Raw genomic sequence first — 140,678 nt, 5'->3', positions numbered from 1 at the left:
TATATTTTGTGTCCTATGTATGTATGGTCAGGGCATAGATACATTTTTGAATTTAACTATTATGGCCTAATTTAAAATCACAGGCAATTTTTCAAATTATCAATCCAACTTTATAAACATCAGTATGAAGGAATGCCAGCTTAGGCTTCTCGTCCCATTCAACCACCCCAGCACAACTTCTGCTGCTCGTTTGAGACCAGACTCCTTGCTCAGTCCCTGTCCCAGTGTCCATACCTATCAACCTCTTTCTGAAACACCCTCCCCTTCCTTCTCTATTAGATCACTGATCCCTCCAGACCTCTGCCCAAAGCTCTCCTCTATCACAGCAGGCAGCCCAGCTGGGCAGCACACGCCTTTCTGATGCAGCTTCCTGAGGGTAGATCTTGCCGGGGGTCCTGCCATCCACCGAGTCTATTCGTGTCCTCTGGCAGCTCCAACAAACTATCACAGACTTGATGGCTTACAACAACAGAAGTTAAGCTCTCACAGTTCTGGAAGCCACCAGTCTGAAATCAAGGTGTCAGCCAGGCCACATTCTCTACAGAGGTTCCAGGGGAGAACCCGTCCTTGCCTCCTCTGGCTTCTGGAGGAGGCCAGTATTCCCTGGGCATCAGCCAGTCTCTGCCTCCATCTTCACATGGCCTTCTTCTCTGTGTCTCTTTGTCTCAAATCTGCCACTGGGTCACTTTTATAAGGACACTTGTTATTGTATTGGGTAACCCAAGGTCATCTCCTCTTCCAAGATCACCCACAAAGATATCCTTCCAAATAATGTAGCATTCACAGGTTCCAGGGATTCGGACGTGGACATATCTTCTCGGGGGCTACCATTCAACCCACTACAGTCTAGATTATGAGGCTATTCAGGGCCAGCCCTCAGGATCAGTGTGGAACAAAGTGGGGGCTCCCTAACTTAGCTGACCACCAAAATCACAAGTGGGACCTGGAAATGCCTCAGCTCAGGCTCTCATGGCAATTCAGATTCAGGAGGTCCAGGACAGTGCCTGGCCATCAGTCGGAATCAGACAGGTTCTGCTACAGTAACAAACAACCCCAACCAGTCACTGGCTTGACACAACAAAAGTTTCCTTCTTGCTCGCTTTTTCCAATGATCACTTGGGTTGGTTTGAGGCTCTCCCATGACTTGTCCTTGCCCCAGGCTGACTGAGTAGCCACTATCTGGAGTGTTGCTGGCCTCCGTGACAAAGCAGGGGGAAACTGTGGTGATTTATGAACTGGCTTAAGGCCAATTACACCCAGAAAGTGGCACTCATCACTTCCTTGGCCACGCACATACACTTCATACCTGGGAGAACTAGGGCCTGTTGTCTATAGAAAGCACCACAGGTTTGGGGGAGCCTGGCAGTGCCCTTTAGCAGAGTCGTCACATCTCTGACTAGGGTCTCCTCACTGACCAGGGAGGGCACCATGGAGAGCCAGGCAGTGAGTACCAGGGTAAGGCCTGCCGCCTGCAGGTCTTACCTGTGAGCGTTCCTCTGCAAACAGCAGAACTCACCCAGGTTAACTTAAGCTGAGAATGAGCTGCATGGTTTGCAGAATTGACTAGAAGCCTGGCAAACCAGGTTCAGGAAAACGGACTGGGCATACCCAAGGGTGGCCAGGCAGCTGAGACCCTAGTCACAGCCACTCAGTCTGGTTAGGACGCCAGCATAGATGCTGCTATTGGTGTCATGATGACTAGACCCTTGACCCCACTGCCACAGCTGTGTCATCTCTAACTGCCTGTTTCTCTCTTGAGAGACAAAGCCACAAGCATCCCCTGGGCTGAGCCTAGGTCACAGGTGGGCCTAGAGGACTGCCTCCCATCAGGACCACACATTGGTGGGCCACCTCCAACCAGGAAGGGGACTCAAATGTGGGCCAGCAAAAACCAACAGACATCCTCTACTGAGGTGAGCTGCTCCTTCTCCAGAGTGAGCTCCTTTTGGAAGGCATTCAGGAGTGCACTTGATTCTCTAATGAGCCCCTTCATTCTTTATTATTATTATTATTTTTTGGAGGGGAGGGTAAAGAGAGATGTGGCATTTGCTCCATCGTCTCTGCATTGGTCCCACGGAGGCCACCAGCATCACCCAGCAGAACCAAGATGACTGGTTTAGATGTGTTGTTCCTTGGCTCACCCCAGAAGGACAAGGTCGGGAAGCAAGAGGAGGAGGCAGGACAACCAGGCCGCACAGAACCGGGTGCAGTCTGTCAGGGAAGTGAAAACATAACAGGGAAGAAACCTGTTTGGCTTGAAATGGTTGTGCAAACTGGCATAGCTGTTTGTCCTAAATGTTGGCGGCCGATCAAGTTATTTTGACCCTTAAGAAATCTGATGCTTCAGGAAACTGAGTCCATTTTTAGCAGCAAACCTTTCCTCACATCTTGGGGCCCACATAGATACCTGGGATCCAGGCAGTGTGGCTGGGGAAGGAGGTGCTGGCCCTGCTCAGAAGGAGAGCAGCCCCAGAGACAGGGGAAGGGAGGCAGAATGGGAGAGTCATGACTTTCCTAAAACAGTGGTTCATACACGCGACTGCACAGCCTCAGGGCAAGTAAAATACAGAACTCCCAGTTAAATTCGAATGTCAGGCAAACAACATGCAATATGGGGATATACTTATATTTTTAAGATTGCTTTTCTGAAATTCAAATTTAATGAGATGTCATGTATTTTTACTTGCTAAACCTGGAATTATTACTTGTGTGCTGCTTTTCTTTTATTTATTTTGGGGCTTAGGTTAGATTTTCTTGGAATTAAGATTTTTCACTTCCAAAAGAATACAAGTTTTGAATGTCATAGCTAGTCCTTCATTTTTTTCCAAACTGAAAACTTGGCTGTAATGAATGTTTAATGCATTTTTTCACTCAGTACATATTTTATGGAGCCCTTTTGAAATCCCAGGCACTGGTGCAGACCACAGGGATAAAATTGATGCCAAAATTTCCAGTCAAGTTCCAGTTCATTGTCTCACAAAATCGAAGAATGAGTTCAAGGACAAAGATGGTAAGCGAAAGCAAAGTTTATTGAGAGATAGTCTGACTCCTTGCAGCAGGGAGCAGCAGGGAGGGGGCCTAAAGCAGGTTTCCAGTTAAGATTCTTTGTCTAGGGGTAGATATATGTTTTATTGGCTTCTGATTGGTTCTTTCAAAGAATTCTTACTTAGCAACATCCATACATTTTAAAGCTCAAGTTCCCACAGGTGAAAGAGACCTGATTAGAGTACTGCCACTTCAGGTCCAAGATGACATCATTGTCTCCACCCAGCTGAGTTGCCTTAGCAATTCCCACCTAGCTGGGTTCAACTCTAGGTTACTGTTTTTCTCTGCGGTTTTTTTTTTTTTTTCTTGGAATAGGACACAGTCAGCAAGCTGCATTCTGCCGGTGTCTGCAACGTTCCACTCTGCCTCCCTGCCCTGGCCCATCCATCCCTGACTGCCTAGCCCTCCTCTATCTCCTCAAATGAGGTGAATGAGGCAAAGCCATTGCCCTCCAAGAGCTCTCTCAAATTGTCAAGGCAGATGGTCAACCACAGATCACGTGTGGCTGAAAGAGCAACTTGGTACAGAGAGGGAGATGACACTATGTGGATCTTGACAGAGCAGAGAATAAGTGAAGCAGTAGGTGATGCTAAGCAGGCATTGCCACTGGCACACTGGTTTCCCAAAGTTTTGGTCAACATTGATGAGCACAGCATTTGGGAAGACACTGATCCTATTAACGTAGTAAAGCAATCACTTTCTGTTTGGTTGGCTTGAAAAATATGACACTGCAGGACATTTCCTTGGGGTTGACTTCAGTATCTAACACCAGGGATGTGATCTTGTGATTTATACTAACAAACATAAATCTTCGCAGGGTTCTGGCACAGAGCTCCTAAAACCCCTGGAATTCCCTAAGTGATGAGAGTGCTAAAGGTGTTATGTTAATGAGGTGACTTCTGGACCTGAACCTGATGGTGGGGATTGATTGCCAGGGAGCCAACCACATGATTAGAGGGTTGGAACTTTCAGGCCTCATTCCCCCCTCTCCCCGCCAGACACTTGGGAGGAGAGAGGGGCTGGAGGTGGAGTCAACTGCCAATGGCCAATGACTTAGTCAATCATGCCTGTGTAATAAAGCCTCCATGAAAACCCAAGGAGACTGGGCTTCTGGGTTCGTGAACACATGGAGGTTCGAGTGGCCCCCTCAGAGAGCATGGAAGGTCCATGCCCTTTCCCAGACCTTGCCTATGCATCTCCTCCATCCAGCCATTCCTGAGTTATGTTCACAGTAAATAAACCTGTGATTTTTTAAGTAAAATGTTTCTTTCAGTTCTGTGAGCTGCTCTACCAAATTAATAAAACCCGAGGCAAAGAGCATGGAACCTCTCATTTATAGGCAGCTGGTCAGAAGCACAGGAAACAACAACCTGGTCTGTGATTGGTATCTGAGGAGGGACGGGCAGTCCTGGAGGACTGAACCCTTAAACCCATGGAATCTGATGCTATCTCTGGGTAGATAAGTCAGAACTGAGTTGAATTCTTAGATACTCTGCTGGTGCCTAAGAATTGCTTTTTGGAGGTGAGGGACCAACACACATGTTGGAACTGGGTTGGGGAACCTAATTTAAGGGTCTGGTTTGGGCTGAGGGGAGGACACAGTCTAGGAGCCACGTTGAACCATGTCTGTGAGACTCTGTCCCAGCCCTTACCAGTGACAGGAATGTGACTGAAATGAAGATATTCTGGAAGAAGGTTCAAAGGGCAAAATGCTCTCCACCTTATTAACTCCCAAGTAAACACCTCAGTTCTAACAGATGAGTAAACACGAAGGAACTCAGTCTCATGAGTTGTTCTTTATTGCCTGAGGAAACAGCAAGGGCAAAGGAAAGTACTGTTACCCTGAACATTATTATCCTTTTAAAAAACTCATTACAGGTTATTATTTCCTTTCTGGAAGGACCTCTCTTCTGGGAACTGGGACTGGCTTTGGGAGGGCGCTGCCCTTCCACCCTGAGCTCTGGATTGGGTGTCTGACAGTGGTTGGCAGCCGGGCTCGTGGTGGCCGGTCTGAGGTTCAGGAGACTCAGCCCTGGAGCCGGGCCATACTCCCCTAGGAAGACGTGAGGTCTCCAGCATGTGACCAGGCCGTGATGGGCTCAGCCGCAGTGTGGGCCGTGGAAACGAGGCCGAGCTGGTTTTGTGAGAGTCCAGAACAAGTACACGTAGCCCGAGGATGTGTGAGCCAACCGCAAGCCTGTGGAAACCTAGGACGTTGTTGTCTCCTGCTCCCATCAGAGTCAGAAATAGAACTCTGCCCTTTGTCCTTGAGGAGCTGAGGCAACTGCTCGTGGGTGTCACCCACCACAGGTCCCTTTGTTCCTCTCTCCCGCCCACTCTCCCCCTCCTTCCCTCTTCCCCTGACCTCAGCCACAGCCTGTGGACACTGTGGGCTGTGCTCAGCCCGCTGTCTGGCATCTGGGCGAAGATGAACACTGCGCTCCCCCCCCCCCCCCCCCCCCCCCCCGCCTTCCCTGCACGAAGAGTGCCTCTGGAGAATGTGGCTGCTGCTGGAAGCTGCACAGCTGTTTCCTCGCCCACATTAGCTTCACACCCAAAACCCTCCTCAAGAGCTGACCCTGACCTGGGGCCATTCAGACACATTGGGCTTTTTGCTGCCAGTAATTCCAGTGCCAGACACATGTGTCTAGAGTTTTAAAACTTCATTAACTGAGGCCCACAGTAAGAAGTACTATGTATTTTCCATTGCATCCATGCATACCCTATTTACTGGATGTCTCCCACACATGCATCCCATCTGGCTCCCTGCCCTCAGGCTTCCCTGGGGTTCAGCTAGTGGGCAGCCCTGCAGGAGGTGGGAGAAAGGGAGAGGATGAGAGTAGGTACTTATTCCAACACACTCCCTCTACTGATGATCACAGCTCCTGTCTGAGCCTCTCCACATCATCTCTCTGTCCCCAAGTTCTGGAAATGCCAGATTCTATTCTACTTGTTAAGAACGCTATTCCCCCCACTAAACTGACTCCATGACCCCCTTGAAGGTCTCTCTACCCCAGTTTTAAAGCGTTGCTTAGAGCCAGCCCAATGGAGGCAGCTCTCAGCTAGCCTGGCTACAGCATCCAGCAGAGGTCAGCATGGAACATGCCTCAGGGGTTGTCAGATGACTGCAGAGTGGGTGTCTCATGGGGATGCCCTTGGGGAAGGCTGGGCTCCTCTCGGGGTTGGGGGGTACTTCCTGTCTGTGGTCATCACATTGCAGGGGATGGATGTCCACACCTGAGTTGGTTAGAAGCCTCAGAGGTAGCTGGGCTCTGGGGTGACTCACATCACAACAGGAATGTAAATACCATGGTGCTGATTCAGCCATTCATGGTGAGGATACTGCCATCAAGTGGGCCGGAGAGCCATGCCTGCCATCAGCACCCTCTCCAGTGGGGAATTCTATCTAGAATTCTTGGCTATCCCCGGGAGGCACTGGGCCAGCACAGCCTCAGAGCACGGGAGTCCTTAGAAGACTGGAGCCCACTGGGTGGCCTGGGCACCTTCTCTCTGGGGTTCTTGCCTCACTGCCTCTTGGTCCCTACATCCTTGCTGACCCATTCATTGACTATCTTGTTCTATTCCCTTCTCTGTCTGAGCAATTGAAGCTACTTATCTCAATTCTTGGTGATGGCAGATGGGGGTGGCTGTGTCCATCATGGCCACCCCCGACTGCCTGACAGATGGTCCAGAGATGTGTGACCAGTGTCTAGCCAATCTGTAATAACCGTAAGTACATATTTATTGAATGCTTCATAGAAAGCTCTGTACAGTGCCGAGGATCTTTTTGTCACAATCTCTTTCTCTCCCATAACAAGCTGATGAGATAGTAACAATCTCCCCATTTTGTACATACAGGGACTGAGGCTCAGAGAGGTCAGGTGACTTGGTCAGAGGCCATAGCATAAGTCAATAGCTAGGTGGCCCTAGAAACTGTGAATATACGTGTGTCCTCCGAAAGGACAGGGAATGTCATCCCTCCCCCTACAAGTTCTCACTCCCTGAAGACAGGACTGTGCCCCCTTCAGTAACCTGCCTTCCCACCCAGCTTGCCATCTGCAGTGCCCAGGGGTGCCCTGTTATCCACAGTTCCTGACAGACGCAGACTGGGGAACAGCCAAAAAGGGAAGGCCTATGGGAGCCTCAGACGACAGGGAAGTGACTGCATGGACACAAGAGACTGTGGTGGGTGACTCAGCTGTGCAGCTGATGGACATGGACAGACGTCAGTCCTCAAACCAAGGCCCTTCCTTTCTTCCCCTAGAACAATAACAAATCCTGGCTCTGTGCTTTGGTTGCCATAGGAACTAGAAAACATTGGGTAACATGGGATCTCAGGACAGGTAGGTCCAGGTAAAAACAACCCTTTCCTGACCCTGAACTCTGAATTCCAAGCACCTCACCTATCTGCAGATTAGGTAACTAGCCACGGGGGAGTTACACTACCACCTGGATTGAATGACCACGTCTGAACCAGGAAGTCTGGGGCATTCACAAGTCTGCATGACCATATTCTGGCCAATATTCCCGCTGGGAAGAAATGGATCTCGAATGCACTTTCTGCTTAGGAGACTGAAAATGATGTGATGTGCCCGCCCCCGATGTGGGCCCTGTGGGCAACATGAAGAGAGACATCGGTCCCCACGCTCAGAGAGCTCTGGGCACAGGACACACACCGGGACAGTACAGCCAGGTCCCAGCACAGTCAGGAATCACTGGGGAACAGTGAGGGAGGAGAGTGGGGAGGGGGTCTGGCAGAGGTGGAGTTTGATGGAGTAACCCAGAACTCTCCATTCCCAGCCAGTCCAGCTGAGGGTGGCCATGTTCACTCACTGGTGATGGGTCATGGGTGACAGCTGGGGCAGGGGCTAGGCTTTTCTTATAGGCTCAGTCATCTCTGCCTTCTCTAACTGCTGCTTCCTGTCCCCCCTCCGAGTCCCTTAATGCACACTGGGCGCTGCTGTGTAGGGTGCTCAGCTCAGATGTCCCGACAACAATGTCCCATCCTCCCTAAGATTAAACAGGTTCCCCTCCAGACTCATCCCTCCCTCCCCTCTCCCCAGATGTCTCCTCTTCCCTAAAGTGACAACATATTCCAGGATTAAAGCCATTCTCTATAGTCACACTGTTGCCAACATCCGATGATTGGGAGTCTCTCACATGGGACCCTCCCTGCATCCCCAGCAATTCAGACTCAAAACCTTGGAGACAGGACTCACATCCCGCTCCACAAGCCTATTACCTTCTTATCTCCTTTCTCTTGGTTCACTGCCCAATCCAGTCCCGTAACCAGGAAATCTTGTTGGCACCCATGATTCCTCTGGTCATCCCTCACACCCAATTGGTCAGCAAGGCCTGTTGACTATGGCCCCGGAATGGCTTCTGCTGGTGTCCCCACTGTGTCAACTGTCCTGGTGCTATCGTGGACAAGGGTGCCAACCTCCTTACTCATCCCTGCCTCTGTCTCTGCCTCTGCCTCCTCCATCCTGCATGTGGGGTCAGAATTCACTTTCTGACACAACTCTGGTCATGGTGCTCCTGCTCCGAAATCCTGCAACTCCTTCCTGCCTAAGAGCAACACCCAGGCTCCTTGGGAGGGCAGGAGGCCTCCCAGCGTGGCCCCAATCTTCCTTCCCAGCCTCACCTCCCAGGGCGCGCTCTCTCTCTCTCTCTCTCTCTCTCTCTCTCTCTCTCTCTCTCTCTCACACACACACACACACACACACACACACACACACACCATAGCCAGGGCTACACCACCCTGCTGTTCTCTGCCCCTTGCCCTTTTCTAGCATCACCTGCTTTGTCATGCTGACTCCCCTGCCTGAAACCCCAACTTCCCCTAACCTAGGGAACTCCTAACCCTCAAGGGCCCAAGAGCCTAGCTCAAGTGTCTCCCCGACCCCATCCCACCTCCAGGTTCAGGGCAGAGTTCCCCACACCTCCTCCGTGCTCCCACAGGAGTCAGGCATCTTCCACACTGAGCAGAAGTTCCTGTCCCAGCCTCCTCCACTAGCCTGCCACCTGCTAGCGCTGGTCCCATCCTGTTCCTCTGTGTGCCTGGCACCCAGCCCAAGCGAGGGCTTCTTCAATGCCACACAAGTCCCTGGGTCCAGCTCTCAGCACTCTTTCTCGGGATCTCTTGCTACTTGTCACTCAGTGTGGGCCTCAACCTCCAGGCCTCTGTCCTCCACCGCCCTCCCATGCCGGGACCAGCCCGGTGACCCTGTGCCCTTCTCAAAGGTCGCCTGGCATTTCTGTGGGGAGATCACATACTCCACAGCCCCTGTGCCAGAGCCCCTACTGTTCTCTCACCAGAATCTTCTCCCCTCTAGCCTACCCTCATTCCCTGAGGTAGTGCAACCCACCCTGCTCAGAGGTGCCTTCTCCAGTCCTCTCAGTCTGGATTTACTTCCCTACCCTTCCCCCGAAGCTTGTGAACCACACCTGGCCTTCCATCCGTGCCGTTAACCTGAGTTTTCTTCCTCTAGACCAGGGGTGGGGAATGTCCAGCCCGTGGGCCGAATAAGGCCTGAGAAATCATTTGGTCTGACCCTGCCAAGGCATTAGGGGTGAGTTAATTGTTTGACCGAATATAGCAGGCTAATTTTTAACTTGATAATTTTGTATGGTCCATGAATATTATAAATATTCAAATGGCCCTTGGCAGAAAAATGGTTCCCCACCCCTACCCCAGGGGCAGGAAGCCCGCCTCACTTATTTCCATTTCCCTATGGTACTTTGCCTAGGCACAGAGAACAGCTACCCGCAAATGCTTGTGGAGGTGCTGAAGTCTGCCATTGCCCTGGAGTGCCTCCCTGGAGCCTGTGACAGGTTGGCCACCTCGCTCAGATAGGGGAGCAGGTGTGCTGTTTCTAATCAGTGGGCTGATGGAGTCCTCGTTACCCCAAGGGGGTGCAGGACCAGAGGGAAGAGTGGCTCCCTCAGCTCTGAAGTCAGCCACCTCACAAGAACACTCAGGCCCCTTGGAGAATCTGAAGGCATTGTGACGGCCCGCCTTGCCCTGGGCACTTGGCCACTCCCTCTTCAGGGCCTTCAAGCAGGGCAGGCTTTGGAGAGGGGCATTAGCAAGCTGACTAAGGCAGGGGAAGCCCTGGAGAATATTTGACATAACCACCCGACAGCTTCCCTTAGGTCAGGCCACACGGGTCTTCCTTCAGGTTAGGCACAGGTGTCCACCCATCATGAGGCCCAGCCACTGGCAAGTTCATTAGCATCTGGGGCCCGGTGCCTCCTGGGAACATGCATGGCATGAGCTCAGGGCTGGAAGAGGGCTCCCCTCAGCCCTGTCCAATGCCCAGGGCTCATTTGCCTCTTTCTCCTCCTCATCCCTTCTTTAGCTTTTGCATTTTTATTCCCAGCCTCACATGACTTCCTTCTTGTCGACCTCACCATTCCTTCAACCTGTACCTTCTCCTCCATTAGCACTTCCTATCTAGCTGCCCGGGTGCATGCTCATCATACCTCTACCTGACCCATTGGGGTCTGCCTTCCCTTCTTCTTCTCCTTTTCCTCTCTCTGGAAAACTGGGTTTCCCAGAGGTCACCATGCACAATGGTGATGGTGGCTCCTAGAGTGATGTGTGGGGGTCCTCAGGAGCCCACTTTCCTCAGGCCACAAATTATTTAACCATTCACTGAGCACTTACAATGTGAGTCCTGGGGAAACAGAAGGGCTGACATCTGCTTGCCCTCAGGGGACTTGTGGTGCAGCAGAGGACCAAGGAGCCATTGGAAGGGCTGTGACAGTAGGGAGATGTGCAGGCTGAAGGCACAGGGAGGGGCAGCCAGGCCCCTGCTGGGGAAGTGACAGCCAAGGGAGGCCCCAAGAATAGTTGTTGGCTGGGGAAATTTTATTCTACGCAGAGAGAAGCCAGAAAGAACACGGGGTCTTGGGGGAACTGCCAGCAGGTCCATATGCCTCAGAGTCAAGTGAGAATGGGAAGGGGAGGGAGTAGAGGCTGGAGAGAGGCAAGGGGAGACTCACGCAGCACCTCCAGTGCATGAAAGGAGTTTGGATCCAATCCAAGAGCAACAAGGACTTGCCAAAGGGCCTTAAGCAGGGAATGATTATACTGAGTAGCTAATGTTGGAAAATTCATTTCTATCAGATAATGGGGAAAATTCCGGAGGAGGCTTGCTCTTGCCCAGGCTCACATTCATTGAATAAACTGAAGAAGAGGCCAGAGACCTGCCCAAGGCCCACAGCAAGCAGGGACCCCATGCCTATGCCAGGGCAGGTGGAGAAGTAGGGGTGTACAAAGAGGGTAGTAAGCACTGGGTAAGGTGGAACACTTAGGTGTCAGCTAATAGAAGTCAACTTGATCTGACTTAAGCCAAAAGGACATTGGTTGGAAAGCTGGAGGCCCAGGGCAGATGCAGGAGAACTCTCAGAGGAGCCCTGATTCAGAGACAGGGTGTCCTCAGCACCTCCTGCCCATGCTGCCCCTGCCCCCCTGCTCCACTCTTCTCGTTGAGCCCTTCCTCAGTCCCTCTGGCTGCTGGTAAGCCTGCTCCCCACTGACCTGGAGGTGGTGAGTGACCCAGGACAGAGACTCTGAGAACCCCAGCGCGCCCAGTGTAAGCTGCTGTGGTCAGGGGTGTCCAATGTACAAACACAGGGCTCCTGCTGGGCATTGGGGGTGGTCCCCAGAGAAGAACTGTGTACTTATCTTGTAGGAAGAAAATACATAAATCCCCACAACCCAAAGGATTTTCATGACTGACAATAGGTAATATTTTTGAGCACTTACTCCATGCTGGGTACTTTGCTAAGTGATTCAAATGTATTTTCCATTTAATTCTTGTAGCCCAGAGAGGTAGATGCTATTATTGTTTTCGATGTACAGACCAGGAAACAGAGGCACAGAAAATTCTGACTGAGCTTTCCTGTTCAGTTTTTTAAGGCACAACACCCAGTCCTAGAGCAACAAGGAAGAGAAAGGCCACCCTCTTACCCAGTGCTGTGCTGGTAAATGTTTAACAACCAGCTCTCTGAGGAGGAAACTCTGGCTTGTAGCATTTGCTGGTTTCTAAGTTGTAAATATTCCCATTATAGTTGATTTGAGGCTACCAACGTTCTGGAGCCAGTTGGAGCCAGTTCCGCACACTCTGCCTCTCACCCTCCGTGGGTGACCCCCAAAGCGGTGTCACGGGGCGCTGTGAGGGAGAGCAGTGGTTCTCAAAGTGTGGCTCCTGAACCAGCCACAGCAGCATCAGCCGAATACTTGTTAGAAACTCAAACTACCTGACCTGACTCCAGACCTACTGAATGGGAAACCCTGGGGGAAGAGGGGAGGACTAGCCCTCTGAGCTTTCCCAGCCCTCCAGGGGGTTCTGATGCAGGCTCAAGTGTGAGGTCCTCTGGAGCAATGGGGTAATGTGCCCTTTCGTAAACCAAGCTGGTCCTGGTCTTCATCCTGAAGTTGGGAGAATGGGGCTTATTTCCCACTCTTTGCAGATAGCCCAACTGAGGCCAGAGAGTCACCTGCCAGCTTTGGTCTCCCCTCCCATCAGGTAATCGGGTGGGGGATCTCTAGAGTCCCTCGGTCCTGGGCCTCCACAGGTCTGTGAAGTGATTTGCTCATGGACCCAAGGTGAGAGGGAGGGTGGGAAGGCTGAACTCCACTCAAAGCAAATGGCCAGAGCAGAGGGAAGGAAGGAATCCGCGGTCCTCCAGTGCTGGCTCCTCTGAAGAAGGGACTTGAGGAAACAGGTGCGTAAAAGCATAAGGCTCAGCGGTGCCTGGCCCAGGGCCTTGAGCTGCCCAGGGCCGTCAAGGCCAGTCCAAAGAGGTTCCAAATTGAGGAAAGTCCCAGGACTAGTGCAAAGGGGCTGGACAAGCGATCTCTCTGCCTCAGATCTGGGCTCAGAAAACCTGAGAAGGCTGCTGGGGCGGGGATGGGCTGGGAGTCCCGGGTCCAAGTCCCGCTAAGCTCTCTGTGGGATGTGTTTGCTGTCTGGTTGTCTCAACAACTTCCCTGGACCCCAATCCAGATTTACTGTTAACCAAAGACAAACAGATCAAGAGCCAAGTATCAGAAATGATGCAAATTCTAAGTCAGCTCTGAAAGGCTGTGAAATACCTGGGCAATCAGCGAGGGCATGATGTCACCCAAAGAAATGCTTGGCATGCAGGCAACGGTGGCCACGTGACACAGCCCATGTGCTCTGGTCACATGGGGAAGAGGGGGTTCCCCATTGAGCTCAGAGTTTCTGACAGAGAACCAAAACACAAACAGAAACAGTCCTGTCACAATGAACTCCGTAAGTCATGTGACGGCACCGTTTTCCCTCAATGGCTTAGTCACAGAGCAGAGACTCAGAGGGAGTTACTTAGAACCAGTCTGCTGGAATGCTGGTCTGCCTTTCGCTTTGGCTGGAAGTTGGGTCCACCGGAATTTCAGTGTCTCTCCCTTCAGGAAAGAAACTCTGTGTGAGTTTCCTCAGAGGCACCTGCTCTAGAATTTCTTTAGCAAAAATCCTGGACTCGGCACCAGACTTCCCCTCCTGTGCTGTTACGTGCCCGTGCCTGTGATGTCTTATCCACACTTGACCTCCAACTTGGCCCCCAGGGAGAGGTGGGATGCCTGAGCTGACCACTCCTTCCTCCCAACCCCGAGGGCTAATGGCAGGGTGCCTCAGCAGCCACTGGTCTAACCTAAGGGAAGGTTTGGACTTTCTGCAGACAAAGCATTCTGCTCCGCAAATGCTGAGCAAATACCGGTTGTAGGTTGAAGGTTTTAGGTAGCAGGGAGGTATGAGGTGATAGGGTTAAGGGCTCATTCTATCTTCTTGCCTCCATTCTTCTAGGTTCTCATTCTTTGCAAAGCAACTGTTGCCCACCCGGAATCCTGACACTGGGCAATGGTGTGGGCAATACATAAATGGGCAGCCAGGTCACAGCCCTCAAGGGGCTTACATTCTATTTGAAAAGATAAAACTATCACAGCCCAACGCAGTCACAAACAATAGGGAACAGTGTGCAAATTTACCACAAACCCAGAGTAGTGAGGCATAGGTAGTTCCTGTGCTAGACACACCGCATCTGAATTCTAGCCCTGCCACTCACCAGCGGCTGTGTGACCTTGGGCAAGTCGCTTAAACTCTCTGAGCCCCAGCCTACACTTCTATAATGGGGTGATAAAAATTCCTAACTCACAGGGCAGTTTGAAAAATGAAATAATGGTTGCAAAACAGCTGGTAAAATACCCATCACATAATAAGAACTCGATAAATTTGAATAGTCCCCTCAATTCCTCTATGGCTTAAGAGGGGCTATAAAACATGAATCATTTATGTCTGGTCTCTAAACTTAGAGCAGACTGGAAGCAATAAAGTGAAGGGAAGCTTTAAAAGAGCTGGGAAAATTAACGCAGGAAAGTCCGAAAGTGAGGAAATACCTAGAAAAAGTATAAAAGCAGATGTAAACACAAAGCAGCACCTGGGACTATGCATTGTGGAAGCAAACAGACACCTTCACCCCACAGCCTCCAGGGCCATCCTCACATCACAGGACAGCAGAGCAGGTGATGTTCACAATGAAACAGTGCTCACGGCCTCTAAGAAGCCAGGGATGAGCACAGTGCATTTTTAAAATATTTAAATCCAAAGTATTTAACATTTTTTAAAAAGTGCTTAAAGTGTGTGGGGTGGTAAAATTTTCAGACATCTAAAAAATTCAGCTGCCACAATTCCCCAATGGTTGGATTAGCTGGTTTTTACTCTACTTCTCGTATATCTGTCAGAGAACTTAGAATCATGCTGAGCACATCACGGGGTCCACACTTGGCCTCCATGTCGGCCCCAGGGAGAGGTGGGCTGCAGGAGACCCCTGTTACTTGAGGAACCCATTCAGTGTTGGAATATGGTTTGTTCTGTTTCCCACAGTCAACCATTCTATGCATTCACTGATTGAGGTCAGGGAATGGGCTCTATCTTCTCTTTGAAATGACAATACCCACTGTCACTCCACCAACCTGTCCCTCCTTCTGTATTCCAGAGTTTAGTTAATGGCACCATCACCTACCAGACAAGAGAACAACAGCAATAATAGCATGTTAATGAAATCAGCAGGTAACTGCAGCCCCAGGTCCTGCCTAGTGGGGGGCGGGAGGAGCGGGGGGGGGGGGGGGGGGGGGGCATTTGGCCAAGGCCACAACCTCCGTGCCTCTATAACCTCCAACTCCTGAGCTGCCAAATCTGGGGGGAAACCTGAGGCCCTAGGATTTCCCTGGTCTAGGGACACTCCAGGTGGGAGGAGGGGGGAGTGGAGTGCCCCTTGCACTTCTTGAGCCACACAGGGGAGGAATGTGGGCCCAGGCAGAGGGTACCCAGAGCTTCCCTGCTGGCACCCCACCCAAGGCAAGAATGTTCCCAGGACTCAGAGCAGCCCAGCCATGCTCCTCACAAGCCTGGCCTTCACCCAGCTGCTGACAGGTGGCAGATGGCTGGCTGCTGCCCGAGCAGGAGGGACCTGTTGTCTGCAGAGAGGCCCACCTGCTCCCCTGCCCAGCTCCTCCTCCCAGCCTGGCTTAGCCTCCCACCTTCTCCCTTGCCCTGTCTCCAGCAAAAGCTGCTCTTAACCTCAAACATGACTCTTCAGTTTTCTATTTGATTTTCAGCGTTTATTTCCTGCTAATGCTTAAAAAAAAAAAAAAAAAGTAAAACAGATTAAATTCTTCTGGGAAGTAGCCCATAAGTAAATACGATATCTCTATGTTCAAAAATTCCCACCCAGCGCAATCAGGAAATCTCTATTTCTTTTTCCTTCTGAGCTCTGTCAGGGTTCTGTTCTGGAAACACACCCATGGCTTCCCCATCTCTGAACCTTTCTTCTTTCTTCCCTCTCTACATACGCACACTGAGACTGGGAAGTAGGCCTGGCGGGGAGAAAGTGGCCTGGTGGATTCTGGAGTTTGAATCTGGGCTGCCCTCTACCAGCTGTGACCCTGAGTGAGTTACCGAACAGCTTTAGGTTTCGTTTCCCTTATCTCTAAACCGGGGAGCTGGAACTGCTCCCTCACACGTGAGCCTCCCTCCCCCATCTGTACTTTTGTGCCCAGCATGTGGCAAGCTCCTATCTGATCCTGCTGTGGCCCATTTCTTCCATGAATTCTTTCTTGATGCTCCCAACTTGTGGCAGAAACAGCTAACTCCTCACACCATCCCTACTCCCAGCTTTTTCTTTACTCACAGAATCCCAATTTTATTCTGGGGGCAGCAATGTGCCTGCTGAGAAACTGCATTTCCCAGGCCCAGCATGGCCAATGAGATGTAAATGGCAATCTCTGGGACTGGCTTCGGAGAAAGCACTTTTCTTTTTTGTTAATCCTCACCTGAGGCTGTTTTTCCATTGATTTTTAGAGAGTGGAGGGGTGGAAGAGAGACAAGAGAGAGAGAAACATCGATGTGAGAGACACATCAATGGTTGCCTCCCAAACAGCCCACCAGGGCCAGGGATTGAGCCTGCAGCACAGGTATGTGCCCTTGACCAGAATCGCACCTGGGACCCTTCCGTCCGCAGGTCGATGTTCTATCCACTGAGCCAAACTGGCTAGAGCATGAAAGCTCTTTTCCAAAAGCTGACTAAACTGTGCCCTTTTGTCCCTTACTCTCACTCCCCTTTTTCTTGTCTGGAATGTGAATGTGATGTTGAGTCACAGTGACCATGCCAAAACCACACGGCAACCTTGTAGATGGAAGTCACATCCTAAGTATGGCAGAGCCAATGAGCAGAAGGAGACTGGGACACTGAAGGCATGGTCCCCCAGACTTCAGGATTTATGTTACACAAGGGAAGAAAAGCCAGTTAAGATTTCTATTACATGTAGCCCAATGGAATCCCTATATCCAGATATGTGGGTTGATGCCTTGCCCTCTTCTCTGAGCTCTATCGAGTCACATATATGGTCACAAGTGTACCAGAGAGATTCTGGACATAAGCAAAGTAGCCTAACAATCCAGACTTTTCAGAATCCCAGGAGCAGAAAGTTCTGATTCACATAGAATGTCTGCACCCCAAAGCTAATGAAGTCTTGCATTCAAGTTACTTCTTTATCACTGATATTTATCATAGAGGAGGAATGAAAGGCAGATGAATGCTGATTGCACCATTTGCAGGACTTGTTAACCCAAGAGTGTGATGGGGCCAGCAGACCTCCAACCCACCTCTGGTTTGGGGAAGACTCAGTCCATACTGTTCATAAGTGTATTGGTTCTAGACCAAGTAATGAGTGAGTTCTACCTTGAGCAGCATAATCATTTCTTCACATGACCAAATTCTGCATCCCCAACAAGCTCAAGTTTGCAATTACATTTAAAGTTACTTACTGTGCACTTCCCACATGCACGTTTCTATGCCTAGTGCTGGTGGGAAAGTGGGGGGACTCAGGGATGAAGAAGACCCAGGCCTTGCCCTCAGGGAGTTGGCAAGCTAGTTGAGGAATGGCACAGACACATAATTCCCATAAAGTGTGGTTGGTTGCAGAAAGGCCATCAGAGAAGTAGAGAGGGATGGGAAATACAACAGAGGAGGTGACTGATGCTGCATCTGAACTGAGCTTTGGGATGAGTGGCATTTCAACTGGGGGCAGGGTGGGGAGGGCTTGCCTAGCCTGAAGGAGCAGCAGGAACATAACACAGCAGAGTCACCAGGCATGGAGTGATTCCAAACTGTCACAGTCTAGTAGCGCTACGGCGTTGGGAGCCTGAGGCAGTGAGACTCAGGTGCTGAGTGTGGGAGATAAAGCAATGACTGAATTAAACATAAAAATGATGGCCAGCATGCACTGAGTATGTAATATGTGCCAGCCACTGTTCTAAGTGCTTTCTGTGAATTAAGTCACAACAATCGTATAAAGTAAGGACTATTATTCTTCCCATTTTACAGGTCAGGAAACTAAGCTTTCACCAAGGAAAAGTCTGCCCAATGTCAAAACTCTGAGAAGAGCCAGGATGCAGTCCTGTCTGGCTCCAGGGTTTGCTCTCTTAATCACTAAGTAACGTATTTTTCCATGTACAAGACACTATTTTTTTCTAAAATCATTAGACTGAAGTCAGCTGAGTAGGGAGCCCCTGCTGGTGCTAGCTGCCCAGACCTTGTCAGACAGGCTTCCTCCAATCATGAGCCTTATTGTTACTGACATCAGCTGATGCCATAATTGGAGGTGCAGGTGGAGAGTGCACAGATGCAACAGGGACCAGAGCGTTCTGAGCCCATAAAGATGTCAAAAAATAAAACGATAAATACCGGTAAGCAATTGTCTTACTCAGCAAAATTCAAAACTGAATAAAATCAGCTGTGCAAAAGAGCATGGAAATAGAGCTGCAGAGAGACAATTTGGACCTCCTCCCACTGAGTGTATGATCAGACAGTGGAGAAAACAGGAAGAACAACTCTTTAAAAAAAGAAGAAGGCCTTAAGAGGAAAACCAGCAAAATGTCTAAAATATTGATTTCTTAATTTGGGGTTGGAAAGTGGGGGGTGTCTTATACATGGGGGCATCTTATACACAGAAAAATATGGTAGCAGTAGGGAGAGGTCAGACCTCGGTTGGGGGGCGGGGTTTCAACACCACTCTAAGGGTGTGGCTTCCTTGCACAGATCTGTGAAATGAGCAGGGGACCATCAGAGTGAAACTTTCGACTTTGCTGCTTCCCTCTGGGGGCTCCCTGAGGATGGGCTACAGTATTGAGAAAGTAAAGGCAGGGGACCCATTGGAAGGCGGAGTCCATGAGACACTTGAGGGCCTCACCTGGGGCAGGGCCAAGGGAACAGAGGGCTGGAACATCTCTGCAGAGACCCACCAGGGCTGGAGTGTGTGGAGCTCTCAGTGCACGTGGTGGTAACTGACTGCTACTGAGCAAGATGAAGACTTTCAAGAGATGAGAAAGGAGGTGGGGAACTAAGGCTGTTCAGATCGGATCAAACTCGTCCCCAAGTTTATCCTACAGATGCATCACCTGCAGGTGACCTGACGTATGGCAAGATTACTCACTGAGACATTACATGCGACAGGGAAAGACTGACACCAGGCTAAAAGTCCACCAATGGACACTTTAAATACATTTTGGTCTACTTGTATATCGAAATATGTTTTTGTACAGCCTGTGAGATAAACATGGCTTTCACATTTTTAAATATTTGGAAAAAATGAAGAGTAATATTTTGTGATATGTGAAAATTGCATGAACTTCAAATGTCAGTGTCTACAGATAAAACTTTATTGGAACACAGCCACAGTCATTCGTTTATATCATCTATGCCTGCGTTCCTGCTCCGATGGCAGAGTGGAGCCGTGTGAGAGAGGCCAAAAATATTTACTATCTGGCCCTTTTCAGAAAAAGTTTGCCGACCCAAGGTGGACTATCTCTGGAAAGCTGCACAAGACGTGAACCATGGCTGCTGCCTCTGGGGAAGGGATGCCCAAAGGGCAGAAGCAGAAGGGACATTTCTTACAGTGTAACATTTGTAATTTTTGAATTTTGAATCATGTGAATGTTTAACTTACCTATAAGCTTAATTTGAAATTTAAAAGAGAAAACGTGGGACCCATTTCCAATCGGAACTGAAGGAAGAGGAAGGAGAGAAGGAAGAAAGGGTGGCAGATTTGGCCCTGGGTCTGGGTGAGGTCATGGGCCTTTACCAGGAGAGGCTGCAAGGTGAGCCTGGACCTGACCTCAGCCTGACCCTTGCTAAGTGACCCAGGACAGCTTCCCTTCCTGTGGGTGAGGGTCAGTGCTGCTCAGACACTAGAGGTCCTGCCCCAGAAAGGGACCGAATATGGCCCCCATCTCTCTGCCTGCCCGGGAATGAGGAAAATGCACAAGCAAACCCAGACTATGGACTCATAAGTCGTTGATTAACAAGGAGCAGAGCGGATAGGAAATGTGGAATGGTGAGAGGACATGAGGATTCCGGACACTGGGTCCTAGTCCTGTCTAGCCACCGACTGTTCCTGTGATCTTAGATAAGTCATTTTCCCTTTGGGGCCCAGGCTCCATTCTTGTTAACAGGGGCCTGCACCAGATTGATGTCACCAGCTGCCACTCTCTTCACTAGCTCCCTGCTTTACCTCTTGGGCATCCATTCAAGAGTTCACAGAGTTCCTGGATTTAAAAACTGATAACAACCCAATGAAAAAGTAGCTAGTCTCACCTAGAAGGTCTCTAGGACATGTTGTTCTGTCACTCTGAGAGCCGCCCCACCTCTCCTGATGCAAACCCTTCAGTCAGGGAAGTCAACAGACCAAACTCCCATCACTGGCCACAGTGCTGGGTGCCGGTTGACCTGGTGGCAGGCAGGAAGTGGTCATGCTGTGGGGCCCTCCTGAGCAAATCCAGGCAGATGCATTAACAGTCCCAGTGCTGGAAATAGCTGTAGCAGCTACAGCCCCAGAGGAGTGGTCCCTGGGAAGTTCTGCTGGGGATCAGATACCTTCAGGGGAGGGCTCTCTGACTGAGCAAGGAGTGTGGCTGCATCTTCCTAGTCCTCATGCTCAGGAATAGCCGGACCAGAGGTCAGCCAGCATCCTCAGAGAGCGCTTGGGTGTACAGCCCATGGTCGCCCTCAGGACTCTCTCGGTCCTGGAAGCCTCTGCCTCATTTATGTCCCAGCTCAAAACTTTCCTCCCAAACACAGGAGCCAACTTAATGGGCTCCCTCTTAATGGCTGACCTGGTGGCCAAATTTGAGTAACAAAATAAGTAATGATTGCAATAGGTTATAACTTATAGTATAAGGATAAAATAAGAAATGAGTCTATACTGATATAGATAAATATTTTAATAAATAAATAAGGGAGAAGGCACAGCTCTTTCTAACAACAGAATTCCAATTAAGAAATGTTAGAAGGGTCGATGGACATAGAAAACCATCATTTGGCAAACACCCTCAGTAATAATTGTTTTAAGCAAGAATTATCCATGGAAATAAACATCTGTGGGTGAAAACATGATGAGAAGAAGGATGTCTATATAATCTCAAAGTATTTCCCTATGAGATGCTGATTAATTGCAAAGGAGGAAAATAGTAACTTTACAGTGGGAACACCTGGCAGACACTACCTTAGAACATACTGGCTCCGGGTACCGCCTGATATGATGTGTTGAGAAGAGCACAATATCACCTCTGTGGTGTTCTGGTCAAAATGCACAGTCTGAGAAAACACCAGCCAAACCCAAATTGAGGGACATTCTACAAAATACAAGCATGAAGGAGTAAGATTCAGGAATTATCCCAGACCAGGAGGAACTAAGAAAACATGACAACTAACTGCTACGTGTGGTCCTGGATTGGCTCCTGGCCCACATGAAGACATTAGTGGGGCAATTGATGAAATTTGAATGAGGTTTGCAGCTAATGTCAATTTCCGGTGTGGATGACTATACTGTAAATTTGTAGGATGTTAACATTTGGGGAAACTAGGTGAAGGGTATTCGGGAATTCTTTGTACTATTTTTGCAACACTTACGTAAGTCTGAAATTATTTTGAAAAACAGAACAAAAACCTTTCCTCTTTTGTCCAACTTCCCCAGTCACCCCTGTAGCTGTGCGTGGGCAACTACTTCACACATTGTACTGGTATTGTGAGTTTACGTCTCTCTCTCTCAGGCTCTGAGTTCTAGGATAAGGACTATGTCTCTTTAATCTTTGTTTTCACTTCATCCTATATATCTTATTTGGACAGAAGCTGGCTTCCTGTCTTCCTCTTTAAGAAACTCCCCACTCTACTCCCTTCATTCTCCCACCGTTGCTCAGACCAGAATCCTAGGGGTCATCTTTGATTTCTGCTCAGGCTCCCCCTTCAGAATTCCCATCTGCCCCCAAAGAGAGCAATCTGGCATTGGAGAGATGTTGCCCATAAAAGCCTTGGCCGGTTACTGGGCTGGGTGGGCCTTCCTTGGAGTTTCATGTGCTTCTGGCTGACTGAGGAGAAGAAAAAGGAGGATCTAACTCCTCAGACTCTCTGAACCGCCAATGTGAGGTGTGAGACTTCCAGATGACTCAGCAGGGCCAGTTTCCTTGGAAGGAGCCCTCTGGCTGGAAACTGTCCATGTTGCAACAGGCACACTCAGCCACCCCCAGAAAAGCTGGCCCACCACTCCACATGCTTCCTGATTTAATACCTATATATAGCCATACTTATAGACATTTCTATATATGTATGCACTTAGGAACCAATGAGGCTAAAAATACCCGCACCCCATACCTCATTTCTTTGGTTCCTTGCTCTAACTTAACAGCTCAGGAGACTGGAAATTGCTGTCAGAATGGAGTGAGCTCTGGCCGTGGGCGGCAGGGTGACCAGAGGACAGGCTCTGTCTGGGAAACGGGTAGGCCCAGCTCTAACATCAATGTGCTGAGATGTTCTGGGACATTCTCCTCCTTGCCAGGCCTCAGTGTCCTTCAACGGAAGGAGGAATTGAACTTGACAATCTAATGTACTTTCTTGCTCTCTATTCTTTGGCTAAGTACAATTGTTTTCATGGGAAAAGTTGATATGGGTACTCCTGTTCATTCATTCATTTAGCAAATATTTATTGAGTACTTACTATGTGTCTGATAAAAATCTTTATCCTTAGAGAAGTTACATTTTAGTCAGGGAAGACAAAAAAAAAAACAAACACACAAAAAACCCCCACTAAATAAATAAATATGTTTGATAAGCATCGAGGAGAAAAATAAAGGAAAAGGGGGAACAGAAAATGGAGAGGGGTGCAATTTTAATTAAGGAGGTTAGGGAAGACTTCCTGAAACAATGGTATTTGCATGAAGACATGGGATGAAGCTGTGCCCAGGAAGAGAGGGAATAAGCATGCAGATACTTGACCGGGGGAAATGGGGGGAGTGTTCTCAAGCAGAAGAGATACAAATGCCAAGGCCTCGAGGTGGGAGTGCATCTGGTGTGTTTGAGGCCACTGTGTTTGGCATGGAGTGAGCAGGGAGCCAGTGCTAGGAGTCAGAGGGAGAGGTAATGTGGGCCGCTGCTCCACACGGAATGGGCACCATTGGAGGGCTGAGGTGAGGAGGGACCTCTGCTGACTCTTCACAGATATGCTGGCTGCTGAGTTAGTTTACCGTATAATAGACTTCAGGGCACAAGGGTGGAAGCAGGGAAACCATTAAAGAGACTTGGCTTCTGCTTTGGCCAATGGAACATCAGTAAATGTGATGCAGGCAGAAGCTTGAAAAGCACCTGTGCTTTGGGGCTGCTCTCTCTTGCTGCTGCCCCCCCTTCTGCTATCAGGAAGTGGGTTAGCCTGGAATATGACACTGCAGGAGCAAAGACAAATCTTTATGCTGAGCTCCCCTGGGCCAGTGGTTCTCCATCAGAAGGCAATTGCGCCTCCCTGGGAATAGTTGCCCATGTTGAGATATTTTTGGTTGTCCTAACTTGGGGGAAGGGGTGCTACTGGAATTAAGTGGAAAGAAGCTAGAGATGCTGCTACACATCTTACAATGCACAAGACAAAGAATTTTCCCATCCCGAATATCAATGGTTCTGAGGTTGAGAAAGCGTACCCTCAACCAACCAGCCCCCAGGTGATCTCCTAGGAGTTACCCCAGGTGAGACCAACAGAAGAGGGGCCCAGGTGATCCCAGCCTAGACTGCTGACCCACAGGACTGTGAGCAGTAAGGAAGGGGGTGTTGAGCCATTAGATTTTGGGGTGGATTTTTATGTGGCAAAGGCTGATACAGGACACTTGGCTAATGGTGGTCCACTGCTGAGTGTACTTGCAAGTGTCCTCGCTCTCTGTAACAGGAAATGTGAGGTGGCTGGATCCTCACGCATGGACTCTCCATCTTGTGGATATTGCCCAGCCTGGAGCTGTTACAGTCCCTATTACAGGCCAGGTGCTGTTCTAAGTATTCTGTAAGTAATAATTCAGTTCAGCCTTACACCCCATAAGGTATTGCCTTCATTTTACAAAAGAGAAACTGAGGCTCAGACTAACTTGCAAAGGGTCACATGGTTATTAAGTAAGGCCAGGATTTGGACATCTGGCCCTGAGCCCCTGACCAACACTCCGCACCGTCTCCTGTCAGTGACTCTGCTTCTTGGCTTCACGTGTGCTCTGTCCTCTCATGGCCCAGCTTCCCCTTCCCTTGCCCGACTGCTGCCCTCTGGGATGGCTGCTCCCTGGTGGCCACGGGTGTATCTCTCTTGTGACATATTGGTCCTTGAAACAGGATTCCCCAGGAGGGCCAATGAGTCGCAGTTCCTGGATCAGAACCCAACCTCCAAGCCCAGTTCCAGTTCTTATTTGTTGTGGGATCTTGAGCACATTTCTTCACTTCTCTGAGCCTCAGTTTCTTACTGGAAAAGTGGGGCTAAATCGTCAGTGTACAGCAGTCAGCAAAGTGCAGGACACTGGCCTAAATACTAGTGATATGAGGCCCCCCTCCTAGAACTCACAGCGTGATGGGGAAAGGAAACACTGAACAAACAGTAAGAACGAGCTTCAACGTGACCTCACGGGGCACTTGTAAGGATTAAATGGATAGTGATATGAAAGCACTTAAGTGTCTGGTGGTGGATGCTCCATAGATAGTTGTGGAGCCTCGAATGCAGGCTGCAGTGGTTGATTTCTAGGTTCATGGCCATGACCTTGCTCTCTCACTGGGGGCTCAGGTGGTAGAGCAGGACGAGGGGACCCAGTAAGGTAACAGTGACTTTGAAGACCCCCAGGAAATAAAACGTTGCTTTTCTTCAGGAAAAGAGTGATACTTCCTGGAACTTGAGCATTTTTCTCACTCTCTCTGATTATACTCCTCCTGCCATTTTGTGTGCTGGTTCCCAGCCCAGACCCTGGAATTGGACGTGTGAGTTCAAGTTCCCTGGGCAAGTGCTTAACTCCTCTGGGTCCCAGTCTCCCATCTGACCCGACCTCATAAGGTTGCTGAGAGGATTAAATGAATTAAAGTACAGAAGTATGAATTAAATGCATACACTGCCATTGCCTGCTCCCCTCCCAAAGGGGGTTCTCTGGATTCTAGAAATTCTGGCTGGCAGACAATTGACATGTTCCCTGCTCAGGCTGAAGGTCATCTGTGCCTTTTAGGGGCCACGGAACTTTTCCTCCCGCCTTCCCCCTCCCCTTTCAGGGGAGTCATCCCCTTGTTCTTTAGTATTGTTCTTGTTAATTTAAAATACAAAGGGCAGAACAGAGAACCCAGAGATCGACCCAAGCCATTACACTCAATTAATCTTTGATAAAGGAGGCAAGAGCATACAATGGAGTAAAGACAGCCTCTTCGATAAATGGTGCTGGGATAATTGGACAGCTACATGTAAAAAAAAAAAATGAAACTAGGCCACCAATTTATACCAGACACAAGAATAAACTTAAAATTGATAAAACATTTAAATGTAAATAATAAAAATCATTGAAGAAAACATAGGTATTAGATATTAAAATATCAGATATCTCACGTAGCAAAATTTTCATTGCTACCATAGCTAGGGCAAGAGAAACAAAGGAAAAAATAAACAAATGAGACTACATCAAAATAAAAAGCTTCTGCACAGCAAAAGAAATCAGCATCAAAGTGAAAAGGGAACCTACTGTGTGGGAGAACATATTTGCCAATGATACATTTGAGAAGCGGTTAATACCCAAAATACATAAAGTACTCATACAACTCAGTATCAGGAAGATAAACAACCCAATCAAAAAATGGGCAGAAGATCTAAATAGACATTTCTCTAAAGAGGATATAGAAATGGTCAAGAGACATATGGAAAAATGCTCAATGCCACTGATCATCAGAGAGATGCAAATTAAAACAACAATGAGGTACCACTTCACACCTGCCATCAATAAATCAACAAACAATAAGTGAGGGAAGGATGTGGAGAAAAAGGGAACCCTAGTACACTGCTGGTGGGAATGCAAACTGATATAGCCACTATGGAAACAATGTGGAGTTTCCTCAAAAAATTAAAAATGGAACTGCCATTTAACCCACTGATCCCACTTCTAGGAATATATCCTAAGAAGCCTGAAACACCAATCATTCAGAAAGAATATATGCACCCCTATGTTCATAGCAGCATTATTTACAATAGTTAAGATATGGAAACAGCCCAACTGCTCATCGGTAGATGAATGGATAAAAAAACTGTGGTACATTTACACAATGGAATATTATGTAGCTGTAATAAAGAAGGATCTCTTATCCTTTGAGACAACATGGAGGGACCCGGAGAGGATTATACTAAGGGAAATAAGACAGTCAGAGAAAGACAAGTATCACATGATCTCACTTATATGTGGAATCTAAAGAACAAAATAAACTGACAACAAAAATAGATCCAGAGACATGGAAGCATGCAACAGAAAGGGGGTGGGGAGGGAAGAGATCAACTAAAGAACTTATATTAGTATGCACAACCCATGGACACAGACAATAGTGGGGTGAAGGTCTGGGGAGGGGATGGGAGTGGGGAGAAGTGGGGAGTAAATGAGAGAAAAAAAGGAGACATCTCTAATACTTTCAACAATAAAGATAAGATTTAAAAAATACAAAGGGAATGTATAATCACTATACAAAAATGGAAACATAGAGATAAGCATGAAGAAATTAAAATCACTTCAAATCCCACCATTCAGAGAGAACTATGGCTAACTATGGTGTTAGAGTATCTTCTCTCTCCAGAGTTTTCTGCATTCAATATGTTTGCTTAAATAAATGTGTGTATATACTTAGGCCCAGGGTCAGCGTGCTCAGTCTTGGGCCCTCCTCCTCCGAGGCCCCATTAGGTGGGTGGGGCACCAGAGCTCTGTTGGCACCTCTGAGCCCAGGACCCAGGCAGGTTGGGGCAGGACCTTTCTGCCTGGCACCACTGTGCTCCCCGCCTGCAGCTGGGCCTGAAGCGGCCTTCTCCCAGCTCGTCTCTGATGCCCCATCTGGAAGCTGCTTCTGATCCCTTCCATGGAGGCGACTTGCTGTGTGGGACGACTGTGTCAGAAGGAAAGCCCACAAGCAGGCCCCTGGGAATGAATTGGGCCTTTATACGAAAAGCCGCTCTGGGCCGCACCCCAGCTCCTCCTAACCCACTCTGAAAGCTGACCGTGACATCGCTAATGACCAAGAGAGAAGGGAAGGGGTGGGAGCGTAACAACAGCTGGAGCGCTTACTGGCAAACACGAAGGATGACATTTGCCCAGGCTTTCTCGACCCTCCAAAAACCCAGGGGCAGTGGAGTGTGCTTTCACTCACTACCACAGAGTTGCTCAGAAATCTTAAAAACCATAATAGCTATAATTTATTGAGCATATATTTTGTGCCAAGCCCTTTACAGAGATTATGCTTAATCCTCACCTGTTTTACAAGACAGACAAGGAAATCGAGGCCCCGGAAGGTAGCGGCTTGACCCAGGCCCTGCTATTGGTAAGAGAATAAAGAGAGATTTGAACACAGGTAATTGGACATTAGAGCCCATACTTTTTATTTTCGAATAAAAATTAGTGTTTATGTTATTAAAGTGACCTATGCCTATACTTAGAAATCAAATGGGGCTAAAAGACACAGCAAAAGCCAGCGGCCCACAGCCCAACCCTCTCTACTCCTCTGCTCCGCTCCCAGAAGCCACCGACTCAGCACCAGCTTTTTCTGTTCTTTACTCTAGATTTCGTTTCTTCTTCTAAAAAATTTTTTTTGATTGATTTTTTTTTAGAGAGGAAGGGAGGGATAGAAACATCAATGATGAGAGAGAACCATTGATCAGTTGCCTCCTGCAGGTCCCACACTGGAGATTGAGTCTGCAACCTGGGCATGTGCCCTGACCAGGAATCAAACCGTGACCTCCTGGTTCATAGGCTGACACTCAACCATTGAGCCACACCAGCTGGGCTAGATTTCATTTCTTACACATTTTCCCCCTGAAATAATAATTCCCCTTCCCTCCTTCCCATTTCTTAATTTCTTCTATTTACTGTATTTCCCCCATTTCCTTTCATGGATCTATCAAAGGCCCAGCAATACTTTCCCACAACTCACCAGGCCATAACATCTAGCCCCATCCCTGTGCTCCCCCACTGCTTCGGGTGGGGCTGGCTCCCTGCTCTGGGCCCCTGAGACGTCCCTCTGCCTCTCGCTTTGCTGGAGCCCTTGCTCCTAGATGCCATGGCTTCATCTTTCATGACAGGCACAGTTTTTGAGTCCTGCGTGTCTGAAAATGTTTTCACTTTTTCTTCACATTTGATGGATCATGTAGTGAGAATCCAATAAATGAAAACCTAGAAGAGTGCGGGGCATGCCACACATTGTAAGTAAGTGTTAGGTGGAGGCACCAAGCACAGCTGGCTCTGCCAGGGCCACTGTGATGACAACACTGCCGGTTAGGCACAGGGACACTTCCTCTATACAAGTCACAATGTCTGCTCTCCAGGGTTTGGGCGGTCAGCTCACAGGTGCGCCCATCTGCACAGCTGTGGTTCTTAACCTGGGCTCTCTGGGTGAGCCTCAGGGGGCTCAGGACTGCCCAAAATTGCTTGGAGCACATGGGTGAATATGCATTTTTCGGGGTCTACAGTTTACAGCTTTCATCAAATCCTCAGAGAGGTCACAAACGCTCCAAATATTGAACATCTCAGTGCTAGAGGCTCTCCCACCCTTCCAGCATGTGGGCTTCTAATGTGGTTTGGGTTGAGAAATATCATGTTTGAATTATGATTGAAGGAGGTCAACAGGACCTGCAAATGAGCTAGAAGGGCTGTCCTGTTGGGGAGAGGGGTGAGCTTCACCATGAATGACACCATGGATTCCCTTTGGGCTGCCCAGCGGCCTGCCTTTGCATCCTGGCTGGCCTTGCTGTTTGCAAAAGTGGGTGACTAGAGAATTGACCACCAGTGAAGTGAGCTGGTTTTCACTGTGTTCATGGAAGCCCACATGTCCTGAGCCCCATGTGTATGCTAACCTCTGGTTGGGGCATGTCAAAGAAATCCCTCATGCTGCACCCAGGACCAGATAGGCAAGGGTTGGCCTCATCTGGCAACTTGCAGTGGCACCTGTCTAAGGAAGTCACCTGCTCTTCCATGACAGGTATTTTCTCTCACTGGTTCTTCTGACAACAGTCACATTTATGACCCAAAGAGTCAGCTTTTAAGGCTGGAGCTTTTGTTCATGAACATGCTGTTGTATTATTTTTAAGGGGAAGAAACAAGCCCAGCAGAGCTGCAACACTGGATCTAAATCTCAGTTTAATTCTTTATCATCTTCCTCTTGTGACTCAAAGGCAGAGAGAAGAGGCTTCCCCCAAATTCTGTGAAGTATTTGTTGACTGACCCGTTCCTGAGGAGGGTCGCACAAAACTCTTGGAGAGGAGCCAAGGAGTGACCTGGAACCCAACTCAAAAGCATCCTGGGTAATTCTGTGGCAAGCAGAGAGAGAATTCTGGAGCATGTTGCACCCAGTGTGAGGACTATGCAACTCTATCATAGGGCACCATCTTTCCCCACCAGAAGGCTGTCTCCCTCCCCTTCCCCACCCTCATCCAACCTCATCACTGGTTAATGCTGACCCTAGGGTGGGAACCTGGGGAGGTATCCAGGTGTGGGACACCTGGGGGCAGGGTTCCCAAGTTAAGCCTGTCTCTGCAAAAGGCCCCTTCCCCCTGCCTCTCAGCACAGGGATTTGGTGACTCACTCTGAATAAGGCATCATAAATTTCCTCCTAATAACACACTTGTCACTGAAGCACTCTAGGAATTTGGCATTGCAAGAGATCAGGCTCCAGGCAGCAGGGCCAATAGGTAATCCTCTGTTTATAAACTGTTCCCACTTGGGCTGGAGAGGGCCGAGGACCACTAAGTCAATGTCACACATTCCTTGGGGAACTGGAAAGAGTATGCCCACTTTACAGATGACGGACGCAGTGGCTCAACTCCACAGGCCCAGCTGGGACATCCCCTGCCTCTCCACCCCCAGCAGGCTACACTTCAGAGGAGCCTTAGTGGCAGAGAGTGGGACATTGACTCCTGACTATGCTGCTTCCAAGCTGGGCCTCCTTAGGCAGGTTCCTTAATCCCTGTAGCCTCTCCTTTCACCACCTGTGAAATGGGGAGAACACTTAACTCTGTAGATCCCAGGAGGTGTGTTAAATGAAGAGCTTCCAGCACGGAGCCCAGGGAGCCAGCCCTCTAAGTGCAGCTGTTAGCATTGCTGCTCCTCAAGTGCCACAGGACTCCCTTCAGCTGTGACCCCTGACTTGGTTTCCTGTTGTCCTCTCCGTTGGCACTCTGTCCTGAGTGAATAAAGAAAGGTGACCTCTCCTACATGACATCACTTCCTCTCAACTAGCATTTCAGGGAGGGATTATTATCCTTAGTGGACAGGGGTGGAAACTGAGGCTGAGAGAGTTTGAGTGACTTCCCCAAGGCCACCACTGGGGGCGCGACAGGATCAGGATTTGAACCTGGGTCTAATTGAATTCATCCTCAGCTCCCAGGGGAAGCCAAGATCAAGGCCCAGCTGGCAGCAGGGAGGTTCTGGATGTGGCCAAGGAGCTCTGTCACTGCATCTTTCCCAGGCAGGTCACTCTCTGGACTTTGGACAGTCGCCAAGGAAGTGGGGACAAGAAGGCAGAAAAGGACTGACTTCCTGTGGAGGGTGCATTGAGGCGATTGAGCTGCCACTGACTGAGCCCTTGCTAGGTGCCCTCCATGCTAACATCGTGGTCTACTTTAACCCACACACACACTCCTGAGAACCAGGCCTAGGGCATCCCTGCTTCACAGAGGAAGCGAAGGCACAGAGAGGCTAGGTCACTTGCCCCAGCCTGTACCTGGGCGTCCACCTGTGTTCATCTCCCAACCACTTCTTCCCACCAATGTGGCATAAAGTGTGGCCAGTTTTGGAAACCACATCCAGGATAAATGACGGGCCCTATGTTCCTCCAGGAGCCTCCCAGGCCTTTTGCTGAGCATCTTAGAATCTGTGTGTGTATGGGGGCAAGGGGGGGGAGAAAGAGGTGGCAGAGGGGCAGAGGTGGCAGCAGCCTCCTCAGAATTGCCCACCTCAAAGCTACCTCTGTGTGTCTGCAATGGAGTTGGACGTCAGTGAAGAGCAAGGCAGGCCCTGGAGCCCCCTGGGTCCTCTGTGTCCCCTGAACTAAACTTGCCCCAGCCCACCTCGCCCCATGAGGATGGGGCAATCTGTCTGAGAGCAGGAGCTCCACCCCACCCCCCTTGGTATCGCCACCACCCAGAAAAGTTCCTGGCCCTCAACAGACATTTGACCACTGAGAGACTGACAGATGATGGAATGACTGATGAAAACCCGCCAGCCCAATGATAACCAGAAGCCAGTGTGACAGGAATTTGCTGGGCTGTTGAAGGGGGGTCCAGATGGCTCCCTCCCAGGTGGCTGCCATGTGGGAGGTGAGGTGGGGGTGGAGCAAGCAGGCTGGGCACAGGGAACCTGTAAGGACTCCAGAAAGCATAGGTTCAAGCCTGAACTAGAGAGACCAACAGGCTGGCCAGGGGTGCCACAGTTGGGCATTCCACTGTTGCCCAACCACATGCCAGGCCTGTGCCATACCATGTCAGGGCTGCCAAAGGGCTTCGGTCCCCACCACTGCCTCCTGGGCCGTCTCTGATATCATGAGACCTCCATGAGAAGGGGGTGTGGGGCAATGGAAATTGTCTGCACTGGGATTACAGACGTAGGCTGGAATGACCTTCTTTCTACTTGCTGTGTGTTCACTCCTTGGTTGACCTTGCACTGTCCTTCCACATAAGGGTTGTTTCCTCACAGCTTCACCATCTGTCCAAGAGGATGTCCCCTTCCCAGGACTGTGTAGATGCGAGAGCGGAGAACGTGCGTAGGCCCTGTACCCCAACCCCGCCCCAGCACAGCTGAAGGAGCTAACTCTGCCAGATGCCTCCTCTAGGGCAGACATTCCACACCCCAGCTCAGAGCACTGAGCCTCTCCAGGCCTGGACACCTGGGCTCCCCCCTCCAAATTCCACACTGCCTTCCTGCCCCCCTCCCAGCCCCAGAAGCCTGGCTTCCCTGTGGAGCAGTCCCTGACACAGAAAAGGAAATAATTAGCATAGTCACCAATTTAATTCTCTCCACTCACCTCTCTCTGAAAGTAATCTGCCAGCACCCAGCGCCCGGAGGCAGGGCTCCTCTACCAGCCAGGCCAGGGCTGGGGAGAGGCTCAGGGAACTATGGAATCTCAAGCTAATTAAATGGAAGATGCTCTGGGGACACAGGCTGCGTTCCTGTTGCTCTGAACACACCACAGTATGCAAAGACACTGCCTCTGGAAGATGTGGAGAAGGCATGGAGGAATGTGAATGGCAAAGATGATTAGAGGGCTGGAAAATGAGATGGACCTGAAAGTAAAGGTTAAGGCAATTGAAGTATTTAGCCTGCAGGAGAAAAAGGAATGAGGGGCTGGCAGCTTAATCATCCCTTCCTGTGTTATAAGAAGAATATTCCCTCTGGGTCTTTCCTCCTCTAAGCCTGAGTTCTCTTGTCCTCAACTCCCTTTCTCTCACCCACCTTTTTTGTTCTATTCACTTGTCAGTTCATTTTGACCTTTACTGAGTACCGACTCTGTGTCAGACACTCCGCCAGATTCTCCAGATGAAAAGACAAGAGTCTCTGCCTCATGAGTTAAGTGGAAGAAATGGGCCCATCACCCCAAACTCCCTGACTGCAGGCCTGGAGGCCTGGCGCTTCAGTTGCTGTGAGAGTTCAAAGTGAGCTGCTCAGCCCTGCCTGGGCTTCCTGTAGGAGATGGTACCCAAATGGAATCTTGAAGGATGAATCCCTGAGCCAGGTGAGGTCAGGTGGGAAGGGCATTCCAGGCAGTGGGAGCAGCCTGAGCAAAGGCCCAGGACATAAAATGTAGAGTGTATATAAGCAAATACAAACTTTGGGCTTTACTGGGGCAAAAAGTAGAGAGCTATGTGGTATGAGGTATGGCTAGAGGGCCAGGCAGGGCCCAGATCCCAAGGCCCTGGACTCTGCGGTAGGGAACATGGGCTTGATCCAGAAACAGTGCTTCCCAGAATGCTCAGAATAACAAAGGTTACGTGCAGTGTTAATAGATGCCCCCCCTCCCCCAAATAAAAGGTGTGTCTTGGTCAAGTTAGTTGAGTGACATTGAGGTAAACCAGTGTGATTCTCAATTGAAGAGCAATTTGCAAAAGGGGACATTGGCAATGTCTGGAGGTATTTTTGGTTGCCCTAATTTTGGGGTGAGGTGCCACTGGCATCTAGTGGGTCAAGGCCTGGGATGCTGCTCATTATCCCACAATGCACAGGACAGGCTCCTACAAAAACCTGCCCGCCCCCGCTCAATGCTCCCCATGCTCCCACAGTCCCTGCACAGGTCCTGCAGGTCATTCACCTCCCTTCTGTCATCATCTGTTTGCCAGTTGGTCTCCCCACTTGACTGTGCAGGTCTGAATGGCTGGGTTCAGGCTATCTTCCTTTATTGGGGGGAGGGAGGAAGAAACATTATGGGAGAGGAGGACTTTCGGTCAGGGTTGGAGAAGGGCGTGGCTTTGGGTGGAATCTGGCTCCTGGGGGATACCACTGCCATGAGGGTTGGTGGGTGACTCTGAGGGCTTTTTCCATCCTAGTGGCCCAAACCCACTGTGGCTGGGGGTTTGGGAGTCACACAGGATAGGTGTCCAGGGACCTATCCTGTGCTGGTCCAGAGTGGGCGCTTCTATGATCATCCCCTATGACCAGGTTCTTCCCTTTTTTATTTGTACCATAGCATCTTTTAACGTACTTGTTCTTAATTTTATTTAGTTTACCTGTCTCTTCTCCTCACTCCCCTTGCAGCTTAAAAAATGTCAGCCCTATAAGGCAGGCCTTTTCATCTGTACTGTTCACTGCTTTATTATTTTTTAAAAGATTTTTAAATTGATTTTGAGAGAACAAGGAAGGGAGAAAGAGGGAGAGGGAGGGAGGGTGGGAGGGAGGGAGAGAGAGAGAGAGAGAGATATTAACATCAATATGACAGTGAAACATGGAATGGCTGCCTCCTGCATGCCTCACATCAGGAATTGAGCCCACAACCTAGGAATGTGTCCTGACGGGAATCAAACCGGCAGCCTTTCAGTGCATGGGATGATGCCCAACCAATGGAGCCACACCAGCCAGGACTTGTTCACTGTTTCATTCCCAGGATCCAGAACAGTGCCTGGCACATAGTAAGTGCTCAGTCAAAATGTGTAGAAGCAATGGATGTCTGAACGCCACACCCCTTCCCACCACCCCTGCTATACAGCTCAGAGTGCCTGGACCAATATCTGCCACACATGGTCCCTTCTCTGCACCAGCAGGAACTGGGGAAGTCCAAGGAGCATCCCCCTCCCCCAAAACCAGCAGCAATTTCCATTGTCTACATGATAACCCCAAAGCTGCTTTAGGGGGAAGCTGCAGGAACTTCACACACACACACCCTGATATTCCCTGAAAAATCTGGTATGACGGACTAACCATTAGCTCCAGGAGGAGGAAGTGGGACAGGATTATGCAAAAGGCCAAGCAACCTGGCAGCCACACGAAACGAAACTGTAGCCAGTTGACAGGACAATGGCATGAACAAAGGCCGCTGCCTCCGGGAAAGGCTGCCAGGCAATGTGACACGCAGGAGAGTGCAACTGAGTGCATGAGCTGACAGGTCAGTGCACCGCCCAGGAGGCCCATTCATCACCGAGCGAGCGGGGCCAACAGACACTCCCCAACTACACACATGGGGGAAGACCAAAGCGGGGCGAGCAAGTGCCTACGGGTCCCCTTGGAAACAAATGCAAGAAAATAAAACCGGTGGGTAGAAGCAGGTGTCCAGGTCTAGGCAGAGTTGCCAGGAAATTTTGTTAATGGAGGGTCTGTTTACCCCCAAAGCTGTGGTTCAAGGGGTTTTGTTAAGCTGGGCTCATGGCCTGGGCTATGGGCAAGCAAGGCTGTTAGAAACCTGTGCTCAAGTCACAGCTGACCCTCCAAGCTGGGGGTTTCAGGCTGCAGAGGCCAAAGACCTGATGACACTATCCTACTTAGCTTTGTGGTCTCAGGCAAGTCATCCATTAAAAGAGTATGTGGGTGAAGAGAGGGTTTATCAGCTCTGCTAACCTAACAGGGTTATGGGGAGAATAAAAAAGATGGGGCACGCGTAAGAGCCTTGAGAGCCATAAATAAAGCGTGGAGTGCATGCAGGAAGGCATGAGGGGGTGCAGCTGTGTCCCCCCACCCCAGGGGGCCGTGCACAGGAAGCAACAGCAAACCACCTGGGGGTGGCCTTTAGTTACCTGTGGAAAGTGGCTTTCATGGCACACCCCTCTTCTGCAGGACCTTGGGTTCCTTCTGAGAATCCCATTTAAGGCCCCTTAATGAACAACCTTGTGGCCACCCAGAGACACACAGTTCGCTTGGGTTATCCTGAACGATTACTTTAGGCAGATGGATTTACAGTCAGTTCATAATTGCATGGCATCACCCATTGTGTAAAATTCATGCAAATTTAATCCTTAAATAACACCAAAAGATAGGCATTGACATACCCACTTACAGGCTCTGAGAGTTCCCAACATCACACAGCCAATTCAGAGACAGTCGTGGGGTCCAGGCCTCTGACTGCAGGTTAGATTGGTGCCTGCTATGTAGACACGACTCTCTCTCCTTCCAGGGTCCCCTCCTCCCCTTCTTTTTTAGGGCCTTTGGTTTGAGACTTACTTTTGCTATTTGCATTGCTCAACCACCTTCCCTGACAAATCTAAGCAGAACTCTCGTTCTAAAGAAGACAGCCTGGAACAGAGAATTCTCCCTGGAAAAGCTAATGTTCCCACAGCTGAGCCTGAGCAGCTCCTCAGCGGTGCTTTTCCACTGGGGCACTGAGCACAGCTCCTTACATGATGTGGCCCACTCATGTCCAGAGGACCCGCCATCCAGAGTAAGGCAGACATGACTATTCCAACATCTACAGCGACCCGAGAAGGTGGTTATGGTCCATCTCTTGGATATGAGATGTTGGACACTCTCTCTTTAAACCAAGTACAGTTCACTTACCTCCTTGTGGAGAGCTCGTGCCTGGATTTTGAATTCTAGAATAAAACAAAAAGAAAAGAACTTTATAATAAAGATTAAAGTGCTCTCTGATTTTTAAATGACACTTCACATATTACCAATCAAGTTCACATCCATTACCACATTTAATCCTTATAATATCTTACAACCCTGTGAGGTATTGTTATTTCCATTTTAAAGATGGGGAAAACTGAGGCTTACGAGTGCATAGATAACTTGTCCAAGGTCATAAGGCTAATACATGGTAGAGATGGAACAAAGGCTTGGTTCTTCTATCTACAAGTTTAAGACTTCACCTATGGCAACAATTTTTTTTAACCACTCATGAATAAAAGTTTAATTAATAGTAAATTAAAAGGTTGATTAGAGCTTCTAATGGGAACCCTTTAAATTTCTAGTAACATTATTACTTATCTCTCCTTCATCTAATCAACCCTCACCACAATCCTCTGACCCAATATGTAGCAGGCATTGTGTGAAGACGGAAGATAGGTATTGGGACTCATCAATCATTGCTTGAGGTTAGGAGCATGGCACTGCCTCAAGCTGTCCCATTTAGAGAGTCCTGGTCTGGCTAGCGTTGCGATGATGAGTATACAGAGTAGCGCTAATTGGAGCCCAGAGGAATTTAAGAATGAGTGTAAATCACAGTTCCCACTTTCATGGAATTTACAATTAGTAGGAAGAGAGATTTGCTATGAAATCTTTGAAGGGCAATGTACAAAACAGAATAGAATTTAGGGCCCACTATCCTTAACCTTTTGCACTCGGATGTCGAGTGTGACTCGACACGGTTAGCATTAGAATAAAGGAATCGAGAAAAAAGCAAGCGAGTGCAAAGGGTTAATACATAGTCCAAGAAGGCTTCATGAAGGAAGTAGGCTTTGAGTGGGCCTTAAGAATGGATAGAACTTGGAAGGGGAGGAAGGAGAAAGGGTTTCCATTCCGGTGGAGGATGAAGTGCCAGCAGCAGGCAGGGTGTGGGGTGCGTGGTTCCCAGCACCATTCCCACCCCAACTCCCAGCATTCTGGTGGTTCTGCACCCATTTCCTGGGTCCTAGTAAAGCCAGGTGTTAATGCACATCTAATGTAATAGCATCTTTGTACCTGCTATTTCCTCTTCTGGAAAGAATCTCCCTCCTTTGCTTCCTGGTCCCCTATCTCTCATGCCCCATCTACCTGTAAACACCTGTCAGTTCAATCACACTTCTGCCATGTAAAGGACCACTGCAGTACTTGTCTTCCTCATGATGATGTGTTCCTAAGCCTGCATCCTCCGCCACATCAGGACCCTGGTTAACTCTTGCATAGTTATTTGTTGAATAAACACAAATGAAAGATGGAAATGCAGATTAACTGAATTAACGAATCCACAAAAAGCGAGTCCTGCTATAAGACATATGGGCTGACACTTAGAACCAGTGATGCCCCGGTCCATTAGATGTATTCTGGCTAATAAATCTGAGCAGAAGTAATGATTCTTTAATGAATGAATGATTGATGGAGTGACTCAGTTTTCTATATAATGTGATGAAACCCATCATCACTCTTCAGCTAGCTTGATTTTTTGGATTAACCTTGTTTCCTTAAACTCCGTGAGGCTGAGACCTGAGGATCAGTAGGAGTTAACCCAGGGAAAGGTGCAAAGCACACACTGTACAGGACTCGGAGGCAAGAGAGGGTGAGGGTTTGGCAACAGCTACCAGGTGATGGGCAGAGTCTGGAATGATGAGAGGACACTGGAGAAATGAGCAGGAGACAGGCTATGAAGGGACTTAAGCGGTTCCCAGAGGACAGTGGGACACAATTAGACCTTTAAGTGAGGTGTGTTACATGTAGGACTATCATTATTTTTTGTTTAAAGAAAGAGGGCCCTGACTGGAATGTGGAGATGGAGCAAGGCAGAGCAAGACTCAGAAGCCAGCAGAGTTTTAAAGATGCTGCAGAAACTTGGGTATGAGATGGTGGGGGCTGAACTTGGGGCATGATCTATGGGATGGAGACACACAGAGAGATTTAAGAGTGCTGAGAGGGAGAATGGACAGGACTTAGTGATAGCCAGGATTGGCACGAGGCTGATGGTGCTGGTGATGGGACTAGAGGAGGAGTCAGGATGAGAATGTTAAGGCTTGGGAAACTGAGTGGGTCCCAACTGAGTTGAGGAAATTTGGGGAAGAAATGCAGTGGACGGAGAGAGGGGAAATAATGAGTTATTTCCAGAAATTTTACTATATATAAGCTTTGTTCTGAGAGTCTAAATTATATGATACGTATATATGTGTGTGTGTGTGTGTGTGTGTGTGTGTGTGTGTGTGTGTGTGTGTAGATGTAAGTATATATACATATAGGTATAGTATGTTTTTTCTTTTTTACAAAACTTAAATTCTTTATTGTTTAAATTATTACATATATCTCCTTTTTCCCCCATTGACCCCTCCCTGGCCGGTCCCCCCACCCCCCACCCCCCGCACATGCTTTCACCCCCCTACTGTCTGTGTCCTTTGGTTATGCTTATATGCATGCATACAAGTCCTTTGGTTGATCTCTTACCCCCATCCCCACCCTCCTCTGTCATTCCTCTGAGTTTTGAAGGTCTGTTCAATGCTTCTATGTCTCTGGATCTATTTTTGTTCATCAGTTTATTATGCTTTTTCAATTAATATAACAATATCTTCTCATGTTATTACAGACTCTTCATAAACACTATTTCTAAGGGACAAGCTGTCAAAAAATATGCAAACTGTTGGAAAACATGAGTCAGATAAGCTGTTTGAAGAGGATTTCCCATGCTACACACGTGCAAGGGCAGGTCAGCAGGGCCATGAACAGCACCTTCCTTGCAGAGGCCTGTTCTCGCATGTTGAGTGATACCGAGAACCCGTAAAGAGCCTACGTCTATACCCAGGAGGCCCCAGGAGACCAGCCAGGATGTGGCCTTGGTCACAGATACATCGCTTACAAAAGGTGCAAGGGACCCTGAGGGCAGTCTTGGCCTCAGGGGACATTGGTACGTGAGGAAGATCTGTGACTATGCAGGAGTCTGAAGAAAAGGTCCCCAACCAGCTGGTGTTAGAACTGTAGGGCAATACAATCCTTAATAGCCATTTGTAAGCTTCCCACTACAGGAGAACAAAAGACCAGGAAAAACTTGCTGGACACCAGGAGTCAGACCATACAAGGAACAGAAACTGTCCTGAAGGGATCCGATCGGCACACCTGCATTCCCTCTGCATTCCAAGCCCACTAGCTCAGCTCCCAAACCCACTGGCGACAACTGTCCCGCCAGTGACTGCATATAATAATGAAACTCCGGCTCCTAGGTACTGCCATCAACCCAATGTCCCCTTGGCTTGGGCTATCCGAAGGGAAGGGCTGCACAGCAACATCTCCCATCATCTTCCCTTAAATAAATTCAATTTCTTTATCTGCCATCTGAGATGGCTATTTAGCTTGCCCACACACCACCATGCTAACCTTCCATGTTCACCTTTCAGCTGGGAAGAGAAAATGAGACTGTGTCTTTGAAAGTATTTGTAATCATAAAAGATGAATACAAACTTAAGGGGCTATCATTATTATCCACGCTCAAAACCATCAATTTAAAACTAATGGAAGTTTTCCTAACATTCACCTGTAAAGCAACAGGGGTGGGAAGGAGGCTTTACTACATCTTCCTTTGTATCTTTTGAATCATTCAACAATAACTTAAAAATTATTTAAATCTAAAGCAAAGTCTCCCTTATTCATTAACAGTAGTGATGGAGAAAAATATCAGATCACCAGAATTTTTTCACTTGTCCAGAAAGAAATCATAAAGACAAAGGCAATGACTACATCTCACACAGGCTTTACTCATTTGAAAAGCATGACGCCCATTCCTGGACATTAAAGGATCACATACTGAGTCAAAAGAAAACGAGCCAGAGTGGCTTTTGGGGCAAAGTGCATGGCATAAATGTACAGGACTTACATTCATGTTGGGTTAAATTTCTTCAAGCCTGTTTTTTCCACCTGTAAAATAGACATAACAAAACCCACCACGAAAAATCATCATGAGACCTAAATGGGTAACTTCTGTGAAGGCAGCTAGCACCAAAGACCTGCAACTCTATACACGTCTATTTGCTGAATCTTACAGACACCTACTTTTCATGTGCATCCACAGGGACACTTTCAACCACAAATAACAGAAAAACCTGACTACAATGTCTAAGATAAATAGGGGCTTATTGTTCTCGCTATATAATAAGAAGTCTCTGGAAACAAGCAGTCCTGGCCAGGATAGGGTGACTAAATAGTATCTGGGTTCGCCCAGGATCATTCTTGTTTTAGCTTTAAAAGCCCTGCATTTCAGGAAACCCCCTCAGTCTCCTAGAAACCCCTCAGTCTCAAGTAAACCAAGAGGTTGGCCAGCCTAGAAATAACGGTCATCAGTGATACCATCAAGAACCAAGATACTTTCTTTTTTCACTTGGCCATTCTGTTTCTTGTTGCCTCATGGTTGCAAGATGGCTATCACATCCCCAGGCATCATGTCTGCATTCCAGGTAGGAAGTAAAGGGAAGGGCAAAAGGTTGAAGGCTTTCTCTTAAAGAGGTTTATCTTTTATTTTGAGGAAAAAAACTTTCCTTGAAGACTTGTACTTACATCGCATTGGCCAGAACTGTTTCACGAGGCGACCCCTAGCTATAAGAGCAGCTGGGGAAATGGAGTATTTGTTTCCACCTCCACAGTTGAAGAAGGCCAGAGGAGAAGGTGATGAAAGGCTTTTGGTTGGTCAATCCATAGTGTCTGGCACACCCCCTCCCTCGTGATTGCACCCAGCAGTGTTGAGCACCTGCCACGTGACAGGCACTGTGGTCAGATCTGCAAAGGACAGAACGAAGAAGACACGATCCCCATGCCAAGTAAGCTCATGGTCTAGTGCAGGCTGACACAGGACAGAGGTGACTATGTCAGAAGGCAGCCCTGAGAGAGTGGAGAGCGCTGTGCTGGCGAATCTTGCCCAAGATGCAGGTGGGAATGGCAGGGTTGATGGAATGAACATGATGCACCTTCCAAGTAAGGAGAAACTCAAGATGCAAGGATAGGGCTTGGCAACAGGAAAGCTCCAGAAAGAAGAGCCAGTGGGTGTGAGAAGGAATGTGTGTGTAGGGGTGAGTACCTCTCATCTCTGAAGATGACCTGGCTTTGGGGCCCTGGGTTGTTGCTATGGCATTAGGGAGCCATTTAGACCCTGGTGTGTGCACAGGAGGTCTGAGTGACCATGGACCACACCCAGCTAAGAGCTGTAGAATGCCTCATGGAGACGTGACCTCTACATGCGATTCCAAGCCGCCCTGGAGAAGAGAAGGCCACACTTACATGCTCTGTCTGAGGATCCTACTGGGAGCCCAAGCCTCACCTTACCCTGTTTCCTATCCTTTCGGCTTCTGAAGCAACCCCCTACCTCACCCCCCTTCACTTCCCAGCTTCCCAACTTCTCAGTTGCTGGATCTACCTCCAGGCCAGCCTGCCAGCCTCAGAGCCAGGCAGTGCATAGTCTGCGGCCTCCCTTGCCAATGAGGGCTGGTGCCTGATGCCAGCAACCTGCCCACTTCCTAGGCAAGCGGCCGCATGCTCTACCTCGCCCCACTGATACTGGCGCAGGGCACAGTGCAGCTCTTGCCTTAATCTGCAGTCAGGCTGCAGCTGGCCAAGGAGCAGATCTGTTACTGTCCTTCACATGCCTTAGCTTATCCCAGGGAAGCATCAGAAAACAAACCCACAAAGTGTGTGTGTGTAGATATTCCCAGGTAGTTGGGCAGGAAGTGAGCCGGGAGGTTAGGTAAACTGCCCGAATACCCAGCTGGGGTGTGGTAGAGGTGGGATTCAAACCTGGGTTGGATTCTAAAGCCCCTGCATTCCCCTTTGTTCCAAACCATTTCTCTATACACAGCTGAGCTCTCTCCCCCCAACCCCTTTGCCCTGCAAGCTTGTCTATGCCCAGACCCCTGGCTCTGATGGCATCCTCTGGTCTTGATTGCCAGAGATTATGATGAAGATTCATTTATTCCTTCACTCAACAAATATTTGAGTATCCCCTGTAGGCCAGGCACCAGAGCTTGCTCCGTCCTCAGGGCATATGGCGGAGCTCCCCAGGGCCAGCTCAGACCAGCCCGTGGCACAGCTGGACCCCTCCCCATCACCTCTGCGCATAAATGATCTGCTCTGGCCTCGCTTCTTGACCTTTCTTGCTGGACCTGTTTGCGGTCTGGGTCTGGCATGGTCACATTTGAGCCTTTTCCCGTTATGACATCTCAACTACTTACTGCTGTTGTCTAAGTGAGGTGGTCAGAGGACGAGGAAGAACTGAAACAGCCACCACACCCATTGGGAAACAATACGGTGAAAGTGGAGATTCAATGAGGACAGCCTTTTGGGTGGGGGAGGAGCTGTCAATAATCACACCTTCCCCACTGAGTGGGGGTGCCATGAAGGTACAAGAAACTGAGCCTTGGAGGGTAAAATGACCAACCCAAGTTTACTTTCTATTTGTGAAAGTATTACATAATACATGTTCATTGTGGAAAACTGGAAGTACAAACAATACAAAGAAAATCGGGAAATACCGCCGAAACCGGTTTGGCTCAGTGGATAGAGCGTCGGCCTGCGGACTGAAGGGTCCCAGGTTCGATTCCGGTCAAGGGCATGTACCTTGGTTGCGGGCACATCCCCAGTGGGGGGTGTGCAGGAGGCAGCTGGTCGATGTTTCTCTCTCATCGATGTTTCTAACTCTCTATCCCTCTCTCTTCCTCACTGTAATAAATCAACAAAATATATAAAAAAAATAAATAAATAAAAATTGGGAAATACCAAAGGCATAAAGAAAAAAAACACACTCTGTGATACCATTACCCAGAGATGATAAGCACTGTTAACACTGTATGTGTGTCTGCCTCTAGATCTTTCCTATGCACATATTTGGATTTATTCTGTACATTCTATGTTGTATCCATCTTTTATCAGTTAACAGTAACTGATACCATCCCCCCCTTGACATTAAGTGTTTTATGAAATGTTATTTTAAGAGGCTGCGTAGTATTCCATTGTGTGGGGTGCCATAATTACTTGACCTATACTGTTAGCTATTTGGGTTGTTCCCTACCCCCTCATTTTTGTCCTATTAAATAATACTGAGGTGAACATGTTTGTACATAAATATCTGTGCACATATCTGATTTTGGGGGGGCGCGCTGAATTCTGAGGGACACGGTGTGACAAACTACATTGGCATGGTCTGTCTCTGTGCCCAAAAAGGAGGATGGGGGGCACTTGTTACCAACAGGCCTCCAGGGCAGGAGCTTTGGGGGTATCCAAAGGAGAAGATGCTGAAGCAGGGGGCATGGGCGCCCCAAAGCTTCACTTCTCTCATGGTTTTTCTTTGACCTGCTTTATTACTCAGAACTCTTTACTTCAGAAATCTGCTGAAACCAGCTCAGACCCATGAAAGAAATGGAGATAAGAATGTCAAGCAGGAACCTAGCCAGTCCTCGGAGAGGGTCTAGGAGAGAGGAACACTACCCGCGCTTCCTCTTTTCTCCCTTCTCCTCCCCCATCAGCTCCTGTGGGGCAGTGGGCCTCAAACCTGAGAGCGCATCCTAATGAAATATCTACAGCGATCATTCAAACACCAGTTGTTGGGAAGCCGTCTTTACATTTCTGACTGAGCAGGTTAGAGGCAGAATGGACAATTTGCATTTCCTCTCTCTCTCTCTCTCTCTCTCTCTCTCTCTCTGTGAATCCTCCCGGATATTTTTTTCCCCATTGACTTTTATTTATTAATTATTATTATTATTTTAAATACATTTTTATTGATTTCAGAGAGAAAGGTAGAGGGAGAGAGAGATAGAAACATCAATGATGAGAGAATCATTGATCAGCTGCCTCCTGCATGCCCCACACTGAGGATCGAGCCCACAACCTGGGGCATGTACCCTTGACTGGAATTGAACCAAGGACCTTTCAGTCCGCAGGCTGATGCTCTATCCACTGAGCCAAACCAGCTAGGGCTCCTCACTGAATTTTAGAGAGAGCAAAAAGGAGAGAGAAACATTGATGTGTGTCCCCCCAATCAGGCTGAGATCAAACCTGCAACCCTGGACCCTTAACTGGAAATCGAACACGAGACACTTTGATGAGTGGGCCAACGCTCTAACCACTAAACAACACCGACCAGGGTGCATTTCTTTTTTTAAAATTTTTATTAAATATATTTGGGTGGCATCTATATATATAAAACCCTAATATGCAAATAGACCGAACAGCGGAACAACCGAACAACCGGTCACTATGACGTGTGCTGACCATGAGGGGGTGTGCATGGAACATGGCGGGCATTGGCAGCAGGCAGCAGAGCGTGGAACATAGCAGACATCGGCCGCAGCGGATGGTGGAGCAGGTGAGTGGGGGCACCAGACCAAGGTGGGGCACTGGTCGCTGTCATTGGGGTGAACATCTGGTGGTAACTGAAAATTCTTTGCTCCTGCATGCCGTGATTCCGCCAGGTGCTCACACCTGCTGCTAGCACCGGCCCCACTCGCACCCACTGTTGGCACCAGACCTGCCGCTCACACCCGCTGACGGTACCTGGCACCGGTCCTGATTGCTCGGCGCCAGCAGCAGGTATGAGCAGAGGCTGCCAGCCCCAATCGTCCCTGAGGGCTTCTCCACCTACCCCTGCTCCAGAGGGGAGATTGGGGCAGCAGCCACAGCTTGCATCCGCTGACAGTGCCGGCCCTGCTCACACCCACTGCTGGTGCCAGCCCCAATCACTCTGTGCCGGCAGCAGGTGCGAGCGGGGCTGGCGCCGGCAGTGCATGGGAGTGGCAGTGGCAGGAGCAGGGCTTCCAGCAGACAGGGAACTAGGGGCCACAGTGGGAGGGGCTGGGCGGGGGCGCGGAGGCTGGGCCGAGACCCGCCCCTGTGCCTACTGCAGCCTCATGGCCCACAGTTCCTTTCAAGGTGCATGAATTCATACACTGGGCCCTTAGTTGGTTAATAAAAGAATATAGGTTTCGAGTGTTTAATTCTATAATACATCATCTGTATATTGCATTATGTGTTCACTTCAAAGTCAAATCTCCTTCCCTCACCATATATTTGTCTCCTTTACCTTCTACTGTCTTCCCCCACCCCACTTTCCCTCTGGTAACCCACACTGTTGTCTATGTCTATGACTTTGCATGTCTAGTGCATTCCCAGATGATGCTGATGCTGATGCTGCTGGCCCAGGGACCACACTTTGAAAACCTCTACCTGAGGACAATGTGGTCACTGGGCAGACAGCCTCCAAGATTACCACCATACTCTGGTTTCTGGTGAACCCCACCCTCTCACTGTGATCCTGCCTGGTGGCACCAAAGCCCGATATGACCACCTCCTGTCAGAAAGAGACCTTCCCCAAGAGGATTAGGCCCAAGAAGGGGATGAGGGCTCGAGGCCTCTTCCCCCAGGTTCTCTCTCTCCTCGGCCTTTTTTGGAGAACCAGCTTAGTCAATTCTCAAGACAGTTCTCTCTCAGCCATACCTCCTTTCCTTGGGCTGAAAATGCTGGGCAGTGGTTAAGGGGTCTCTGCCTCTCAGGCCACTCACTCTGAAGCGCTCCTGCGTTCTCAGTCCCCGTCAAGCAGGAATTGCTGAGGAAGTGGGGTGGTCAGGGCGCTCCGCAGGATACATTTTTATTTGGAGGAGTTTGACACGTATGCTAAAGTGTTACAAAAATTTCTGGAGTTAATTAAAAGGAAATCACGTGGAATGGCCACCAAACAGTGAAACAAAAAAGTAGCTTTGATATAAAAACAAGTTCGTGGTGGGAATGCAGATGGGTGCAGCCACTGCGGAGAACAGTATGGAGTTTCCTCAAAAAATTAAAAATGGAACTTCCATTTGACCCAGTAATCCCACTTCTAGGAATATATCCCAAGAAACCAGAAACACCAGTCAGAAATGTTATATGCACCCCTATGTTCATAGCAGCACAGTTCACAATAGCTAAGATTTGGAATCAGCCTAAGTGCCCATCAGCAGATGAGTGGATTAAAAAACTGGTAATCTACACAGTGGATTAAAAAACTGTGGTACATCTACACAAGGGAATACTACGCTGCTATAAAAAAGAAGGAATTCTCACCATTTGCAACAGCATGGAATGAACTAGAGAACATTATGTTAAGCGAAATAAGCCAGTCGGAGAAAGATAAATATCACATGATCTCACTCATTTGTGGAATATAATGAACAAAAACTGATGAACAAAAATAGAACCAGAGACATAGAAGCATCGAACAGACGGTCCAACCTATGAGGGAAGGCGGGGGGTGAGGGAGTAAGAAATCAACCCAAGGACTTGTATGAATGTATTATCAGCATAACCAATGGACATAGACTCGGGGGAGAAGGGAAGAGGGCATGTGTTGGAGGGTGGGGGTGGCCGGGGAGAGGTCAATGGGGGGAAAAGGAGACTCATATAATTCTTTAAACAATAAAGAATTTAAATTTAAAAAAATTATATTATGTGGGGGAAAAAAAGAGTCCGTGGGTTGACTTAAAAAAGAATTCAAGCATTTCCCCACCCCCTATATTTGAAAAGTGCCTTTCCTGGTCCCCCCTGTATAATTTTCTAAAAGGCCTTTGTTTCCATTTTCAAAATAAGTTTTACATTTTTAAGGGCAACTCATACCAAGTAACCAGAAACTGGCCGTGGCTTGGAGAAGCTCCCAGTTCTCATAAACATGCAATCACTAGCTCCTTTCAGGATGATGAATGCTATTGATTGGCTCAGTTCAGCTTGTGACCTGGCAGTGGTATTAGACATTGGCTAGAAAGCATCTCCTTATGAATTTTTCATTGGCTTGTGTGTCTGCAGTGCTCACTCTCCCTCCTCCTTTCCGTGTCTCAGGACTGATGATGCCACTCTGCAGGGCCACGTTATTGGATCAGAGTGATTAGCTTTACGGCCCAATTCTCTGGGTCAAATCCAATTTCTCCCGGTACAGCAGGCTTACGAGTAGTCATGTGCTTTCTGTTTTGCGATGGCATCACAGGATTGCTAGCAGATGCAGTAAACTGAAGTCATTTCCCATTAACCGTATTCCTCATGACACTAAGACAACGTGCCACTCTGCACTTGCATTCCCAAGCATTTTGCAGAAAGAGTGCTTTCAGCAGCTCAAGTAAAAGCTGACTAAGAGGCAACTCTAGAGAAGCACTGAGTCAGCTTTAGCTCATGATTCTCATAACACCCCCGAGAGGAGCAACATTATTCCCCCTTCATAGGGTAAACACTGAGGATCTGAGAAATCTGGTGAACTCTGGGAATTCAGTATTGTGGATTTATCAAGCTCACACTGAAGTAGGGGGGAAGGTGAAACCCCTTGATCCAGACTTGATCCCAGTGGCCAGAGAAAACCTACAAGTCACCTTTCAGAGACCAGGGAAAGCTTTGCTAAGAGCAAACCTGCCCCGCCACACCTCCACTGGATCTTATATTCCAGGTCTGGACTATATGAGAAATGCAAGTTCGCCATCTAGAAATAGGGCTTTCCTCCCCATTAACATTTTTATCCAGGTGAAGTGGAGTTAAAGAAAACTTCAAGCACCAATTTGGGGAGAAAATAGATAACATAAGGCCGGCAGTAAAGGGGGTAGGGTGGAGGGTTGAAGAAATAGCTGCGTGTGAATATGAGCTTTCTCTCTCACGCATGACCCTCTGCCTGGTCCTGCTTCCTCTCTAAGACATGGAGACTCTGTAAGAAACTGTAACACTTGGTAAATGAGAGCTCTGAGTCGCTACACTATGGTTGACTACTGCCAAATATTTTGTTGTACACTTAAAAGTGGAAGAAAGAAAAAAAAATAAGGGAATCTAGATTCCACTTGGGAATGGTGGCCAATTTGACCAAAGTTTACAGCAGCCTCCCTACCTGAGTCATGAGCCTATAACTGCCAGAAGCAATGATGCCAAAAGATATCTTACTTTGTATTTATCTCCAGGGTGCTTATCAGCATAACACCTGCAATTTTTAACCTGTGTGCCGCAAGAATTTTTAAAACATGCAATACTTGACTATTTAGTCAGAGGCACTGACCTCTTTCCCCTTAGGTCATCAAATTAAAAAATGACAACAGCCAACACAACAATAGCCGCACAGTGTGAATGAATCAACATTATACCTATTTTTGGTCAGATCAGTAATATATTTACATATATCTGTGTGTGTGTGCTGCAAAATTTAGTAATTGGTTTATGTGTGTCATGAGATGAAAAAGGTTGAAGATTGCTGGCACAATACAATTGTGAGATTACTCTTGAGTCTTTGATATAAATTGGTAGGTAAGATTGAAGACCAGAGCAAACACATACCTAACTAGTCCCTTCTCCAGAGGCCAGTTAAGATGATTATGCTGAGATGCCTAAGAAGACTATATTGTTTTTGTTCCTGAATATTAGATCTTTTCCTATATCCACCCTTGATTTTAAAAGTCCCAAAAGATCCCAGAAAAATTCCAAAATTTCAAGCCAGATTGAACAGAGAAATCATGTTGTAGATTTATCATAACACATTAGCCTGGGATAGTCAATGATTTTCTCCAGACAACACTATGGTTGTCTGGAGAAACAGACCACAGCATGTTCATTTTGTGGATTTTAACAACTCATTGAACAACTAAATTCTTTGTCATTACCAATCTCACAAGCCCTCAGGGCTTTCCCCAAAATTTGTATTTATTGACAAATTTTCAAACAAAGATGTATAAAGTATTGCATTAAATTCAAGGATAGTCACTCTGGAATAGCAAAGGTAAAAGGAACTCCCATCTGTCCTCTAAATTCCTCCTAGACCTGTAGTCCTCAGCCTCTGGGGACACCTCTGCTCTCCACTGTTCAGCCTGAGGAAATAGCTCTTGGTGGAACATTAGGAAGTCACTTCCTTATAACCATGCTTTCCTGAAGCACTGGAAGCCTTGTTTCTCCTGTATCCTTAGACTTTCCTTAGAGGAATAAACAAGCCCATAGTGTCCCCTAAGAGAGCTCACTAGTCAAGCCCACAGCCTTTCATGTCTTTTAACTCAGAAGGGATCCTAGAGGTCACTCTGTTTAACCCCAATATTAAAAATGAAGCAGCTCTTAAGAAAAGGGTCTGATATCAGTGGTATGAAGAAGGATAAAGTTCAGCCAACTTCACTGAAACTATAACTGTGATGATGGGGGCGAAATGACAGAAGAGGAGCTTGGAGTTACTTGGGTCTTGGAGGGGCATGGTCCCTGGTCTCATGACGAAGATGACAGGGCATTTGGGGAGGCTGTTTGCATCCGCCCTGCAGTCTGTGGGTGAAAGAGTGGGTTGATTCTGATGACTGTTTCTTGAATTCTGTCCTCACTAATGATGACTATGGTGAGCTCTTCCTTCCCCCTATTCCAAAAAGACAAGTCACTCAGCATAGCCTGGTCTTGAGTTGGACCTTCACATGAATATCTAGCTTGTGAGTATTTATTTTGGTGGAAAAGGTTTTTCCTAACCAGTGGTGTGATTATGACACAGAAGCATATTTCTGCTTTCAGCTCAGAGAAATATTGGGGGAGAAACAAAAAACAAGCAGAATTTTTTTCTTCAGGCTTTAAGGAGGCCTCCATGTCAGTGAATAGCTTTCAGGATCACCTTTGTAATTTCATTTACCCCTAAGCTCTCCATGTCCATTGCGGTCAGGAGGGGATTTCACTTGCCACAGGAAGGCAGTCCTCACTTGTGTTGCCTTCAAGTGTGTCCTACAGGTTAAAGATTGCTTTCTCTTCCCCAACCTGACTCATTAAAACCAAACTCCAGATTCAGTTTAGGGATACCCCCCTCACCATTTCAGCTTAGAAGCCATCAATAGCTCATCCCACCATTAAGCCGAGAGCTTACTCACCCCCAGATTCATTTTCTAACCAGATCCCAGTGCCAGGCACAGGACAGGGGTCAGTGAACCAAGTCCATTACTTCTGGCTCTGCTCTTTGTGTGGTTCTTTGCTGCTTTGTATGGAGTTTCTCCCAACTGCCAACTGTTGCTTTCCCCTATATTATACTTCTGCACCTACTTCCACAGAATCCAGTCCATGCTGCTGCTTCAGGAGGATGTCAGCCATTGTCTATTGACTGACAACAGTTGTTTATATGAAAAATAATACAATAATTAATAAATAATAATATATGAATAAACTGTGTTTCATGTACTCACAACTGTAACTCTACTTTTGCCCCACCCTATATATCAAGGGATGCTATGTGACAGATAAACTGAACTGGTATGTAGTGCAAACTTTGGGAAAGCTATTCACTTAATGGTGGGGTATCTGCAGACAAAGTAGTCAAACAACTCTACTTTTCTCTCTCCTCCCTCCCTTTCTCAACAAATTTCTTGAGAGAGTAATCTGTATCTACCCCCTTCATCTCACACCTTGTCCATTTAAATCTAACTTAATATCCCACAATCCTTCCACTCATATACAAACTCTGAAATTCACCCTCTAACTGCCACATGTAAAATCTTTTCTTGAATTCTGTCCTCACTAACCTTCCTAAAGAATTTGATGCAGCTGTTAACTACCTTCTGGGAAATCTCCTTCCCTCACCTTTGGAGAGACTGGAATATAGTTTGCCTCCCAACTCTGACGGACTGATTTCTGTCTCTTCATTGGCTCCTCTCATGCCACAATGACAACACAGGTGTCCCAAGATCTGTCCTCAACTCAGTTTCTCTTCCTTTTCTACACCTCCTTTCTGGTGATCTCAAGTACTCCTGCTGTTTGAATTAGCACCTCTGTACAGATGCTTCCCAGTCTTCTCATTACAGATACTAAATATTTAGTATTTACTAAGTACATGTTACTAGAAACAATTTTCTAATAGTTTTATATATGTACATTTTTTCTTTCCAACATGATTACAAAGTCTTCAAGAGAGCAGGGACCATATTTTCTACAACTATAAATACAGAAGGAGCGTAAATGTTAGCAGAATAAATGAGACAAGTTATGCTTTTTCTTTTTAAATATATTTTATTGACTTTTTACAGAGAGGAAGGGAGAGGGATAGAGAGTCAGAAACATCGATGAGAGAGAAACATCGATCAGCTGCCTCCTGCACACCCCCTACTGGGGATGTGCCCGCAACCAAGGTACATGCCCTTGACCAGAATCGAACCTGGGACCCTTGAGTCCGCAGGCCGACGCTCTATCCACTGAGCCAAACCGGTTTCGGCAAGTTATGCTTTTTCATAGGAAACATAATATCACATTAGAATCCATAGTCATTTTTACAATCTAAGATTAATCCTATCTAACAGACAGAATATGCAAATTGATCATCACTCCATGACAAAGATAGCGACACCCACAGCCAATAAAGAGGGAATATGCAAATTGACGTGACAAAGATGGCGGTGGCCAGGCCAGTATGCTTGCGTTGTCGCCATGGCAACGATGCAGGCATTCTGCCCCGCCCTGGCCACTCAGGGCCTCTGGGCAGCATGTGCGCAGGCGTGGAGTGGCCGGGGTGGGGCGGATGCTTGCTATGAGGGGGTAGTCACCAATAGGGATAGGTTATTTCAGCCAAATAACCCAAATGGAGGGAGCTATAGGAGGGCGGCAGGGCCAGAGCAAAGGCAGAAGGCGGCTCCAGCCAGAGCGAAGACGGAAGGCGGCAGCCAGAGCGGAGGTCTGGGTCCCGGGTGCTAGAGGGAAGCCAGTGCCAGCAACCAGGGGAAGGAAGGCCTATTCTTGCACTAATCTTCGTGCATAGGGCCTATAATGTCATATTACATTAGGAAAAGGAAAAAAACTAGCAAGTTTATTAACAACCATAACATTCTTTAGCTATTTTTTCTTTACCTTTACTAAATAACTAATGCTGCTCTATAAGAAATCTATCACTTTTTATGTACTTATTTTGTAACTGACCTCATTGAAATCCATGATTAGTACTTTTAAAAAAATTATTCTGGTATATAATCATTATCTATAAAGATAATTGTCTCTAAAATAGTTATATCATATCTTTTTTTTTTCTTATCTTATTGCATTGGCTGCAACTTCCAGATCAATATTTTAAAAAATGAAAACAATGGGCCTCTTGTTTTCAATGTGTTTTTTTCTACAAATAATAATCAATTTTGCTGTTAATTTAAATTAGCTATTTTTATTTTCAGAAGTATTTGTCTACCCTAAATCACTGCATTTAACCTTTCCTTTTCATGTTAAATTTTTAAAATAATCCTCATCTTAGGATATGTTTTATTGAGTTTGAGAGAGAGAGAGAGAGAGAGAGAGAGAGAGAGAGAGAGAGAGAGAGAGAGAGAGAGACATTGATGGGAAAAAACACTGACTGGTTGTCTTCCATATGTGCCCTGACCAGGGATCAAACCCCACAACCTTTTTGGTGTATGGGATGACGCTCCAATCAACTGAACCCCCAGTCAAGGGCTATCTTAAAATTTTATTTGTGCCCTTATCTGATTGCTCTCTCAGACTGAGCTATATAACCTAAGTGGAGTGGAGATTTGGTAATTGTTCAGTGATATGATGGATTATAGACAGCCATACCAGATAATGTAAATCATGAGTCATTTGGCCTATCTTTATTGATAAAATTATCAAGAGAATTAATGACCATGTATTATTAGCCTTTTTACCATTTAGAAATAAACTTTCTGAAATAAAGGTGACAAAATATGAAAATGCTAGTGAATTCTTCTATTCTCATGGGGCTTTTATTCTAGAGAAGGTAAACAGTCCATTAACAAATAGGTGAGCAAAATATTTTCAGATATTCATAAGTGCTATGAAAATAATAAAATAAGATGATGTATTAAAGAGTCGCCAACAGGGATGGGTTATTTCAGCCAAGAAAGACAGATCTTTGAACAGAGATCTAAGTAACAATAAGGAACCAGCTATGCAAAATGACAGAGAACATTGCAAGCAGAAGAAATAGCAATTGCAAAGATCCTAAGGTGAGAATGATCTTGGTATTTTGCAAGAACTGAGAGAAGGCTGAAGAGTAGTGGATAGAAGGAGAACAATAGGATATGAGTTTGGAGTGATAGGAGGACCCGATGATGGTAGAGAATCTGGATTACATGTACTCTTTTGAAAAATATATATATTTTTATTGATTTCAGAGAGGGAGAGAGAGAAACATCAATGATGAGAGAGAATCATTGATTGGCAGCATCCTGCACAACTCCTACTAGGGATCAAGCCTGCAATCCAGGCATGTGCCCTTGACCCGAATTGAACACTGGACCCTTCAGTCAGCAGGATGACGCTCTATCCACTGAGTAAACCAGCTAGGGCTGGAATAACTCTTAAGGATGAGAAGAATAATACACTTGCCATGATAAAATATTTACACTTAGAAGACTTACAATCCTACCTAATAAAAGAGTAATATGCAAATTAACCATCGCTCCGCTACACCCACCAGCCACGCCCACCAGCCCATCAGAGTGAGTATGCAAATAAACCCAACCAAGATGGCTACAGCCACAGAGAGCAGGAGGGAGGCTTGGGTTTCCCAGGCAATGGAGGAAGCCAAGCTTTCCGCCTGCCCTTGCCGGCCTAAGCCTCCACTCAAGGCTACAAAGTTTCAATAATAGAAGGTAAACAAATCCAAACAGAAATGGCAGCAGCCACGGAGCTGGAAAGAGCGGGAGGCTAGGGTTGCCCCTGGCAATGGAGGAAGCAAAGCTTTCTGCACATCCTGGCCGGCCCAGGCCTCCACTCCAGGTTACAAAGTTTCAATTGTAGAAGGTAAATAAATTCCAGATACCAGGCCCTCCGCTTGGGTCACCAGGGGGCGTGGCTGGCCTGCAAACCACCACAGGCCCCTTGCTCAGGCCGCCCCACACCCCAAGGGAACCCCCACCCTGATCCGGGACACCCTTTAGGGCAAACCAGCTGGCCCCAACCCGTGCACCAGGCCTCTATCCTATCTAATAAAAGAGTAATATGCAGATTGACCATCACTCCAACACACAATATGGCTGCCCCCATGTGGTCAAAGATCCTGCCGCTATGTGGACACAATATGGCCACCACAGGATGGCCAGCAGGGGCGGGCAGGGGGGAGGCACCAGGCCTGCAAGGGAGGGCAGTTGAGAGGGACCAGGCCTGCAAGGGAGGGCAGTTGGAGGCGATCAACCCTGCAGGGGAGGGCAGTTAGGGGTGACCAGGCCGGCAGAGGAGGGAAGTTGGGGGCAAACAGGCTGGCAGGGGAGCAGTTAGACATCAATCAGGCTGGCATGGGAGTGGTTAGGGGGTGATCAGGCTGGCAGGCAGAAGCGGTTAGGGGCAATCTGGAAGGCAGGCAGGCAGTTGGGAGCCAGCAGTCCTGGATTGTGAGAGGGATGTCCGACTGCCCGTTTAGGCCCAATACCACCGGGATTGGGTCTAAATGGGCAGTTGGACATCCCTCGAGGGGTCCCAGATTGGAGAGGGTGCAGGCTGGGCTGAGGGACACCACCCCCCACCCTCGTGCACGAATTTCGTACAACAGGACTCTAGTGTAAATTATAAACACATAAACTTAGCTCAAATTTTAAGTAGGAAATAAGTCTAAATAAGGCAAACAAGCTCTCTGCATTCTATTCCCCATCAACATTCCCATTTACTTATTTTGTCACCCTGAAGAGCAATAAAGGTCTTGGAATGATAACACGAGTTCCTGGGAGGAAACTTCCTTATGTAACAGATTGAGAACTAAAATCGTTTTGGCAGTTTAGGCAGTTCAGAGAGACACATCATCCTAACTAATTAGCTATGGGCTTTCTGAAGCTGAGTAATCAATCACACCATCTGTACTAGTTGCAACATTAATGGAAAGTTAAACAAAACCACATGACTTAGTTCCTTTCTTTGTACTGTTATTTGGAGAGAAAAACAAGTAAATGAACCACTTTTAGTGCCCACTATAGTCATCCAAAAATAAAGTACGTAACAAATGGGTCTGGGTGAGTCAGGGTGGTCACTCTCCATGTGTCTTGATTTAGACTATGGGGCTATTTTTGGTTTGTCATGACTAGCTGGATTCTGTGGTCTCCGAACAGACCCAGTACACTGGTCAAAGCAGTGCTTTGTCACAGCACAGAAGCTTGCGGCAAAAAAACCTGGCAACTTTCTGCCCCTTTGTTGAAAGAAGAACACTGAATCCCAGTTGTGGCTAGATTCTGCTGCAATGGCCTCCAAAGGACTGCTCAAGCCTTTGTCATAGCAGAGTTTTAAATTTTCATATAGTCGTCGTCATGTTCTTAGAAAGAAGCAGGGACTCCTCAACTCAAACATCATCAGGTCATCACTCCCTATGCACACACTGCCTACGAGGGATCGAGCATGCACAGGACCTGGAATAGAGTAACTCCTCAATAAAAGTCACCTGGTTATTTGCGTTACATTATGAGCCCCCCTAGTGGGTTTCTTTGGAAGTCTTTGGATCAGTTCTCAAAGACCAGTCCATGGAACTAGGTTGTCCATTATTACTGGTCTCCAGAAAAGTGAGAAACAAGTTTAAAATTATTATTTATCACTTCTTGTTGATTGCCTTTACTCTGGTCTTTTTGTCTTTCCTACCAGGTTATTCTTAATATTTACATGGTCTTTCTTTTAGTAAAGAATGTTAGTAGTATATGGTAGTAGTTGTTACTTTAAATGTCCTGAATTGGCAAATTAAATGTTGTCATCTCAATGTCAATCCCATTAAAAAAATTTACTGAACCCTGAACACTAAATCTGGGAATCCCTAGTCTGGATGTTTATAGCCTCTAGTTGTCTGACCTTTTTGGTCCTTACTATAGTATTTGAGGTGGATAAATGTTTACTCTGTAACCTCTTCACCAATTTATATTCTTCTTCTATGTAATGTCTTATAACTGAAAGCTAGAAATGCAAGGGAGGGAGAGATGTGGTAAGGAAGCAGGAATAAATATTAGCTATTCATAGAAATATTATTAACATTTTATAATAGTACTAGAGGGCTGGTGCACAAAATTCGTGCACAGAGGGGGGTTGTCCCTCAGCCCAGCCTGTACCCTCTCCAATCTGGGACCCCTCAAGGGATGTCCGACTGCCCGTTAGGCCCGATCCCACGGGCAGTCAGAAATCCCTCTTACAATCCAGGACTGCTGGCTCCCAACTGCTTGCCTGCCTGCCTTCCTGATTGCCCCTAACCACTTCTGCCTGCCAGCCTGATCACCCCCTAACCACTCTGCTGCCAGCCTGTTTGCCCCCAACTTCCCTCCTCTGCCGGCCTGGTCATCCCTAACTGCCCTCTCCTGCAGGGTTGATCACCTCCAACTGCCCTCCCTTGCAGGCTTGGTCTCTCTCAACTGCCCTCCCTTGCAGGCCAGGTGCCTCCCAACTGCCCTCTCCTGCTGGCCATCTTGTGTCCACATGGGGGCAGGATCTTTGACCACATGGGGGCAGCTATATTGTGTGTTGCAGTGATGATCAATCTGCATAGTACTCTTTTATTAGATAGGATAGAGGCCTGGTACAGGGGTGGGGGCCAGCTGGTTTGCCCTGAAGGGTGTCCCTGATCAGGGTGGGGTACCCTTGGGGCGTGGGACGGCCTGAGCGAGGGGCCTGTGGTGGTTTGCAGGCGGGCCACGCCCCCTGGCAATGCAAGCGCAGGCCCTGGTATCTGGAATTTATTTTCCTTCTACAATTGAAACTTTGTAGCCTGGAGCAGAGCCAAGCCTGGGGCTCCCTCTGAGGCCCGCAGCCATTTGTGTTGGGGTTATAATTGAAACTTTGTTGCCTTAAGTGGGTGGGCCAGGCCAGGGTGTGTGGAAAGCTTTGCTTCCCCTGTTGCCGGTGGCAACCCTGGCCTGCTCTCTCAAGCTCCATTCTGCCGCCATTTGTTTGAATTTGTTTACCTTCTATAATTGAAACTTTGTAGCTTGAGTGGAGGCTTAGGCCTGAAACGGCTGGCAGAAAGCTTGGCTTCCTCTGTTACCTAGGAAACCTTGCTCTCTGTGGCTGTAGCCATCTTGGTTTGGGTTAATTTGCATACTCGCTCTGATTGGATGGTGGGCGTGGCTTGTGGGTGTGTCGGAGGTATGGTCAATTTGCATATTTGTCTATTATTAGATAGGATTACAGAAGGGCAGAAAATAAGGCCACATAAAACATACACATTTTTAGTGTTATAAGTATGAAAGATTAGGAGGTTTTTTCTAATAAGTGTATCAACTTGTGAATGATTTGTTTTCTAATAATATGAATATATTTTAAATATTAAATGCTTCTGTTCTTACAATGTTTGCTGTCTTTAGTTTGCAAATGTAAAAGGTGCTGTAGACAGTCCTTTTAAGAAATATTTAGAATGACAAAAGATCCCAAATAGCCAAAGAAATCCTGAGGAAAAAAGAAGAAAATTAGAGCTATCACAGTCCCTGACTTCAAGTTATACTACAAAGCTACAATAATCAAAACAGTATGGGTTGGCAGAAAAACAGACATACAAACCAATAGGACAGAATTGAGAGCCCAGAAATAAACCCACACACACATATGGACAACTAATTTTTGACAAAGTAGGCAAAAACAAACAATGGAAAAAGGAAAATGTCTTCAATAAATGGTGGTGGGAAAATTGGAAAGCCACATGCAAAAGAATGAAACTATATTGCTATCTGACATCATATACAAAAACTAACTCAAATGGATTAAAGACATGAATATAAAACATGAAGAAATAAAATACATAGAAGAAAACATAGACACTAAAGTTATGGACCTTAGTCTCAGAGAAGTTACTGTGAACTTGACCCCAAAGACAAGGGAAATAAAACAAAATATTAATGAATAGAACTACATCAAACTAAAAATAAAAGAAACCTTCAACAAAAGAAAAAGGCAACCAACCAAATGAGAGAAGATATTTGCAAATGTTACCTCTGTTAAAGAGCTAATATCCAAAATATAGAAAGAACTCAACTCAACAACAAAAGAACCCCAAACAATCCAATTAAAGATAGGTAGAGGACCTGAACAAATACTTTTCCCAAGAAGATATACCGATGGACAACAGATAAAAATAAAAAGATACTCAACTTCACTAGTTATAAGGGAAATACAAATCAAAACCACGTGGCTATTATCAATAAGATAAGAAATTATAAGTGTTAAACAGGATATGGAGAAAAGGGAACCCTTGTACACTGCCGGTGCAAATGTAAATTGATGCAGCCTCTATGGAAAGAATAGCACTACCATATGACTCAGCAATCCCTCTTCTGAGTACCTATTTTTTAAAAATTGAAAACACTTGTTTGTAAAGATATTTGTACCCCTATGGTCATTGCAGCATTATTCAAAATAGCCAAGACATGGAAGCAAACTAAGTGTCCTTTGACTGATGATTGGATAAAGATGTGGTACATATATGTCCATTGTAATTACAATACACACACACACACACACACACACACACACACACACACACACACCATGGACTACTACTCAGTCATAAAAAATGATGAAATATTTCCATTTGTGGCAATGTGGATGGATCTTGAAAGTATCATGCTAATAAGTCAAATGAAAATAAGTCAAATGAAAAAGGACAAGACCCCTATGATTTCACTCATACAGAAAGCAACAAATGAATAAAAAAAATTCATAGAAACAGACAACAGTATGGTGGATACCAGAGATGAAAGGGGTGACAGGAAAATTAAGAGGCTAAAGGGGGTCAAATATATGGTGACAGAAGGAAACTAGACTTTAGGTGGTAAGCACACAATGCAATATACAGATGACACATTATAAAATTGAAAACCTGAAACATATGTTATTAACCAATGTTACCTAAATAAATTTAAAAAAGAAAAAGGAATATTTAAAACAGAGCAAATATAGATTTTCTACAATTAAATCAGTCTAAATCATTGCTTAGATTATGCCTCAAGATATAGCTTATAAGTAAGAATGTAAGAAAATTGCTTAAGCTGCCTCTAGCTCTATTTTTATAAACTTGAGAGTAAAATTTGTCACTAAAAACAGATTACAAACAATGGCTTTTTCACCTGGGAGGGTAGTTGTTGGTGTATTTGAAAGTCATATAACTTCCATACTATATCTGTAATAAATAAAGCATAAGAATAAAAATTTGGATTAACGTTGTAATGCCATTAATAACAGCTACCATTTATCCAGCATTTATTAAACACCAGGCATTATTCGAAGTGCTTTATGAACAGTGTCTGTTTTAATCCTTTTAGGAAGCCACTATTATTGCCTTCAATTGAGAGTTCAGGGTATTGGGGCTTTGGGGAACAATTCCCCATGAGTTACAAATGTCAGGCAAGGAAGCCTCTTGGGAGACAGTGGGCCCACCTGTTCCCATGGAGCAGTGCTAACCCCCTTGGAATCTGTGTGTTAACCAGGCTAGTGAGGGAAGCTTTTCCCTCCCTCCAATACCTAATAAGGCAGTATTTTCCTTTTTATTCCTGTAGGTCCTTATATAAAGCATTCTCAATTTCCCTTTGTGCTTTTGTCATTTGACTTTCATTTCCTGTTTGGGGTTTTCTGCTCTTATCACTCTGAGCCTTCAGTAACTGCCCTGACTCGTTCCTCTTCTTGGTGGATTTGACCTATGTTCCAGTTTTGATGCCCTTTCCTTCATGTTTCAATTCCTTACACAGTCTGTGTTTTGCAAGTGAAGTTACTTTTTATGGTTTCTATCCCTTCTTTTCATTGAAGCTTTTCTAGTTTTTCTATATTCTTTTGCTATGTATATATAATTATCTTAAAGGAGTTTCCTTTGGAGGCCTCTAGGTTAGAAGTCAAAAAGAATTTTCTGATTTAAGTGCTGTAAAGTATTAGAGCATTTTATGGAGAAGGATTATAAATGTCTATAGGTTTTATTTTTATAAAAAAAAGAATAAACACTGACAGAAGAGGGATGTCGAGATTTGTCATCTTGCTGGGATGGAGAGAGAGAGAGAGAGAGAGAGAGAGAGAGAGAGAGAGAGAGAGAGAGAGAGAGAGAGAGGTTGATGGCTTCCACTCATGGCCTTGTAGTTGGAGAATTCTGGACTATTTGTGTGATTTCAGTATCTAGAATAATAAAGCTCAGAAATAGAAATTATCAGCACAACATTAGATATTGTTAGGTAAATTTTGTGTTTTTCTTTAGAAACATGGACATTATTCTACCCAGTGTGCTTTTGATCCTTATTATTGGGAGTCCAGGTTCCAAATGGTTTAATGAACTGGCCATGGCAGCGTAGTATATGGAAGCAAATACTGGACTGGGAGCAGGAGACCTAGGCCTAGTTTTGGTTTTGCTATTAACCAGCTGTGTAACCTCAGGCAAGTTGTCGGTCTTCTCCAAGTCTGTTTCCTTACTTGTGCAATGAGTTGAAAGGATTAGGGGACCTGCCACAAAAATCTTTTCGTACTTTACAGTTCTCAGTACAACACATTTTTCACCTTTTCTATTAAAACTTGGAAAATTCTAATTATGAAAAGAAAGTTCTCTGGGGTAAGGAAGACTATCAGTAACTCCAGCCTTTCCATAGTTAGATCTTGGTAAATAACACTTTCCAGTTCTCCATATATGTACCTATCAACTATTTTCTAAAGAACGGTAAAATTTGGTTGTAATGTACCCTCCTGACTGTGCTTTTACATGAATCAAATGCCTTAGAGGTTATCTGAACTACACTTACAGAAAGTGATGCATTTGGGTTTGTTTTATTGTTGTAATTCAGTAGTTTTAACCGTGTAACTTGAAATATTAGATTCCAAAAGTCTGTCTTTGAGAGCACATACAACTTGAAAACAGCTTTTGTGGCTGAAAATATAGAAAAGATAATATAGATTCCAATGTTCAGAAGAAACCAAGTGCCAGAGGGAAACTTCTCTGACCCCAGCATTTAGAAAGCTACAGTTGTTTTCTAAATTATATAACTAAGGGGGAAGACCTAAGAGCCCTTATTTCCAGATAACTAAGTTGTTGCAGGATTTTCAAGTTGGGAGGGGTCTTGATCATTTAGTTTAAACTTCTCTTCAGCACAGGCAATTCCTCCCAACCTTCCTGCCAACTTGTCATCCATTCTCTGCTTTCACAGGTCCTGTGACAGGGAGCTTACTATCTCATAATATGTCATTCCATTGAAAGTCAGCTTTATTCATTAACAAATTCTTCTGTTAATCCACCTTTGGCTAGATTTGAATAGAAGTTGCTCTTTAATCACAAGTTATAGGATATACTTTTTTATTGTTGTGATGTCCCAGACAAGAGTATAAATGGAGGACCCCATGCTATATGTCTACTAGTAAATATGTAAAAGTTATAAATCCAGCTAACAAAGTGTAAAATAAAGCATGTTCTATATCCCTACCTTGACAAATACCATAACATCTGTATGGTCTGAATTGTGCTCCCCCAAATCCTATGTTGAAGCCCTGACCTCCAATATGTGACTGTAGCTGGAGATAAGGCCTTGAAAGAGGCAATTAAAGTTAAATAAGGTAAAAAGGGTAGAGCTCTTATCTGATAGAACTGGTGTCCTAATAAGAGGAAGAGTCACCAGTTCTATCTCCATGTCACAGAGGAAATGCCATGTGAGGACAGTGAGAACGTGACTGTATCCAGGTCAGGAAAAGAGGCCTCACCACAAACCAACCCTGTGGCACCATAATCTTGGACTTCCAGCCTCCAGAACTGTGAGAAAAATAAATGCCTGTTGTTGAAGCCATCCAGTCTGGTATCTTGTTACGCAGCCCAAGCTGACTAATAAAACACACAAGTTGAAAAATAGGTGAGGCCCTGGCCAGGTAGCTCAGTTGGCTGGAGCATAGTCCTAATATGCCAAAGTTTCAGGTTCAATCCTGGGTCAGGGCACATACAAGAAGCAACCAATACTAGTAATGCATAAATAAGCAGAACAACAAATTAACCTCTCTCTCAAATCAATAAATAAAAAATAATAAAAATAGGTGAAAGCTGTGGTTTTTATATGAGCAAAATATGAAAGACAATAGAATTTCCTTATTATTGGATATGTCTGGGTAATCTGTTAATGAGCTGATCATGCTGGATGAGTAATAAAGACTCATAATTCATAAATACTATGTGATTGCTTTAATTTCAGTGAAATCTCTAGGTGTGTTGTTATAATCACTATTTGCACATAATTTATGTTCTATTGGCAGTAATTATATTAAGGATTAAAATGGAATGTAATTATATTAAATGAGTACATATTTTCATCAAAAAGTTATTTTTTCCTAATACAAAAAAAAACACACCATTTAAGTGAAAAAATGTAATGTAAATTACAATTGATACCACTTTTAAAACAAGTTATTTAAATTTGAGTTTTGCTTTTCCTTAAAAATTTAAATATTGGTTTAATAAAAATAAAACTATTCACCATCTATCATTCAATGTCCATCTTGTTGCCAAAGTAAAGAGTTACCATCATTCCTAATGAACGTCATGTCTCAGTCTGTCTATATACAAATGAAAGAGCAAAATGAATTATTTAATATTGTAGCATGTTCCTCAGCTGCTATGTGCAACTGCTCAGAATACCATGATAATTCATGAATGCCTCTGTAACCATGCATTGGAGCACAAGATATTCATTCTTAACAATACTAGGAAAGGATACTTTTTTAATGCAAGAATCGATTGCATTCATGGTAGCCAAGAAGGGTTTGACAAGTGAATTTGACAAGTCTTTTCTTTTACCTAGGTGCTTCTTCCACTCAAATCCCCCCTGTACCCAAAGCAATGACTCTGATGCTGGTGGCAGTGTGATTCACAAAACTTCATAGCAAGGAGATGTGATGAGGTGTTCCCCTGGGATTTGAAGTGTGTTGGTCACTAGAGCAAATGTTTAGGGTTACAAGCTGCTGTGTTCTTTAGTCCAGTGCGTGTGTGTGCACGCGCATGCATGTGTTTGCAGGGCCCCCAAAGCCCAGGAACCGGGGCAGAGGCCCCTCTCACCCTGGGACTAAGGGTGGGACTGCCATTTTATTTAATTCAAAATCTGTAAATAGCATATACTGCATTTTTCAGCCAACTCTATATTTGGGTTATTAACTTTGTGTTTTAGAGTTGTCTTAGGATTTGAGTACCATGTTGAGGTTCAGAATTTTTCTTATAATTGAGGGGATTTTGTACACCAAAGCAAAAAGAATAAAGAACGAACCTTACATTATGCAACAAGAACTGAGCCACTGTGATTGCCTCATATTGCCCATGCAAGTCTTTGTTTCACCCCACTTCCATTTATCTCTGAGCTACATTTGCCCAAAAACTGGAAGTTCAAGTCCAAAGGCAGAGTGAAGACAATCTAAGATCTGCCCTCTCACCCCCTAAAAGAAAACCTAAGAGCTTATCTATACTTGGGCAACTATCTTTTTTCCTACTTTAATATCATTTTCTTCACATGAAGGAAACAATAAAATAAGTTGTACTGCAGATACTGATTCTCTTGGCTCTTCAAAGACTCCTTTTATTTCCTTTCTCTTAAAAGGGACATAAAAACTAAATTAATACCTGCCTTGATTTACAATAAACTGCAAAAGAATAAAAAAAAAAGAGTAAAAGTCTTTTCCTTACTCTATTCCCAACTCCTAGTAACATTTATCAGAGTCAACAACTGTTAACATTTTCTTGTATAGCTTTCCAGAACTTTTAAAAATGTTTTATTGATTTTTTTAGAGACGCCCCTCTACAGGGGATCAAGCCCACAACCTGGGATGTACCCTGCCTGGGAATCGAACTGGTGACATCTTAGTTTCTGGGTTGATACTCAACTGCTGAGCTATACCAGCCAGGCTTTTCAGAAATTTTTTAAGCATATACAAGGACTTAAAACAAAACAAAACAAAACACAAACCCCCCCAAAAAAACATTAATTGGATTATGCCATACATGCTCATCTGTATTTTTAAAAACACAATTTATCTTGAAGCTATTTCCATTTCACCACACATAGAACAAGCTTACCTCCTTAAGTTCTTTAAAAATTAATTAAATGAGGTAATTATATATAATTATTAACACCAGATTTGGGGTATACCAGGCTCTCAAAAGATGTTAGTTTTCTTCCTACCTTTCATTAACAGAAGAATCACATGGATTTATGATTGTGATTCTGGAGAATTCTATTATTCTTTTCATGAGTGAAGAAGGTAATTTTTTATATTTACTTATAATGCTAATAATCCAATTTAATATTATACAATTCAATATCAATGTTTTAAAACAGGATATAACAAAATGTTATTAGGTTTTTAAAAATAAGGATTTGAATAGAAAAACCTTTATTATGACCATAATGTTGGTAAGGCAATGCTATATTTAAAAAAACATATCTGTTTTAAACAGAAATAACTTAAGTCTGTTAAAAATTTCAATGATTTAAACTTCCATAATATTACCATAAATTCTGCTTACATAATATGCTAAAAACTCTACATTTAATAGTCAAAGAATTACCAGCTAGCTTCATTACTTGATAGACTTGATTGCATCCTAAAACATAATTTTAGCTTGGTTTCTTTATAAGACAAAGAAATTACTGTTTTAAACAAAACTGGGTTTTAAAAAAACACCATTAAGGGGTAATTAAGTGATGTCTCCTCTTTAATACCCTCTGTTGTTATTTTACCAGACATACCCAAGTCAACTAAGCCAATATAAATCAGGAGGGGTAATGTAATTCTAAGCTCTGAAAACCTTGGAACAAATGTACTGTAAACAGGAAGAGCTCTCTTGCCTTGATTAAAGTAATGTAATTGTGGCAGATGTCATTGTCAACAAAAAAATACACATCTGATTTTTTTCTAATACAGAAGAGGAACATATTTTTACTTTTGGCTTTAATAAAAGATACCCTTTAAGTGTATTATGTTTGGTAAATTAACTTAATGGCTGTTCGACTTTAAGAAAGCTCCTTAACATTCCTGAGCCTATAAAGTGAAAATAATCAACCATTCAGCATAGGATTGTAACAAGGACTGGAATAATTTCATAAAGCATTGAGTACAGGGCCTGGTGCATAGTGCTCAATAAATGGAAGTTGTTATTATTTTTATTATATATAACAGAAGGTTCTATTTTGAGGGGAAGATCCCAATGAAACAGGGCCTAAAGATGTATTCTGATGAGGAGAGTGATATGACAGTGAGTAGGAACTGTCAAAGCTTACCCTAGCCAACAGCAGTGTCCCTTATTCTTTTCTTCTAGCCTTCTCTCCTCTTTTCATGAAAGCTACTCTCTGTGTTTCATCATTCTCATGTAACTCCTAAGGAAAAATTCAGCTGAACTTTCAAAAACTTTCTAAAATTTTAATTAAAATCTTGTTAAAAATCTTCCAAATCCACATCACTCTTTCTTGACTTAAACATAGTGGATATCAAAATGTGGACCTTCTGAAAGAATCACTAATATACCACATATTTATTTTCAAAACTAATTCTCTGATAGAAACTTATTTTGTTATCATTAACCTTTCATAAAATTGAGTGTGGCATCAATTCTAGTTTGCTAAGAGTTCTGGTTTCAAAGCTATACTATAAAAATCCCCCTCCAACAATGGTAATTTCTAAGAAAAGGAGTAACTATACTCTCTTCATTTTGTATCCTTAAATCTTCTCTCTGTGCAGACACTGATTCTATTTCAAATGTAAACATTCCACTTAGCAACCAGTCTTAAATATTCACAGAATCAGCAGTTTCTGGAATTATTATTTTTTGAGTGAACTAGCCAACTGTTTTGTGACAAGAATCTAATGCCAATGTATGGGTGGCAGTTACGGCCTTGAGGGCTGGGCAAAGTTCCACCCTCTGGAATCTAAAAGCAAAGCACACTACTTAGATCCCCAAATAATTTATAGTTTGGTGGTTGTTGTTTTTTCCCTTTGGTTTCTTCCTCATGGGTGGTGGTGGTGGTAATGGGGGAGGAGTTAGGGTGGGCTTGGAAAAGAAGAAAACTGTCCCTTAGCACAGCTCAATAGGTCTGCATCTCCATCCTTAACTATAAAAAAACTCTCCCTTCCCAAAATGTACAATCTGGTTTTGGTAACCCACATCTATTCACAAAACAAAACACTACCAAAAAAAAAAAAAATGTTAACACTATTTCAGGTGCCAGAGATACAAAGATAAAGACACTAGTCGGGAGCCCCATGAGCTTAGTCTAGTGGTGAAACTAACACCTAAGTAAACAATCACAGCACAGTGAATAGTCACTGAAAGACACATACAGTTCCAAGACAGCAGGTACAACTTGGGGTCAGGCAAGACTTTACCAAAACGCTACAGGATGCAGGTGGCCCGTTCCAAGGTTAAGTATTTTTCAAGCAAAAACTCAATTTCCGGACGAAAATACCTTCATATCTGGATTTAAGATCTTTTATGTTAAAGTTCTTATGCATCACACACACACACACACACACACACACACACACACACACACACACACACAACAATAACCCAAAGGGAAATTAGCTCAGTTTGAGAACATGATTCATCATCATTCACACCTGCACAATTTAAGGCCCTCACAAAATAGGCTTTACATTAAGGAAATTGATGTAGCAACTGTACATTAGAACAAAGAGACTTCTGTTGTTACATGAACAATATAAAATACTATACATGCTTTTGGATGTATTTGTTAGACTGCAATTGTTAATCATTTTAAAACTGAGTTAAGATGGATTCTGAGTGAGGAAGAAAGCCCTAAAATGTGCAGTTTTCATATTTATATCTGAGAAAAATCTCCAATTTACATAGGCCAGTGTGGTATTTTTGAAAAACACATTTGGATTTACGGATTTGTTATTCACTTGGATTTGTTATTCACTCATGTCATCATCCCCAAAGCTACCTTTATTCCACAACTAACTTTCCACTATTTCTTTCCAAGAAAAGGTCAGAGGAAGTGTTTATTTTTTTACAGATTATAGCCTTCAAAGCCTTGCAATAGAAAATTTTAACAACCCAGCAATTAAAAACCGTGCTCATACTACCATTTGACATTTCCGGTTTATATTTATATTTTACTCTCTCTTTTAACACCCAACACCCTTCCTCTAACAAGGTCAAAAGCTCCCCAAATGATGTTGTATAAGCTTGTGAAACCTCAAGATGCCACACCAACAACAGAACGCAGGTCGCAGGCATGGCAGACCACTCTGCAAAGTCAAAACTGCAGCTCACCTTACGCTGACAGAGCTTCTTGCCAGAACTCTCCCCCTCTGCCCCCCCGCCGCCCGCTCCCAGGACGGGAAAGTATGGGTTTCACAGGATGTCTGGCACTGTTTTCCTTAACACGAAGCTTTTGTCTGGTTCCTGGACCGCCGCGGGCTCGGGAAGGAGCACCTGGGTTTTGTAGCATCAGCGCTGGCTCCCCCACCGGTGACTTCAGCCCCTGTGCTTGGCTGACCCTAGGGCGGCCACGACCCTTCCCACCACGGAGGCCGCCTCCACTCCCCCTGCCAGGCTGAATTCGGTCCCGGCGGCCCAGTCGGGGTACCGGCACACACCCATCCGCGGGGATGGCGACACCGCCACGTCGGGATTGCGGGGAGCCAGGAGCCGCTGAGCGGCCGCTCCACGTGGCCACCGAGGGCTGGGCCCCGACGGGCTCGGTCCACCCGTCCGCCGGAGCCCTCGTGGAAACCGACATCTCACTCGGTCCACCAGGGAACTTTCCAGAACCCTGGCCCTCTCTGGGAAGTCCCGACTCGCGGTCCAGGGGGACCCTTGGTTCATTTACTGCGCGCCTCCAGAGCAGGCGAGCCCGCGGAGGGGACCAGGTCGCGCCGCCTCAGGGGGCCCTGCGCCCCACTACCTGCAGTCGCCCCCCGCGCACTCTACCCCACCCCGTCCAGGGCCGGGCCCCGCCCTCTAGGAGGACAGACGGTGGGCAGCGAGGGACCCGGAGAACCGCGCCCCCAGCCCCTTGGTCCCCTCCGCCCGCCTTTACCTCGCCTGACCCCACCAGGGCAGCCGAAGCTAAACTTAGAAACCAGCTCGGTGCGCGCTCACGTGCGCCCGGGAGGGGTGGGGGGCGCGGCCCGGTGAGTCACGACCCGGCCCCCCTCGTTGAGGACGCGCTGACGTCAGCCGCTTCCCCGAAGGGTGACGTCAGCGCGTCTCGGGGAGGTAGGGAGGCAACCCTGGACTGTTCATGGAGTTTCGATGCCTTAAAGGGGCCAGGTCTCGGATAATGGAAGATCTGGGGAGATGACTCCACTCGCCCATCTGTAGAGTCGAAGCCCATCTTATATCCCTTTGTCCTGAGAAGTGCTGACTCTTGAGATAGTGATGAGCAAAGAATAGCAACTGAACGTAATTGGAGGCTCCCTGAAACCCCAGAACCTCTTCCTGGAAGCCCTCCTTGATTAACCAGAGTTTGATGCCAACCAAAACGTCAGAAAGTTTTCTGTGGCCTTTGACGCCCTCTCTCTCCCCCGTATGCTTACACTTCTGCTGGTAGAGAAAGGCTGTGGTTTGAATGTTAATACAACCCATCAACTTGGGCCAACTTGACCCTTTTATCACTGTTTCTGACTGTGTCTAAACCCTGTCACCAGTAGTGTGGCCTGAAACCAGTTATTTAAATCTCTGGTGTGAACTGGTCTCCTATGCTAATGTTGCCCATGGGCACTTCCAGAAGCACTAGGTCATTCAGCATTATCAAGGCCTCACAGGAAACTAACAATTTACTGAGGCTTACTATAGGCAGTTATTTTCATTATCCTCCCCTCCCCCCCCCCATCATTTAATACTCCAATCTCTGGGGAGTTATCTATCATCCCCATTTTACTGATGAGGAAAGAAATCGAGGCACACAAGCTAAGTATGTTTCCCTAGGTTACACAGCTAAGGAATGGCAAACTGGAAGTCATTCCAGATCAGTTGGACTCCAAGTCTATGTTTGTGGTGATAAAGGTGGGCTATGAAATGTATGTCTTATTCTGGATACACTGAGTCCCCTAGAACTAGCTTTTTCTCTTTTAACACAAGCCCAGTGGCTATGTATAAATAACCCACTCTATGCCAGAAGATTCCCAGAGAAGGGGGCCCAGGCCTCACGGTAAGGTTCCCATTCCCAGGGGTGCTCCTCCTGCACTTGCCCAACCCTGAGAACAAGTGCCTCCTTGAAGTGGGCACTGTAGACACCTCACTCACTTCACTCTAGCGCCAGCCCTGCCAGGCCTGCCCTTGACTCTGTTTCTCTGTTGAAACTAGAGGCCATCCTGCTTACAGCATCCTCACCTGGCACACCAGTGGCCAGCTCTATTGAAGTGCAGAAGAAATACCTTGTTTCACATCCACCTTAATCCCCTCTCTATAAAGCAGTAGAAAACATCTGGTTACACAGCATGTTCATGCCAAAAACAACTTAGAGACAACAACAGCTTCTCAAAGTTTTGAGCAAAACGATGGTGCCTGAGTCATGGAAATGAGCCAAGTGGGTGAGCTGCTGTCACTGTTATCTTCTGACAATCATCCTTGGCTGAGAGTCACAGCCCCATTCTCAGGCTACACATGCCAGAACTGACAGGAGCACCTTCCTCCCCCAGCTCACCCCTTGGAAGTCTTTAAAACTGACCTCTCTTCCCTCCTACCTAGGCTCCACCCACCACCAAGCTCTATCCTTTGTGTCCCCTGCTCCTGTCCCCTCTATCATGCTGATAGAGTCACGGCCACTGCTCTTCCTGTTCTGCCAGGTTTTCTAGAGCCTGTGACCAAACACCTTGTGTGTGCTCCCACCACAGCCTCGGGAGGAAATGGAGGAAACCACAGGCAACTTCAGCTGTAGGGGCAGTGGCTTCTTCCTCAGTATTGGGGTTAGACACACAGACGTGGAAGCTTAGACCAGTATGGTACCTTCAAGCCAACCATCACAGCCCCTGTTTTATAGCTAAGGGACTAAGGCCCAGGTGAGGTGACCTGCTCGGGGTTCACATGGCCAGTTAGGTAGAGTCCTATTCACCTGACTTCCAGTCCACGCCCCTTTTCATGGATCGTATCTCTGTTATAAATTTCAGGTGGAACAATGTGCATGGTAAATTGTCACATGTCATATAAGTGATGGAAGGGAAGACAAGTGGTGACTTTAAGTAAATATAGAGATGAAGTCATAGGGAAGAATTGGATAACCCAATTTCCACGGACCCCTGGCTGTTCCCACTTCCCCTTTCCTCTCTCTCCCATCCAGTCTCAAGATAGGTGAGGTGGCTATTCCTCCTCAGACCTGGGAACCATTTCCCATGGAATTACATGATGAGTTGGATTGCCATTTTTAAACCTTCAGTAATCCAGATCTTGTGTGTCATTTTGGGGTTTGATTTTTTATCTCCCAGCTTTTGCTTCCCATCATTCTCCTATGCCAGAAGCTCCATTAAATACCATTAAGAGCCATAAGAGTAACTGGCCACTAATGTGAAAGGATTGTGCTCTCCAGAAAACAGCCCCAGCAAAGCAAGGAGCAGGAATCCTGGGTCTGTTCCCAACCGTGCCAGTGACTCACTGGATGACACAAAGCAAAGTGGGGGGAGAGATGTGGGATGACACGCACAGCAGCTGGCCTGACTGAGGTAGAAAGGTGGTGGAGAGGTCATTCGGCAGGGTCCCCCAGTAACTGCTGAGTGGTGGCCCGCCAGGTCAGCCCTGAGCTCCGTCCCACTTAAGTGCCTGCCTCCAATGGAGCCACCAAGATGGCTCAGGTTGGATTATAGTACTCCTCTTCATGACATACATTCTCATTGGTTAGGAATGCACCCTCGTCATTCCTAACTCCACTTGTTATAGATCTGCCCTCCAGGAATTTATTTTAAACTTTCTTTAATCTATTTATATTTCAGCCCATTCAGCCTTTTCATGGAACAAGTAGGTAGATTTACCATTTATGTAGAAGTACTAAGGTCCTAAAACACAGACAAGTGCTATAAGAGGGTTTCTAAATAATAATATAACATAATGTTATATATAATAGATATAATTCTGTATTATAATTCGATGGTAGTAATTATTCAGATGGTTTCATAGGCTTATTTTCAGTCTCTCACTATGTCAGTCTTTGTCTTTATCTCCATGTGCACACACACACACACACACACACACACACACATACACATACCCCATCAAAAAATATTTTTATTAATGGAGTGGGGTGCTGTGATGGGCATAACTCTGCATGCAAACTTTTATAAACACACTTCATGTCCTCGAAGGATTTACCATCTAAGACCAACATATAGTAGGTGCTCAATAAATACTTTGTTTGGTGGATGGATGGTATAAAAAAAAAGAGAAAGCTATGTGGTCACTGGTGAGACATATGACTGTACTTGGGGTTGGAGCAGAAACATTAGACTGTAGTTGGCATGGAGGGAGAAGGGAATGTCCTGATTTCATGGTAAATGGGTGTGCGAGCTTTCCTCCTATAGATATAGCTAGTTTCTAGGCTGCTGAAATAGACAAGGGATGCCAAAGGGCCAGCCCTGACAGCTCATCTGTGGATGGCAGGAGTGAGGAGGCAGGTATGAGGGCCAGGAGTGAGGATGACCAGGCCCTGTGGTCATCTCTGTTTTCAGTGTGAACCACACTAGAATGAAGTTTTAAAAGCTAGGCGATTCAATAGGTGAATGGACAAATAAACCACGGTATACCCAGACAATAGGATATTACTCAGCACTACAAAGAACTGGGCTATCAAGCCATGAAAAGACAAGGAGGAAACTTAAATGCACATTATTAAGTGGAAGAAGCTAATCTGAAAAGGCTACATATTGTATGATTCCAACGATATGAAATTCTGAAAAAGGCAAAACTATGGAGATAGTAAAAACATCAGTGGTTATAATGTTGGGGGGAGGGATGGAAAGGCAGAGCAAAGAAGATGTTTAGGGCAGTGAAAATACTCTTTATGATAGTACTAGAGGCCCGATGCATGAAATTTGTGCAAGGGGCTCGGCCCTCGCAGCCACAGCAGCTGCCTCCGACCCTTGCAGCCCCGGCTTCGTCCAGACGTCTGGATGGTCGTTCCGCTGTTACGCTTTTGTTATTATATATAATGATGGATACATGTCATTATACATTTGCCCAAAACCACAGAATATACAACACTGAGAGTGAGCCCTAATGTAAACTATGGACTTTGGGTGATGATTATGTCAATGTAAGTCCATCCTTGGTTAAAAAAAAAAAAGGGGGGGGGTACCACTCTGGTAGGGAATATTGATAGTGGAGAAGGCTGTACATGTGTGGGAGGAGGAGGGTCTATGGGAAATCTCTGTTCCTTTGCTCAATTTTGCTGCGAATCTTTAACTAGTCTACAAATTAAAGTCTATTAAAGAAATCCAGGTGAGCTGATTACACCTTTCTATACATAGATTAGGTGCACTGTGGACTCACAGAGACTCGAGTTGGACTCTGAGCCCCATCATAACCATCTCTGTTCCTTCGGAAAAGTTACTTAATGCCTCTGATCTCACTCCACAGGACAGTCCTGCCTTCCTCAGAGTGTTTTGGAAATTAAGTGAAAAACTGTATGTAAAGAGTCTAACCAGTACTTGGGATATACAGCATGGTAGATCTATACAAACCCCCTCCCCAATTCCTCCCTAGTTTCTGTGATTATTAAACATTCTGATGGCTAGTGGAGGAAAGCTGTCTTGGGTGAAAGTGACCTTCTACTAGGAAGGGAATCTGTGTGGGGGAGTGGGCATGTATGTCCTCAAATGCTCTCAGTGATGCTGGCTACAGAAGGTCAGACATGAACTTGAGCTCTAGGAGGCGGTGTCAAGCCCCTCACTCAGCTTTCTCCTGTGAAAAGGTCAGGATGATGGAAGGCTCTCATATTTAGATGATGGCTCGTAGGGAAGCCTCGGTGGGTTAGTCACCTACATTATGACATCATATTCCCACTCAATATAGTAACAGCTATTGGTTGCTTTAGGGGGCAGAGGCAGGGCCAGCTTTGTTGACCAATCATACCTCCAAGATAAATTGGATGGAACCAGCCGGGAAGACCTGACAAGGAGAGAAATCCTCCTCTAAATAGGATATTCCACAAAAATTCTAAGGATTTTTGGCACCTCACCTCAAAATGTGAGTCTTGACTTTTCTTTAATCTTAGGGGTCAAGCTGGAAAATGTCCTGGGAGAAAGGTGTTTGGTCAGGAAGCCTTCAGCTGGGCGTATATCCACCATGACCAGGGCCCCTGCTGCCCTGTTGAGGGGTGGGGAAGAGAGAAGTTCTATGCACCAACTACATGATGTCTACATGGCACCCAAAGAAGTGGTCTAAGGAGGAGGATTGAAAAGGCCTGGGTTAGGGTGCTGCAGAATCTTGGGATGGATTAGGCATTTTACCTCTCAGAGGTTTATAACAACTGGGGGCCAGATCAGCAGCCCATTGAGACAATGGTGTTGTCTCAGCCTTTGAAATTACCCAGGATGATGCCATAGTGTGAAGATACCACAGATCAGTGCTGTCGTTAATCTGGGGTATTGATCGGTCATATCATAATGGCAAGTCACTGGATTTAGTTAACCCCTTTCTTTCAGTGTATTATCCTCTGATGTCTCTGCCTCTGTGGGGCCTTGTGCTTTGGGAACAGAATGTTTTGAATGAACAGTGTGAGATACATCGGTTCACTGGGGAGGCAGACTCTTCCTGTATCTGAACTGGAATTAAGTCCAGAGTGACGAAGCAGAGGTTAGAGAAAAAGCCTGGGACCAGGGGTCAGGAGACATAGTTTGACAACTGGTCCTGCCATATTTCCAGCCATGTGACCTCGGGCAAGTCACTGCCTCTCTTTAGCTTTTGGTTACTCCTCTTATCTGTAAAAATATGTGAACTTGTGGTCCTTCCAACCCTACCTGGCGCACTCCAGTCCTCTAAGTGTGGATTTGCTATCCTCGTTGCAGAGTAGGAAGGACCTGGGGTCTGAGTGTGAGGCTCTGCCACTCACCATGCCACCTTGCACAGGACACCCCTTCTCTGAACCTTAGTTTTCCCGCTTTTTAATATGGGTTATTACCCGACATGGGTGAGATAATGAACCTGGAAGCCTTCTCAGAGGCACTGTGTAAAATGTGTATTTAAATGATGCCCTGAGTTCAGAAGGGGAAGTGGGGTAAGATGAGCTGAAGAGGACAGTTGGGGTTACTTACTGGCAGGTTGGACTGTGACCAGGGCTAGGAAGGTGAGGAGGTGGGGGTTGTGGTCAGCCCAGGGCATGAAAACCTCCAACTCTGTCCTGCTCATTCCTGGTCATTTCCCAGCAGTTCAGGGAGGGGAAACAATTGAGAGGTTGTGAGTGATACTGAGAACAGCTCAAGAGAGTTGCTGCAAACTCTTGTCTGAGTGGGCACGGAGCCAGAGCAAAGAGGGCGGTGAGGAGCCCAGCCAGGGTCTGGAATCCGAGCAAACGGGCAGCCTCCCGTTTCCTACGGATTCCCCCGAGTAATATAACTGCTCCGTTTCCTACGGATTCCCCCGAGTAATATAACTGCTCCGTGCACCGCCCACGGTGTGAAACCACCAGGGGGTGGGGAGGAACAGCCCTGGAAATAACAGATCACAACTGTATATTGACCCGAGTGATCAGTCTCAACTCATCCCTTCGGGAAAATCACTGATCCTCCAGAGAAACTCTTTAAATTCCTGTTTGTTCTTCACGCAAGTCGATTAACCTGGGGTTAGCGATTTTACTCTGACCCTCCCTTTCATGCTTCCCGGGAATGAAACTAACCACGCCTTTGAAGCTGTCCTTTGAGCCGTGGGCCTGACTTCTCTTCCCTCCCACCAAAAGGAGGTTCTCTGTTTTCAATTTTTTTTAATTTACTTATTTATTTATTTATTTATTTATTTATTTATTTATTTTTTACTTTTGAAGCCCAGGCGCTGAGGGTGGAGAAGCTGGCAGGAGGCGCAGCTGCCATAGGAGCGGCATGCTGACTTGCTGACTCATCTGACATTAACATCATTATGTTTCAGGAGTCAAAGTGATTTTCAAACTATGAGTAATGCGAGGAATTAGAGAGCATGTTTACAAGGCAGCGGGCATTTCAGCACACTGGAGGAAGCAGCAGCTGAAAACGCTCTCAGAGAAACACCTTTCCCTCTGGGCTCCTCTTCTTTGAAAAGAATCCCCACAGGGAAGGCAGGTGAACTCTGAGTCCCCTGAGGGGGGACCCAGATCTACTAGCATCCTCACATGGATACCTGGAGGTCTGATCATTTCATATGAGAAAAGCTTTTTTATAGTCTTTGTTTTCATGTACGCAACTGTAGGGGAAGATGGATTTAAAGACTCCAGCAAATTATTTCTTAAAGTCGAGTTATTATCAATATTAATAATTATAATAATACTCTAAAGTTGTGTGGAGAACTGTGTTGCTTCTTCTAAGACAGGGATGGAAACAAATTATTTCCCAGTTTTAAAGGTGGGGAGCAGAAGCCCATGGTGGGGTGTGGGTAGGGGGATAAGGGGGCGATGGGGGTAAATGCCTTTTTAAAGCTCCTTTGTGGAATTAGTAAAAGTTTGAGAGCCTTTGAGTACAATGAGCCAAGTATTTAGACCTCAGGAGAGAAAAGAGGGGCTCTTGTTTTTCCAGAGGAACAGGAAATACTAATAGCACTTGCTCAGCCTGCCTCTGAGGGACATCCTTGAGCTCTGGAAAGGCAGGGACAGTGTCTGCCCACCACGCTACCCCCCATGTCTAACTTAGACACTGCCAGTAGTAAGTGCTCAACACATATCTGCAGAATTAATGGGTGAGATAAGAGCTTTGAGCACCAGAACACTGCTCTTCTGTTCAGATGGTTTTCTTGCCTTTAGTTCCCCCTGCCCAGGGCAGGATGGGGGTGCTTAGCAAGTGGAGCCACACTTGGAGACACATCTACAGGAGGTACCAGTCCTAATAAAGAAAAATAACTACTCATATCCTCAGAAACTAACTGCTAAAACCAGATGAAAGTACAACACTCAACTCAGAAACTCCTTCATAAGGCCCATTCCCAAAGCATGGAAGCAATTTTAATTTGTTTATATGTTGGAGGTAAATCAGATCTGTCAGACTCCATTTCACCTACTGATTCTTGAACTGAAATCATCACTGCCGATGTAACGACAATTAAGTCAACTCGGTGTTTGAGCATTGTGGAGGCAGGTGAAGGATAACTAGTTAGACTGGATTAACCCTTAGAAAATAAAAGTTCTGCCTTGGCCAGGTGGCTCAGTTGGTCGGGTATGATCCTGTGAACCAACAGGTTGCTGGTTCAGTTCTCTGACTGGGCATATACCCAGGGAACTGCTCAATCCCTGGTAGAGGGTGTGCAGGGGGCAGCTGATTAATGTGTCACTCTCCCATCGATGCTTTTCTTCCTCTCCCTTCCTTTCTCTCTAAAAATCAATAAAAAAATCTTTTTTTAAAGTTCCACTCTTTTTTTTAAAATATATTTTTATTGATTTCAGAGAGGAAGGAAGAGGGACAGAGAGCTAGAAACATCAATGAAAGAGAATCATTGATTGGCTGCCTCCTGCATGCCCCCCTACTGGTGAATTGAGTCCGCAATCCCAGCATGGGCCCTTGATAGGAATTGAGCCCGGGACCCTTCAGTTCACAGCCTGAGGCTCTATCCTATGAGCCAAACCAACTAGGGCAAAAGTTCCACTCTTGATATGTGTTTCCAGATACAAAAGAAAAGGAAAACTTGTTGAAATGTAATTCAGTCCTTTTTCCATAGGAAAAACATCCCCATGATTTTACATGCTAGAACATATTTCTAAATTTTAATAAGGGCTTACAAGTATAGCTATTGCCTTTTCCAAAATCCCCTCTCTGCAACAGATCACTCTGTTCTCTTATTCTTTCCATTCCTGCTTTGGCTTCTCTGCATCTTTCTCCTTTTCTCTCCTTTCTCCATCCCCAAGTTAATTCCTTCCTCAGTTCTTGTTCTCATGTTGCTTGCTCCCTCAGCATCCCTTCTCGTCTTGTAAACTTTCTTATAGCATGGAGCAAAGAGTCATTCACATGTTAGTCAATAACGTTTTGAAAATCATGAGCTAATTATAAGATCTTTATAAATAAACTAGAGGCCCCATGCAGGAAGGTCGTCCGGACGGTCGTTCTGCTGTTTGGTCATCCGGTCTCATTACCATATTACACTTTTATTCTTATAGACTAGAGGCCCAGTGCACGAAATTCATGCATGGCAGGGGGGTCTTCTCAGCCCAGCCTGCACCCTCTGCAATACGGAACCCCTCGGGGGATGTCTGACTGCCAATTTAGGCCCAATCCCCAGAATCGGGCCTAAACCGGCAGTCAGGCATCCCTCTCACAATCCAGGACCACTGGCTCCTAACTGCTCACCTGCCTGCCTGCCTGATCACCCCTAACTGCCCCCGTGCTGGCCTGGACACCCCAAACTGCCCCCCCCCACCCCGCTGGCCTAGTCACCACCAACAGCCCCCCCCCCCCCCCCCGCCAGCCTGGTCACCCCTAACTGCCTCCCCCGCCAGCCTGGTCACTTCATACTGCCCCCCGTTCTGGCCTGGTCGCCCCCAACTGCCCTCCCCTGCCGGCCTGGTCACCCCACGCAGCCTGCTGCTCAGTCTTTGGTCAGCTCTCACTAACCCCCTGTTGGCCTGGTTGCCCCACGCAGCCTGTTCGGTCGTCCGTTCGGTTGTTTCAGTTGCGATGGTCGCTTAGGCTTTTATATATATAGATTAGTAATTATTTTTAAGCTTCCAAGCTTAATCACACACAAAAATATTCCTGTTCACTTGAGAATGTCTTTGAAGAAGCCATAAAAATTGGCTTGATCAAATCTCATTCCTTGAGTACATGACCTTTGAATGTTCAATATTTATATCTGGGGGAAAAGGGGTGACCCCCAGGGAAAGACACACCCTGAGAGCCCTAACCTAAACCTTCTGTAAACTACCTGGCTTGACTGATCTCTCCTCTCCCCACCCATTAATATCGTATTGTTAGGCTTACTTCAATAAGTAAATATAAGCCAGTACATTCATGGCTCATCATTCCAAAATGATTGTTAAGGAGAGTCAGGATTTGTGGTCCCATCCCAAACATCTGAGGATAATGCCAGGAAAGAAAGTGTGTGTGTTCCCAGGGCCTGTCACTTGGTGCTTCTGCCGTAGGCACACCCTCCATGTGGTGAATCTAAGGTGCAGGCAGTGCTAGGGTTCTGAACCTCCACTTCTCTATATCAGAGCTGCACGTCCAGGCCAGTCTTGACTGCACATCCTCCACTCCATTGTTCCTGCAGGTACATGATGCTTGTCAGGCTAGGAAACCTCATTTGAGTTTGGATGACACAGTCACTGCCCTGAGGCATCTCAAGTAAAAAAGTTTCCTCATTTGCATCCTAATTTATTTTATAAATATTTATAAATAATTTTATATTCATTTAATGATGTTATTAAGTTAGTAGCATGTTGCTGAACATTTGAGATCCAAACGTTTAACATATATTCTAAAATAAACTTCAGTTGTTTAGAATCCTCATAGAATAAACTCATTTAATTTTCCCCTATATTATCCTTTTCAACCCCTTCCTTCCTTCCCTTCCTTTCTTCTCTCTCCCGCCATCTTTCCTTCCCTCCTGTCCTTCTTTCCTCTTTCTTCATTTGTTGCTTTTTAAAATATATATATTTTTTATTGATTTCAGAGAGGAAGGGAGTGGGAGAGAGAGATAGAAACATCAGTGATGAGAGAGAATCCTTAAACAGCTGCCTCCTGCACACTCCCCACCGGGGATCCAGCCCAGAAGCCTGGCATGTACCCTGATTAGAATCAAACCACATCCTCCTAGTTCATAGGTTGACACTCAACCACTGAGCCACAATGGCCGGCTGTTTGTTGCTTTTGATAGATGTCTTTCTAGAAAATATATCTAAAAGGAGATTTTAAAAACTGGCTAAGGACTTTTTTTATCATATGCATATTTTGACTTTCAATTTTTAATCATGTGCATATATACATTTTCCCAATTAAAAAAAAAAAGTTAATCAGCCCTAGCCGGTTTGGCTCAGTGGATAGAGCGTTGGCCTGCGGACTCAAGGGTCCCAGGTTCGATTCCGGTCAAGGGCATGTACCTTGGTTGTGGGCACATCCCCAGTGGGGGGTGTACAGGAGGCAGCTGATTGATGTTTCTCTCTCATCGATGTTTCTAACTCTCTCTCCCTCTCCATTCCTCTCTGTAAAAAATCAATAAAGTATATATTTTTAAAAAGTTAATCAAAACAGTGTTCTTCATGCTTTCTGTTTTCGTGTTTTTAAAAGAGTATTTTATTCCCTCCCCAATTCCAATGTCAGCCTATTTCCTCCTCCTGGAACAGCTTCCAAAGGGAAATGGGGAAGAAGGGAAGGGAGACAGTTGACAGAAGCTAAATGCCTGTGTGCTCAGAGCAGGGATATAGGGGAATGTATGAGCCTACAGGATCAAATAAGGTTTTGGCTTTTTTCCTTTTTCTTTTAAACTCAAGATGTAAACATCTTCTCACATCATTAAATATTCTACAGCATCATTTTTAATGGTTGTAAAAGTCCTAAGTTAATTTTCTATCTTGTACTGTAATTTATTTAATTAATTGTCTATGTTAAACATTTGGGTAATATCTTATTTGTCAATATTACAAATAGTGTTGCCATAAACTTTCTTGTAGCTTAATCTTTGTGAATAGCCATTCTTATTTACTTTAAATATCTCTTTTCAAATGAGAATAAGTATAATTTTCAAAGGAAAATAAATCAGAGTATACAAATCCTAGAGATTTTGACATATATTGCTCCTTATATAACTTAAATTTAACTTGAAGAAATTTCCACCTCTGCTTATTAACAAGTTTTATTTCCCATTTATGAATTTTTTGTTGGTATCTTAATATTTGCAACAATTTAGAACATTTTACATAGATATCAAATATATAGACAAGGACGTCATTGTCTAATATGGTTTTTTAAAAATAATAATCATTTTCTGGCTTGATATTTGCATTTTAATGTTAGTTATTTATATATTTTTTGAAACACAAAGGTTTTTAGATTAGAAGTAATCAAATATATCAATATTTTCCTTTTTGAGGAAAAAGCTTTTCCATACAGAACTTTGATAATATTCTATAAAATAATTTTAAAGGTAAAATTTACATATTTAAAATATTTACAGAACAATGCACAAATTTCAAGTGCATCATTCAGTAAGTTGTGACAAATGCATAAACCTAAGACTTAGAAATTCAAAGGGTGAAAATTTTTTTGAGTTGATGGTTGTACATATATAAAAATACACTAAAAACCAGTGAATTGTAAACTTTAAAAGGATGAATTGTATGGAATATGAATTATATCTAAATAAAGTTGTGAAATATATTTATAGAGAAATTATCATCCCAGAAAGTTCCTGAGTGTCAATAGATACTTACTTCCACTCTCCCCCAGAGGCAATCAGGATTTTTAGTGGTTTTTTTTTTTTTTTTCACAATAGATTTGTTTTGCCTCTTTTAGAACTTTATATAATGGAATTATATGGAATCATACAAAATGAACTCTTTTGTAAACTTTTTCTTTCTCTCAACATAACGTTTTAAAATTCATCTGTGTTGGTGTGTTTCAGGAGTTTCTTTTTGTTGTTAAAAGTAATATTTCATTAAGTATCTATATTACAGTTTGTTTCTCCATTCCTCTATTGATGGACACCTGGGATCTTTCCAGTTTGGGTCATTATAAACATTCTTATACATGACCTTTTGTGGACATATGCTTTCATTTCTCTTGGGAAAATACCTAGGGTTGGAATTGCTGGGTCATAGAATAGATGTATGCTCAGATTTATAAGAAATTGCCAGACTTTATTCCAAAGTGGTTGTACCATTATACTCCAACAAAAATGCATCAGCGTTTCAGTTGCACAATATCTTCGCCAACATTTGCTATTGTAAGTCTTATGTGATTTTAGCCATTCTGTTAAGGGTGCAGTGGTAGTGCATTGTAGCTTTAATTTTCATTTCCTTGATGACTAAAGTTATTTAAATTTTTTCATGTGCCTCTATTTTTTTGTTTTATTTTAATAGTTTTGTATTTTATCTCTAATTGCATTTATCAATCTAAAGTAATTTTGATTATTTGAAGTAAATCTCCAAATTTATATTTTTCCAAATACTCAATTCACCTAGCATAGTTTATTAATAATAATTTTATTCCTACTGATTTATGATGCTTCCTTTATCATAGACTAAGTGGTTTCAAAATGTCTATTGTGTGCAATTCATTTGTACATTTGTTCTTTGTCAGCTGCACACTATTTTATAGATATTTGCTTTTAAAAATTGTTTAATATCTGGCAGGGCCATGGTCTCATCATTCCTTTTCAGGTTCAACATTTTCTTTGCTGTTCTTGCCTAATTATTCTTTCAGTAAACATTAGAATTATGTCTGAAAAGAATCTCATTGGGATTTTTATTGAAAGTATATTGAGCATTCAAATTGATTTGAAAAACACTGACATCTTTGCCATAGAATTTAATATTCAAATTTTCTTGTACATTTCTCAGTTACATTTTGTGATTTTAATTATATGGATCCTTCACATTCTCATTAAAGCTATTCCAAAACATTTAATAGGGGTTCTCAATGTCATCATTGCTAATTTTGCTATTATAATTTGATTTTTTTACTGTATTTTCTAACTTGATAGTATTTCTATATAGAACAGTATTGACTTTTGTGTCTCTTTTATGTAATTAGAAGTTTTCTTGAACTGCCATATTAATTTCAAGTGAATTATTCTTTTGCATTTCGAGGAGTTTAGTTATATGACATACAAATAATTTAAAATCTGTTCTCTCCCTTCTAATATTTATGTACCTTATTTTTATATGCATCCTATTTAATTGATCAGAACTTCCAGATCTAAATGAAATAAAAATGGCAATAAACTACATCCCTGTCTTGTTCCTGATTTTAACAATATTGCTTTAATATTCCATTCTTAAGGATAGTTTGGACTGTTTGAAATAAATACTTTTTGTTAAGAAGGAGTTTTAAATTTGTAATAATTTTTTGGTAATGACTAGCTGTTGAATTTTTATGTCTTCTCTACATCTATTAAGAATCATTTGGATTTTCTTTTTTAGCCAGTGGATGTGATATATTGTATAATTAGATTTTTCAAATATTAAAACACAGAACTTTTCATTCTAGATTAAACACTATTGGGATTATTTTCCTGATACTCTGTTATCTGTGTTTGACTTTTCTTCTTTATGTTCATATTTTAGGTAGTTTATTATTATTTTTATGTTTCAGGTTTTGACACCCAAATTATCTCTATAAAGTATATTAGATAAACTTTCCATATTTTTCATGTTTTGATGTAATTATTGAGACATAGTAACTTCTTTCTCCTTAAGAGTTGAAAGATTTTTCCCTATTATGTTTTTAGGCCTTGACAATTATCTTTCTAAAAGGAGTTCTTTCTTTTATCTCTCTACTTTCTTTAGCTGTGATTAGTGTGTTAAGGTTTTATAATTCTAAGTTTGGTAATGCATATATTTCTAGAAGACTACCTATTTCATCCAGGTTTTCAAGTTTATAAGTTATAATATTGCAAGTACTGTCTTATATTTAAAATTTCTCCTTATTATCCATAGGGATTTTTCTTCTTTACTTTCTCTGAAATTCTATTTCATTAAATTTTAAAAGAAGCTCTTGAATTAGTTTTATAAATTTTCCTATATTCTAATTCATTTAGTTTCATTTTTGCTTTTATTCTTCTTTCTCTTGATTCCCTAGGGATTTTATTGTTCTTGTTTTTATAAATCCTTGAGTTGAATACTTTCATATTTCCTTTCCATGAAAATAATGAAAACATGAAGACTAATTTCATAAAAATACACTTTGATAATATTTCATAATTTTTATTCTTATTTAATTATCTCCTAACTGCTTGTGCTTATACTTTAATTTTTCACATTTTTAAACAGTTTATTTACTCATATAATAACTGAATTTCCTTTGAAAGCTAGAAAATAAAAATCATTTCTCTTCTTATTTTATTGTTTTTCCAAACGGTAAACATTGATCTTTCCCTAACTCTCATAAATATCATTAAATATAATCTATGCACACAGCAAAACACTGAATAATAATGTACAAAACTCCAGGAAAACTATTATTTGAACATTTTTAAGGTGGCAGAAAAATCACAATTTTGGTATATATCATATAAACAGTTTTCTTGTTTCTTATTGATAAAAGTGGTTTTCAGAGTGATATATTATAATGATTACAATCCAAAAGTAATTCCCAAAATAGATAATATCAACTTTAAGAGAACTTCTGAGCTAAGATACTTGAAGGATAAATTAAGAATATTATTTCTCCTGAAACTGGTTTGGCTCAGTGGATAGAGCGTCGGTCTGCGGACTGAAAGGTCCCAGGTTCGATTCCAGTCAAGGGCATGTACATTGGTTGCAGGCACATCCCCGGTGGGGCGTGTGCAGGAGGCAGCTGCTCGATGTATCTCTCTCATCGATGTTTCTAGCTCTCTATCCCTCTCCCTTTCTCTCTGTGAAAAATCAATAAAATATATTTTTTTAAAAAAAGAATATTATTTCTTTGACCTGAATTTTTGAATTTGATATTTTTTCCAAGTGTCATTTCTTTTTTGTGTTTGTTTTAAAGGTAACATATCACACATTCAGAATACAATTTAAGAATTATAAATACAAAAATGGGCAAAGTTAAGGTATATTAGTTAGAAAGAATAAAGGTATGTAGCACATTTAGAGTCACATATGACTTAAGGCCTTAGTGACTTATTGTGATTTCAGTATTCACAAGAGTATATTTCCCTAATGCTTACCTACCTGACTAAGCAGGCAGACACAGCAAAAGTGTCTCAACATGTAAGGAATAAAGACAAATGATTTAATCTATATATTATCAGTCAATTAATATAGTTGGACTCGTAAAATAATCTGATCACATTTCACATAGCAATGAAAAAGAATAGAAATTAAAGGTCTCCTTTATAACTGAAGCATCTCCTGATATGTAGAGCCCTTAAGAAGCCCATGTATACTTTATTTTGTAGATGCTATCCAGACAACAACCTGTCTCAAAACCAACCATCGCATAATGCATTTTGTAAAATACCTTTCTAAAAATACATTGCATTTCATGATGTTTATTACTACAAATGGGGGGGAATTTCTAGGCTGAACATTTAAACCAAACATAAATGAGGCTATTCATCAGCAGCCTGTAGTGCAATTTGATGATAGGAAATTTCACATACACTTATTAAATAGTATCCTATGTTTATTATTTCAATCATGTCAAATTAAGACAAAAACACTTTTTTCAACAAAGTTACCAGAAAAGACACTGAGCTGGAGTCAGGAGAGCCGATTTCTAGGTTCAGCTCTGACTCTACCTACCTAAACTTTCAGTAAGACATGGGGAAAGTTCTCTTAGGCCTCGTAAAGCCCTCTGATGCCTCAACTATAAACAAAAGGGGTGAAGTAGATGAATTCTAAGGAGTATTCCCTTAAAACAGAATTTTGCTAAATTTTTGAGAACTTACATTTTTAAAAAATAATAGCTAGGAAATATCAAGCTTAATACTTATCACCAATAATGTTGATTATGGAGAAAGCTTTAAGCCAAGGAATTACTAACTTTGCATATATACTTTAATTTTAATTTTATTTTTGTTTAGTTCTTATATTTTATGTTGCTTTAATTTCTAGTAATAGTTTTGTCGCCTTGTGATAAAAAAATTAAACTTGTATAATTTCTGCTTCTTAAAATATCTCTTATTTTTAGTTATATGCATTGCAAATACCAATTAAATATATCCTTCTTATTTGATTGTATATTTGTATCTTACATAAGAAATCTTTCCCTACTGGTGATAAATGTATTTTTCCACATTTTATTTTAAAAGTTGCAAACTTGTGTTTTTCACATTTATGTCTTTAATCTTTAAGGCTGGTGACAATAAGAATCTAATTTCTCTTCTCCCATAGGGATAAGCAGTTGTCCTAGTCCACCATTTCCCCCCTTGCTTTATGATGCTATCTTAATTGTAAATGGAGTTTTCTCACATATAGAGATTATTTCTAAGCTTTTGTTCTTTTTCATTCATCTATATGTCTATCCCCTGAGCCAATACCATCACAGTCTTTTCAATTCTAAAATATTTAAAAAGACAGGTCTCACTATCGATTCTTCTTCAAAACTGTCTTGACTATTCTTGTCCCTGTCACATGAATTTCAGAATTAGCTTATTAAGAATTATACACACATTGGAGATTTTTAAAATTAAAATTGTATTAAGTCTATAGGTAAGCATAGAATAATTGACATTTTATGTTATTGAGTACTCTAATAAAAGATTATGATAATTCTATCTACTGATTTAGGTTTTTCTTTATATTGTTCAATAATATTTTCGTAGTTTTCTTCATAGAGGTCCTACACAAATTTATCCCTAGCTGCCACACAATTTCTGTTAGCTATTGTGAATAGAATTCCTTTTTTCTATTATATTTTCTAATTAGTTAATACTGTTAGAAATGCTATTGACTTTTGTAGCTAGCATCCTTGCTAAACACTTTTTAACTCTAAGAGTTTCTCTAAATTTTTTAAAATTCCTTGTGTTGACAATCACATTTTTTGCAGAGTAGTTTTCTTTCTCCTTCCAACTTCTCTCTCTCTCTCTTTCTTTTCTATTGCATTAGTTAAGACCTTCAATACAATGCTGATAGAGGTTTGTAATTCCTGACTTTAATGGAAATGTATAATATTTGCTTGTAGAATTTTGATATATGGCTTTTGTCAAGTAGAGAAAGTTGCTTTCTATACCTAGTTTGCAAAGATATTTTTTGAAAAGTATAAATGAATGCTGCATTCTATCAAATGTATTTTCTGCATTTATCAAGATGATACTAAAAACAGTTTAAAAAGAAAAAAGCTTTCTCTCTTTTAACCTGTTGACTTTAATAGGTTTTATAATCTTGAATTATACTTTCATTCTTGATATTAAATCCCATTTGGTCACAATATTTTCTTTAAGATTTTGTATCTACATGAAAAGTAAGATTGTTATAATTTTCTTGACTTGTACTGTCCTTGTCTGGCTTTAGAATCTCAAAAAATAAGTTGGGTAATCTTCCTTTTTCTCCCCATTCTCTGAAACAGTTTTGTGTTTGTTTGTTTTTAGATAGCGTTTATCTATTTTTTGAAGATCTGGTAAAACTATTTGGGCCTGATATTTCTAGAGGTGGGAGACCTTTGGATTAACAACTTAATTTTTCTAATGGCTAAGGCTTTGTTCTGGTTTCATCTGAATAAATTTCCAGAATTTTATTTTTCTTAAAAAATATCAGTTTCTTCTAAGTTTCTGTTTATTGGCATGAAGTTGTTAATAGTTTTTTAAAATATATTTTTACATCTTTATTTTATCTATTTCTAAACACTTTTTATTCCTATTTTCTGTTTGTGGATTTTTTGTTGTTGTTGTTTTTCCTCTTTCCTTAATCACTTCTGTTCAGGGTTTGTCTGTTTCAAAAAACCACCTTTTGGTTTTATTCCTTTCCCCTAAATAAAATTTCTTTAATTTTTCTCCTATATTTATTTTTTTCCTAATTTCCAGTTTAGGTTTCTCTGTGTTTTTTAAAAATATATTTTTATTGATTTCAGAGAGGATAGAAACATCTATGATGAGAGAGAATTATTGATTGGCTGCCTCCTGCACACCCCCCATAATGGGGATGGAGCCTGCAATCAGGCATGTGCCTCCCCCCCCCCCCCCCACGGCCCCTGACAGGAAACAAACCAGGAACTTCAGTCCACAGGCCATGCTCTATCCACTGAGCCAAACCAGCTGGGTTCTCTATTGTTTTTTTCTTAGTTTGTTAAAGTCAATCATTTTATTTATTCATTGCCCTGTTTTTGTTCGATTTTTCATTTTGTTTTTATAGAATACATTTTTAAGGTACTAAGTATTCATTATTCTCTTGACCACAACAAGGACCCCAGCACTTTCTAGATATTTATTGAACTTTGCTCCCCATCCTGTTTTTGTTCCATATTTGTAGTTTTACCCTTTTAATTATAGAAAATAGTTATTTTTACAATCAACAGTTAATTATATTTATTACTAGTGACCCGGTGCACGAAATTCAGCACATTAAAAGGGAATTAATTAGAGGAAATATTTTAATATTGCTATTTGCCCTTTATAATAGAAGTGTCAGAGATGAAAGAAAATTAGTAAAATGTATATGAAAATCTTCCTCCTGTCAGAGTCTGGGGTCCGCCATGGGAACCAGAGTCAAGTCCCCACCCACCCACGTGTGCCTCGAAATGGCGCGAGACCCAGACCGGGCCGGCCTCACCCCCATTGGGCCAGATCCAGACCCGGCCGGCCCACCCCCGTCAAAACCCACCAGGTGGAGGGTGCGGACTCAGGTCGCCAGGCCTAGTGCCGGGGTGGGGGGGCGCGGCCTGAGGTCTCCTGTCAAGCCCCACAAGGCGGAGGGCACAGCCTCAGGTTCCCCGGCCCAGCGCCGGGGCGGGGTGCACGGCCTGAAGTCCCCCAGCCTGGGCTGGGGCAGGGGGCACACCTTGAGATCCCTGTCAAGCCCGCTGGGCAGGGGGCACAGCCTCAGATCCCATGGCCTGATGCCAGGGTGTGGGGCATGGCCTCAGATCCCCTGGCCCGGTGCCAGGACAGGGGGCACGGCCTGAGGTCCCCCGGCCTGGCACTGGGGCAGGGGGTGCAGCCTGAGGTCCCCCGTCAATCCTTGCCAGGCACGGGGCACAGCCTGATGTTCCCCATCAAGCCCTGCCGGGCAGGGGGCACAGTCTAAGGTCCCCCATCAAGCCCTGCCGGGCAGGGGGCACAGCCTAAGGTCCCCCATCAAGCTCCGCCAGGTAGGGGACGCAGCCTGAGGTCCCCTGTCAAGCCCCACCAGGCAGGGGGCGCAGCCTCAGGTCTCCTGCCCCAGCCCAGCGCCACACAGCCTCAGGTCCCTGCTGATTGCTCATTAAGGCTCGTTAGGGGAACTCAGCCTCCTCTGCGGGCACAGCCATCTTGTTATGGCGTGGTGGTCAATTTGCATATCCCCTAATTTGCAAGATAGGATATTTTTAGTAGTTCTTTAAGTGACAGTCACTTTGCAAGATAGGATATTTTTAGTAGTTCTTTAAGTGACAGTCTGTGATTGTTAAACTCTCTTGGTCTTTGTATGTCTGAAATGTCTCTCTTATGGTATAGAATTCTAGACTGGCAATTATTTTCCTTTTGCGCTTTGAACATATTACCCTTATTGCCTTCTAGAATCTATTGTCATGAGAAGGCTGCTATTAAACTAACTTTCATTCCTTTGTAGGTAATCCATCTTTTACCTGTTAACTTTTATCTCCTTATCCTTCATGTTCTGCAGTTTTGCTGCCATGTGTCTAGATATAGAGTTATTCTTATTTCAATGTTGGGTCCTCAAGTGTAACTTTTAGTTTAAAGTCTTCAATTCTGAAAAATTCTCTTTATTATTTGACTGTCATTCCCTCCTTTCTCCTTTCAGAATTCCTATTAGATGGCAGTTGGTATCTCTCAATCAAACCTCCATGTTTCTTAATACTTTCTCTTCTCTGCCAGGACTCTGGGTGTGTTCCTCAGCACCCCTTTCCACCTCACTACTGCGCTCTTCAGCTTTATTAAGTCTAGAAATTTTATCATCCAGGAAATTTTGTTTCAATCATTATATTATTCAATTCTGAGATTTTTAGTTGGATATATTTATATGTGTGTGTGTGTGGTATTATTTTTGCCTAGTTTGTTTTATAATCCTACTAGAGGCCTGGTGCATGAATTCGTGCACTGGTGGGGTTCAGCCGTCCCGTTCCAATGGGGCTGATTGGGGGCGGGCTGGCCAGGGCGAGGGGCCATGGGTGGTTTGCCAGCCGGCCCTGCCCCGATCGGGGTGGGGTGCCCGCTCGGGGGTGGGGCCAACCAGGGCGAGGGGCCATGGGCGTTCTGATCGTTCTTCCATTCAGTTGATTTGCATATTACTCTTTTATTATATAGGGGGATATAATAAAACCCTAATATGCAAATCGACCAACGGAGGAATGATGAGCCACTATGACGTGCAGTGACCATCAGGGGACAGACGCTCAATGCAGGAGCTGCCCCCTGATGGTCAGTGCATTCCCACAGGGGGAGTACTGCTCAGCCAGAAGCTGGGCTCACAGCTGGCAAACGCAGCGGCTGGCGAGCGCAGCAGCAGTGGCAGGAGCCTCTCGCGCCTCCATGGCAGTGCTAAGAACCCCTCAGGGTCCGGCAGGCGGACATTCCCCCCCATCCCCCCGAGGGGTCCCAGATCACTCGGGTCAATATACAGTTGTGATCTGTTATTTCCAGGGCCATTCCTCCCCACCCCTTGGCGCAAGCTGGGCTGAGACCCTCCCCACTCCAGTGTACTAATGTCATGCACCAGGCCTCTAGTTTCTAATAATTTCTGTTATCCATCTCTTTTGACACCTGAAATGTTCTAAAGTCTTAGTTAGGCTAGGCTATAACATTAGTTTCAATGTGGAGTAAAATCCTATCCTGATTATTGACTTTCTTGGCTGTCTTTCTTAGCATTAGATTTCTTCATTTATTTTGAAATTTGGGTTTTCATTTCAGATGCAAGTCATGTTTGTTTTGTTTTTGTTTTCTTTCTCTCTCTTCCTCATTCTGGGCTCACCCTGCCCATTCTCCCAGGATTACATCCAACCCTCTTCTTGCTCCTCAGCCCTGAACCAGAGTTTCTGGTGGCATTTCACTATTACTGCTGCATGGTGATGATAGGGGACACAGCAGATGTGATCACTGACCCATTCCCAATTATCAGGCTCTGTCTGCATCCTCCTGTGTCTCTAGGCCTCAAATTCTAGCAACTGGAGCCCAGGCAGCTCTCTGAGTGGTTTTCTAGCCACTTTTTGAAGCTTTAAAACTCAATTCTATGTACCTCCCCCACCGTAAAATCATAAGCTCCATAAAGAGAGGAACTGTATATGTTTTGGTACCACTGTATACTCAGTGCATAAAATAGTGTCAACACATAGTAAGCTGAAAACATGAATGAAAGCTAGGAAGTCACAAACTTAAGTTGCAAACTATACCTTTGAAGTTGAACCCGGAGCTTCATTTACTCCCAGTCTTCCTGGAGAGTGGTCTACCTACTACAGAAGATAAGTTGTACCTATAGAAGAGAAGAAATTCTGGTATAAGAGCTCAAATACATTGGTTTCAGAATGGCTCTGCCTCTTTGCCTACCTAAGTCACCTAATCATGCTAACCCCAGAATTCCTCTTCTATAAAATGAGCATCCTGTGGTTGGATAGCAATGCTCTTTTCTGATAGAGCCTGGGTTCCAGAGTGAGAATAACAGCAGATCCGCAGCCAATGGTGGTGGTTATGTAGTGTGAATGAGAACCAAATGCATTGCTTTAAGGCACAGAGACTTTTAGAATTGTTTGTTACCACAGCATAACCTAGGCTACCTAATGGATGCAGTTACTTACCTATATCGCTCCACTCCACAGATTTTGAGCTCTGTTGGGGGAAGAATCCTCTTTATCTTTATCTTTACTTTTTTTTTTTTTACTCCCCCCCCCCACACAATATCCAGTTAAGTATGTAAATATGATCATTGTTCTTTACTCTATTTTAACTATTAAGGACAAATATATTAAAAGTTAATAATGATTCCATATCTGTGGTATTCCAATTTTCTGAGAATATTGTGACATTGCCTAGAATTCTCAGAAATATAACAACACGGACTTTGAATAGTATCACCATGCCCTTTCTGGAGATGGGAAAACAAAACTTTTGACCTGAACATAATTTAATTTTTGCAGGATAACATGAAACATTATTATATGCCTCAGCAACTCAGTGATGGCAGCAACTCAAGGTGGGGGTCTGCTGCCCCAATGGAAATGGCTGTACTATTCTTTGAGCTCTGGGTTCCATGTTTTCAGTGGGGCTTCTGCTCTTGTTCACATTGCTTTCTGCTTTTGGTGTGCGTGCCTCTAGTGGAAAGCCCAGCCACCGCCCCAGTGCTCCCTTAGAAAACTGGAAAACCAAGAACTCAGACTAATGACTAGAAAAATTTACTTTGAGTAGACATCTACGGAAAGCTCAGCAGTGCCCGAAGTAAAGTACATAAGCCCCGTGGCTTCTCTGATAGGTATCCTAGGAGTTCTGTTTTGTTGTTATCACTTGTTTCTGCCAATGGAAACATGCTTTATTGAATTTAAAATACAAGATATATTTGTGGTTCCTCAGATATTTGTCCTGTGTACATATTATATGTTTTGGTATAATTATTAATAATTTGAAAAGGCATGAGCAAAATATGGCCTATCCTTTGAAAATGCAAAGCATAAAACAATGACTCAGCACCCTGAGGAATACTTAATATATACATGTGAAATAACTTATATGTGCATACAATAGAAACCTGGTGCCGTTTTGGTATTTGAAGTTGCTACAAACCTGGTCTCTAGCTAAGGGATATAGTTACATATTCTTAAGGAAATACAGTTTGACTATTTTCAAGAGTATAGACATTAGAATTCAGCTAGTAGGATGTTAGAGTCCTCTTAATGAATCTAAAATAAGCAATTTATAAAAAGCACATTGGTTTCTGAATAAGAGAGAGTTTCTAAATGTGTGAGAGGAGCTGGAAAATAATGTTCTCATAGGTCAGTGAAACACCTCTTCCCCCCACCTGTAGGGCTTCCAGATTTAGCAAATAAAAATACACAATGCCCAAGAAATGGGAATTTGAGATGAAAACAAATAATTTTTTATTATAAGCTTATCCCAGATATTGCACAGACTATGCTTATACTAAAAATTATTTGTTTTTTCATCTGACATTTAAAACTACCTGGACATCCTGTACTTCATCTGGCAGCCCTGCCCAGCTCACTTTTTTTTATCCTCATTTTGTACCAACCTCTGGAAGGAAGCTGGCCAGCCTCTGCCCCAAACCCTATACATTCTATGTTAGTGAGCTTGCATCCATGCATTTTCCCTTCTACATTGTGAGACACAGAAGACCAGGTTCACCGGCCAAGGGCTCTCAAACCCATCGCACCCGGGAGAAGCAGCGCTGCCTTCGGAACTTCTCCAAGGGGAGGGTGTGTGGGCTCTCCCCCATAATGCCGTATTTTAGTCACAGTCATTAACGCTGGAGAAAAGGCACGCTGGTCATGAGATTCTCCCTTTGCCATGTCCTAAGAGAGGCAGTAAAAAAAGTGTCTGAAAGAAGGCATGGAGGAAAGATCTGTCTCGGGAGCGGAGGACTCTGGTGCCTCCTTCTGAAACATGCCCCACGTTCTTCTAGCAGTCAACACTCCTGACATCTCTCCCTGCACAGAGAGGAGCAGCCTTTTTTTTTTTTTTTAACCTACAAAAGAGAGTGAGAGCTTTCAGGCAGGTAGTTCAAGCTTTACCATGAGATCCAAACTTAGGAGAAATGGGAGGAAACACCAACTTAACAGAGAGCTCGTGGTATAAACACATTGATTTCTTTACTCCTCATTCCCAACTGCTGTCCTATGTCTCCACTTTACAAACCAGGAAACAGAGGCTCAGAGAAGTTGAGCCCCTTGCTTAGAGACACATAGCTCCTGCCCAGAATAACCCTGGAGAAAGCACCAAAGAACTCAATTTGGTGAGAGTTTCTAATGTCCACTGCAAAGCCGTTGTCCCCTCTTCTCATGGCACTGCTCTCTGCACACAAGAAGTGCATCGGTGTACAGGAAAATAAACGCATGAGCTGCTGCACTGACGACATGCTCCAATCACCTTAGAATTTTGTGAGAAGGAAAAAAAATAATCAACAATTATTGGTGTTAAGCCTTAAAAAGTGGCTTTTTGTTCACGTCAGTGCTACAGCCTTAGGACTCCCAGAGATAGTTGATAAAGAGCTAATTCCCAATGTCAGTGAGGTGTCCCGGAGAAAGCACAATGAGGGACTTCTTCTGATGGCCCTCCAGGAGCCCTCTGGGTGCAGGAGCACCATCTAGAACTTTCTGATTCTGACCAATTACCATTTTCACTGACTGACATAAGACTTGCTATTTTTTTTTTTTATTAAGGTGGGGCAGGTGAGTTGGGGGAAAGAGAGGAAAAGGAGATATATTTGGAAAAAAGATGACCATTGGAAGTTAAAAACATTGAAAGTTAAAAATTGAGCAAAGTGATGTATTTAAAATATTGTGTTTGATAGGGCCTTATAATAATACTAGAGGCCCGTTGCATGAAGAGGTTTGTGCAATAGGCCTTCCTTCCCTTGGCTTCCAGCACCGGTTTTCCTCCGGCACCCAGGACCCAGGCCTTTGCTCCGGCCAGAGTCTGCCATGTTCGTCTTGGCTGCAGACTCTGGAGTCTGCAGTCTTGTCTTCGCTGGGGCACTCCGCTCCTGTAGATCCCTTCACGCTCCCCACCCCCTCATAGCAAGTGTCCTGCCCCGCCTGGCCACTCCACGCCTGGAGCAGCTGGGCGGCTGCCATCTTTGGCCTTCTAATTTGCATACTCACTCTGATTGGCTGTGGGCGTGGCGGAGGTACGGTCAATTTACATGTTTGTCTATTATTAGGTAAAATAATGCTCAAATTACACATAATTGGTGTTCAGTAAGTTTGGGGGATGAGTACGTTAATAAAGAATATTCGTACCTATGAGTTTTAAATACTCTTTAAAGCTAGCCTGAGAACAAAAATATTTGTTTATTATATTGTTTCTATAGGAAAATATGTTTTGCATTCCACACAACTAACTTGCAATGGACTTTTTTGGAAGTTGGGGTTGCTGCAATGGAGGTGAGTTACATGACACAGACCACAACCTCTAGCCTGTGCCTCTTATGCCAACCCACATGTTTAGAAGCCCACAGGCTGGGCGCAGGGAAGTAGTCACTAGCCAAGGAACAAAGTATTGCACAGAAATACCCCAGAATGTGAACTCACAACAGAGGGCAGAAAATGGTAAATAAAATTCAGACTTTCTGTCTTAAAGTTAGGAGCACCTTCAGTGAAAACGGAGCATTGACCAGTCATTCATTCTCTTACTCTAAAATACATGAACATTTCCATTCTGTCTCTCCATGAGCCTGTTGAAATAACACCAAAGGAATTTTTTTTAAAAGCATATAAATTTACTAGAGGCTCAGTGCATGAAATTCGTGCACTCAGGTGGGGTTCTCTGAGCCCAGCCTGCGTCCTCTCCCAGTCTGGGATCCCTCGAGGGATGTCCGACTGCCAGGGAGGCAGGAGAGGCTCCTGTCACCACTGCTGCGCTCGCCAGTTGTGAGCCTGGCTTCTGGCTGAGCAGTGCTTCCCCTGTGGGAGTGCAATGACCACCAGGAGGCAACTCCTGCATTGAGCATCTGCCCCCTGGTGTTCGGTGCACATCAAAGTGACTGGCTGTTCGGCCGTTTGGTCGATTTGCATATTAGCCTTTTATTATATAGGATAAGGACACAAAGGATAGGAAGATAATAACAGCAGACAAGACAGAATTGTGAAGATGGAAGTGGGGGTGGGATGGGGGAAATGTAATTAATTTAGCAGAGCAGAAGGAGTCCAAGTGAGGTGCCTTCTATGGGACATGGGAAACCCTCTATAGACCCCTTGCAAGCCTCAGCATCTGAGGCCACCAGTAACTGTGGGTGGTGATGGTGAAGGATGCCACTGAAATCTGGGAGACTACTCATAAATCTGAATCAAGAGGGGTGAGCCTTAAGTCCTTAAGTAGCTTTTCTTACTTCCTGTAGCCAGGTAACTCCCCTACTACCTAGAAGCTTTTAAGGAGAAACTGAAACTAGAAAGGCTCAGGATGTGAAGATTCCAGGCAGGGTGTGGACTTGAACGGCAACGAGGGGGATTAAGTGAGACTGCACAGTCTGAACTAAGGGATGCTAGGCACACTTCCCACTCTGCTCACAGACAGCCCCCAATCAGGTGTTACAACCAGCCCCGGCCAGAACAGACTTAGGGTTACTAACATTGGGTCTTCGAATGAGGAATCACATTTCATCACCCAACAGCAGCATCACCACCAGGTGACAAGGCTCACCCCACACAGAGAGCCCCAATCCTGTTTTTAGTGCCTCACCCTCAGCTATTAGATTGGGTCGGCAGTGCTTATCTTGGTGGTGGGATAAAAGGGACAGTCACTCTCCTTTTAAGTTTAATTTTAATTTGTGTCAAAGCAACGCATGTACAAAACCTAAAAAGCCCAACAATACCACAAGGATCCATACTGAAAAACAAGTCTCCCAACCCATGCACTGCACCGCTGATTTCCACTCCCTGAAGGCAATTACTTTCCATTCTTTCAGCTATTTCTTCTTTGTATTTACAAATAAGGTGCTTATACTGCTAATTTCCTGATTTTTCCATTTTGGACATTATTGACTTTTAACTTTGGATGTTTTGGATTCAGCTTTTTCCTCCATCACCTGCATCATCCCTTCAAATGTTCAAAATGATATCACTTGATTGCTTCAGATCTGGGCAATAACTTTCTATTAAAAAATAAACTTAATACATGGATATGATATCTTTTCCATGACTAGGTAGACATATTTCTATTTTTTAAAGTATTGTCCCAACTAAAACATAGCATAGTTCTGAGCACAAGAGAGAATCCATGTGACTGGTTTTGCGAGGTATGTTCTCCTTTAAGCAGAGAGGTGGTGACTTTGACTTGGCAGAGAAGGAAATATGATCCAACAGGCCTCTGGGCAGCACAGTCATCCAGATTTACATAGTCAATAATGCAAACCTGGTCTATCAGTCTTCCACTCTTGAATCCACCACTCATAAAGCAAGGAAGACTCGACTGTGGTGACAGAGTTGATTGCAGATGTTTTCATTCTTGATGTAAAGTCAAGGCGCAAATAGCAGATAACGGGAGGCAGAGCAGAGAGTGGAAAGATGAGAACCGTGCTAATATCCTCATCTAATACAGTGGGAAGTCAAAAGGTACTGTGTAGATGGAAGAAGAAATGGAGGGTTAAGTATATCATATACTTGCACATAGGGAACCAGTAGAAGAACCAAATTATAAATCAGAAAGCTGGGGGCAGGGAATTAGGAAGTTATTCTTCATATTTATTGGAGGTGAGTCAATAGACAGTGTCTTATTGTCTAATTGTTTTTAAAAACAAGAAACTTTAAAAAAAACATTCTGAATAATTTTTGAAGTACTTTTTCAAAAAGTCAGTGGAAAGTAGTGGTCTCTGGCAGGTGGCAAGGGTGTGGTGTGAGCACTGTTGGGTTCTCTATGTACACTCCCATACTATGGAATTCTTTAAAATCTTGTACATGTAATACTTCAATTTTAAAACTATACAGGAAGGTAAGAAATGCATTAAAAAAAAGCACACATTTTTTAAAAAGTTGAATTCAATGAGAAGACAGGTGCCATAACTATAGATGTTCATTTTGCAATGGCAATCTCTATTATTATTCCTTCAAAAACTGCACATCTTGAGGCACTTCTTTTTTTAATATATTTTTATTTACTTCAGAGAGGAAGGGAGAGGAAGAGAAAGATAGAAACATCAATGATGGGAGGGAATCATTGATTGGCTGCCTCCTGCACGTTGGACCAAGCCCGCAACCCAGGCATGTGCCATTGACCAGAATCGAACCTAGGACCCTTGGGTCCACAGGCCGATGCTCTCTCCACTGAGCCAAACCAGCTAGGGTGTGAGGCACTTCTTTAAATGGTAATATAAGCTTAATGGGTCTCTTGTAGAGAGACTTACAGAGTTATCATGGGATATGGGCAGCATTAAGAACAGGATAATGTATTTTCATTGCTCTCACTGTTGGCTACAAGGTAAGTGCACCAACCACTTAGATAATAAGGAGAGACTGCACAGAAATAAGAATTGTTTCTTTATGATGGACCTGGTTTATTGTACCAAGCTCTATTTATTGTCTGGAATTTCTTTTTTACATAAAAGTCTCTTTTACTTGCCCTGGTCCCACCCACATCACAAATCTAAGTTTAAAAAAAGATTAGAGATTCAAGGTGTAACAAGTAACTTTGGACCCCATAGCCAGGTGTCCTAGGTTGTGCAGTAGATAGCACATTCCCTTTTCATTCCTACTCTTGGTCAAATTTTTTATTCAAAGGGAAAGGAGCAATGTCCATCTTTGCAAAGGAAGTTGCCTTTAGTAGGCTCTCAATTTGTGGAAAGAATGAAGTCCACAGCAAGACATATAGGAGCATCCACAATCTGATCTCAGCTAGCTTTTTCAGCCTCTTTTCCCCTTCTGTGTCCCTGCACCAGGGACATGTGGCTACTGTCTGTTTCTGGAGGGAAACAGACTCCTTTGTGCTCCCATGCCTTTGTATATTCTGATTCCTCTAGCTGGAATGCCTTTCCCCACCCTTTTAAGGAGATATCTTCAAGACTTATCTGCTTTACAAGAGCCTCCCCAGGCTCCAGAGGCAGGGAGGACCCCTCCAAGACTTCCCAGCAGCAGTACCATCCAGTTGCTCAATAGAGGTTCCTTAACTACTAGTATACTCAATAATTTCCCCTAGGTCTCTATTGCAAAGAAAACTCTTAAGTGATATCATACCTTATGTTTATAGGAGAAATACAATCCAGAAGCTCATCAAGCTGACTGAGAAAGGCATTATGTGTTCCAGCAAGGGCAAAGGTCAGGAAATCACTGTACCCAAGGGATGCAGTTTTAGAAAAGTAAGCACCCTTTAGACACTGATGGCCTATGCATGAGTCATGGAGAATGCAGATGCTCTCCACAGCCCTGCTCCCTGTCCATTGCAGGAGTCTTTCCAATCAGCTGGGCTGTTATGTTTGTACACAGATGTGCACTGTATTCATTTACCCTTGACAGTCAGGCATTTTGTCGTTGTTTAAACACTTTTTAATTATGGAAAATTTCAAAAATCCTCACATACCCATAACCCAGCTTTAACAATTATCAATATTTTGTCAATCTTATTTCATCTATTCTTCCACACAACTTTTTATGGGGGAGGGAGGATGAGGGAAGAAGTATTTTAAAGCAAATCACAGGCATCTCAAGCTATATCATTAACAGATAAGTATTTCTTAAAAATTGTGCTGAAGTATACTTAAAATTGACCATATTACTAATTTTTAAATGTACAGTTCAGTGGCATGAAGTACATTCACACTGATGTGCAACCATCACCACCATTCATACATCTATAGAATATTATCGTCATTTAAATCTGAAACTCTGTACCCATTAACAACAACTCCCATTCTCCCTTCACCACAGTCCTGTTAACCATTGTTCTACTTTTTGCATCTATAAAGTCACCTATTCTAGATACCTCATATAAGTGGAATCATATGGTATTTGTCCTTCTGTGACTGCCTTAGTTCACTTAGCCAATGGTTTCAAAGTTCATCATGCTGTAGCATGTATCAGAATTCCATCCCCCTTTAAGACTGATAAGAATTTTAAAATAATAATCACAGCATACTAACAATATTAATAATAATCTCCTAATATCATCTAATTAGCCTATGTTCCTATTTTCAAAATTCTCTCTTTAAATATCATTGTACAGTTTAGTTTGAATTAGGAGCCAAATAAGTTCCATGTGTTACATTTGGTGGATCTATCACTTAAATCTCCTTTAATTTATAATAACTCCTTTTCCTTTGTTGTTGTTTTTTTTTGTGCTATTTATTTGTTGGGGGGAAAAAAACACAAAACAAAGTACCTTGTCCCATAGAATTTCCCCCATTCTGGATTTGACTGATTGCATCCTCACTGTATTGTTTAATCATTTCCTCTATACCCTAAATTCCCTGAAAACCAATGGTCAGATCTAGGGCTTTTTAAAATTCAGGTTCAGTTCCTTTGGTGAGCTGTGTGCCTCCTATTACATCACAGCAAGAGGCTCTCACTTCCAGAGATATTAAGATGAGGTTCCAGCCTGATCTATCCATGGGTAATATGGTATTTTAAAATAAGTGCTCTTAAATCTTTGTAAGTGATGTTAAGCATGTGTCTGTGTTTCTCTTTGCATATATTTATATCAATCACCATGCTCAGTCCTAGAACTGTCTTCTATTAGTCCCACAGATCCTTAATCCCCACTGTCCCTGCTCAATATGTGATGCTGAATAGTCACTCCCAGAATTCTTAAGCTTTTAGATTTCAAGATGCTTCCCTATTTTCAGTTAGTTTTTTTTTTTTTAATGTATTTTATTGATTTTTTACAGAGAGGAAGGGAGAGGGATAGAAAGTCAGAAACATTGATGAGAGAGAAACATCGATCAGCTGCCTCCCGAACACCTCCTACTGGGGATGTGCCCACAATCAAGGTACATGCCCTTAACCGGAATCGAACCTGGGAACTTTCAGTCCACAGGCCAACGCTCTATCCACTGAGCCAAACCGGTTTCAGCTATTTTCAGTTAGTTTTTGAGTTGCCTACAAATGGGTACCCACTCAGAGCCACAGACAACTGCCTAAAAGGAATCCTTACCCACCTGCCTTGATAGCCTGCACTAATGACCATGCTTGCACAGAGAGTAAGTCTTCCTTCTGTCTAGTCTCACCCTCTTCCTGGAATTGAATTCCATTTCCTCTAATTTGGGGATCAGTGAGGCTGAAGAGCAGCTGGCCAGCAGACCCTGCAGATGGGCCTGGAGAAATGATACACGAGGCTAAGGCACGTCCCAGGAAGCCTACGTACTTCATGAACTTAATGAAATATTGGCAAGGACTAGAATATGCTTTATTATAACTTCCCAGCCTGGGTTCATTATTTTTCTTTCATAAGTAAATAAATGCAGATAGTAACATTTTAGAAGTAAATATTCAGAGAATATGAACTAAAAAAGCAACCCCTAACCATTTTCCAAAGTTCAGAGTTGATGTTGTGCCTTTTTGTGCCCTTAAATATTAGCAGAGACCAACAAGTGACAGACTTAAAAAGTCAGGCTACCTCTTACACATTCTGCCGTATTAGGAAAGAAGGATGGAGGAGCCAGGAGGGAGAAGACAGCAGAAATAGTGGGGCAGAAGAGCTCCAGATGAGGACGGCACGAGGGAGTAGAGCTTGGGTCTATAAGTAGAAACAACAGGAGCCAAGATGCTAGATCAGTTATCCAGTAGAATAAAATATGAGCCATAAATGTGAGCCACACATATAATTTTAAATTTCCTGTAATTACATTAATAAAACTACAAGTAAATAAGTGACCTTCATTTTAATGATATATTTCATTTAACCCAATATATTCAAAATATCATCTCAACATGTAATTAATGTAAAAAGTACTAATGTGTTGTTTTAGTTTTTTTTTATTCAGTCTTCCAAATCTGGTTGTGTATTTTACACTTACAGCACAAGTCCATTTGGATTAGCCACAATCAGGTGTTCAAAGGCAACAGGTGGTGGGTAGCTATTGTACCTACCAGCATTGCTCTAGATCTTGGCAAAACTATTCAGATTCTTGTCTTAACTTCTAGTCAGTAAAATGGAGATAACCCTCTCTGTCCTGATTTGATGGTTGTGTGGAAAGCATAGGAATTAGTGGGTGTGAATGTGCTTTGTATCCTGGAGCCCCTCACAGGCCTCTACCTACCAGGAGAAAGAAGAAGGTGTTGCCAGCACCCATGAGCAGAATTAACCTATCGATTGCCCGGTCACCTGGACTTAGCATGTACCAAACTGAACGGAAGTGTGATAGGTGCTCCCAGTCATTTCGATTTTACACACTAGTTAAATTTCATAACAAAAACCAGAGTAATGGAGATGACCAGGACAAGGGATCCGAAGAGACAATATAGACAAGTGAAAAGGCTCAATGAGAAACCATTAGCGCCTCAAGTGGTCGGAGCTTAAAGTGCCCGTGGGGCGTGGCCCCACCTGAGATGGAAAGACTAGACCAGTGATGGTGAACCTATGACACGCGTAGCCATTTCTGATGAGACGTGGCCGCTGAGGCGGCCGCATGCCGAAGATGAAACATTTGCTGCTCCTGAGGATGAAACATTTGCGAAATAATGTTTTTTCCTCAAAGTGACACACTCCCCGAGTTATGCTCAGTTTTTTGGCGAAGTTTGACACACCAAGCTCAAAAGGTTGCCCATCACTGGACTAGACAGAGTGTGTCAAGCCAGGAAGCTGGCACTCTGTAAATATTTTTTGAATGAATCAATAAATACAATTTTAAAAAGTCAAGTGAGTTTCACAACATTAGAAAAACTACTTATTTTTTAAACTTACATTACTCGAAATGACCATTACAAAATAACTGCCCAGTTTTCCACCTTACTTTTCCACAGCAGACTAAGGCTAAATGTTACTGTGTAATATTAGTCTCCACTGATCTTTATCATCAGTATGTTAGCAAAGTTAACATTCCACTTCGGTGACTTCACCATCCAAATATTTATGAATCAGAGAGATGTTTCTAAGAACCTGTTTTCTGATTGTTTACTTTATAGCAATAATAGTGTGCTTTAATTACAAAGATGACGTCTTAAAACTTAAATAGAACAAGCCTCAATTGTGTGGGAGTTCATCACTTTGGTGATAAAAAAGAAACACAGACAGTGACTCAGGTGGAACAATGTTTCATTTTCATTTTGTGTTTCCTTAGGTTCGACATGTCAGGATATGTCACAGAGTCAATGCAGAACTGTGCTGTAGGGAATTTGAAAGCTAAGACTAAGGCTTTATACGTCAGGATGAAAGTACACAGTACCTATTCACCCAGCCTCTCCCTTTTAAGGCCAACATGAAAGGGAAGAAAGATGGTGGTTTCCCTTTAGCAGCTGGATAATGAGCTGGTAATGGCCCATATTTTGCACTGAAATGTTTTAAATCCTCACCTGAGGATATGTTTTAATGATTTTAGAGAGAGGGGGAGAGAAAGAGGGAAAGAGAGAGAGAGGAATATCAATTGGTTGCTTCCCATATGCGCTCCCACAGTATGGGCCTCCACTGGAGAATGAACCCACAACCTGGGTATGTGTCCTAGCCGAGACTGGAACCAGCAACCTTTCAGTGCACAGGAAGATGCTCCAATCAACTTAGCCATACCGGTCAGGGCTGCACCCAAATTCTTTAAAGGAATGTTAAAAGAAAATACTGGTTCTTCTGAATTGAGAATCTCTTTGGGTTTCCATCATAGCCTTATTTCAATTTAAATTAGATGCAAGTGGAGAAATTAATGTTTGGGTACCTGCTAAGAGCAGGGTGTGCAGCCTTTGTCTGCTTTATTCATTCTTGTATTCCCAGCACCTTGAACAATGCCTGGCAGGTAGTAAGCACTCAATAAATATTTGATAAGTAAATGAATTTATTCCTCACAGCAATTTTATGTGGCTGTGGCAACTTTTCAGATCAAGAAACAGAGACTTAGACTCTGTCCTGGAAATCCAGGGAAAGCAAAGGCGCGTCCAGCCAAGCTTGTCCAAGGCAGACAGAGACATGAGGCCACCTCGGTGACTAGCTTTCGTGTGACCAGGTAGATGTGTCTTCTGTAGAACCCTTGCTCAGTAGGGAATGACCCCAGGAGAAAGAGGGCCCTTAAAGGATAATGTCCCCACCATGACCACCAACTTCAACAACATCATTGATCCTGGACACAGAGCTGAAAATCATAGAACGGAAGAGCTGAAGGAATTTCAGAATTTATAATACTAGAAGCTTCCATTCGTGGATAATTTGTTATGTTTTGCCACTAAGTTAGACTACACTACACACACACACACACACACACACACACACACACACACACACATGCCCCCCGCTTCCCCAGCTTATCAGCTCTGCAAGAAGGAACCTGAACCCAAGACTCACATCATTTCCACTTATCCAATATTCTCAATTCTAGGTGAGTACACTTTGGGTTTCTTTCTGTTTTGTTGATGTCAGTCAATGCTAGGTTTAGCAGGACAAAAATATCTGAGTGTATTGAGAAGAATCAGTCATCCCATTTCCCACCTTAGCAACTATTTTATTCTTTCCTGTATCCCATCTCAGTCTTTGGTGCATGGTAGACATTCAATAAGTGCTTGACATAATTAAGCCAGGCTTTGATTGGAATGGAATCTCTATCCTTAGTATCCTTTAGTGGCAGGACTGGGAAAAAGTAGGTAACTATACCCCCTTTAAAGGCATTAAGTAATATTAGTTTTAACTTCATTATAATATCTTTTAAGAATTAACATGCCCCATTAAAGAAAATTTAGAAAATTCAGAAATATAAAGAGAAAAAAAAATCACCCATCCATATTTCCACCATCCAGACTGAAACACTTTTAATGTTTTATGGCAATGTTTTCTCTATCATGGATTTGCTGTTATTTATAGTTTTTATTGAGTTGTGATTGCTCTACAGTTATAAGAAATGTCTTGCCTTTTTAAACTTATATTATCCCCTACAGTATTCCCTAAGTTAAAAGTTTTTTGTAAACATCTTTTTAAACAGTGGCATAGCATGGAAAAAAATAGACTCTTATTTACTTTGTCAGTTCTTAAATATGCCAGGCTAAGGACCATTGACTTCTCCTGATTTCTTGTTAACTACTCCATTGTTTATTAACCACTTTATCAGAAAGCTACCTGGGGTCAACATTTTTTTTTTTTATTAAAACTAACTTTTTTTTTTTAAGAAGTTTTAGGTTCACAGCAAAATTGAGAGGAAGTGCAATATGTAGCCTTTACAGATTGGTTTCTTTTACTTAATTACATGCATTTTAGTTTCCTCCATGTCTTTTCATGGCTTGCTAGCTCATGTCTTTTTAGTGCTGAATAACAGTCCATTGTCTGGATGTGCCAGTTATCCATTCATCTACTGAAGGACATCTTGGTTACTTCCTGCTATAAATATACATGTGTACGGTTTTGTGTGGACATGTTTTAAATTCCTTTAGGTAAATACTAATGGGGCATGCTTGCTGGGTTGTGTGGCAATGGTGTGTTTACACTAAACTGCCAAATTGTCTTCCAAAGTGGCTGTACCATTTTGCATTCCCACCAGCAATGAATGAGATTTCCTGTTGCTCCACATCCTTGTCAGCATTTGGTGTTGTCACTCATCTTGGTTTTGGCCATTCTAATAGGTGTATAGTTATGCCTTACTCTTGTTTTAATTTGCATCTTTGTAATAACTTATAATGTGGAACATCTTTTCATAGGCATATATGCCATCTACATGAGTGGCCAGATTATTATGATCTTTGAACGCATAATAATCTGGCCACTCAGTGTATATTCTATATAATAAAAGGCAAATATGCAAATTGACCGCACCTTCGCTACACCTAAGCCACGCCCACAAGCCAAGCCACGCCCACCAACCAATCAGGACGAGTATGCAAATTGCCCCAACAAAGATGGCGGCTGATTTGCATATCAAGACAGTGTCGAAAGAAGCCAAGAGCTGCAAAGGGGAGTAAAGCTTCGAAGAAGCAAGCAAGCCAGGGGGGCGGGGGGAGGAGAAGGGAGGAGCGAAGTCAGGGCCGTGGGCGAAGGGAAACGAAGGCGGGCTGGAGGAGAAGGCGGGGCCGGCGGCAAGGGCGGAGCGGAGGCGGGGCCGGGGCCGAAGGGAAACGCGGGCGGGCTGGAGGAGAAGGCGGGGCCGGTGACAAGGGCAGGGCGGAGGCGGGGCCGGGGGCGAAGGGAAACGCGGGCGGGCTGGAGAAGAAGGCGGGGCGGGCGGCAAGGGCGGGGCGGAGGCGGGGCCGGGGGCGAAGGGAAACGCGGGCGGGCTGGAGGAGAAGGCGGGGCCGGTGACAAGGGCGGGGCGGAGGCGGGGCCGGGGGCAAAGGGAAACGCGGGCGGGCTGGAGGAGAAGGCGGGGCCGGTGACAAGGGTGGGGCGGAGGCGGGGCCGGGGGCGAAGGGAAACGCGGGCGGGCTGGAGGAGAAGGCGGGGCCGGCGACAAGGGCGGGGCGGAGGCGGGGCCGGGGGCGGAGGGAAACGCGGGCGGGCTGGAGGAGAAGGCGGGGCCGGTGACAAGGGTGGGGCGGAGGCGGGGCCGGGGGCGAAGGGAAACGGGGGCGGGCTGGAGGAGAAGGCGGGGCCGGTGACAAGGGCGGGGCGGAGGCGGGGCCGGGGGTGAAGGGAAACACGGGCGGGCTGGAGAAGGCGAGGTGGGCGGCAAGGGCGGGGCGGAGGCGGGGCCGGGGGCGAAGGGAAAAGCAGGCGGGCCGGAGGAGAAGGTGAGGCAGGCGGCAAGGGCGGGGCGGGGCGGAGGCGGGCGACAATGGCGGAGCAAAGGGAAATGCGGGCGGGCTGGAGGAGAAGGTGAGGCGGGTGATAAAGGCGGAGCGGAGGCGGGGCCGGGGGCGAAGGGAAATGCGGGAGGGCCGGAGGAGAAGGCGAGGCGGGCGGCAAGGGAGGAACGGAGGCGGGGTAGAGTGCAGCAGGAAATCCCATTGCAGGAATTTTCCTGCAACGGGAAAGCTAGTACTATATAATAAAAGGCTAATATGCAAATTGTCCCCTCGTCCAGGAGTTAGACCAGCAGGCAGGCCAGCCAACCGCCCATGTCCCCTTACTCTGGCCAGGCTGGCCGGACACTACCCATGCACGAATTCATGCACCAGGCCTCTAATACATACATATATATATATATATATATATATATATATATATATATATACACATATACATACACACACACACACACACACACACACACACACACACACACACACTGAGTGGCCAGATTATTATGCATTCAGAGATCATAATAATCTGGCCACTCAGTGTATATATCTTCTTTGATGGGATGTCTGTTACTGTTTTTGGACCATTTTTTAAATAGAGTTGTTTTCTTATTGTTTAGTTAGGGTCAACATTACTGTCAAAAAGCCTGAGGGAAACACAGGTGAGAGCTGTGCACCAGTGGGAGCAGATTTACATGGTACTTGGTAATTAACAGTGAGTTTTCAATCATCTAGAACAGGCTACATCGAGTCCTAGCAACCAACCTGGCTACCCTTCCCCCTTCTCTGCCCTCTCTCCTCTGAGTCTGTTACTTTGATGTCTCCAACATGCTGATGCCTGGGGGCCATTCTCTTCTTTGACATCCCACTGCTAATCTCTATGTGTGTGCCCACATAAACCCATTACTTTCCTTCAGCCCCTAGTCCATACCATATCAACTAGCCCTCTCACCACCCTGCTCTCAACTCTGCCCTATAACGCCTTGAGGTAGGGGACCCTTACACTCTCCACCTCTCCTGACACCAAGCTCATGCCGAAATCTAAAGGTGGCCACCTGGAACTTTCCCCAAATCATCCCATTCTGTTCACCTCGCTGCCCCAGGACAGGTAGCACTGCTTCACTCCCAAAATCTACCAGGCTTCTGCTTAGGACACTGGTAAAGTAGGAACAGCACCCCCCCCCCTAAAATGAGAGGGGCTCAGCTTTAATGAGGAATCTTAAATTTTGCAATGACAAGATCTAGGGGAAACCACTATTTTACTTTCAACACATAAGAGCATTGTGTCTTGTGGATAATTTTGATTGAATGACATGTGAGATTGAACCACCATCTTCTCAGTTCATCTGGCCTTCAGTTACCACCACCTCCCCCCTCACCATTGTTGCAACTTCCTGAGCCTCTGCTGGCATCCTGCTCTCCCATCCAGTCCACCCTCAGTCCTGCACTGGCAATCTTCCTGAACATCTACTGTGTCTACCCACTGCCCAAAGATCCTGTGACCCATCTCTTTGCTTTGTCCCTGGGACACAATCCAAACTGTTTATTCCAACCTTCAAGGTCTATCACAGTCTGCCCCTGCCCTCCTGACCGCCGGCATTTACTCCCCAACACCCTCTCCCCTCCACACATACTCCTGCTCAGCAGCTGCCTCACCATTCTGCAAATGTGCTACAGGTTTTCACAATTTATATCTTATTCATTGCATGCACATTTACGTGGGCCTAGTATGTACCTGGAATGGTTCAAGGAGGTGGGAATAAGCATAGAGATGAACAGGGCACAGCCCCTGTCTTCCTGGCACCCATAGCCTCTGCATTTGCCTTTCTCTATGCCTGTAATGCCTCCCCTCCTCTCCTGTCCATAATATGCTCAGCTTTCAACCTCCAACTCAAAAGTCACTTTGTCCATCAGCCATTGCCAGCTCTCCTGGGAAGAGCCTTCCTGACCCACTTTAGCCCTTATTACATCAGCCTGTAACTATCTGTTGTCAAAGTCTGTCACTGCATGAGCTCTGAGCACCTGCAGGGCAGGGAAGCATCACTGTGTATCTGCAGCTCCTGACAGAGTACCCAGCACATAGTAGGTGCTCATTAAATGTTTGCTGAATAAATATATGGCTATCAAACACCTGCTATGTGCTAGATACAATTCCACACATTAATTTGAGACCTAAACAAGATTTCAAACTCCTCAAGGGCAAGGGATGCTCTTAGATTGTCCTTGTAACTCCCAAGATGGCTAAACAGGCTGCTGAGATCAGGATCTGGCAATAAGACACAATTTTAGGAATTGACTTACAGGTATAAACTCACAGTGACTCACTCCACCCTCAGCCACTCCAGTTTCAAGTACAAGCTCATCATCAGATGATTTCAGTTCATCATATTTTGGGAAACAGAATAAAAATCCAAAAGCCCTACTCAGTATACTCAGTCAATAGCAGGGCTTATGTTTGTGGTTAAAGCAAATTATGGAATAATTGAAAATTTGGCAGATGGGCACAGGGATCTGGAATTGATGTCAAGTGGCCATCTTCTGGGACTTCAGGTGTATGAATTTTCTAGTAAGGTCAACTCTAGAATGTTCCATGCACTCAGCAAGACTGGTAAAGCAGGGGTGCCCATTTTCAACAGGAGTGGGAGGGGGACAAGGCTAAAAAATAAACACATATAAAGCTCTCTAGGCTTCTGTTAACAGAAGTTTTTAAGTAAATCAGACCTGGGTTTGAATCAAATGTCTATGAGCAATTTTCTTAGCCTTTCTGAGCTTTGATTTCTTCATCTACAAAATTGAAATAATAATACCTACCTCATGGAATTATTATAAGGATAAAATAAGATACTTGGCATTTTTCAACGTGTTTTCCATTGTGCTTGGCATGTAGTATGTGCTCGGTAAATAGTAATTACTAAATATGACTTGGCTTCACATTGATTTTTTAAAAATTTGTTTTAAAATCAGTCAGTAAATCAATCTGAGGGAGAGAACTTTCCATTCAAGCTCAGGCATTTCTAATATATGAGGGTTCTTTGTGACTTGTTAGCTTCAAGGATAAGGCATAATGAAGGGAAAAAGTAACATTTATTGAATATCTCCTATGTAGAGGCCTTGAGGGTGCATTGTTCTTTAATCCACTGTTCTATCACCTTCTAAGATAGATGTTCTTATTTTACAGGAGAAACTGAGGTTTCAGGACTCAAAGCCAAGTAGGAGCTGGCAGTGTGGGGAACTGAACTCAGTTCTACCTGAGTGCAGATGTCCAGGTTCTTTCTGCCATCCTACCGCTCCACCACTCACCTTTTCAGCTCCAGTAATGCTATGCATGTCTAGCCACCAGCCCCTGAAATGCTGTCAGTCGCTCTTCCAATCAGCTGTTCTTCACCTTGGCCCCAGTCTTGGCAAATGGAGATTCTCCTGGGGCAAAGGGAAAAGTGGGTGCTCAGAAATCTGGCTGCTAAGGTTCCTTTTAGTGTAAGAATTTATGATTCTGAGGCCAGAGAGAGCCACTTTTCCTCTCTGAGCTCAATATCCCCACCCATTAAATGAGGACACTGAACCACATCAGAGCATCCCAAGTTTCCCATGAGTACTTACTGAGAAGCAGTAAGTCTTGTGTTTAAGCACCCAGACTCGGGGGGCCAGACTGCCTAAGCTTGATTCCTGCTCTGCCGCTTCCTAACTGTGTAACTTCTGGCAGTTATTTGCCCTCTCTGTGCCTTAGTTTCCTCATCTATAAAATGGAGATGCTCACAGTACTTACCTCATAGAGTTGTTATGAGGATTAAAGGCATGAACTATATGTAAAGGGCATACCGCACAGTCTGGACACAGCGAATATTACACTTAGAGGCAGAAGACAGGGAACCATTCCTCGCAGGGTCCCAGAAGTATAACTTTCATATATATAATTTATTTCAGAGATTAAGGGAGAGAGAGAGATAGAAACATCAATGATGAGAGAGAATCCTTGATCGGCTGCCTCCTGCAAGCCCCACACTGGGGATGAAGTCAACAACCCAGGCATGTGCCCTGTCGGGGAATTGATCTGTGACCTCCTGGTTCATAGGTCAACACTCAACCACTGAGCAACCCAGGCCAGGCCCAGAAGTATAACTTTCAGTGGCCCATCCCAAGCGCAAAATGTATTTGATATCCTTTTCCTTTCCTTAAAAATTCTTGTGTGGTACATTTATATACATACTTGTTTAATAAAAGCACTATTTAAAACACTGATTAAGACAGACACTCCATCAAGATCCCCTGTGTACCTCCCGGCTCTGGTGCACTTCAGTGCACTCATGCACATGCTCACACCCAGTTTGATGGCAGTCAATTACTTCCAGGGCCCTTTCAGCTCTGGTGTCTTGTAGTTCAGAGAATCAGCACCACCAGATTCCAGGAACCTGCTCCACCTTGTATCACCCATGCCACCTATGCCCCCCAGCTGGCATAGCAATTTCCAAGCTGAGGTGCTACCCGAGCTCCAATAAGCATGTTACCAGAAGGCACGGGCAGAATCACTGCGCTGGCTCTTCTGCCTCAGTACCAATCACCATGGTACAGCCTGGATTTTCTGTTTTAAGGAGGATGAAGAGAAAATAAGGGGTTGGGTGGGAAAATAGAGAGGGGAAGGGTTAAAGGTGAACTTCTGTGGGGGCAAGTGCCTGCAGGATATTTTTATTTGGATGTTAGGAAACAAAGAAAAGGTACAGGTAGTCACAATCATTGAGGGACCTTCCATTTTCTCTTTTTTTTTTATTTCTTTATTGATTTAGGTATCACATATTTGTCCTCATCCCCCCATTCCCATCCCACACCCCTCCCCACGCATGCCCCCACCCCTCTGTTGTCCTTAACCACTGGTTAGGCTCATATGCATGCACACAAGTCCTTTGGTTGATATCTCCCCTATATCTCCACACACACCCCCTATCCTCCCTCCGGGGCCCGACAGTCTGATCCATTCCTCCTTGTTTCTGGGGGACCTTCCATTTTCCATTGTGCCCTGTGTAGCACTGAAGATAGAAATCAAGACCTGTTCTCTAATCCCTGCCTGGGGTGCTCTTAAAAAGCAATGATAAAATTTGATACCTGCTCTTCCATAATAAAGATTTAAATTTATATAACACTCTTGCAAAATATTGGCAACACCTAAATGCTAAAAGTAGGGAAATGATTGAGTAAATCATACCACCTCCATTGGCCATTAAAAATTATGGTAATAAAAGTCAGGATAGTGGTTACCTCTGGGAAGTGGAGAGAGGCAGATATGATCAGGAATGGTCACAGAAGGGCTTCTAAGTACTGGTGGTGGTCCATTTCTGAACTTGAGTGGTGGGTTCTTGATGTTGGTTTTATTATTAAAATAATAATATATATATATATTCTCTATAATCATCTGTACATATGTTACATTTTACAATAATAGGACAAAATGTTGTTGAGAAGAAACATGATGGTAATTAAGACCACATACAATTCAGAATAATAAGCAAAAGAGCAAATTTCAAAGTTGCATGCAATCATAACTCTAAAAATCATGCCTGAGAAGACTGGAGGGAACACACCAAAATGGTAATAGTGTTGAGGTTAGGGGTAAGTTTTTTCTCCTGCCTATTTCCCAAATTTTCATAATGGTAAAAAATATGTATATACTAAGAAAAGCTTCCCCAAAAGAATCGTTAAAAGTACGCTTTTAATTATTTTCAGATCACTTTCACATGTTATCTCATTGATTCTTACAACAATCCTTTGGACAGAGTTGATATTAAATAGTTCTATTTTAAACACAGATGAAGTGTTTATGATTTATGTAAGCCACTCGGTTGGATAGAGGGAAACCTCCCGGTGGTTCCCAGATTTCCTGATTCCTGCTAACATTCTGATTGTTGGGAGTCCATCTTCAGTACCCAGGGCTCCGGGATCCCCACACTTATATGGGAGTAGCTACTACCTGGGCTTTGGTCCTCTGGTCCAAGGTGGATGTCTATGGCTGTTGAAGATTGATTACACACAAAAAGGTCCCAACAATGCCATCCCTGCTTGGGGGGCTCTTACACTCTCTTCTCTAATAAGGCACCAAGTTCAGGGGCAAATTTTCTTAGAAGTGTTGAGAGAGAGAGGGGTGGGGGGAAGGTTGTCAGGACTAAAGGCTGTGTTTGAGAGTCAAGTTAGACAATATTTCTCTAGCTTTTGGAGGGGAAGAGAGATTATGGAAATGGGTCTGTCATTGTGCCTCCCCCCTGACACCTGCTCTCCCTCCAACTCTGTTAGGATAGGTTGCCAGGTTTTTTCAGGGTGGCTCTACAGAAGGTGTTCATTTAAGACCCTCAGAGCTCAGCCCAGGGCTCCTCATTTCTGAGGGAAGAATGTCCTGCCCAAGAATACCAAAAGCAGAACCCGACCAGAACCCAATCTCCTGCTCCCAACCCAGGGCACTTTGCACAGGCCATTGGTCCTCTATGCACTGAGGAGAGCCCCTGTATGTACTAGAGTTGCTGAGGGTGGAGAACAGGGATCACGCTCATTGGTTTCTGTGTGGAGTCTTATCCTCAAGCCCCTGAAGATGACCATTCCTTAATATAGTTTGACTTCATCTACAATTGTTTGTCACAGACTAGGGGATAGAATGGGCTCTGGGAGAGATTCAGGGGTACCCCAGAAAGCCCTCCTTGATTCATAATTAAGGACACCATTACTGAGGACCAGCTGTGTGCCCCATCCTGATGAAGCCTTCCAACAAACTTATGTGTCCGATACTGTTATTAGTGCTCTATTTGAGCTAAGGAAACTTGAGCCCAGAATGTGAGATGACTTATGCAAGGTGACACAGCCCATTATGCAATCCTTCCCCGTGTTTCCTAAGGAGGCCCATTTGTAGACTCTGAAGTTAGTAATGTCCACTATTCAAATTGAGTTTAAGCGTGGGTTTTGGAAAACAGAATAAAAAAGAAAATGTATACCACATTTTCTTTAAAAAATATATTTTTTATTGATTTCAGAGAGGAAGGGAGAGAGAGAGAGACGAGCTGCATCCTGCATGCCCTCCACTGGGATGGAGCCCTACAATGGGATGACCAGGAATCTAACTGTGACTTCCTGGTTCATAGGTCCACACTTAACCACTGATGCACAGGGGCCCGGCTACCCCACACTTTCTGAGGTGAAATGGGTTGAGCCACAAGGACTGACTGCTAGTGCCTGACTAACTTTAACTTGTGTTTAATGTGCCTCTCCAGAGCTCTGTAATACAATCTTGGGGTTTGAAGAAGAGTAATGGGGTGGGGGAAGGAGTGGGAAGAAACTGTTCCCTGGACTAAGAAACTGCTAAAATCTTTAAATATCTCTGGACTTTTTTTTTGGCTCCCTGCAATGTTTGGTGTTTAGATTCGGTTGCCACGAGTGGGCTGTTTTTAGCTGCCTAGTTCCAACCCCTCCCCTTTTAACATTTTCCCCTTCCTTTTGCACATGCCCCAACATGAAGTTTCCAGTTCTTATCTCACTCGGCAAAACATACCAAGGCTGGTCTGAATGTGGATTCCCCAGGCGGTTCTCCAGCATGAAACCTCAACAATATTCAGGTCTCTGCTTCACCCTCTTTCACTGAGGATTAACCCCTGAAATAACCAAAGCCAGGGCTTCCTTCTCTGGGGGCAGCGTTTCTTTGCCTTTGTGTAGAGAAGCATTTTGGCCTGGGGAGCTATTCTTGCCCCTCCTCTAGACAGTGCGCAGGGTGCACACAGGACTCAATCAGGGTAAACTGAGGATGCACAGGACGCAGAGACTGTTCACCCCTCAGCGATACAGACCTTGGGGCGCTTCCTTTCCACTTTCCCAGTCCGCCATTGGACAGGCATTTCACAGCTCTGGAGGGCTGGGGGCAGGGAGGCAGGCAGGCGTCCTTTCTGTTTTCCTTAGATAAGAGTTTCATTCACAAGGGGGTGGACTTACTTCTGTGTCTAGATTCTTATCGCTTTTAGAGTTTCAGTGGGAAAGCTGGCATAGAAAGCAGCCTCAGACTTCTGTGATCAGCTGGCCGCATTTCTATCCAGGTGTGACTTGAAGATTCAAAACCAGGAATTATTAGATTGAAACAAGACTCCTAAGAGGAACAGGAGGCACTATGGTAACAAAAACAAACCTCGGGGCTAGGGCTTCTCCGTCTTCATTACCCTCCTCTTGCACTGGTTTGCGCAGGCTGGTCTGGCTGCTGTGTATCCAACTCCTGAAGTTGAATTTCCCCTACAGGACAGGACTCCACCTCCATACATCTGGCTGGGGTGTATGAGTGGCTCAGAGTTTAAAATGTAAACTGGTTAAAGATTTCCGCAGGCATTTCACAGAGGAACAGAAGGGGAAATCTTTCACGTGTCCTCCCCCATCTCATTTCTCTTTATAATGGTGTCTCTTATCCCAGGCAGTAGATAAGTACACGCAATAAATAGAGAGTCCCAAATACCTTTCATTTAAATGGACAAACGCCTTTCCTTCGAATCTAGGAGTTTACCTGCCCGCCTGGAGTTTACCAGCCAACGCGACGCGTCGGCGGGAGGGCGGTTCTGGGGGTGTGGGGCGCCGAGAGCAGGCGGGGGGAGGAAGAGGGCTGGGTGTGGAGGGTGTGGCCGGGAGAGCCGTTACCATGGAGAAAAGTAAAGCAAAACAATCGCCTAGAGTGCTTCCCGCGCGACACAGCTGTAAACCCTATCCCGTCCCAAACAACATTCTCGGGGATCCTGCGGGGAACCCCGGGGTTCCAGGTCGGGCTGGGGACAGAAGGAATTTCCGAGGTCGTCCTCGGCGTGTCCTGAGCCCGAAACTTGGGGGCCCGGGGCGCGGGGGGGGGGGGGGGGAGAGGGGGCGGCGTTCTGGGTGGGGCTGGGGTTGGGTAGAGGAAGCCGGATGCGGGAGACTCTGGTACTTGCAGCTCTGAGGGTCTCTGCTCCAGGCTGTTGGACAATGGGCGGGGCCGGGGGAAGGGACACAGATGCGGTGTGCGTGTGTGTGTGTGTGTGTGTGTAAGGGAGTGAGGGAGAGCGCGAGCGAGAGAGACCGGCTGACGGGACCCTCCATCCCCACCATAAGAGCAGAAGGCTGCAGGTGCGTGGGGTGGGACTGCGAACGAGCGAGACCCTTTTGGTTCTCACCCCAAATTACCACACTTGGACCTTCGCTCGCCTCGCTCCCAAGAGGCAGCTGGAAGCAATTGTTTCTGCCCCGGCTGTGCCCCCATACCCCACGGGCTCGCATGGGTCTCCCTCCCTGGCAGGTTCAAAAACAGCGAGGGGCACACTCGCTTCCACATATATGCGTCAATGGGCCGGCGAGACAGCTAAGGTCGGGGAATCCGAACCAAGAAGTCATTTTAAGGTTCAAATCCAGTTCTGCTGAAGCCTCGGCTGGAATCTGGGTTCACGGGACAGCGCCTCTCCCGCCACCCGGCCCGGCTCGGGGGCGGAAGGGATTTCGGCTCCAGGGCCTCATTTCCGCAGCTGTCCGTGCGTCCCCAGTCCCCGCGGTCCAGTCCCAGCCCAATCGCTCTGGGCGCGACAAAATACGTGAAAGCCCAAGACCGCTTTCCCTACGCACCTAAATAAGGAGACCAACGCACCGTATCTTCCTCCTCTCCCTGGCCTCGAGGCTTCAGCCCCACTCTGAGTCCCTCTTTGGGTTGCCTCTGATTTCTCCAGCTCTGATCTTTCCAGGATCTTGTTCATTTCACTATCAATTTCAAACGCTTGTGGTTGTTAAAAAAAAAAAAAAAAAAAGAATCCTAACCCTTAAGGTCCTATTTGCCCTCGCCGGGGGTCGGGTTCCCAACCTGCCTCGGGACTGTTCCATTTGCCCTCGGGTGGGGTGCGACGAGACTTAGAGCCCACAGTGCCCGCCGAGCGCTGTAACCCGCAAACTTCTCGCGGTCCCAGCCGCGGAGGTCACCCACGGCGGGTAACGGTGTGGGTTCGCCGTAGGGTGCCTTTGGGCACCTCTCTCGCACCAGAGGCTAACCCTACAGTTCTTACCCCGCCCCCTACGTGGAAGGAGACGTTTGGCGGGGGAGAGGGTATTTTCCCGAACCTCCAGAAAATCACTCATTTTAGAGAAAGGATGTGCCTGCTTCCCAGCTTCACCTCGTCTGGACTGCGGCCAGGATCCACCCCACGCCGTCCCCCATCACCTCTCCCTCCCCTCCCCTCGTCCCCCCACCTAGCGGAGGGAGAGATGCCAGCGCGGTGGAGTCATGCAGCTGGCTTGGGCACCATTGGCTCATGCCTGGAACACGCAGCAGCGAGTACGCACATCTGGCGGCCAGCCCGAGCGACTCCTGTCCTGATATGGAGAGAGAGGGCGGGCAGGTTTGTGTCCCAGCGCGCGAGTCCGGAGGACGCTCCTGGGCCGGCTCCTCCCCGCGCTTTTGCATCACCAGTCCCCCCCTCCCCCCGCCCCTCCACTTTGGCCCCTCCTCCAGTCCCCTCCCTTGCCCAGTCTAGTTCGGCTGGTTCTCGGGGAAAGCTATTAATAGCATTACATCAGCCTGGGACTGGAGTAATCTGGCGCGGCGCCAGCCAGAGGGCTATAAAGGGTGATGCAACGCACTCCCAGCCACAGTCGCACGCAGCGAGGCGGGCACTGCACAGCACTTCCCCGGTCGCTGCCCCAGCGGACCCGCCTGCCCGCGCTTCGGCCGTGCGCTCCGGGTGTTCGCCCGCCAGCCCCACCGACAGGCACCCCGACCCCGTCCCGACCCCGTCCGCCCTCCGGACCCTGGCCGCTCCGAGTGGAGACCAGAGGTGAGCGCTTGGAAGTCGAGTGAGTGAGCCGGAGAGGGTGGCTCGCTTTCATTCCCTTCGCGCCCCTATAGTAACTAGTCCCGCGCCCCCTGGGCCCAGCCCCGACCCGCGCCCCCAGCCTTCGGCTTCTATAGAACTCTGGCCGAACTTTTCCCAGCTACCGCTGCTCTTCGGCGCTTCAGAAAGTTTCTCGCCAAGAGCTTTCTCTTTTGACTTGGGGCGCAGAAGGGTCCTGTTGATAGAGAGGTGGGGCTCCTGCTTCTCGGCTAGGCTGGGAACACCGCTCCTCTCCGCCTGGGCGCTTTCCTACCCCTCTGGGAGCAGGCGTGCGGAGGTGTGTTGCGCACGGGTGTCCGAGGCTCTCCAGCTCGCTGTTCGCTCCATCCCTCGCTTGGTGCCGCGGCACTAGCACTCCCGATCCCAGCCTTCCCGAGATCCGCAGAGTGGCACGGAGGCTGGGGGCTCACGGCAGGGCTGCCCCGAGAGCCGAACGGAATGAATGGAACCGAACCGGGGAACCGGGGTCGCGGCTGCGACCGCCGGGAGTCGCCCTACGCACTCGGAAGCGCAGGACAGCGCAGGCAGCCGGGAGCGAAAGTTAGTTGGGATAAGTTCAGAGGTGGCGGGCGCTCCGGTCCGGTCCTTCGGCAGAAGACGGAGTGGGCTCCCGCAGTGCCTGGGGTCGGGCTCCTGGGCCTGAGACTTCCTGTCCCAAGTCGCTCACGCCTTTCTCTCATACCTGTGGCTTTGGTTCTTCCTGTGGCGTGTTCTCAGATTTCTCTGCTTTTCCTCCATGGAGACCCGCCGAAGGGAAAGCGAAGGTGCGAAGCCACATGCTCATAATTGAGAGAATGGCTTTGTGGTCTAGTGGCCAGGACCCTGAGGAGAGCTTGTACTGCACGTTATGTCCTGGAGCCTCAGTATCCCCTGCTGGGAGATGGGGGCACATACGCAGTGCTGGCCCCCTCTGCCTGTTTGCCAGCGCAAGGCGGTGTTTGGACCAGATAACCGTTAAGGTCCTTACTGGCCATTAGATTTTCAGATTCTAGAGTGGTGTAATTTCAAAAGGGGGGGGGGGAGGTAGTAAGGGGTCTTGTATGACTTGAATGAGGGAGTCTCTATCTAATGTCACTGACCAGCCTCTGAGGCAAAGGGGGAATGGGGACTCTCTATTGGACATCTCTTCCTTTTCCAGCTTTCTTTCCATTTGGATTGGTTCTCCTCTCTGCTCCTCCATACCCCATTTCCAACTCATCTGCTTACTTCCTAACCACTTTCTTTTCTGTACTTTCATTACCTCGATCACATATGCTTCCTTACAAATAAAGGAGTTGCTAAAGCATGGGGGGGTGGGGGGGTGGGGGGTAGGGAGAGCCAAGAGCCAGGGCAAAGAGGGGGGAGGGCCGTTAAGACAGGAAGGATCCAAAGGCTCCAGTAGTGGCTACAGGTGTATTTCTTGCCCACACTGTGGGCCTGAAGTGCTGCCTGCCACGTTTTCTCCCAATGCACCTATTTCATTGTGGCTGACAGCTACCGCTGTCTCCTCAACTTTAAATGAAGGGGAAATTGATACTACTGTCTCCTTGTGCTGCAGTTAGCATTTGTTGTAGAATAATGCTACAACACAGAGGCTCTTGCTTTCAGGCTATTCCAGACCAAGATTGGGGTGAGTATAGGTTTTGCAGTTGCAATTGGCTGGATGGTTTCAGAGATAACATGGCAGGTAACACTCCAGGGCCACAGTGTGGACAAGACACAGCACTCAGCACCTGTGGCAGCTACCTTGCCTTTGGATCCTTCTGTCTAACCCCTTCTCTCTCCCTGTTCTCTTCCTTCTATACTCCCTCCCTGTCTAATCCTGCCAAAGCCTCATCTGGTGGGTACCAGGTTACTTGACTTGATTCTTTTTCTACCTGGCCAGTTGCTTTGTTAGTTGGGTCTCTCTTGATGGAAGAAAATGACGGGTGGGTGGGTGGTCAGCAGCTTGGCCTGAGCTGGACCACTCACCAGCTTTGGTTCTGGGCAAGTCACTACCTTCCTGGACCTCATTTTACTTAATTACAAATAAAGACCTGACCTAGGTGACTCTAATATTAGGTGTTCTATTTCATTAGATCGAGTCCATGATTTCTTCCTTTTTCAAATGGCTGGGCATGGAGCAGGGTCAGTGACTCCAAGTGTCACCCATCCTGGGGAGGAGGAAGAACATAGCCAGGACACCACAGAAACCAGAAATGGTCTCATTAGTGAGAACTAGTTATTTCATAAGTATCAGTGGAGACAAGCTGGTGCCAGCAAATAGAGGGGTGGAACTGACCTGGTGTGTGGGGAGCCTGGGGTCAATCAAAGTGCAAAAGAAGCTGTGACTGACCTGAATGTCTTGAGGGTTCCAGTTAATTCCTGATGAATAAGCTATATTGACAACAGCATTGAGTTCCCTCGAAATGGAGAAAGTGAAATCAGAGTACTATTGGGGACTCAGGATATGTGTAAACTCACCTTCATGAATCTCATATGATCTTCCTGACAGCCTGTGAGGGAACTCAGGCAGGCGGTACCGGTCTCATTTCACAGATGAGGAGACTGAGGCCCTGAAAGCATGAGTGGCTTCTCGGTGGGTACTCAGCTTGTCAGTGGAAACATCTGGTCCTGAAGCCCAGCTGTATACCTCCAACCTTCAAGTGGGCTGGGAGAAAGACCAAGCAAGATATGAAGTTAGCAAAAGACCAATGTTGGCTTCTGACTTTAAGATGTTTTATGAGCTGTGGTTAATGGAAAATTAAAAGTGAAAATTCAACACAGTTGTTTGTAGCTACTAGAAAATAAAATCTAGGAGCTGAATTTCCAGTTAAAGAAATACATGAGTAAAGTTTCACTTTCTTGAAAATGATTATACCACCAATGATACGACGTGATTTCTGATCAGAGATAACGAAGCAGAAGCAAGATGCAAGTGCTTTGTAGCAAGTGTGGACAATTTTAAGATCAATGTAGAAAGTCAACTCAGAAAATCCCCAAACATATTTTTTTCTTCAATGAGGGGGATGTTTAAAAGGTCTCAACATTCACGGGAAAAAGTTGTCTGAAGATTTTAACTTTGTTTTCCTTGTAGGGACACAGCCTGAGTCTGGGCTGAATCATACCTTAAGAGAACTGAGTAAAGAAGTAACTAGAAAGTATCTCAAAAAACTAAAAAAAAAAACAACCCTAAGCTTTAGCCGAGTGCAGAGAAAGCCCAAATCTCTACAGATAGAACTGCTTTACATTCTGAAAAGCATTTAACATTTTTACAACCCATTTCTGTCCCCAAGTAAGCCCACCCAATGCTTTTCATAAAGACATTCCATACCACTGACATTCTTCACTTTCTTTCCTCAGGACTGCTGACTACACTAAGAAGGGGGGAAAAATTCCCAAACAGCAGACCTCAAGCCTTGAAAGCTCATTAATAAACGTAGTTGGGTGGTGAAATGGAACTACACACAACTGTGTGGAATTCAGACTACCCATGTAGAAGGGAGTCATCTAGTCCTCCAAACAAAGGCAAGCCCAGTGGTAGCTTTGAATTCCATCCCTGAACTCCTGGATTTTTAATGAAGTTAGAAGGGGAGGGAAAGCATGAATGCATGGGAGAATCTTAAGCCTCTGGCTTTAGAAGGCTGTTTTCTCAGAGTTTATTACCTACCAGAGGCAAGTACCCTCCCAGCATCCTAAGGTTATAGGATTAAGCTGGTAGAACCTCAGTTCTGACTCATGACATAGGGCTTTATAGAAAGAGTTACATACATTTCTTGGGTTCCTTTGAATAGTCAAAGGTGGCATTTGTTGGCCTGGAATTCTTGCCTCTAACAGTGTATCTCAGATTGTAAAGGGGAGTTAGAAGTCAGGGTGCTCTATTCAGACGTGTTTGAGATCCAAGAGAGTGACCAGCCACCCTCCCACCTGGACCTCACAGAGTGTCTGTCAGAGAGCCAGGCTTGTGCCTGAGAGATCCCTGGGAGGCCCAGTAAAAGCATACCCCCTAGTTGTATTATGTTTCCAAGGCAAATTCATCTATTATTTCTTCAACTCCTTGTACAACTCGATGAGAAAAAAGGACGATTGTTATTAGCTTTATTTTATATAGGTGAAGGAAGGGCACTGCGAGTTAGGATGACATATGAGTAAGTGAGCCTTAAATCTTGATCTTCTGACCCCAGTCTAGGAATTTTTGTGGATAAAAGGCCCGCTTATATATACTCCAAAATGGGGGCAGCAGCCTGAGTGTGCACCCTGACACAGATCAGCAAATTCATTACCTAGGGTTCAAGTTTCCCCTGTGGCTCTTTCCTCCAGCATTTCATTTCTGGGACCCCCACCACCCCTATGCCTACTCACACCCTCATGAAAAATTTGCTTTGGTTTTTTGTTTGTTTTTGCAATGTGGAATAATATTCTATATTCTATACATTAAGGACATGAATTTTGGAGCCAAACCACATTCCAAATCCTGATGCTGCCTCACACTGACTTTAGGCAAATTATTTAGCTTGTATAAATCTCAGTTACTCCATCTATAAAAATGGTGCTAGGACCTAACTCAACTAGGTTCTCATGAGGATTAAATGAGATAAATCACATCAGGTTTCTGGTGTGAAGGAGGCACTCATTAAATGTTAGCAGTTCGTTGATGGGCTTCCTGTCTGGTTGGATTGAAGGACCACAGATCCCCAGATTGAGAACTCTCCAGGGAACCCCTAACTAGATAATCCCCATCCTCATCACCCCTGGAGAACTGACTGCCTGGACAAGGAGGAACAGCCAGTGCTGGAGGAAGTATATGGCGGGAAGAGATTTATGGGGACCATGGAACTGTTACTGTTTCTACCTTTTATTTTCCTACTAGAGGCCCGGTGTGTGGGGTCCCTCAGCCTGGCCTGTGGGGATCGGGCCTAAACCGGCTCTCTGACATCCCCCAAGGGGTCCTGGATTGTGAGAGGGCAAAGGCCAGGCTGAGGGACCCCACCAGTGCACAATCAGGGCCAGAAGGGACTGCAGGAGGGTTCCAGGGCATGTCTGGCCCCTCTCGCCCAGTCCCGATAGGCTGGACCCCAGCAGAAGCTAACCTACCGGTTGGAGCGTCTGCCCCCTGGTGGTCAGTGTGCCTCATAACAACTGGTTGAATGGTCAAACAGTCAGACACTTAGCTTTTATTATGTGGAATTGTCTCTTTGGATTCCTTGGACTGTAGAATGATAGAGGTAGATAGGACCTCAGAAGCCATTTGCTTTGACCATCCCTTCCTGATTTCATGTATTTAATCGGGCAGTCTTCAGTGGTCAGCAGGCATTGGGAGCAGCCTGCTCTGGAATAGAGCGACAGCAGAGACTCAGTTCCCATGCTACAGGAACTCTCAGTCATGTGCCGGATGAAGACTGAGGCTCAGAGAGTTCAGGTCATACTGCTCCTTAGCACCAGAGACAGTGCCCCAGGTCCCCTTTGGCCCCCAGACCAAGGCTCTGCACAGACACCACAGGGCTGAACAAGACCTCCAGACGAGGTCCAAATTCTTAGCTCCTCACTTTATTCTGAGGTCTTTGCTTCATTAAGCTTAACTTTACAAAGGGGCTACTACTGGTCCCTCGTGATCTGAAACACTAGCCCCCAGCCTCTGCCAAGGACTGGCTCAAAGAAACTCGCCTGCCACGGTTACCATCCTCATGCTCATTTATTTGGATCCAACTTCCCGAGGGAGAATTGTCAGAGATATATTTGCTACATTCAGGGGTCCCCCACGTCTTGCTTTACTTCCACTTATTGACTTCAACTTGATTTCAGATGCCAAGTTTCTTTTTTCAAAAAGAGACTGGAAATGAGGTTACATAATAGTTTCACTTTTTTTTTTTTTTAATGCTCTTCCTCTTTCAGTACTGTTTGAGGCTACATTTGCATGTATGCACATCAGCCAACACTAATGCTTTTGAGAATTCGAAATGCCAACCCTGATCAACTTCAGTGAGGCATTTTTATCCACATCACTGAGCTGTGTATTTTAAGAACCTGTTTTACTCAAGCTGAGGATGGCATGAAATGAAAACAAAACATAAGCCGGAGGGCTTATGGGACTTTCCCTGGGGGTGGGACTCGGGTTGGAGGTCGCAGGTGTGGCGGGACTTGGCCCCATGCCCCCAATCCCTGAAGTAGTTTGGGTTTCGATGTGTCTTTCAGCAAAATGATGCTTCAACACCCAGGCCAGGTCTCTGCCTCGGAAGTCAGTGCCTCTGCCATCGTCCCCTGCCTGTCCCCTCCTGGGTCACTGGTGTTTGAGGATTTTGCTAACCTGACACCCTTTGTCAAGGAAGAGCTGAGGTTTGCCATCCAGAACAAGCACCTCTGCCACCGGATGTCCTCTGCACTGGAGTCAGTCACTGTCAGCAGCAGACCCCTTGAGATGGCAGTCACGAAAGCCCAGGTAGGTGCCCGTTCTTTCAGCATGTGTTTGTCCTACACCTGCACACCTACCACATGCCAGGTGTGCTATGCAGGGGGCCGCAGCGTGAAAAAACACAAACTACTGCCCTCAGGAGCTTACTTTCTGCTGGGAGGAGACAGATAATACACAAAAGAAGTAAATACGTAATATGAAAGACTGAGCAAAGGAGAAAAATAAAGCAGCAAAGGGAGACTGAGAGTGGTCCCGCTGGCTGTCATGTTGAGAATGGGCAGTAGGGACAAGAGCAGAGGCAGAATACAGAAATGAGACTGTTGCAGTAATCCGGGCAAACAAAGGCAGGTCTGCATCAGGATGGAAGCAGGAGGTATGGAGAAGTGGTCAGCAAATGGGTCTGTCTGGAAGGTAAAGCTGATGGGCTGGCAGATTGGACATGGAGTATGGCTCCAAGTGGAGGACTCCAGGGTGGCTCCAAAACTTCTGGCCTAACTGTAAGGATGGCACGTCTATGTGCTGCTGAGATTGGGACATTGGGCAAGGACAGGAGTCCATCCTATTGGATATCCCGGGGGAGGAGGCAGTTGGATATGTGCGTTAGGAGTTCAGAGGAGAATCAGGGCTAGAGGTGCAGAGTTGGAGACCACCAGCATATGGATGTTATTTAAAGCCATGGTCCTGTGTGAGCTCACCTTCTGTGTCCAGTCGTTCTGAAAAAGCACCAAGTATATTTAATTCCATTATACAAGGACCCAGGTGGCCAGACTGTGGAGCAAGGACCCCAGCCATGTTCACAGCTGTGTGTAATGCTCACAGCCTTGGTACCAGGTTCTGCTTCAAGTTCACTTCTGTCCCTCACACTTGCACTGCTCGCCACTCAGTGACTTTTTATAAGACACATGGAGTAATAGATATGGTGAGAAGTCTGAGAGGTGATTGCTGGCGATGCTGTGGTGGCTCAAGGACTCAGAGCTGAGGTCTTGGATGTTTTGCTGGCCTGCCCTCATGGCACAAGATGGGAGTGTTTGGGGCTTAACTGGCATGAACACTGATTTGGGCCTGGAGTCGTGGAACTGGCCGAAAAAGAACTGAGTTTTAAAGGAAGTTGGTTAAGAATCTTTATGATTCTATAAAAGGGGCAGTGATTCTATATATAAGGGCTTTATAAATCTGTATAAAGGTGAATGAAATGATAGTTTTTAAGGGTCTAGAAAAAGACCTGGCTGACAGTTCAGTGACTGGTAGAGGGGACTACTGTATGATGCTGTCATTAGGGGCACTGGCTGGGCGCTCATTAACCTGAGGGGCTGTCATTGTCCCAATAGTGGACAGTGCCGGTTGGATAATGGGACACACAAGGGAATATTTATTTTAATTTTATAATTAAATATCTTGAGATAACAGTGCAATGGAATTAGTAGGACCACCATAGAAGGAAGGAGAGCATTCTGAAGGATATTTTGAGGGTCTCCAAAGGATGAGGTAGGCAGCCTACTTTGTGGAAAAACTCCTTAGAGCCACCCCACCCATCTGTGATTCTGTGTTCCTCAAGTGATCTTCTGATCTTAGGATAGTATAACAAGTAGATTTTCCTACTGGGAAGAGAATGCACCAACTGACCTATTGAATATTCTGGTCCCCTTGGCTGCTGTAATCCTCAACGTAAAATAAGACAATGAGCCTCTGAAACCCATAGGCATCCTGTACATTTGGGCGGCATGAGCCTGTTCCCCAGTCCCAGCCACTTCTGGGGAGGCAACATGGTGCAATGAGGCAGTTGTGACCTGGAGAGGACACAGGACAAGGAACCAAAGGCCTGGAGGACATCAGGGTTTTGTAGGCTACTGATCTACTGACCATGAGCTGGCGATTCCTAGGTCTCCCTGGGCACGTTACTACACGAATAAATCAGTATTTGTTGGTTGAACTCCTCATTTCCATGTTAAACTGATAGGACTGAGCTAAATGGCCTATGGAAAGGCTTTTTCATCTCTGACAGTGTGACTCTGAGATTTGTTCTCCTTTCAAGTACTTCCTCACATGAGAAAACCCTAGGTCCCACCTATCCAAAAATGTCTGTAGGAAATGTCAAGGAAAAAATGTCAAAGGCAATACTAGAATTGCTGAGTTATTGAAGAAGACGTAGATGGTGAGGTTAATAATAACTAAAGCTTACATAGCAGTGATCATAAGCTAAACTGTTTATTGACTAATTTGACCCTCATCATAAGATTATTGATCCTGCCCTAACCAGTTTGGCTCAGTGGATAGAGCATCGGCCTGTGGACTGAAGGGTCCCAGGTTCGATTTCAGTCAAGGGCATGTACCTTGGTTGTGGGGCACATCCCCAGTAGGGGGTGTGCAGGAGGCAGCTGATCGATGTTTTTCTCTCATCGATATTTCTAACTCTCTTCCCTCTCCCTTCCTCTCTGTAAAAAATCAATAAAATATATTTTTTAAAAAGAAAAAAAAAAAGATTATTGATCCTGTTTTACAAATGAGGAAACTGAGGCTCAGGAGAACATAACTTACCCGAGGTCTCACAGATAATAAATAGGTAGTAAAGCTGGGATTCAAGGCAATTTAGTCTAAACCTAATGTCTGCCTGTGTGGTTCTGGGATCCAGGATATGAAAGGTAGAATTTCTCTCACCATATTTCCCCCTTCGGCTTTGTTTCTCTAAATTGCAAGGCCTTCCATCTCAGTCCAAACAAAGTCAGTTTCCTCTAATCCAAACGACTAGTAATAAGTCAGATGTGAGGCAAGTATGGCTGCCAGGATTTCTTTGGTTTGAGGTGTGGCTCCCACACCTTTTCCCACTGTCCAGAGCAGTGACAAGTGACAAGACAAGGTCTGACATTAGCACCCTAAAAAACCACTACCCACTCAGCCCACCGTGAGTGCTTCCCCCAGCAGGACTCTGGTCTTGAAGCCAGGTCCAGCAGCCAGACTTTGCTGATTCCTCATCAGTCCTCAGACAAAGTCAGGATCATAGTGAACTTCCAGAGGACCAGATCCTAAAACAGGATAGGGTTTTTTCTCTGAGGAGCCCCAGGGCTGGCTCAGGGGGAAGCACAGAGGAAGGATAAATCAATGGATGGTTCTAGTTTGCCACCCATTGGTGGCACCAAGCCATGGGCTGATAATGTCACTTTGGTTGGGAATGTGCTTGGGTTTCTCTTCTCCAGGAGCCCCATCGACATCTCCTGAATTCCAGGTGAAGATAGAGATGAATGGGCTGCCCTTGGGTCTTAAATCAAAGAAACAGGAGGAGAGGAGAAGGAGGAGGACAAGATGGCCAGGTTACTGAGGTCATTCCTGGTTCTAGGGGAAAGGACATAGTTACCAAACAGAATCTGTTTCCTGTTATAAAGGATTACCGTTATTACCAATAGCTACCCATTTGAATATCAAACTCCTATTTCAAAATCCAAATGCATTTTTAAAATAAGCTACATTTTTATTTACCAATATTGCCGATATAATTTTAACTAACAATTCTTTGATTTTCATTATTCTTTCTTAAGGGTGAATAATGTATGTGTGTGGCAGGGTTTTATGTAAGTCTGGGGCTTCACATTATGGCTGCCCTGGGTAGCCAGTTTTTGCTGGCAATAAAAGGCAGTGTATTTGAGATGGGTCTCATTTCTTGCCTCCCATTAAGCAGGTGCCTCTTGGATTTTACAGGTAGCCCCTGAAGAAGATGAAAGGAAAAAGAGGCGACGGGAAAGAAATAAGATTGCAGCCGCCAAGTGCCGAAACAAGAAGAAGGAGAAGACAGAGTGTTTGCAAAAAGTGAGTGTCTTCTCGCCTTGCCCTAACCTTCTGCTCATGCCTGTCCCCCACCTCATGTCAGGATCTGAAGGGGAGTTAAGAAGCCCCCTACGCAGAAGAATTTACCCAAGAAGGGTGTGTAGCTGGGAGCAGAAATGCCAATGGCTGAATGAGGAGCTAGCAAAGCTGTTAGCACAATGAATGGGACTCTGGATGTTATGAAAGCAGGTGTGTGAATTAAAAACCACAGTAGCCGTGGCCAGTCCCTACACGTCCAGCAGTTTCCAGGCTGTAGGATGTCAGCCCAGTCAAATAGGCTTCACTCGCCCATTCTCCTGAGAAAAGGAAGCTGCCAGCTCTCATTTGGCTCACTATGAAACGCCTTTAATTAATCTCTTCAAACAAGTTATTTCCTTAATCCACAAGCAGTGATTAAACTTTCCTGGTGTTCCTGGGTCATTCTTAACTCTGCAGCCCTTCTCCTTGGCTCACCCAATAGGCTTTTAGCTCCTGGCTGTATCTAGCCAGCTCCCCTTCCTAAAGGGAACGGCATCTGTGGTAGGCTGGGCAGCTCATGCTCTAGTCTTTCCAGTATTTATGTCTTTTCCCCCAAGTGTGGACAGGCCAGGGCAGAGTCACCACCCAGATTCCACAGGTCCCCAAGGGTTCTGTTGATTGCTTTAGGGATTCAGTGAAAACTAAGACATTTTGTGTGTTGCCATGTACATTCTTTCTGGGGAGATGAGCTTCTCAGTGAAATGATTGACTCAGAAGACAAAGCACCATGAGCCCAGATTTTGCTCCAGCCCCCAAGGCCCTTGTAGGTCCAGAAGACCTGCATATGGGCTGTTGGACTCATGCAGAGGAGACCTCTGAGCCATTGATTCCACTGCAGCCTCATTACTATTAGAGTCACAGCCTGCCTCAACCTTGAGTGGAAACTCAAGGGCATCACTAAAGAAACCTCTAAGCTCTAAGGCTTCTCCAGAGTCTGGATTCTCCCAAACTTAAGGCTGCTGCTCCGGCTTTGTGGGGCACTGTAGCAGGAAGCCCATGGCGTTGCCTCTGCAGGCCATTTCCAACTTGATGAGACCCCACATGTCCCAGGTGCTACCCTATCACCCAGGGGCCACACCCTGGCCACCCCCTCCTTGCTGTACCTTGGCTCAATTCCTAATAACTCTGTGGCTTGTTCCTCAGGAGTCAGAGAAGCTGGAGAGTGTAAATGCTGAACTGAAGGCCCAAATTGAGGAGCTCAAGAACGAGAAGCAGCATTTGATATACATGCTCAACCTCCATCGGCCCACATGTATTGTCCGGGCTCAGAATGGGCGGACTCCAGAAGATGAGAGAAACCTTTTTATCCAACAGATAAAAGAAGGAACATTGCAGAGCTAAGCAGTAGTGGTTATGGGGGCAACTGGGGACTCCTCATTGCATCCTCCTTCTACATCCAAACCCCTGCAGCCATTGAGATCTGACTTCCTCTCGAATCCCAGCAGCAAAGAACTGTGGAGGCAGGACGGCTCGGTGACTCAGCTGGGCCTCTCCACTCTGCCCCAGAGCGGACTTCGGACCAGAGCAAGGGCATTTTTTGCCTCAACTCCAGGATTTAGGCCTTAACATACCAGCCATTCTTGGATTCTCCGGATGACCCCTGGTTAGTGTTCTGCCCACCTTTCATCTGGATTCTACAAAAAAAACAGGAACTCCCACCGTTAGGATTCATGCTAAAGAAGTGTCTATATCTTGGGTGGGTGGGGTGGGGCCATCTCCTCCCTTGCCACTCCCACGGTCACTAGTAGGGGACATGGAGTGAGAATGGCTTTTAGCAAAGTTGTGCAATGGCCAGGGTTGTGCTTCTAGCCAATATGCTGTTATGTACAGGAATTACTGTGTGCAAGGCGTTTGTTTCATAACTAAGCATTGTGCTCTCCTGATGTGTGCTCTGACAACACTGGTGTGACTTGTTTGAGACTTTCCTCAGATCTAGTGTCTGAGAGTTTGAGGGACTACCATCATGTGAAGTGTCTTAGAAAATGTTCAGGTGGCCGGAAGAGCTTGTCAGCCCCAGGAGAATAGAATTTTGCCAGCCAGCAGTGCCGTTTTGTGCCAACAGAGCAGGCCTCCTTTCCCTTGGCACTCAGACATTAGTGCAAAATTCCTGGGCACGACTGCAGGCCCTCTGTCCCAGGAAGAAAGCAGCAAGTCCACCTTCCAAAGGGTTAGGACTCTGCTCAGTGGTTTAGGTCAGGAGTTATTCCTAGGCCAGTTAAGAGCCAAAGAATATTCCGTTTTCCTTTACTTGCAGTTGAAAACCACATTCAGTAGAGGTGCGTTTGAAGCTAGGTGATGCCTAGGCGTTCGCATTATTGGATGTGAATGGCATTGTTTTTGTCATGCAGATGTTTAGAAATCTGGCCCAGAGCATGTACAGCTGTGAGAGGTCATTCACACTGGCCACGAGAACTCTGGTCTGTTTAAATTCTGATGTTTCTGTGAAATTCTCAGAGTGTTTAATCCTACTCAATAGTATCATTACAATTTTCTGTAAGAAAAAATATATTACTTATTTATCCTAGTATTCCTATCAATATAATAAATATTGAAACAAATATATGGTAAATTTAAGTGTTGTGCTGGTGTCTGTGCTTTAAAATCGGTTGTTGAAGTCTAGTCATTCTCCTGCCCCTTTCCTCTCCATTGGGGGTGATGGGGGTGGGGTGGTTATTTAGCCTTAAATATTTTCTAAGTGTCCCTTTGTTCTTTGGGGTGCCACTAGCTGGTATAGTTGACTCTCAATCCTCTTCCCCAGTCTGTGGCATCTGATGCTCAATTGCTCATTAACAAACCCTGGAACACAGTACCAAGCATATCCCTTAGATTAACTGTTCGGTGTTAAGATAGATTTTGTTATAAAATCTGAATTGCTAAATACCTCAACTATCAGTTTCTCTGAAAGGACAAAAGCCTAAAACATACACCTGTTGTTCAACTTGAGCCATGGACACCTTTCCATTCAGCCACAGAACTTCTCTTGAAGTATTCACTTGAATTGCATTCGTTATAATGTCCAGATGAGTGTCACAAATGTGTCACTCAAATAACAGGAAAAATGAGGGGAGGATGGATGTTATGCAAAGTGCTGAGGTTCCAGTCCCAGAAAAACTCAGTGTATTGTTTGTGGATTCCAAAGAAATAACCCAGAGGACTGGCTGGAAATGACACGGGTTTAATAGGACTTACTTGCTTAGAGACCAGTGAAGTTTACTACCGCACCAGCTGCCACTGGTGAGGTTGCCCACTAAGTCCCATCTGGCCTGTGGATGGGCCACCCCAGGGGCAGCCGGCCAGTGCTATTGTTTAGCCCTCACCTAGCCTTTCCCAACACAAGGTTTCATAGAGTACAGAAAAGAGAAAAACGGCATTCGGGGGAGGGGACATGCTTGTATGCGCTCAAAACACTCGCTGTTTACAGTCCTGGCTCACATCTAGAAGCAGTTTCTCTTTGGCTTTTCTTAGACCAAGTTGCTGGCCAAGTTCCCAAGGTCTCACAGAAGGCCTTCACTCTATTTCCCACAGGGCCAGGGGGAGGAAGGGGAGTTGGAGCATGGGAAGGGGACCATGTTCCCAATTACCATACAATGGGGAAGAAGAAAGGGAGAATAATTTTAGATGGGATAGGTGTGATAATTCAAAGAAAAGTATTCTATCTAATTTTGGGAATCTCTGGAACACAGGATTCCTTAGATCTGAGACAGGACCAAGCTCCCTTGCTCTCTGCCTATGCACATATGTAACACTCACAGGCTAGAAATGGAAATTGGCTACTCTGCTACCAATGCTGTTCTTCATTAAATGTTAAGATTCGTGCACAGGAATGGTGCCGTTTCTTTGAACACGTCTATGGTTCTCTTACACAATCACCTGTAACACAGGTGTCCTACTTTGGCCACTTTAATTACACATTAGGGGTAATTCCTAATCTGTAAAGAGCCAGCTGGTGGAAGTGCCATTCACCCTTCTTTTAGGAGATAATCTTTCCTTTATCCTGGTGAAGAGGGGGGGAATTCCTTGCATTTATTCTCCGGTTGTGGGTATAGGGGCCACCAATCAGCTGTTATGAAAAGACAATTTTTAAGCTGTCATGGACAATGGATTGGAGAGGAAGGAAGGGGTTGGCAGCTATGGCAGGAAAAATTGATCTGAGAAATGCACTATATATGGTTAATGAAACTAAGTTCTTCTAACAAATGCATTAAAAATAGTTTGGTTTTCTGTAGCCAAGTTTATGTTTCAATACTTAAATAATAATAAAGGATGAATATGTATTGACCATCAAGTCATTTAGTTCATCTTGTTTCACATTCGATGGAGAAGGAAGGTTGGAGGGGGAGGCATCTGGGAGAATAAACTTGGATGGGACCTCCACCAGAATGACAATGTCTTCCATTGGGCTACCTCAGTGGTGACATCACACTCACAGGTCGTGGAAAGCCCACCCTCCCTCCTCTCTCCTGCTCTCATCCTACCCCCTTGCCTTCCTCTGAGATCTGGCCTGGCACCTGTTTTGAAGTAAAGAGCTTTAAAGCGTTCTGGCCCAAGACAGGGGTTCTGGAATTGAAACTTTCGCTTTCTGCCAAGAACTAAAATGCTGTTCTTTTCTCCTCATGGGCTTTTAACAAACCCTTGAAACCCAAACCCAAACCAAGCTTTCTCCTCTCTTCCCCATCCCATACTATTTCATTGTGTTCAAGCAGTTTCTCTATGGAGTGAGCAGGGTTATCATGGATCTGCCTGAGGTAAAACCTAACAGGTGGCCAGGTTTACCCATTGAGCATCCTTCTGCCTTCTCATGGTGGCTCTAACCCCAGAAGTTTCTCTCTTTATCTGATCAAATCTGCTCTCAGGAAGGAATTCACACTGAGGCTTAAAGGGCCAGTTGAGGACTAATACCAATAAGTGCTAACATTTATTGAGACAGTACGCTCAACACTTTATATGCATTATCTCTTTTAATCCTCCCAGCAACGGTTATTATCCCCATTTTACAGATAAGGAAGGAGAGAAGTGAGTAGCTTGCTCAAGGTCACACAGTTGACCTTTCTAAAGCTGAAACAATGTTTTTTAACCGGGTTCTGAGAAGGTGTGTGCATGTGTGTGTGAGATTAAAATACACATAACATACCATTTACCAGTGTAACCATTTTAAAGTGTGTAATTCAGTGGCATTCAGTACATTCACAATACTGTGTAACCATCACCACTAGTTCCAGAATTTTTATCACCCCAAAGGATGTCCTGTATCTATTAAGCAGTCACCCCTCTTTCCAGTCCTAGGCAACCAATAATCTAATATCTGTCTCTCTGGATTTACCTCTTCTGGATATTTCATAGAAATGGAATCATACAATATGTGGCCTTTCATATCTGGCTTCTTTCACTTAGCATAGTGTTTTCAGGTTCATCCATGTTGTAGCATCCATCAGTACCTTGTTCCTGTTTGTGGCTGAATAATATTCCATTGTGTAGATAGACCAAATTTTGTTTATCTACTCCTCTGGTGATGCACAGGAAGATAGCCTGTATCCTAAGGAATGAATCTCTAAGGTGGGAGATAAGAGGTTTGGGAACAGGGGTCTTTCTCAGAACTTTCAAGTAACAATTTAGAAATCACTTACTCTGTGACTAGCTCTGTGGGAGCCCAATAAGGCAGGAGGTATAATGGTACATGCTCTCCAAAGGTGTCAATGCTCCCAACCACTTCTGGCCGGTAGGGAGGTTCTACAGGAGGGCCTTTGGCAGGCTCCTGGAGTTGAAGCTTACACAGGCTGTTTGTATAAGCTTAATGGAAGGGAAGAAATAAGGCAGTACCCTAGATTATTTATTAATTTTATTTTAATCCTCACCTGAGGTCACATTTATATTGATTTTAGAAACAGAGGAAAGGAGAGAGAAAGAGAGAGAAACATCAATGTGAGAGAGAAACATCTATTGGTTGCCTCCTGTAGGTATCCCAACCAGGGAGTGAACCCACAACCTGGGTATATGCCCTGACTGGGAATTGAACCTGCAACCTTTCAGTGTACAGGATGACCCTCCAACCAAGTCAGCCACACTGGCCAGGGAGGCCCACTGGAAAACTTAATTCCCAACTCAGCCCAACCACTGTTCTGGATTCTCTCCATAATATGCACACATAATAGAATTAATTATGCAACTTCCAATAACGCACAAAATGGGTCTTCTTGGAGGTAGTTAACTCAGTCCAGTTTGAAAACATTTGGTCGGCCCAAGCTTTCTTTGTGAGGCAAAGTACTTAGTGGTTCAGAACAAAGACTAGCTGGACCTGCATTCAAATACTGCCTCCACTGCCATTAGTTGTGTGAACTTAGGCAAGTGATACAACCTCAAATTCTTCATCTGTAAAATGGCGGGGAGGCGGGGGGGCGGGGAAGGGGAGTAGCAACAGCACCAAACCCAGTGGATTCTCACCATCCTGAGTGAAGAACATAGCATGGTGCCTAGGGGAAGCAATTTTTAAAGTTATTATTAAAGGTCATTGTCATCAACGTTTACTAAGATTTTATGAAAGGATGGGTTAGGGACCAAGACTGCCAATTCTGGGTTATTTCATTAAATTAAACCTTAAGCTCAGATGGTTCAAATTAATCCCATCACCTTACATTCCTACAGATTTTGTCCAGTTTTTATTTTGGAACCCACCTGAGTCCCTGGCAGGGTGGGCCTGTCCTCTGTGGGGTCAACGGGTGTCTGGGGAAATGATGGTGGCCCTGTCCTGAGGGGGTGGCTAGGGGATGAGCACAAAGGGGTAGGAGACAGTGACAGGTCACAAAGGACAGTGGAGTATAAATATGGCCGCACAGGGGGTGTGGGCTGAGAGAGTGGAGTTCATAGCCTCTTGGGGAAATAAAAAAATCAGAGGTGGTGGCAAGGTGAGGCGGAGAGGAAGCCCACTCTACATCTCTATATCCTTGATGAGGTTCAGTCTGGGCTCCAGGCGCCCTCTAGCATCCCCACGGCAAGCATCTGTGCCCCATCCCCAACCTGCCTCTGGGAGGCTGGGAGGCAAAGGGGTCCCTGTGGGTTGGGGTGGGGTTGAGAGACCTCCGTAGAGCCATCTGTGTGACCCAGGAGCATTACTGCTCCCTCTGCTGCCAACGAGGCCAAGAAAGAGAAGACCCAGGGACCTGCCTCGCCAGCACTGCCTGCTGTGATACAACAAAGCCATGAACAGGGAGTCTCCGTTGCCATATTACACGGCCCAGAACAGCTCCAACATGGGCATGTTCAATACCACCATGGGGAAACTGCAGCGCCAACTGCAGAAGGGAGAATATGACATCTTCAAGCACGCACCTATATTTGAGAGCGACTTCATCCAGATCACGAGAAGGGGAGAGGTGGTTGATGTGCACAACCACGTCCGCATTCTGACCATGGGCATCGCGTCCACCAGCCCCATCCTCCCACTTCCAGACGTCATGCTGCTGGCCCGCCCGGCCACTGGCTGGGAAGAGCATGCAGGGCGCAGCAGAGTCACCACGGGAAAAAGCCGCCAGGCTGCAAAGACCTTGGAGCTCACTAGGCTCCTTCCCTTGAAGTTTGTGAGGATCTCCATTCATGACCGAGAGAAACAACAGCTGCGCCTGAAGTTCGCCACTGGCCGCTCCTGCTACCTGCAGCTGTGCTCCCCTCGGGACGCTTGGGACGACCTCTTTGCCGGCTGGGAAAACCTCGTTCACCTCCTGCAGACACCAGTGGACAGTCACAACAGTACCTACACCAACCCTGCCACGGACATGGCATGCGTGCCTGTGTTTGAGGACGAGGACAGGAGGAGCCAGAGAGCGGCCAATCTCCGAGGGAAAGAGGATCAGGACCAGGTCAGCATCAGAAGCCTCCACGTGGTCTCTGAGGTGGCTGGGGCCACTTCTGCAGCTTTTTCTGGGGGGGAGAGTATCCAATATGACTCCCACAGATTCACTGCCATGCCTGATGTAGCCACCCCAAACCCAAAACCTATGGAGCTTGACAAAGTGTCAGTAGCAGGGGTGGCAGCAGGCACCACAGCAGTCGCTCTGAGCATGGCAATAACCACATCTGCTGCCCCTGAACAACTAAGCACGGTCACAGCAGGGGCAGCCACCAAGGGTCCAGGGGGGAGCAGCACCAGCATAGCCATTGCAGGTGCTGCCAACATGTCCCCCAAGAGCATTAAGACGGCCTTCACAGGTACTGCCAATAAGGTCCCCGGGAGTCCTTCCAACACTAGCCTCTCCCCAGAGACCAGCATGGTTGTTGCAAGGGCAAAAGCAGAGCCAACCAGCAAGACTGTTGGAGAAACAGCTATCGGCTGTGCCACAGAACTCATTGCAACCTTGCCCAAGGAAGGTAGTGTGAGTGAACAGGCCAGAAGGCAGCAGCGAGTGTCCCCTGCCACGGCTGAAGCCTACAAGAGCAGAAAGGACAGGAGGGAGCGAAGGGAAAGGAACAAAGCTCTCAGGAGTCCCCATCACCTCAGGGCAAGTGAAAGCCACCAAAAGCCAGGGGGTGACAAGATCCTTCGAAAACCATCTAGCTGGTTCTTAGCCAGGCAGAGAAATGACAAAAAGGAGCCACATTTCAGCAGCCCGGGGGGCAGCAGGCCTGTTACCATGCACAAAGGCATCAGCTCTGCTCCCATCACCAAGGACTCCAGGACCTCTCACAAACCAGGAAGGAGCTTGTCTACAAGTAACTCAGGTTCCACAACCAAGAGACTCAGCAGTATCAGCTCTTTCTGGAGGAATGTCAAAGCCAATCTTACAACAAAAACTGTGACCTCACCACACGGCAAGGAGGTGGACAGTCTGGCTAAGACAATGGAAAGGAACAGCATGGAGAGCATCATAGAGATAGGAGAGAGTGGCCAGAGACTGGAGATGATTGTCAGTCCAACATCTGAGATCATGGAGATAATGACCTTTGAACCCTATTAGTAGGACCCAGAAGCTGCAAAGGGGACCAGGGCTCAGGGGAGGATCTCTAGAAAGCCTATTCCAGCTTTCCTTACTGCATTTTAAATAAAGACCATACAGTCTGAATACAATCGATACAATGCTGCTTTCTGTCTGAATTTCTATGTCCCCTGGTCTAGCAGTGACCTCACAGTAGATTCTGTGATGTCAACTGTGCTGTAGACTGAGACCCCCCATGTCCAGTCCAGAGCAGCGCCCCCTCACCCATGCTGGGCATAGCCAGCAGGAGGGCTCCATTGTGCCTTAACTCCTTTCGGGCCTTGTTCCCAGGGCCATGACTGAAAGTCCTACAATGTCCTGGGAAGCTCTACCTCCACCATCTCCCTATCCTTTTTATAAACAACTAGAGGCCCGGTGCATGAAATTCATGCACTCAGGGGAAGGGGGGGTATCCTTCAGCCCATCCTGTGCCCTCTCACAGTCCGGGAGCCCTCAGGGGATGTCTGACTGACAGCTGTGGGGAGCGAGCCTAAGCCAGCAGTCGGGCATCCTTAGCGCTGCTGCAGAGGCGGGAGAGGCTCCCGCCACTGTCGCTGTGCTCGCCAGCTGTGAGCCCAGCTTCTGGCTGAGTGGCACTCCCCCTGTGGGAGTGCACTGACCACCAGGGGGCAGCTCCTGCGTTGAGCATCTGGCCCCTGGTGGTCAGTGCACATCATAGCGACTGGTTTTTCCTCCATTAGGTTGATTTGCATATTAGCCTTTCATGCCTGTGGGATCGGGCCAAAACCCGCTCTCTGACATTCCCTGAGGGGTCCCAGATTGCGAGAGGGCACAGGCCAGGCCAAGGGATCCCACCAGTGCACAATTGGGGCCGGGAGGGATGTAGGAGGTTGGCCAGCCAGGGAGGGACCACGAGAGGGCTCCAGGGCATGTCCAGCTCATCTCGCTCAGTCCCGATCGGCCAGACCCCAGCAGCAAGCTAACCTACTGGTCAGATAATCTGCGCCCTGGTGGTCAGTGCACATAATAACGAGCAGTTGAGCGGCCTTAGCATATCATTAGCATATTATGCTTTGATTGGTTGAACGGATGACCGGATACTTAGCATATTAGGCTTTTATTATATAGGATTTTCTCCCCCCACCCCACCCCCCCGCCCGAAAAGGCAAGAACAGGACTCGCATCCCCTCAGGCTATTCAGGGAAGGGAAGAGAGGTGCATCAGCATTTGTTGGCAATCAGAACAGGAAGGAGGGCTTGGTGGGGGAGGGGGATTCTCCTCTAGACTTAGTCCATTCCTAGGTATATACCTTGGAGAAATACATGTTCTAGGACAGTGGTTGGCAAACTCATTAGTCAACAGAGCCAAATATCAACAGTACAATGATTGAAATTTCTTTTGAGAGCCAAATTTTTTAAACTTAAACTTCTTCTAATGCCACTTCTTCAAAATAGACTCGCCCAGGACATGGTATTTTGTGGAAGAGCCACACTCAAGGGGCCAAAGAGCCGCATATGGCTCGCGAGCAGCAGTTTGCCGACCACGGTTCTAGGAGGCAGCTATGAAAATGTTTCTAGGAAAATTAATGTAACAACAAAACACTGGACACAGCCCAAATTTCGAAAAACAGAATTGATAATACAGTAGGATATTAGCATAGATAAGCTCATAGTTTTTTTAAAACAAGCCACAGAATCCTAGATAACAAATCTAGGCTAATATGCAAATCGACCGAACGGTGGAACGACTGGTCACTATGACTCGCACTGACCACCAGGGGACAAATGCTAAATGCAGGAGCTGCCCCTGGTGGTCAGTGCACTCCCACAGGGGGAGGTCTGCTCAGCCAGAAGCCAGGCTTATGGCTGGCAAGCGCAGTGACGGTGGCTGGAGACTCTCCCACCTCTGAGGCAGCACTAAGGAGCAGTGACCCAAGTGGTAAGGAGTAGCAAGCAGGCAGGCGGTAAGGAGCAAGGGGTCCTGGACTGCAAGAGGCATGTCCGACTGCCAGCTTGGGCCCGTTCCCCGCCATCAGTCAGACATCCCCCAAGGGCTCCTGGACTGCGAGAGGGCACAGGCTGGGCTGAGGGACACCCCCCCCACACACCCCTTGCCGAGTGCACGAATTTCATGCACCAGGCCTCTAGTAGAATATAATTTCACTTAGAGAACAGCTCAAAAACAAGACCAAACCATACACTGAATAGGGTACATGTTTGCTAAAGCCAGACAAAAATGGTACAGTAAACACAAAATTCAGCACAATCGTTTTCTCTAGGTGGAAAGTTAAGAGATCAAGTTGGTGAACACAAGGCTTTCAGTGCTGCTGGGAATTGTTCTATTTCTTAAGCAAGGCGGTGGGTACACGGGCATTGCATTTTAATACTCTGAAATCAGAGATAAAATCATCATGGCAGTTGTGATGAAACTATTGCCTCAAGAGATACTATAACCAATGCCTTCTCCTATATTTTCACTCTAGTGTATGCACAAAACTGGTATGTCTGAAAGGTCTAGTCTCTTTAAATTACATTTATTCTAGGTAAGTAATTATAAAAACCCTTATATAGTTATTAGGAAAAGAAGGAATGATATCCCTATTTTACAGATGAGAATACTGAGGATCAGAGAAGGTAACTTGCTACAGTTACACAGTGGGACCTTTGCTTCTGCCCACTTCAATCACAGCTGTCTTGGGAATAGGGAGGAGGCAGAGCAAACCAGTCTAAGGAGATCTGGCTGGCACAAGAACCTGAGACATCAGCATTCTTACCAACATGGTCCCATACTTCACAGAGATGAGCACCAAATTTACTGGATTGAGGGGAGGGAAAGGTGGATTGCTGGGGAGCTGGTTTTCAAACTCCAGTGAGCTCATAGCCCCTAGCTGGTCGTATTTCAAAAGCACCAGACCATCCTTGAGCTGTGTCTGGCTCCTAGGCTTCTGTCCCCTGCCTCTGGTATGACCTGCACTGCAGCCATAAACAGACCACCCGCCTGGAATTCCATGGCCCACTCCTGACTGGGGCTGCCTCTCTCTGCAGCCCAGTCCTCCTGCAGCTGCTAATTAAACTTCTGAATGGTTTCTCTGTACGACATCTTCAAGAACTTTCTTCTTCTGAGGTTCTGAAAACAAATCCTGAAACGTCACATGAAGGAGGTTATGAGTTAGATCACAGCATCCTGGTTGCATGGGTTCTCATGTAACAAGGTCTGTGACTTTCACAAAACCCGTCATGGGAGGGGGTCTCTTCTGTTGGTAGAGGGAATGGTGGACCTGCTCAGTCCTGCTCATGCCCTCTGTTTCCTTTGGCCAAATGAGTTCCTGACTCCAGGATGGGGAATTATTGGAGTGAGTCAAGTTATTCTTAAGAAAAAAGGGAACATGCCAGAGATTAGATACGAATTGGCCCTGTGAAGAAAACAACCTTGGAATCATTAACCCAGAGCTTCAGAGAAGACTGGGGGCCACAGGGAGACAGAATTAATGGTTTACTCCTGACCAGCTTTTCCCTGGACACAAAGTGGGGAAATCACAAAAAGATCACATCACATTCCTTTCATCTGATTTTCTCCACACAGGCAAGTGCAGGTAAACATTAATCTGGAACAAAAAAGTGCAACAAAAACATGTGCAGGGCATTTAGCCATGTATATTTTTTTAATACACGTGGCCCTTGTGATTCTCACATCTCTCCACTTGGCAGATAAACAAACAGGAGTTAGAGCATTTAAAGGACTTGCTCACGGCGGGAGGTGATGGTATGGACAGAGAACAACCCCAGGGCAACTGCTCTCACGTGGCACCTGCTATATGCTGGCCCTGGGTCCCACACAGAGATGCAGAGATGGTGGAGGGAACTGGACAGGGGTAATTATTACAACTCCCAGTGACAGATACGGGGAGACACTCATGTTTGGGGAACAGGATTCATTCAGAGGAGGGGTTCTGGGACAAAGGAAGGAGTTGTGGGTGAGGGAAGGCTTCACTGAGGAATTGGCAGTTTTAATGATGAATAGGGCTCCGCCAGGTGGAGGAAGTATGGGGAGCAAGGGGAACGGTGGAGGAGGTGCAGGGGAAGGGTTAGGAGAGCCTCAGGTCATGGAAAAGAACATGTGCAAAGTACAAAGGCTTGAAACATCACGGTGTGTTAAGCAATTGCAAGTATTTCAGTATTGCTGGTTGGAAGGGAGAAGCAGTCATGAGTCTGGAGAATCAGGCAGCTGGATCCAGGGAGCCTGGAGTGCTGTGTGGATGTCTGGGATTTGGGGAGCCACTGAAGGCCAGCACCTAATGGAAATCTGAATGCTCTAGCTCCAGGGTGGAGAGTTCATGGGCATGGGCTGTCTGGAGATGGGGGATCCTCTAGGAAGCCACTGCATTAATCCTGATCAGAGAAGGGGAGCCCTGAACCTGGGTGGCACTGGGGAGACAGAAAGGGGCAGAGTCAAGAGATGTTGAAGAGCTGGAAGAGGACCATTTCCCATCCCACAGCCTCAAAGACAGGGCGCTCATGGTTTAGGCTAAGCACTCATTTAAGGAGGTGGAAACAACAGAAGTGGAGGTGTCTCCCCCTGTGGTGACTTGATCAGTCAAGGGGGTGCCGAGAAGAGAGGCTCGTGAGAAAGCAAAGAGGAATGTGTTAAGATGTAGAACAATATCTTCTAAATGGTTAATGGGTAAAATATCAGGAGAGGCCAGCCAACGGGGCTGTGGGGCTCCTGCTCTTGGAGATCTCGGGGAGGAGAGACCCCCTGAGCTGTTCCTTGTTCATCTGGGCAGGATGTGTTCTCACCCATGCCTCCACCACCAGGCAAAGAGTCACCGGGAAGAGCCCCTTGTGGCCAAGCCTGGGTACTGCAGGTTGGTGCCTGGAGGAGGGGAGCCTGGACTGAGGCTGAGTGGCAGCCACCCTTTCCCTCTGTCACACCACAATTAACTAATGCTAATCCCAGAGGTGTGACCTGGGGGACAGGAGGGGATCTGGGTAAGGAGGATGTGTCTCATCGGGGCTGCATGGCTCCAGGCCCCTGGCAGTGGAGTAGCAGAGTGTGGAAGGGCCTGCAAGACAGGTCCCCTGAGAAGTGGGGAATTCAGACTCAAGGGGACAATGAGTGACCACCAAGAATAGGGGTAGGGTACTTCTGCAGCCCAGAGGTCATTTGAGAAACAATTGTTGAGTACCTACTATGGGCAAGATAG

General features: G+C 45.5%; 2 protein-coding genes and 1 long non-coding RNA gene across 9 annotated transcripts; 2 read left to right on the top strand and 1 right to left on the bottom strand.

Moving 5' to 3' along the window:
• Nucleotides 1–29,307: 29,307 nt before the first annotated feature.
• LOC114233114 (uncharacterized) lies at nt 29,308–114,047 on the bottom strand. 3 transcript variants are annotated; one of them, XR_003619260.2, is made up of 6 exons: nt 113,968–114,047; nt 113,650–113,783; nt 108,807–108,923; nt 90,393–90,472; nt 36,105–36,139; nt 29,308–29,443 (listed from the first exon to the last, which is right to left on the bottom strand). It is a non-coding gene; the product is annotated as an uncharacterized LOC114233114 (long non-coding RNA). The 3 variants fall into 3 exon arrangements; XR_008555085.1 differs by having other exon boundaries at nt 113,650–113,779; XR_008555084.1 differs by lacking the exon at nt 113,968–114,047 and having other exon boundaries at nt 113,650–113,949.
• ATF3 (activating transcription factor 3) lies at nt 73,164–129,111 on the top strand. 5 transcript variants are annotated; one of them, XM_054711491.1, is made up of 5 exons: nt 116,120–116,293; nt 122,201–122,287; nt 122,501–122,748; nt 126,412–126,515; nt 127,695–129,111. In XM_054711491.1, exons 2-5 carry the CDS (start codon nt 122,223–122,225, stop codon nt 127,890–127,892), a joined length of 615 nt encoding a protein of 204 aa, XP_054567466.1. In that variant the 5' UTR covers nt 116,120–116,293; nt 122,201–122,222; the 3' UTR covers nt 127,893–129,111. The 5 variants fall into 5 exon arrangements, with proteins under 5 accessions (XP_054567470.1, XP_054567469.1, XP_054567466.1 ...); XM_054711495.1 differs by lacking the exons at nt 116,120–116,293; nt 122,201–122,287 and adding an exon at nt 73,164–73,290; XM_054711494.1 differs by lacking the exons at nt 116,120–116,293; nt 122,201–122,287 and adding an exon at nt 114,528–114,605.
• Nucleotides 129,112–133,315: 4,204 nt separating this feature from the next.
• Nucleotides 133,316–135,609, top strand: GARIN4 (golgi associated RAB2 interactor family member 4). The gene has a single exon (XM_008146057.3). It carries the CDS (start codon nt 133,745–133,747, stop codon nt 135,494–135,496), a length of 1,752 nt encoding a protein of 583 aa, XP_008144279.2. The 5' UTR covers nt 133,316–133,744; the 3' UTR covers nt 135,497–135,609.
• The last annotated feature ends 5,069 nt before the right edge of the window (nt 135,610–140,678 follow it).

The sequence above is a fragment of the Eptesicus fuscus genome, chromosome 22 (assembly GCF_027574615.1).
Source record: "Eptesicus fuscus isolate TK198812 chromosome 22, DD_ASM_mEF_20220401, whole genome shotgun sequence".
Lineage (NCBI taxonomy): Eukaryota > Metazoa > Chordata > Mammalia > Chiroptera > Vespertilionidae > Eptesicus > Eptesicus fuscus.
This window is presented reverse-complemented; position numbering and strand designations above follow the sequence as displayed.

Excerpts from the sequence above, each read along its gene's own strand:
- GARIN4 (XM_008146057.3), top strand. The coding sequence starts at position 133,745 with ATGAACAGGGAGTCTCCGTTGCCATATTACACGGCCCAGAACAGCTCC.
- ATF3 (XM_054711491.1), top strand. The coding sequence starts at position 122,223 with ATGTATGCACATCAGCCAACACTAATGCTTTTGAGAATTCGAAATGCC. Across the intron at positions 122,288-122,500 it reads GCCAACCCTGATCAACTTCA|CAAAATGATGCTTCAACACC; the intron begins GTGAGGCATTTT and ends TGTGTCTTTCAG. Across the intron at positions 126,516-127,694 it reads AGACAGAGTGTTTGCAAAAA|GAGTCAGAGAAGCTGGAGAG; the intron begins GTGAGTGTCTTC and ends CTTGTTCCTCAG.